A 144,179-nucleotide genomic window follows, 5' to 3' on the forward strand; every position below is an offset into this window, starting at 1 on the left:
TTTTCTTGGAGTGGACCTAACCCCTTTTGCACAGCACAAACTCTTCTGAAGAGCTCATTTGTGTATTGTTTTCTTTTTCAAAACCTTTAGATTTTTAGTCGCTCTGTTTTTCCAGTTTTGGACGCGGACCGCGCGTGCACTCGTTAAGGGTATCAAAAACACCGATTTTTTTTAAAGGGTAGTTTTGAAAGACTGGTCAATGGTCAATCGCAGGGTCAAACGTATTTAGGGTGTGTTTTTTTTTTCAAAAGCTTTTTTTTTTAAAGACTATATAGCCAAACGTGCATGTTTATATACAGTGCGTCCCAAAAAAAACTATACACTTTTGAAGTGGCTGCCAAATAAAAAATAAAGCACTTTGGGGGAAATAACTTATAGATATGGAAAGCCAATAAAGTCAACTTTCAAGTGACACCAAAAAGTTGGAAAACTATTCATGCTTGAGCGAGCACTGCCCACTGAAACAAAGGGTATGAAAATTAGGGTGGGCCGGAATTAGCCTTCCAATTTCTTTCAGGTTTTTTGTTTGGTACTTGCAAAGTTGAGGGTTATTTGGTGAATTAAAGATCAAAATGATCAGTTTGTTGTTTGTGAAAATTTAATGCGTTATTAAATTGATTTTATTACATTGAAATTTAATGCATGAGTGATCGTGAATTGCAATTTTTAGTGCAGCATTTTGTCTTTATCATGTGGATCTCAACAATGTGTTTATGAAAGTCAGGAGAAGAGGGGGTAATATGACTTAAGTAGGTGAAGTACGTTGATGGGATAAAGGTCAACAGAACATTTAGCAACCCCTCCCTCCATCTCACCCCCCCCCCCCCCCCGCTTCTCTCCTCCTCAGACACTAATATAAGCTCGGCTAGGCTGGGCAGGAATTAGCCTTACGGTTTTTTTGAGTGGTTAGTCCGCTTTGGAACTTGCTAAGCTAAATTAATGAGTGAGATAAGTTTTGGTTTCTTAGGCAAATTTCATGAGTTACTACATTGAAATTTAATGCATGAGTGAACAGGACTTGAAATTTTAGTGTAGCATATTCATCTTGTGGACCTCAGAAGTGTGTTCGTGAGAGTCAGAGTAATATGATGGTACCTGTTACAAGCAAGAGGGCGAGATATGCTAGGACTTGGTTAAAAGGGCATTCCTCTTCTTTTTGTCCTTTTACAAATTAAAAATCATATGTACCCTCCCTTCTCCACCCCCATTTCCCAGCCCCCCTCTCTGTCTCACTTCCTGGATTGTAGCCTATTCAAAACTTAGCTGCCAAGTGACCGGTGGCTGATGATCACTTTTTTATTGAATTATTACCAAGAAATGTAATGATTATGATGATTAATGAAATAATTTATTGAAAAAAAAAACTGAACGTTTGATCACATTGCACATTGAATGAGTTGATTTACTGATAAATTGTTGATGAAATGATTGATAGGAAAAAGTTGATGCCCCAATTCAGAATTAATCATTAAATCAACATTCCGCTCTGGACTTCACGCGTACATGACAATAGCCATCAGTCTCTCAACAGGAGGGGAGGGCGAGGAAAGAGGGAGGGGGGCGGGGGCTGAATGTTCTGTTGACCCTTATTCCATCAACCTACTTCTCCCACTTAGGTCCTATCTCACCCCCTATTCTCCCGACTCCCATGAACACATTGCTGAGATCCACATGATAAAGTTGAAATGCTGCCCAAAAAGTGTAATTTGTGTTCACTCATGCATTAAAGTTCAATTTAATAATTTATAAAATTTGCATAAGCAACCAAAACTTGTCACGGTTGATCATTAATTTATCACAACGCCCTTAACTTTGCAAGTTCGAAAGGATTTGCCTCTTTAAAACTGACATAAATTGGAAGGCTAATTCCAGCCCACCCTAATTTTCATACCCTTTGTTTCAGTGGGCAGTGCTCGCTCAAGCATGAACAGTTTTCCAACTTTTTGGTGTCATTTGAAAGTTGATTTTATTGGCTTTCCATATATGTAAGTTATTTCCCCCAAAATGCTATATTTTTTATTTGGCAGCCATTTCAAAAGTGTATAGTTTTTTGGGGACGCACTGTATAGGGCATGTTTTTTCTCAAGCTTTTTCCCCGGGGCTTTTGAGTCCCTCCTCATTTCTGAAAAGTGTTCAGGTTCTTCTTCCCGATTGACCTGGAAAGCGGGGGTGCTGGGGGTGCTGAAGCACCCCCAGAAATTATCCTGGGGGTGCTGGGAGTATTATTTTCCATAGGCAGCACCCCCACGAAATCGGGTTCCCCCTGTATTTTTAAAAATATGTTATAATGTACATAATTATCACATCCGACAGTCGCAAATCATTTACATAGTCTTTCACATATTCCAATAACATCCCTCCTATAACGCGACTCAATCAAGCTCCAGCGGGGCGCGAGCACTCCGATACAGACGTGGTCGCGCGCAATACGTGATAACCACATAGGATAACCATACACACTCTTCGATAGCAGGGAGGGACATGGGGGTGGTTGGACTTGAAACTTCCAGGTTTTATGTCGAATCAAGCGAGCGCGCGCCCGACCGCCCGTGTATTGTATACAAAAATTACAAGTCACACAATATAAATCAAATTTCAGTCTTTTTCGCCCTGCCCCATGGCCCTGGGAAGCGGGGGTGCTGGGGGTGAAGCACCCTCAAAATTTGGGGGTGCTGCGTGTGTTATTTTCCATAGGCAGCGCACCTCCTGGAAATCTAGTGGTACCTGTAGGTATGATAAATGACAGAAATGTTATGAAAATGAACGACGTTTTGTAAACCCCCCCCCCCCCACTTCAGAATTTTCCGACACATTACTTGAAATAGTGTTTAAATTCACCCTCTTTCAGATCGGAATATCAAATAATTTCTGCTCGCGCTTCGCGCTCTTGATTTTTATAATAAAAAAGTGTATTTAGAATGCCCAGATACTAGGTCTAACTCTAAACACGTGCAGGCATGTTTATTCAGATACGCAGCTTGATGGGGGGGGGGGGGTACTTCGGGCTGAAAATATTAATATCAAATACATTTTATCAAAAATAAATAAATTTTATCAAAATCTGATAACGATTAGTTAAATTATTTAATTCTAAAGTTTAGCAATATTTTATGAAAATGGTTATATGCATGTCGTCATGAATATTTAATAGGTGGGCTGATGCTGTGACATTCCCACTATACTGTTTCTTGTGGAATCAAAATTGTTTCATTTTTTTCATACCAGAGTGAATAATATGTCTCCCTTATAATGAAATAAGTTGCAGCAAAGAATATCTAATGGACTAAATCAGTTGTCAATTCAACTGTTTTGGTTCTTGAAAGGAAAATATTGAATAAACCTAATTTTATATAATAAAATACAAAAGAACAAGTGGGGATATGACATAACCAGTTTGCTCAATGAATATTGATTAACATGCCTAAAACTGTTTCACTGGAATAATGCTAATCTTTAAAATACAATATAGCTCTGATTTTGATCAAATCTTTATTCTTATGTTCGTCTGAGTTTTCTTTATCTGTTCAAACCATTTTACATTCAGTGTGGAGTTTCAGATCAGAATATCAAAAAATTTCTGCTCGCGCTTCGCGCTCACATTATTAATTTAAGAATATATCCAATTACCCATCATTTTCTTGATTTACAAAACATGAATAGAATGTCCCGTTTTCTGGTCTGAAATCTCAATTTTGTTTCCGCTCGCGCTTTGCGCTCGCATCAATTGTATAGTTATATACCTATCCTGTTCATGATTAGAAAAGTGCATTAGATGTCTCGTTTTTAGGTTTGAAATCTCATTTTTATTTCCGCTCGCGCTTCGCGCTCGCATCAATTGTATAGTTTTATACCTATCCTCATTATGATTAGAAAAGTGCTTCGAATCTCTCGTTTTTTGGTCTGAAATCTCAATTTTGTTTCCGCTCGCGCTTCGCGCTCGCATCAATTGTATGGTTATATACCTATCCTGTTCATATTTACAAAACGTACTTAGAATGTCCAGTATTTAGGTCGGAATGTCAAATTTTTAAGCTCGCGCTTCGCGATCGCATTATTTGATTGTTGATATATGTATCGTCTTCATGGGTAACTGTAAAACAGTCCTTATAACACGTCCCTTTCGATCAGGCCAGAGCGTTTATAAAACATATCTGATCGCGCTCACAATTATTATTTGTTACATACGCATCTTGGACCACAAACATTGCTCAAAATGTTCAATTTTCAGGACAAAATACATGAAATTTCCACAAAAAATAGCTCGCGCTTCACGCTCAAATTATCAAATTATATATTTATGTTCTTTTATAAGAAGAAAGCTAAGAAGTGACTGTCATATAATAATGTGGGCCATCCTGGGAAAATGGGTATTATAGGTGAAATTTTGGATTTTGTTTTTTTTATGTTTTCTGGTACCTGGACACATGTACAATGTGTATACAAAATATTAGAGTCTAATTCATATTTAAATTAGAGATATGGCCAATTGAATCAGGGGTACCCCCCCCCCCCCCGCCTGGCTGTATGGGTCGTCTTGGTAGTCGGGCTTATTATTCATCTTTCCATGATAGGGAAATGTTGGTTCTTTTGGAACGCCCAACATATACCTGGCATAGGCGAGGTAATCTATTGTAGTGCAGACATAATTTCATATTTACACAGCTAGGCGAATACAATAAAACAAATTATTCTACATATTCAACCACACCCACACTAGAACCCACACCCACATTACATGCACAAAAACCCTTATGGAGACTATTTATCATACTATAGTTCGTCATAGCGCGAGGTTTTAACATGGGAGGAGATTCCCAGATCCAATGACCAGGGGCAGATGGGGTTGGATTATTCATCTGATTTTGTTGTTGGGGGCAGCTTATCATTCTTTTTTTTTTGGGGGGTGCCCACCCCCACAGGCGCCGCAGAACATTTTTTGAAAATGGGAGGGGCTGTCCATGCAAAAAAAATCACAATCAAATGGTAATTTTTTACATGTTTATACATGCATTCTGGAGGGAAAAAGTGGGGCCAAAGCCCCTGCCCACCTCCATCCTAGATTTGTTCCTGCCCATAACCCCCCCCCCCCCCAAAAAAAAAAGACACCACCTTGCTGTGTGTCCATACTTCACTTTCTCGCAAAGTAAAATCTAAAAAAAATCATGCTTAAGCTTTGGAAAATAAACACAAACAAAATTCAATTTTGCAAAAACAAGTTTTTTTCGGTGGCAATAAACAATAGTGAAAAGCTGATGCGAGCTACATTTCATAAAGATTTAATATGACAGCAACTCTTGATGAAATATCATCTTTCATTGAACGAGCGAATCAGGAAGCAGAAGTTTCACTGTTTTCATGGTAGTTTTCATTCGAGCAAGGGATCAATCATATCAACATTTCATGAAATGGGCCATATTTGGTTTCTTTTTAGGGATGGGGGAGTCATGAAAATATATTTCACAAATTGCTGCCAAATTATCTGGATCACTGAAGGATTTTTTTTTGTCACTTCGTTTGAAAATAAGAATAAAACTGTGCATAAAAACTTGGCTCCACATATTAAAACGACAGGTATTATAACAACAAATAATCACAAATACATAATCTTCTTTTCTCCGCTACACTCTGTACACGTGTGTAATGATATGCGTTGTAAACATAAAAAATAATATCAGAGTTTAATTATTGATATGGAAGAGACTACATACATTTACTCTCTTCTATGCAGCAGTATTAGCAAAACTCAGGAATGTGCATCGCTCTCCACTGTCCAAATTTGCACAAAAAATGATATAAATCACGATAATCTCTCCTTAGTGTGTGTCTTTAACATTATCACAAACTTCTTAATACAGCAGCAAACTTACCACATTTCAATTTTCTACAATGACATCCTTCTAATGGGTCAGCAAACGTTACAAATTAAGTTGAAGTTTTTTTTATCGAAAAACTTCATAGAGTTTGTTCATTCAAAGTAAAACACGTATTCATTGTTCAATTTCCTCTCCTACCGGGGAGGCCGAGGTGCCTTGTCTTCATCTAAGATATTTCCATATATCATATTCCCTCTATTTGGAAAATCCAGTTGATAGCTTATCTGGGAGTATCTGAGAGAGTATGTCAGCAGGGTTCACCAAAGGGAATAATTTTCTTCCTCTGCATTGTTTGCTTTGTTCCGATGACTCGAATCTGCATGTTTGATGAATACATATATAAAAACAATCACATTACACTCTCATTTCTTCATGATCCATGGACATTTATCCACAACATGATATTTAACATACATTAACTTTTCACTCTTGGACTTTGTGTAAATGTTACTTGTATTTCTAATAAAGGTGGAAGTACTCCCTGATGTCATATTTTTCTACCAAAAATAACAAGATTAAACTATTGTTGGGTAAAAAAAATCCCTCCAAAATTCATGAGATGTTCATATTTAAATGTTTAATTTTGATATATCACTTGCAAAAAGCTTTCTCTGCATGAGCCTTTATCCAAATTTCTATATTTTTTCCATTTTTTATGGTTTTTATCATTTTATATTTTTTATATTTTCCATAATTCTAGATTTCATGTACTAATAGTGGTAAAATTAATTTCAAAACAATACCTTATAAAACGGCAATTAACCAAATTCGTTGAGAAATCGGTTACAACTGAATGATAAAGTCAAAACTGGCACACTATTTCCATATAGAATATAGATAAAGCATGGAAAGCTACCTGGAGCTGTGGTAATGGTGAATCCCATATCAGAGTCTTAAAGTACTTCTTGAAGGGCTGCTGTCAGCTGTATGTTGGTTCTTAGATGTCTTGTCCTCACTGCACTAATACAGTTGCTCTGTAGATCCTGTGCCTTTAACATGTTTAACACAACGAAAGAAAACAAGGCCAATTAGTTAACACATTTTCAGAGTTAAAGTTTATTTAAAAAAAAAAAAAATACTTAAGAAGAAAAAACTTTAAAAAACCAATTAAAACTATAGTAATTTTTTTTCTTCAAAAATATGTCTTTTCATTTTTTTTTAATATTGAATGATTTTGCGTAGAAAGTTGGAGAACCTCATGTTATGTAGCTCGACCAGATTGTAGAAAAAATAAGAAATACCCCACCCCCCACCCGCCCCCCAAAAAATATATTATTTTTTAATAAATTTCTTATAAATTGTGACAATCTGTTTTCTAGTTATAATTTTGATATCATTTGCACAGCTTTGGTGAACCTCATACCAAATGGACCCCACCCCCTCCGATTTAAAAGGGTACTCCGAGCTGAAAATAATTTCATCAAATGTAAGCAAATGCTGCAAATTTCATCAAAAACTAGATCTAAAAGGGTTTTTCATGCATTATAAAAACAGTTATATGCACGTCTTAATAAATATTCGTTAGATGGGCTGATGATGTCACATCCCCACTTTAACTTTTCTTATATCAAAACATGAAATCATACTTATTTTATTTGGTCATACGTGTGTGAATTATATGTAACCTTTTTGCATTAATTAATATCTAGTCTTGGAGGGGGGGGGGATAGAACAAACATAATTTCATGTAACAAGGTGAGACATCTTTGCATCAGTTTGTCAAGTAAATTCATCAAAACATGCATAGAATAATCGATATCTTTAAATTATCATAGCTCTTTTACTCCTTGTCCAATTTTGATTTGTTTTTATATTCATTTTTTACAAACTTGTTGCATGTGATAGATTATCTTAAATGGTTACAAGTATGTAACGAAGGCCTATCTAAGTAGGTGCAGATCTAGATCTAGTTGATAGCCTAGGCAGACATAAGTCAGATCTTAAAAAGGCCGTCAAAGTCCCGGACAAATACCGCGAATCGCTGCAGCAGTCTCATGTAATTTGACGTTTAAAGTCGTTCCTAAAAAAGCTCTCTCTCGATCGATCCACATAAACACGCAACACAAAATTCACATTCACGTGTTTAGTTGCCATATTCCTCGCATCGCAATTATCAATGAATTTAACAAAACAACTCAATCTGCAACATAATTTAACGTACCTTCATGGATTTCAGCCAAGGGAATTAAATCCGATCAACATATATCCGAACCCGCCACCAAATATATCGAGCCGATATCCACAGTTCTGAAAAATAAAAATGCGCCTGACATTTTTTTTTAATTTACCGCGGGTTGTTTGTTTTGTTTTTCCTCGCAACGCGCGCCAGACAAAAGTTTGATGACACGCGTATTTAAATGACGTCCTAGCGCATTTATTGTCTCTCACCAATAGTCTGGTTTTCGCGCGACGCCACACATATATGTATATTTATACAAGCGCGGATCCATGGGGGGGGGCCCGAGGGGGCCTTGGCTCCCCCCTTCGGCAAAAAAAAAGAGAGGGAAAGAAAGAAAGAGAAAAAGAGGGGAAGAGGGGAAAGAAAAGAAGAAAAAGAAGAAAGGAAGAGGGGGAAGAAGGAAAGAAAAAAGAGAGAGGAAAAGGGGGGAAGAAAAGAGGAAAGGAGAGAGGGAGAGGGGGAAAGGAAAAGGAGAAAAAAGAGAAAGGAAGAAAGAGGAAAGAAGAGAAGAGAGAGAAAGGGGAAAAGAAGAGGGGAAAAGAGAGAAGAAGAAGGGGAAGGAAGAAGAGGAGAAAAAAGAGAGAGGAAAGGGGGAAAGAAAAGAAGAAAAAGGGAAGAGGGGGAAGGAGGGGAAGGAAAAGGGGGAAGGAAGGGAAGGAAAAGGGGAAAGAAAGAGAAGGAAAAAGAGAGGGAAAGGAAAAGGAGAAAAAAGGAGAGAGAGGGGAAGGGGGGAAAGGAAAAGAAGAAAAAGAGAGAGAGGAAAAAGAGGAAGGAAAAGGAGAAAAAAGAGGAAGAGAAGAAAAGGGAGGGGGAGGGAGAGGGGGAAGAAAAAAGAGGAAGAGGGGAAAAGAAAAGGAGAAAAGGGAGAGAGAGGAAGAGGGAGGAAAGAAGAGTAAAAAAAAGTGAGGGGAAAGAAAAGAAGAAAAGGGGAAAGGAAAAGAAGAAAAGGGAGGGGGAGAGGGGGGAGAAAAAAGAGAAAGAGGGGAAAGAAAAGGAGAGAGAGGAAGAGGGAGGAAAGAAGAGAAAAAAAGAGAGGAGAAAGAAAAGAAGAGGGGAAAGAAAAGAAGAAAAAAAGGAGAAGAAGAGGGGAAAGAAAGAGAAAAAAGAGGAAGAGGGGGAAGGAAGAGAAGAAAAGGGAGGGGGGAGAAAAAAGAAGAAGAGGGGTAAAAGAGAGAGGAAGAGGGAAGAAAGAAGAGAAGAAAAAAGAGAGAGAAAGGGGGAAAGAAAAGAAGAAAAGGGGAGAGGAAGAAGGGGAAGGACGAGAAGAAAAAAAAGAGGAAGAGGAAAGAAAATGATGTTCGAACCAAAAGTGTGCCGAAATGATGTTCGAATGTATGTCAAAATGATATTCGAACTGGGGGCCGAATTGATGTTCGAACGGGGGGGGGGGGGCGAATTGATGTTCGACGTAGGGGCACCAAATTGATGTTCGAAATAGGGGGCGCCAAATTGATGTTGGAACTAGGGGGTGCCAAATTGATACTCGAGCTAGGGGGGGCCGAAATGATATTCGAACTAGGGGCGCCAAATTGATGTTGGACCTACATGTAGGGGCGCCGAATTGATATTCATCTAGGAGGGCGCCAAAATGATGTTCGAAGGGATGTTAAAATGATGTTCGAACTGAGGGCGCCAAATTGATACTCGAACTAGGGGGGGGGGGGGGCGAATCGATGTTCGAGCTAGGGGGCGCCAAACTGATACTCAAACTAGGGGGGCGCCGAATTGATGTTCGAACTAGGGGGGCGCCAAATTGATACTCGAGCTAGGGGGGGGGGGGCGAAATGATATTCGAACTAGGGAAGCCAAATTGAGTTCGAAGGGATGCCAAAATGATGATCGAACTGGGGGTCGAATTGATGTTCGAACGGGGGGGGGGGGAGGGGCGAATTGATGATCGACCTACATGTAGGGGCTCCGAACTGATACTCGAACTAGGGGGGGGGCGCCGAATTGATGTTCGAACTAGGGGCACCACATTGATGTTTGAACTAGGGGGCGCTGAATTGATATTCAAACTAGGGGCGCCAATTTGATGTTCCAACTGGGGGCGCCAAATTGATGTTCGACCTAGGGAGGCCAAATAGATGTTCGACGTAGGGGGGGGGGTTGCGCCGAATTGATGTTCGACGTAGGGGCGCAAAATTTATGTTCGACATCGGGGGGCGCGCCGATTGAATGTTCGAACTAGGGGCGCCAAATTGATGTTCGAACTAGGGGGCGCCAAATTGATACTCGAACTAGGGGGGCTCAGAATTGATGTTGGCACTAGGGGGCCCCAAATTGATACTCGAACTATGGGGCGTCAAATTGATGTTGGACCTACAGGTAGGGGCGCCGAATTGATATTCATCTAGGAGGGCGCCAAAATGATGTTCGAAGGGGGGAAAGGAAAAGAAGAAAAAGAGAGAGAGGAAAAAGAGGAAGGAAAAGGAGAAAAAAGAGGAAGAGAAGAAAGGGGAGGGGGAGGGAGAGGGGGAAGAAAAAAGAGGAAGAGGGGAAAAGAAAAGGAGAAAAGGGAGAGAGAGGAAGAGGGAGGAAAGAAGAGTAAAAAAAGAGAGGGGAAAGAAAAGAAGAAAAGGGGAAAGGAAAAGAAGAAAAGGGAGGGGGAGAGGGGGAAGAAAAAAGAGAAAGAGGGGAAAGAAAAGGAAAGAGAGGAAGAGGGAGGAAAGAAGAGAAAAAAAGAGAGGAGGAAGAAAAGAAGAGGGGAAAGAAAAGAAGAAAAAAAGGAGAAGAAGAGGGGAAAGAAAGAGAAAAAAGAGGAAGAGGGGGAAGGAAGAGAAGAAAAGGGAGGGGGGAGAAAAAAGAGGAAGAGGGGTAAAAGAGAGAGGAAGAGGGAAAAAAGAAGAGAAGAAAAAAGAGAGAGAAAGGGGGAAAGAAAAGAAGAAAAGGGGAGAGGAAGAAGAGGAAGGACGAGAAGAAAAAAAGAGGAAGAGGAAAGAAAATGATGTTCGAACCAAAAGTGTGCCGAAATGATGTTCGAATGTATGTCAAAATGATATTCGAACTGGGGGCCGAATTGATGTTCGAACGGGGGGGGGGGGGGCGAATTGATGTTCGACGTAGGGGCACCAAATTGATGTTCGAACTAGGGGGCGCCAAATTGATGTTGGAACTAGGGGGTGCCAAATTGATACTCGAGCTAGGGGGGGGCCGAAATGATATTCGAACTAGGGGCGCCAAATTGATGTTGGACCTACATGTAGGGGCGCCGAATTGATATTCATCTAGGAGGGGGCCAAAATGATGTTCGAAGGGATGTTAAAATGATGTTCGAACTGGGGGCACCAAATTGATACTCGTACTAGGGGGGGGGGGGCGAATCGACGTTCGAGCTAGGGGGCGCCAAACTGATACTCAAACTAGGGGGGCGCCGAATTGATGTTCGAACTAGGGGGGCGCCAAATTGATACTCGAACTAGGGGGGCTCAGAATTGATGTTGGAACTATAGGGGGCCCCAAATTGATACTTGAACTATGGGGCGCCAAATTGATGTTGGACCTACATGTAGGGGCGCCGAATTGATATTCATCTAAGAGGGCGCCAAAATGATGTTCGAAGGGGGGAAAGGAAAAGAAGAAAAAGAGAGAGAGGACAAAGAGGAAGGAAAAGGAGAAAAAAGAGGAAGAGATGAAAAGGGAGGGGGAGGGAGAGGGGGAAGAAAAAAGAGGAAGAGGGGAAAAGAAAAGGAGAAAAGGGAGAGAGAGGAAGAGGGAGGAAAGAAGAGTAAAAAAAAAGAGAGGGGAAAGAAAAGAAGAAAAGGGGAAAGGAAAAGAAGAAAAGGGAGGGGGAGAGGGGGAAGAAAAAAGAGAAAGAGGGGAAAGAAAAGGAAAGAGAGGAAGAGGGAGGAAAGAAGAGAAAAAAAGAGAGGAGAAAGAAAAGAAGAGGGGAAAGAAAAGAAGAAAAAAAGGAAAAGAAGAGGGGAAAGAAAGAGAAAAAAGAGGAAGAGGGGGAAGGAAGAGAAGAAAAGGGAGGGGGGAGAAAAAAAAGGAAGAGGGGTAAAAGAGAGAGGAAGAGGGAAAAAAGAAGAGAAGAAAAAAGAGAGAGAAAGGGGGAAAGAAAAGAAGAAAAGGGGAGAGGAAGAAGGGGAAGGACGAGAAGAAAAAAAGAGGAAGAGGAAAGAAAATGATGTTCGAACCAAAAGTGTGCCGAAATGATGTTCGAATGTATGTCAAAATGATATTCGAACTGGGGGCCGAATTGATGTTCGAACGGGGGGGGGGGCGAATTGATGTTCGACGTAGGGGCACCAAATTGATGTTCGAACTAGGGGGCGCCAAATTGATGTTGGAACTAGGGGGTGCCAAATTGATACTCGAGCTAGGGGGGGGGCCGAAATGATATTCGAACTAGGGGCGCCAAATTGATGTTGGACCTACATGTAGGGGCGCCGAATTGATATTCATCTAGGAGGGGGCCAAAATGATGTTCGAAGGGATGTTAAAATGATGTTCGAACTGGGGGCACCAAATTGATACTCGTACTGGGGGGGGGGGGCGAATCGATGTTCGAGCTAGGGGGCGCCAAACTGATACTCAAACTAGGGGGGCGCCGAATTGATGTTCGAACTAGGGGGGCGCCAAATTGATACTCGAACTAGGGGGGCTCAGAATTGATGTTGGAACTATAGGGGGCCCCAAATTGATACTTGAACTATGGGGCGCCAAATTGATGTTGGACCTACATGTAGGGGCGCCGAATTGATATTCATCTAAGAGGGCGCCAAAATGATGTTCGAAGGGGGGGAAGGAAAAGAAGAAAAAGAGAGAGAGGAAAAAGAGGAAGGAAAAGGAGAAAAAAGAGGAAGAGATGAAAAGGGAGGGGGAGGGAGAGGGGGAAGAAAAAAGAGGAAGAGGGGAAAAGAAAAGGAGAAAAGGGAGAGAGAGGAAGAGGGAGGAAAGAAGAGTAAAAAAAAAAGAGAGGGGAAAGAAAAGAAGAAAAGGGGAAAGGAAAAGAAGAAAAGGGAGGGGGAGAGGGGGAAGAAAAAAGAGAAAGAGGGGAAAGAAAAGGAAAGAGAGGAAAAGGGAGGAAAGAAGAGAAAAAAAGAGAGGAGAAAGAAAAGAAGAGGGGAAAGAAAAGAAGAAAAAAAGGAAAAGAAGAGGGGAAAGAAAGAGAAAAAAGAGGAAGAGGGGGAAGGAAGAGAAGAAAAGGGAGGGGGGAGAAAAAAAGGAAGAGGGGTAAAAGAGAGAGGAAGAGGGAAGAAAGAAGAGAAGAAAAAAGAGAGAGAAAGGGGGAAAGAAAAGAAGAAAAGGGGAGAGGAAGAAGGGGAAGGACGAGAAGAAAAAAGAGGAAGAGGAAAGAAAATGATGTTCGAACCAAAAGTGTGCCGAAATGATGTTCGAATGTATGTCAAAATGATATTCGAACTGGGGGCCGAATTGATGTTCGAACGGGGGGGGGGGGGGGGCGAATTGATGTTCGACGTAGGGGCACCAAATTGATGTTCGAACTAGGGGGCGCCAAATTGATGTTGGAACTAGGGGGTGCCAAATTGATACTCGAGCTAGGGGGGGGGGGGGCCGAAATGATATTCGAACTAGGGGCGCCAAATTGATGTTGGACCTACATGTAGGGACGCCGAATTGATATTCATCTAGGAGGGCGCCAAAAGGATGTTCGAAGGGATGTTAAAATGATGTTCGAACTGGGGGCGCCAAATTGATACTCGAACTAGGGGGGGGGGGGCGAATCGATGTTCGAGCTAGGGGGCGCCAAACTGATACTCAAACTAGGGGGGCGCCGAATTGATGTTCGAACTAGGGGGCGCCAAATTGATACTCGAGCTAGGGGGGGGGGCGAAATGATATTCGAACTAGGGAAGCCAAATTGAGTTCGAAGAGATGCCAAAATGATGATCGAACTGGGGGTCGAATTGATGTTCGAACGGGGGGGGGGGGGAGGGGCGAATTGATGATCGACCTACATGTAGGGGCGCCGAACTGATACTCGAACTAGGGGGGGGGGCGCCGAATTGATGTTCGAACTAGGGGCACCACATTGATGTTTGAACTAGGGGGCGCTGAATTGATATTCAAACTAGGGGCGCCAATTTGATGTTCCAACTGGGGGCGCCAAATTGATGTTCGACCTAGGAAGGCCAAATAGATGTTCGACGTAGGGGGGGGGGGGTTGCGCCGAATTGATGTTCGACGTAGGGGCGCAAAATTTATGTTCGACATCGGGGGGCGCGCCGATTGAATGTTCGAACTAGGGGCGCCAAATTGATGTTCGAACTAGGGGGCGCCAAATTGATACTCGAACTAGGGGGGGCTCAGAATTGATGTTGGAACTATAGGGGGCCCCAAATTGATACTCGAACTATGGGGCGCCAAATTGATGTTGGACCTACATGTAGGGGCGCCGAATTGATATTCATCTAGGAGGGCGCCAAAATGATGTTCGAAGGGGGGAAAGGAAAAGAAGAAAAAGAGAGAGAGGAAAAAGAGGAAGGAAAAGGAGAAAAAAGAGGAAGAGAAGAAAAGGGAGGGGGAGGGAGAGGGGGAAGAAAAAAGAGGAAGAGGGGAAAAGAAAAGGAGAAAAGGGAGAGAGAGGAAGAGGGAGGAAAGAAGAGTAAAAAAAGAGAGGGGAAAGAAAAGAAGAAAAGGGGAAAGGAAAAGAAGAAAAGGGAGGGGTAGAGGGGGAAGAAAAAAGAGAAAGAGGGGAAAGAAAAGGAGAGAGAGGAAGAGGGAGGAAAGAAGAGAAAAAAAGAGAGGAGAAAGAAAAGAAGAGGGGAAAGAAAAGAAGAAAAAAAGGAGAAGAAGAGGGGAAAGAAAGAGAAAAAAGAGGAAGAGGGGGAAGGAAGAGAAGAAAAGGGAGGGGGGAGAAAAAAGAGGAAGAGGGGTAAAAGAGAGAGGAAGAGGGAAGAAAGAAGAGAAGAAAAAAGAGAGAGAAAGGGGGAAAGAAAAGAAGAAAAGGGGAGAGGAAGAAGGGGAAGGACGAGAAGAAAAAAAGAGGAAGAGGAAAGAAAATGATGTTCGAACCAAAAGTGTGCCGAAATGATGTTCGAATGTATGTCAAAATGATATTCGAACTGGGGGCCGAATTGATGTTCGAACGGGGGGGGGGGGCGAATTGATGTTCGACGTAGGGGCACCAAATTGATGTTCGAACTAGGGGGCGCCAAATTGATGTTGGAACTAGGGGGTGCCAAATTGATACTCGAGCTTGGGGGGGGGGGCCGAAATGATATTCGAACTAGGGGCGCCAAATTGATGTTGGACCTACATGTAGGGGCGCCGAATTGATATTCATCTAGGAGGGGGCCAAAATGATGTTCGAAGGGATGTTAAAATGATGTTCGAACTGGGGGCGCCAAATTGATACTCGAACTAGGGGGGGGGGGCGAATCGATGTTCGAGCTAGGGGGCGCCAAACTGATACTCAAACTAGGGGGCGCCGAATTGATGTTCGAACTAGGGGGGCGCCAAATTGATACTCGAACTAGGGGGGCTCAGAATTGATGTTGGAACTATAGGGGGCCCCAAATTGATACTCGAACTATGGGGCGCCAAATTGATGTTGGACCTACATGTAGGGGCGCCGAATTGATATTCATCTAGGAGGGCGCCAAAATGATGTTCGAAGGGGGGAAAGGAAAAGAGTAAAAAAAGAGAGGGGAAAGAAAAGAAGAAAAGGGGAAAGGAAAAGAAGAAAAGGGAGGGGGAGAGGGGGAAGAAAAAAGAGAAAGAGGGGAAAGAAAAGGAGAGAGAGGAAGAGGGAGGAAAGAAGAGAAAAAAAGAGAGGAGAAAGAAAAGAAGAGGGGAAAGAAAAGAAGAAAAAAAGGAGAAGAAGAGGGGAAAGAAAGAGAAAAAAGAGGAAGAGGGGGAAGGAAGAGAAGAAAAGGGAGGGGGAGAAAAAAGAGGAAGAGGGGTAAAAGAGAGAGGAAGAGGGAAGAAAGAAGAGAAGAAAAAAGAGAGAGAAAGGGGGAAAGAAAAGAAGAAAAGGGGAGAGGAAGAAGGGGAAGGACGAGAAGAAAAAAAGAGGAAGAGGAAAGAAAATGATGTTCGAACCAAAAGTGTGCCGAAATGATGTTCGAATGTATGTCAAAATGATATTCGAACTGGGGGCCGAATTGATGTTCGAACGGGGGGGGGGGGGGGGGGCGAATTGATGTTCGACGTAGGGGCACCAAATTGATGTTCGAACTAGGGGGCGCCAAATTGATGTTGGAACTAGGGGGTGCCAAATTGATACTCGAGCTAGGGGGGGGGGGCGAAATGATATTCGAACTAGGGGCGCCAAATTGATGTTGGACCTACATGTAGGGGCGCCGAATTGATATTCATCTAGGAGGGCGCCAAAATGATGTTCGAAGGGATGTTAAAATGATGTTCGAACTGGGGGCGCCAAATTGATACTCGAACTAGGGGGGGGGGGCGAATCGATGTTCGAGCTAGGGGGCGCCAAACTGATACTCAAACTAGGGGGGCGCCGAATTGATGTTCGAACTAGGGGGGCGCCAAATTGATACTCGAGCTAGGGGGGGGGCGAAATGATATTCGAACTAGGGAAGCCAAATTGAGTTCGAAGGGATGCCAAAATGATGATCGAACTGGGGGTCGAATTGATGTTCGAACGGGGGGGGGGGGGGGAGGGGCGAATTGATGATCGACCTACATGTAGGGGCTCCGAACTGATACTCGAACTAGGGGGGGGGGCGCCGAATTGATGTTCGAACTAGGGGCACCACATTGATGTTTGAACTAGGGGGCGCTGAATTGATATTCAAACTAGGGGCGCAAATTTGATGTTCCAACTGGGGGCGCCAAATTGATGTTCGACCTAGGGAGGCCAAATAGATGTTCGACGTAGGGGGGGGGGTTGCGCCGAATTGATGTTCGACGTAGGGGCGCAAAATTTTTGTTCGACATCGGGGGGCGCGCCGATTGAAAGTTCGAACTAGGGGCGCCAAATTGATGTTCGAACTAGGGGGCGCCAAATTGATACTCGAAACTGATACTCAAACTAGGACGGCGTCGAATTGATGTTCGAACTAGGGAAGCCAAATTGATACTCGAGCTAGGGGGGGGGGGCGAAATGATATACGAACTAGGGAAGCCAAATTGAGTTCGAAGGGATGCCAAAATGATGATCGAACTGGGGGTCGAATTGGTGTTCGAACGGGGGGGGGGGAGGGGCGAATTGATGATCGACCTACATGTAGGGGCGCCAAACTGATACTCGAACTAGGGGGGGGGGGCGCCGAATTGATGTTCGAACTAGGGGCACCACATTGATGTTTGAACTAGGGGGCGCTGAATTGATATTCAAACTAGGGGCGCCAATTTGATGTTCCAACTGGGGGCGCCAAATTGATGTTCGACCTAGGGAGGCCAAATAGATGTTCGACGTAGGGGGGGGGGGTTGCGCCGAATTGATGTTCGACGTAGGGGCGCAAAATTTATGTTCGACATCGGGGGGCGCGCCGATTGAATGTTCGAACTAGGGGCGCCAAATTGATGTTCGAACTAGGGGGCGCCAAATTGATACTTGAACTAGGGGGGCTCAGAATTGATGTTGGAACTAGGGGGCCCCAAATTGATACTCGAACTATGGGGCGCCAAATTGATGTTGGACCTACATGTAGGGGCGCCGAATTGATATTCATCTAGGAGGGCGCCAAAATGATGTTCGAAGGGATGTTAAATTGATACTCGAACTAGGGGGGGGGGGCGAATCGATGTTCGAGCTAGGGGGCGCCAAACTGATACTCAAACTAGGGGGGCGCCGAATTGATGTTCGAACTAGGGAAGCCAAATTGAGTTCGAAGGGATGCCAAAATGATGATCGAACTGGGGGTCGAATTGATGTTCGAACGGGGGGGGGGGGGGGGGCGAATTGATGATCGACCTACATGTAGGGGCGCCGAACTGATACTCGAACTAGGGGGGGCGCCAAATTGATGTTCGAACTAGGGGCACCACATTGATGTTTGAACTAGGGGGCGCTGAATTGATATTCGAACTAGGGGCGCCAATTTGATGTTCCAACTGGGGGCGCCAAATTGATGTTCGACCTAGGGAGGCCAAATAGATGTTCGACGTAGGGGGGGGGGGTTGCGCCGAATTGATGTTCGTCGTAGGGGCGCAAAATTTATGTTCGACATCGGGGGGCGCCGATTGAATGTTCGAACTAGGGGCGCCAAATTGATGTTCGAACTAGGGGGCGCCAAATTGCTATTCGAACTTGGGGCGCCAAATTCATGTTCAACCGAGGGCGCCAAATTGACCTTGTGAACCGCTCCCTTCGGGAGCTTACGTATACGTAAGATCGTATCTCTGTTTTCATGTTCGACCGGGGGCGCAACATTGCTCGTATTGCCTGTTTAGAAGGAAATTTATTTCCTGCCCAAAAAGGTTAAATTAATGCGCCTGATTTAATATATCCCGTTTTTACGATAATAGACAAAAATCAATGTGCTCGAGTTTGAAGTTTGGCGAGATAGGTATCCTGTTCAGGGTCAGAAAAGGGGTTAATATCAAATTCAGCTGGCGCTACGCGCTCGTTATATTTGATAAGTGAGGTGTGTATCCTCTCCATCGATCACACGTACATAAGTCCTTAAAATGTTGTTTTTCAAGTCAATATACATAGGCCGATCCAGGGGGCAAAGTTTTGCCCCCCCCCCCCATGGTGGCGCAAAAAAAAAGGAAAGAAAAAGAAAAAAGACGAAGAGAAAAAGGAAAAACTTTTAGAATAGGAATTATACCTTAAAAGAGTCCTTCTTAAGTCAGTATATATAAAAAATTGAGCTCGCGCTTCGCGCTCGCATCACTGTTTAGTTATATACGCGTCCCGACCTCACATTTTTTTTTATGCGAACGAGAAGCACAAGCTGAAAGTTTTCAGCTAGCGCTTCGCGCTCGCATTAATTTCTTAAAAGACAAGTCCACCCCCAAAAAATGTTGATTTGAATAAATAGAGAAAATCAAACAAGCATTATGCTGAAAATTTCATCAAAATCGGATGCAAATAAGAAAATTTTATTATGACATTTTAAAATTTTGCTTATTTTTCACAAAACAGTGATATGCACAACTCAGTGACATGCAAATGAGACAGTCGATGATGTCCCTCACTCACTAATTCCTTTGTTTTTTATTGTTAGAATTATACAATATTTCATTTTTACAGATTTTACAATATGGACCAACTTGATTGAACCATTTAGTATTAAGCAATGCTAATTGCTTATGTTCAGGGAGGAATTAATCGTTGTTTCACACGACAACGGAGAAAAATGGAATATTTCATATTTCATATACTAAAATACAAAAAGTAGTGAGTGAGTGATGTCATTAGTCTCCTCATTTGCATACCGACAAGGATGTGAATATAACTGGTTTGTGAAATTAAGCGAAACTTTAAAATGTTGTAGGCCTAACTATTATCTTTGTGTATTTCATATAAGATTCTCAAAATATTCCGTTTCAGGTGTCTCGATTGTCAAAAATGAAGGCCTATGAGCTAGCGCTGTGCGCTTGCATTTTGATTGGTGAGTTCTGTATACTTTTACAGTGCAGAGGCGTCGACCCTAGGGGGTAGGGGGCGATCGCCCCACCAATGAAAATATGGGGGGGGGGCAAACATCGTTTTGCCCCCCCCCCCCAATAAGTCCGCATGTGCAAAAATAAAATAAGATTGTAATGTTACACAGAAATCAGCAAGCGAGATTGAGATACACAACTCGTTCTTTATTTAAAATCGCGTGCTAAAAATGTCCGCTTTTCCAATCGGAATGTAAAAATTTTCAGCTCGCGCTTCGCGCTCGCATGATTTCTTGAGCAAAAACTCATACTGTTTATGATTAAATAGGTGAATAGAATGTCCCGTTTTCAATTCTAAACCTCAAAAGAACTCCCGCTTCGATTTGCAATAATCTTTTGTTGGATATATATCTTGTTCTTTTATTAAAAACGTCCATTAATTAAACTGTAATTTTTTAAAGATCGAAATATCAACATTTTCAGCTCGCGCTTCGCGCTCACATCTATTGTTCTTTTAGATACCTGTCTTAATCATTGGTACCATAAATGCTTAAAATATCAAGCTTTCAGGTCAGAATATAAAGAAATTTAAGCTCGCTCTCAGCACTCGCATTATCTGTGTAGTGATTTGATTCATGATTTTGCCCCCCCAATCTGAAAATGGATCGAAGCCCCTGATACAGTGGCGTAACTACGGGGGGCATGGGGGGCACGTGCCCCCCCCCCAAAAAAAAACACAAAAAAAAAAAAAAACGGGGAAAAGGAGAAAAAGAGGGAGAAAGGAAGAGAAACGTAATGGGGAAAGAAGAAATTATTGTTTATTATAATGTTATATTACATCATAATAATGTTACATAAGAAGCATTTTTTTTTCATGACTTTATGAAACAGTTTGCTCAGGGCCTATGTCTTCATTGTTCCTGGTGCTCGCATAGACTGTTTAATAACGAGATGTATAATCCTGTTGTACTAAAACCTCCCGTTTTCAAATCAATATACACCAAATACATTTCCTCGCAATTCGAGTTATTATTGTTTTATGTAGTGACATTTGCTTCTTTTTCATGACTACTTAAAGTGATTGCCCAATTTTAAGGTCTTAATATAAAACATTTCCTGTCCGTGCTAACGTTCGCATTAGTTGATTGGTGAGATGTCTGCTCTTTATGAATTCCTAAAATCAGTCCTTAAAATGTCAATTTTTCTGATCTGAATATCAAAAAATTTTAGGTCGCGCTTCGCGCTCGCATCATTTGGTTAGTGAAATACGTAAGGACTTAGTGAATTCCTACAAACAAGCCTTAGAATGCCCCTCTTAATTCAGGTCTGAATTTCATAAATTTTCAGCTCGCGCTTCGCGCTCGATCGCAGTATTTGATTAGTGAGATGCGTATGATAATCATGATTACAATGACTACAAAAAGTGTTTCATATGTTTAGATGTCATTCTAACAAAATCAGCAAAGGATGGCACTATCATTAGATGACTATGCTGAGATATTTATACTCTTAATGGATACCTAAAATATAGTCCTTAAAATGTCCCTGTTTGGGGTCAATATATACAAAAATTTCAGCTCGCGCTCGCATTGTTTGTTTAGCGAGACAGGTACGTATCACGATTACAAAAAATTTACTTATAATGTCCCTTTTAGGTCTGAATATCAAAAATTTTCAGCTCGCGCTTCGCGCTCGCATTATTTAATCAGTGAGATACTTATTCGTTTAATGGCATTGCATGTCCTTAAAATTTCTCTATAGGTCAGTATACCTGGCAATTGAGCGCGCTCCCTAAGTGACACCAAATTTGTGGTGGTGCCCCCCCCCCCATGCCGTGACCCACGGTACGCCACTGTACCTATATATTCTATAACAAACTACTTGAATTCCCCCCATTTAAAAATTTCGGATCGCGATTTGCGCTCGCATTATTTGCTATAAATGTATCAAGCCATGAATCCTGTTCATGATTACAAAAAATATAAAATATCCAGTTTTTCAGGCCTCATGCACTGTCAACAAATTTCACGCACTCATTATGCTTATTAGATTAATAAATATGAAATAAGATTTTTTATGAATTCATAACTAAATTGTCCCTTTTTCAGAAAAAAATATCGACAAGTTTTAGGAAGAGGAATAGAAGATAGGCATCATTTTTATATAATGACAAAATGTCCTTAGGCCTAAAATGTCTCGATCCTAATTTAAAATGATAATAAAATATCAGCTCGCGCTTCGCGCTCGCATAATTTATTAAGTGCTTTCCACATCCACTTCACAATTCCCCTATATACACAGTGCTTTAAATATTGCTTAAATTGACCCATTTCATATCGGAATTTCAAATATTATTTCCAGCTCGCGATCCGCGCTCGCATTATTGATTTTCATGATGAAAAATGAAATGTATTCAGAATGCCCAGATTCTGTCTAACTCTAAAACACGTGCACGCATGTTTATTGAGATACGCATCTTGATCTTATTAAAAACGTGCTAAAATTATCCAGTTTCAAATCAGAATATCAAAAATTTTCTGCTCGCGCTTTGCGCTCGCTTTATTAATGTAGGAAGATACCAAAAACTACCCATCATTATTCATGAGTGACAAAACATAAATCGAGTGTCCCGTTGGGGGTTTGAAATCTAATTTTTTAGGTTGGAATATCAAAATGTTCAGCTCGCGCTTCGCGCTCGCATTATTTAATCGTTGAAATATGTATCGTCTTAATGGCTAACTGCAAAACTTCCTTAACAGGTCCCTTTTCGACCAGGCCAGAACGCACAATAAAAATTTCTGCTCGCGCTTCGCGCTCGTAGTAATTATCTAGTTACATACGCATCTTGTTCTGGTTCACAAACATTGCCCAGAATGTTCAATTTTCAGGTCAAAATACATGAAATTTAATTATTTTTTATCTCGCATAGGGCTTATGAGATTATTGAACATTAATGTTGTTTATAAAGTAAAGCTAGGAAATGACTGTAAGGACAAGGGCGTTTCCCCCCCCCCCCAAAAAAAAAAAAAATCACGACCAAGAAAAAAAAGAGATAAAAGGAAAGGGATTATGGTGAAATATAACATTATTTTCCAAATATTATGTCAACTATATCGCGCTTCGCGTTATCATTATTTATTTAGGCCTTGTGAGATACCTCAATGTGTTTTTAAGAATAAAATTTCGGAATTTCTTTAACTTCTACCCCCCCCCCATTTTATTCATTTTTTTATCTTGGTGCCTTCTACAAAAGTTCAACAAGCTCCCCTCCCCCCCCCCCCCCCGTGCAACCCTGCTGAATAAATCACAGCTTCGCCACTGATGAGGAGATTGAGTCGATTGCTTCGAGGTTACATTATTCCCAAGAGGTTATCATTGATTTTATTGAAGGCTATTCTAAACAACTAGTAAAGAAACTACAGCTCCCGTTCACACAATATTCTAGTAGGGCCTACTCTGGTGAGAAGTTAAACCAAATTGAGACCCCCCAAAATCGCTCGCGCTTCGCGCTCCCATTGATATTACATTATATATTCATGGATTTTTTTTTCAAGAACACATTAAAAAAGTGGTCTTTAATTGCCTTTTTTTAAAATGTCATTATGTAATAAGATCATTAAAAATACATTTAAGGCATTTAAGTTAGCCTGGCCAGGAGGGAGGGGGCGCCATTTTTCGAAAGTACACATGGGCGCCAAAAATCAGGTCAAATTTGGGCCCCCCTCCCCACGAAATCTTTGATCCGCGCCTGTATTTATATATATATATATATGTGTGTGTGTGTGTGTGTGTGTGTGTGTGTGTGTGTGTGTGTGTGTGTGTGTGAGGGTGTGTGTAATTATGGAAAACTCAATTGTGTCTGTCCCCCCCTCACCTTTGAGGAGAGATTTCGGCACCCCCACTGAAAAAATTGTTCCCATGTCCCTGGTTTAGGGGTCATATTCTGGCGACAATATGTTTAGTGGCCAAAATGTGTAAATGAAGCCCACGAAAAACTCGTGGGTTTAGGGAGTTATTTAGGAAAAACTCGTGTTTAGGGGGTTATTTTGCACACAGAGAAAAACTCGTTTAGGGGGGGGGGGGGTTGGAAATAGTTTGGCCACGCGTGTGTACAGCAATACATTTGACTGCATGCCCCCCAGTACATCATGATGCATGGGGGGGGGGGGCAGTCAATTTAGTTATCCATTAATAATTGAGAGCTGCCAATTGCTATGTTCTCTGAATAATGCACGGTTCATCCATGGAAGTAAAAAAAAGTTATGAGATAGGCCTACCCCTCAAAAAACGAACAGAAATCAGTTTTTATTTGCCGATCGACAGGGATGGATGAATATCTCCCCCGGCTCCCCTCTAAAAAAATAAAGAGTGAATGGCGATCGAATGCTGGATTCGCCCCTGTCCCAGCTCCTGGAATTGTATCCTGGCGTACAGTTAGGGCTTGGTCCTTGAACCCCCTAAATTTTCATGACCAAGAAAAAAAAAGTAGAAAAAAGAAAGAAAATGCTCGAAAGTGAAAAGGGGTAAAAAATAGCGCATATAGCCTATGTGATGTTATTTTCTGATCAATATTTCATAATTTATCACAAAATGATAAAAAGCTAACAATTTTTGCTTGCCCACTAAGCTCGCTTGCAGCTTGTCAGTGATAGATATGTAGGAAATAATTTGGTCACGCATGTACACTGGCGTAAATCCGTGTTGATGGGTGGGGGGGATGACTGAAATATTTTGGCATTTTTTTGCAATCATGTTTTTAGATATGCAAGGAATTGTCATTGATATGTCCACAGTGGCGTACCGTGGGTCGCGGCATTGGGGGGGGGGGGGGCACCAGCAAAATTTTTGAATGACTGAGTGAGTGACCTAATAGAGACATTTTAAGGACAATGTCATTAAACGGCTATGTATCTCACTCATCAAATAATGCGAGCGCGAAGCGCGAGCTGAAATTTTTTTATATTCACACCTAAAAAGGGACATTATAATCAAATTTGTGTAATCATGATAGGTACCTGTCTCGCTTAACAATGCGAGCGCAAAGCGCGAGCTGAAAACTTAGATAATTCAGACCTGAAGTGGGGCATTCTAAGTTTTCTTTGTAGGAATTAACCAGGACCATACGTATTTCATTAACCAAATGATGCGAGCGCGAAGCGCGAGCTGACATTTTTGATATTCAGATCAGAAGAAGGGACATTTTAAGGACTGATTTTAGGAATTCATGAAGAGCAGACATATCTCACCAATCCATGAAAAATGCAAACGTAATCACGGACAGGAAATGTTTCAAGCAATCACTTTTGAGTCATGAAAAAAAAGCATATGTCACTACATAAAACAATGATAACTCAAGTGCTAGGAAATATATTTGGTTTATATTGACTTGAAAACGGGATGTTTTGGTACAACAGGTTTATATATCTCGTTAAACACACAATGCGAGCACCAGGAACAATTGAGACGTAGGCCCTGGGCAAATTATGTTTCATAAAGTTATGATAAAAATGTTTCTTATGTAATGTAACTTAACATAATTATAATATAATATAACATTATAATGAATAATATGTTCTTCTTTCCCACTACGTTTCTCTTCCTTTCTCCCTCTTTTCTCCTTTTCCCCCTTTCCCCGTTTTTTTTTTTGGTCAGCCGATGGGGGGGATGTGCCCCCCATGTCCCCCGTAGTTACGCCACTGTATGTCCATATGGCAAATACCCCTCCAATATTATTATCTTTTTTACCCCATGATGGTTTAATGGTTTATTAGAGATTACATTAAAAAAATTTTGACATTCCATCTTAATCCCTTCCCAAAGACCCCAACATTGATGAATTGGAAGTATTTCGTTTGGAAATGGTGAACTGGCTCTTTATTTGCATTTTATGATTCAATAATATTGTTTTATTTGTTAAGCGGTATTTTTTGAAGAATTTTCACCAATAAAACAATTATCTCTTGTGCTTTTTTTTTCATTTCTTTCGTAAAAAGTGGGGGGGGGGGATGTTTGTACAGGCTATCCCCCCCTCCTCGAAAAGTGGGGGGGATATATCCCCCCATCCCCCCCCCCCCCGGGATTTACGCCAGTGACAGCAATACATTTGACTGGGCATGACGAGATGATTATATATGAACATCTGGGCGGGAAAGCTTCCATGCACCCATCCAAACTTTTCTCCAATCGAGATTTAGACGAGCTTACACCCGGCCGGTATACCCAAATATACCTATCGCACCCGAGCGCTCGGTGAGGAAAGGAAATCCCATAGAGTTAAATACGTACCGTATCGGTACGTGTACCTACGTAGATCGATGGGCGCGATCGATATGGGGGGTCGGGTGTCCGGACATTTTGTATTTTTGTTATGTTATATCGAGGTTTTTTACCTGACTGCTAAGAAAGCACGAATGCCTGTGAGCAAGCAACCAGGGGACCGACAGCTTAAGGTCCTCTCCGAGGGACCTGGTAATGAGGATAAATGCCTTACCAAACCGGGCACTAGCGCACCACTTGGGAATCGAACCCAGGTCACCGGAATCCGAAACCCCCGCTCTACCGACTGAGCTATCGCGCCTCCACAAATTGAAGCCTTCTTTTTTGTCTTTGGATTACAAAATATGAATTCAATACTTGTAATCATCTTCTATTTTGTTCTTTATAATATTTCCTAACATTTTTGTACAAAAAATTTATGAAACTTCGCTTGTAAATTTTTCCAAATGACTTTCTAAAATTGATCGTCCGGACCGGTCCGGACACACAACCTGTCCGGACACATAACAACTGGGTATACGTACCGGTATAACTCTAGTCTACAAATGTAGACCCACATCTGCAGTGTGGTGTACCTCAGCTGATTCAACGAGTCTGCATAGCAGACTAGGTCTACTGAGGCTGAAATGGCTCGCTTCGCTCGCCCTTTCAGGCTGGTTTGCTGGTTCGCAAACGTTAACCAGCTGCAGATCCCACTTCACGAGCCATTCAGAGTCTGCATAGCAGACTAGTACCGGTAAAAAAAAAAACAGCAGCAGTTGATCAACAAGGGCAGGCCAAGCCAAACTGCACTGGTAAAGAAATCTCTCTTGATTTGTGTCAGTCTAACTCAGGCCAAATGTTTTTATTATTATTATTTTTTTACTTATGTTATGATATTCTCCGAAATTTGTATTATGGGAATAGCCAATACTCGGGGCAATATGCTACCGTATACTGTCTACCGGTATAACGTATGGAGAGAAGTCGGCCGATGTCGATGAGTAGCGAGGACCTTGCATGGCCGGCGCGGCGGGGATTGCTAGATCTAAAATGCCTTGGCTGACACAGTCAGTGTCATGCATGTGCATGAGTGTGAGGCTTTTTAATATTGGCTCCGGGTATATTGGTTATTGCCTATTCATTGCCTATTTTGGTATTATACCCAGTTGTTGTGTGTCCGGACAGGTTGTGTGTCCGGACGATCAATTTTAGATTTTTTAGAAAGTCATTTGGAAAAATTTACAAGGAAAGTTAACTTTTAGGCCTATATCTGTTTATCAATTTTTAGTACAAAATGTCAGGAAATATTTTTTTATAGAGAACAAAATAGAAGATGATTACAACTATTGATTTCGTATTTGTAGTGTAATCCAATGACAAAAAAGAAGGCTTCAAAAATATAAAGTGTCCGGACACCCGATCCCCCATCCTACTATTTGGCACTTAATTATGGGATTGGCCAGGAGGGCCTTTCTGTATACTATTACCTCACATTACGTGTGAGTGGTCTGTATGGTGTGATGGTTTGTAATTGTATTGTGGTAGAAATTAGCCTAGAAATAGATCTGGGCCTGGGTGGTATTCTGAAAATTGTCTTAACTTTTCTTGTATTTTTTCTTGTAAGTCAGCAAGATAACAGCTCGCTAAAATTCTCTTAAATTGGTATTCTGAAAATTGTCTTATCTCTGTAAAAAAGTGTAAGGACGTCCCCTATTTTATCTCTGACATGCCCAATATTTCATCATCAACCAATCATTAAGCTTGTAATATATGCTCGGGTCAACCAATGGAAGCGTCTCTTCTGAAAAATAATGAAGCGCATTGTTTATATGAGGCGTAATTTTCTTGCGCCCCCGACGCTTATGCTTGTGCGCTTCTGTGCTAAAAATACACGTGGCTCTTCTCAAAGACATATTTTCTCTAAAAAGATTCATCTTCTCGACCACCAATTTTTAATTGCTGAAAAGTCTACCAATCCGTCGTTACAATGATTTTGGAATGTCTCCTTTTGTAAAACATGATGTTCTTGCGGGATGCAACAAGAAATAATTATTGCAGACGGACAAATATCGCATGCAACAATAAGTTACACTATATTATATAGCCCCCTACCTCTTGTAAATTTTCTTGTATTTTGCAAGGAAGTTAACAGAACGCAAATATAATTTTCAGAATACCTTTTATCTCGATATGTCATCTTGGGCAAAGGGATATCTATGCGCCGTTTTTAACTTTACGCATAATTGTAGCTCTGACATACGGGCTCAGCGAAAGTTACAAGAAAAGATACAAGAATTTTGGAATACGGATTTTATTGTAACTAAAGATACAAGAATATTTCTCTTAAGACAATTTTCAGAATACAGCCCCTGGTCTTCTAGACTAGATCTAGCTAGCCAGCTGGGCTCCTGGCTATTCTAGGCCTAAGTTCTAACCCAGGCCAGGCCATGCCAGGGAGCTCTGGCCCAGGGCTGTATCGTATTCTGAAAATCGTGTTAGCTTTCGTGTTAAATATTGTGTCATCTCTCTGATTGAACACACCCCTAACATACCCCCAAATCGGTATTCTGAAAACGATGTTTAATCTGCGTGTTATCTCATTTCTTGTTATCTTCACTTTCAGCTCCTCCCACTCTGCATAGATTTAATCCAATCAAAAGCGTTGAATTTTCAGGGGAAAAAAATATAAATTAGTGCGCGCACGATGATGTGACACAAAGCCTGCATTGTGACATCATTTTGTGAGCGCTCATAGCTAAATAAAAGCTAGTAAGTAGAGCTAGATGTGGGGAGGGGTGATTGTGGCAAATAAGAATGGATTATTTCAGACAGCATGGCCATGGGTCAGAAATTATAATAGAAGACAGATGCCTCGATCGATTGTGGAGGGTGCAGGGGGCGATCAACCCATGAAAATATGATTATGGGGGCAACATATCTATTTGCTCCCAAATAATTTTGAAACTTGAAATTGTTATGCAATGCAAAAATTTAAAAAGCATGAAAAGCATTTAAAAAATTATAAAACCTGAAATATCAAACACACTAAAATTCTTTAGTATTATCTAGTGTGCAGAACCATATCAGCAAAAAAAAAAAGAAATATTTTGTTCACATTTACCCCCCCTCCCAAGCATACGATTGACGTCCCTGATGGGGAGGGGGGTAGATTAAGGAAAACCTATTGTATAACCATAAAAGAGTAAAACAATTTGAGAACATTATCGAAAAGTTCCCCAATCTCATGTTCATAATGTAACAGTACATTTTGCTGGGTTTATTTATTTAATCTGTACTCTCTTACACTTGGCTTTCCATACTTTATTGTTTACATTCAACTTGTTTATTTCCATTCCAACTCATCTCATCCTTCTTTCCATCCTCACAATCCAAATACATTGTCATGATCTCATCTTTCATTCCATCTCCACAATACATCTCACATAGCAACACAGGTTCATTGCATTTCATTCTTTCATTCATTTTCCCCTCAGTCATGCTTCCTGGTTTTCCTTTAGCTTTCCACTCCACATGGTCTTATTGTTTAATTCTCATTAGGATTCAGTTTAACTCATGACCTCCCTTCTCTATTCTCTGATTGGTCCTTAGTTTTAAATAGGGTTAGTTCATTTTATAGTTCATACCATTTTCCTTGTATTTGATTGGTTGATTTAACTATGATTATCCAATGTGGGTACATTGGCAGAACTTCCCAGAAGATTAGATTGAAAAGTAAAGTCAGTGCTGATCTGGACTTCATCCTGTTAAGTTCTAATTCTGTGTTCACCCTATCTTCAGTTTAATTAAAGTAAGGAGAGCTTTGGAGATTGAATTTACAGGAGAGCATAGGAGACTGAAATGCAAGAGTTTATGATTTTGGAGTGTACAAACGGTCATGTTACAATAACAATTCCATTCTTATTGACATGCTGTTTGTGCTTTTTAGACGTGTTTAATTATCTTTTGTACTGTTTACGATCGCAAAAGGTAGCAAAATAAACAATTCATGAGCACAAATAATAATGATTTTTAAATAATCCAAATTAAAGATGCATTTGAAGGGTATTTTCACAGGAATTAAGTTCCAAAATAATTGTTTAATCATTGACATTAGAGAGAAAGGTAGAAGGAAAAGGGAAAAAATGAAAGAAAATTACAGGAGGTTCTCCCAGATGATAGCTAGGCCTATAATTATGTCGGTACTGATATTGACGTTTGCGTCTGCTATAAGAAGTGCAACCATCTTCGTCCCCAACTTAACCTCTCCTTATCAGTGTGAAATGTTTGTATTATCTTTGAACCAAATTTTTGCTAACACCATTTTTAGAATACCAAATTTTGTGTTATCTTCCTCCCTAACACTACGTATGGGGGTTGCGCACTGCGTATTTCATGACTGCACGGTGTTACCACTTGACCCACATGTTTTTCATGCTAACACGATTCTTACCTCGATTATACAGCGCGTCCCCCCAAAAATGTCCCCTTGATACTAGGCTGAATTACTTCCAAAATTGAAAATTATTCTCAATTAAATGTGTGGATATAGGAAGCTCTCCTCATGTTCTAACTTCTGTAAAAAATTCTTTGGTCTCGCTTCAGTGGTTTTGAATACACAGTCATTGTATAACTGGTGCTTTTCAGCCCATTCCAAGTTTGCATGCATGCAGCACTGCTGTACATGTTCTGCACTTTCGAGCATATCAACTCCCACTGATCATTCTGACCAGGGAAATCTCCATTTAACCAGGCTCATCAAATCACAACATCGAGCATGTTCAGAAGGGCAACAACAGTGTTTGACAGTTAATTTCATGTTTGATAATGAGAGATGCACAATGAGGGAGAAAACAGGTCATGTCTGTTTCATGCTTATTGCTAGAGTCAAAGAATATTGCATTCCTGCTTTCATTACTTTTTTTGTTTACTTAAAGGACAAGTCCACCCCAACATAAGGTTGATTTGAATAAAAGAGAAAAATCCAACAAGCATAACACTGAAAATTTCATCAAAATCGGGTGTAAAATAAGAAAGTTATGACATTCTAAAGTTTCGCTTAATTTCACAAAACAGTTATATGCACATCCTGGCTGGTATGCAAATGGGGAGATTATAACGTCATCCACTCACTAGTTCTTTTGTATTTTGTTACATGAAATATGAAATATTCTCATTTTCTCCTTATTGTCAAGTGATACAACGATTAATTCCTTCCTGAACACGTGGAATTAGCATTGTTTAATACTATATGGTTCAGTCAAGTTGGTCCTTATTTTCAAATCTATAAAAATGAAATATTGTATGATTCAAACAATAAAAAACAAAAAGAAATAGTGAGTGATGGACATCATCGACTGACTCACCTAGTTGTGCATATCACTGTTTTGTGAAAAATAAGCGTAACTTTTAAATGTCATAACTTTTTTATTTTACATCCGATTTTGATGAAATTTTCAGCATTATGCTTGTTTGATTTTTCTCTATATATTCAAATCAACATTTTTTGGGGGTGGACTTGACCTTTAATAAGCTACTGAGGTCAAGTTAATTGAATGTAACCATTTAATAATTTTTTTTCTACTGGTAAAGTTCCCTTTCACAAAGTGTAACTTGTGGATTCCCCTTCATTGTTCAGCTTATTTTACTCATCGATCATTCACAATTTCTTTCAAGTTGGTGCACTGATTCCACTTAATCATCAAACAAACTTCATTTTTGTCTCACCTGCATAGCAGAGTAAGACTATAGGAGCCGCTTTTCCGACGGCGGCGGTGGCGGCGTCAACACCAAATCTTAACTGAAGGTTAAGTTTTTGAAATGATAGCATAACTTAGAAAGTATATGAACCTAGTTCATGAAACTTGGCCATAAGGTTAATCAAGTATTACTGAACATCCTGCCTGGGTTTCAGGTCACATGACCAAGGTCAAAGGTCATTTAGCATCAATGACCTTAGAACATGTTGGGGGAATCAACATCAAAATCTTAACCTAAGGTTAAGTTTTCGAAATGTCATCATAAATTAGAAAACATATGGACCTAGTTCATGAAAGGTTGATCAAGTATTACCATACTGAACATTGAACAATGAACTTTGCCACGTTGGGGGTATTTGTTGAATTACCATCAGAACTTTGAAAGTTTATTGGTCTAGTTCATAAAACTTGGACATAAGAGTAATCAAGTATCACTGAACATCCTGTGCGAATTTCAGATCACATGACCAAGGTCAAAGGTCAATGAACTTTGGCCATGTTGGGGGTATTTTTTTAATAACCATCATAACTCTGAAAGTGTATGGATCTAGTTCATAAAACTTTGACATAACAGGGCGCGACAAAACCGCTTGCCCGGGGCAAGTGAAAATGACGTGCGGGCAAGCATTTCTCAAAGTCAATTGCCCGATCGGGCAAGTGGTTGTTTTGAAAATGAAAACGATATTACAGTAAATTTTGATAATTTTTCGATAAATTGCAATCATCGGCCAATTATCTCTCATACAAAATGTCATACCAGTAAAAAAAACAGTGGAAACATGTCAAATCAGCGCCAATTTACCGACAATTTATCGCCAACGGTACGGTTCGATGGGAGCTGCCATCTTACTTTCTAAACCATACTATGCGCATGCGCTACTAATCGACGAAGGAGCTAGCTGGGGAAACCCCTCTCTCGCCCTCTAGCTTAGCGCATGCTCTAATACATCGGTGCTACAGTACATATACGTACGTACACGAGGGATCGCGAGCCAGCCGACTCTCGAGTTAGATCGCGCTGAATGCATGCAAGCTTCGGACTGACTCGGCCGGGACTTGGCTTCAACTTCAATAATAATAATAATAATTAACATTTATATAGCGCTTAATACAACAGTTTCTAAGCGCATTGGAAAGAGAGAAAAAAAAAAGAAGTAACAAAATACAGTGAGCCGACTCTCGAGTTAGATCGCGCTGAATGCATGCAAGCTTCGGACTGACTCGGCCGGGACTTGGCTTCAACTTCAATAATAATAATAATAATTAACATTTATATAGCACTTAATACAACAGTTTCTAAGCGCATTGGAAAGAGAGAAAAAAAAAGAAGTAACAAAATACAGTGAGAGAGAACAGGATATGGAATTAAGAGGACTGCTTAATGAGGTAAGATTTGAGGAGTGTTTTGAAAGATTCGACAGTGGATGCATTACGGATGGAGATGGGGAGATTGTTCCAGAGTTTAGGGGCAAGAGCAGAAAAGGCACGATCACCGTAACGGGTAAAAGTGCGGGGTCCTAGAGAAAGTCGAAGGTGAGCAGTAGAAGAAGATCGGAGACGTTGAGCTGCAGAGGATGAGGGACAAAGAGAGATAAGATTTTGAAGGTAGGATGGGGCGAGACCATGGATGATTTTATAGACAAGGAGAAGGAGCTTGAAAATAATTCTATTTTGAATCTGAATAATAACTCCAAGGTCCTCACAGTATCTGAACCACTGATATTTCCAGCGAGAAAATCTAAACAAGGTAATTGACCTGAGCTCCTAAACCTAGAGAAAATATGCAGCATCTCAGTTTTTAGTTCTTCAAACTTCAAACCAAATAAACAATGAGTCGTCAGACTAAAATAGGCGACTTTCTTCGTCGCGATCGGCGACCAGAACAACTTGAACAAGAAAAAGAAATGCCGAGGCCAGCGCCAGTAAATCAAGTTCAACCAGGACAGAAAAGAATAATTAAGAGCAAAATAATTTTTGAAAAAAAATCAGGCAAGCAGTTTTTTCTATCGGCCAAGCAAATTTTTTTATCACTTGCCCAACAGGGCAAGTGATGAAATTTTTTTTGTAGAGGCCTGCATAAGAGTAATCAAGTATCACTATCTCATGTGAGTTTCAGGTCACATGACCAAAGTCAAAGGTCATTTAAGGTCATTGAACTTTGGCTATTTTGGAGGTAATTATTAGATTGCTGTCACAACTTTCAAAGTTTATAGATATAGTTTATAAAATGTGGATATAGGGGTAATCAGGTATCACTGACAATTTTCTCTTAGGTCGCATGATCAAGGTCAAATGTCATTTACTGTCAATAAACGTAGTATATTGTATCATTATAAAAAAGGAGTTTTTTGTGAATAATTATTTTATAGCAGTTTTCAAAGTCAGCACTGCTGACATTGAATCCCGTGATGCAGGTGATATTCATGATGACGTGCATATGACTGTTAAAAAAAATATTGCTTAATTTTAAAATTCAATAATTTTGCTATTTGTTATCAGATTTTGATGAAATTTTCAGCATTTTGCTCTATGAATTTTACTTTGTTTATTTATAAATGTTTTCAGCCTGGAGTACCCCTTTAAGATGGCGGATGCCAAATCATTTTGTCACAGCATTTTGATGAAGTAAGCGCTCTAGTGTCAATATACATCTCTATGAGTACTTCAGGTATGCACACACATTAGAGAAAGTATGGAGCCTTGTGCATGCTTGACCTTATGTCCTTTTGGGATACTTTTTTTCCTCAAGAGGGTGTTGTAGCTCTATCTACCTGTTGATATCAATGGTCGGAGGTGTCAGATATTTACTTAGGTTAGGTTGTTGTCCCTGATCTTGGCAAAGAGGGCTTCGTGAAACGTTAAAGGACAAGTACATGTAGCTCTGGCTGCTGGCCTGTAGACAAGCTACCTGTTTGATAAGTTTAATACACTTCTGAGGATAAAGTGCACATTTTAGTTCTTTGATTTGTTTAACAGGTTAAAAACCTTATCAAATGCCTTTTCTGTTAATTTTAAACCAATGCACAAGTAATATGCTTGGAGAAAAGTCCTTTCCATTACCGTGAACATGATGGGTATATGTATTACCTAAACAATATTGATGCGAGCGAAAAGAGCGAACATGATGGCTATCTCCGATTTGGTCAAGATTCAAGAAATGAGACTTATGACGGTGTACTGTAATATTGAGCAATGGGCGTCAGGTGTAGGCACTTGACAAATGAAGGAACTTTCTTAGATTTCATACGTGGAGAAATCATTAATGAAGATGATCCATGTAAACGGATGGTCCTCATTTTCCAACTGGAACCTCTTCTGTTAATACAATGTGTGCTACACTAACAAATTTTACCTAGCCAGCCCATAGCAATATCAAATGAATGAAAAGTCCACATTTGAATTGCTAGGATTTGAAAATCATACATTACGAGAAATAAAAACAATAATCATACATGGGCCTACAGATCTATATTATATACTCACAGATAATAGTGTAGAAATTTGTCTTTCTTTGTGATGGATATAATGCAAAAAAGCCAAATGAACTCCCTGCCCCAATACCACCACAGTTTCAAAATCTGGTCACAGTTTTTAATACAAGGATGTGGGAAATCATGGCTACCATTTTGACAAGGTTCACCAGATAGATTTATTTTTATCCCCATTGCCTGACGATAAAGCAAAAAAAAAAGCTGAAAAAAATAAATTATATACATGTACCCTGTATTCACAATTTATCTTAAGTCATTCAATGTAAGTGCTTTTGTGTCCTTATCAGACTCTATACATGAAATTAAGGCTACTGCTTGTGGCATGGGGTCTTGGTGTTTTGGCGTGTCTTACCTGTAATCCAAGCTATTGAAAGTTACAGATTGATGCAGAGGTTCAAGCCGTGGATGGTGACGTTAAATGTCGGTCCCAGAGGTATCTGATTGATACACATCTGTTAAAAGTCAAGCACACACACACACAGGGATTGGGGAATAGTTTAGTTCTAGACTCCATTTACTGATAGCCTACCGTATACGCCAAGCGAGATGACCGCGCAATCTTAAGAATTTGTACAATCACGCAGACACACATTCACTTTGCTTGGGGAACTGTCGGTGAATACCGTGAATAATTTAGTAATCAAGAGTCTAGAACTAGATTATTAGGAGAAGGGATCGCAGCTTGTAACAACCGCATACATTCGTAATAACGAACCTTCGGAATAACGACACAAATGTTCGGATTAACGAACCCTTTTACGTTTTTGGATTAACGAACATCGAGGTATAGGCAATTTACGTGTTTCGGAATTACGAACCGTCGGAATAAAGAACCTTCGGAATTACGAACCTTCGGGATTACGAAGTGTAACCGTAACAACTATGACATAATGTAAGCAAATGAATTGGACAAAATCTGAGAGTTGATCTTATTTTTTTTTAATATCGTCGACGTATCACCTATCAAATTTAGTAAGAGCTAATTTGTGATAGGTAGGTGGCATTGCAAATACGTTCTGCTTGAGAGGAAACAGAGAATGTAGATTTTCTCTAAAATACAATTACACATTTGAAAGTTGTGATTCGAGTGGTTTGACCCTGGGCTACCTAGGCTCTAGATGTAAACCCAACAAGCTCACAAGTACAGGTATCGCTTTTTTTCACAAAAAAAATACACAAGATTGACGGTATCTATTTATGGTATTTCATGTTGATCTCCATGTTAAACCTACAAAAGCATGAATAGGGATATTGATCTACTTGAATAAAATATTCAATACTAAAACTAAGATCTATGTTAATATGTTTATGACCTGTTTAATCTATTCTAGATTTTGATCAAGATGGATATGATGGGGAAGGCTATGTTTTCTCACCATGTTGGGAAACTTAAAGAAGACCTTGGTTTAAAAGAAGATGAGGAGAAGACAAGTAATCATGATCCTCAGAAAGAAGCAGAAGAAGAAGAACAGTTAGCAGAGCAAAGGTGAGTGGTCATTCCTCATTTACATGATTGTATACAGAATAATGGTTTACTCATTAAGTTAAACACATAATTCAGTATAATGTCATAATTCATTCTCACCATCTTACATATGAACACATTTAGGGATGATTCCAATTTTTTCCTTTTATATAGCTGCTGCCTAAAGTTTATTTGAACAAAAAGAAAATGGTCCTCTGAATACCAAATATGAAATGTTTCTAATGATATTCACTGTGCAAATACGGTCGCTTTCAATCTTTTTAGAAAAAGTTTGGAATTGATATCACAAGACGTAAGGAGAAGCTGCTTGTCTGTGGCATCAAAAAATCAAAATTTTGAAAATTCGTATCTATTATTTGATGGATTTTCATCAAACCTTTAAAACTATGTTATGGTCTAATTTTTGTCTCGCCCACCAGAGGTGAAGGCGAGACTTCGGGATCCAAATGTCGTCCGTCATCTGTCGTACGTCCGTCCGTACGTATGTTATGCTGCAGTCGGAGGTCACATGGTAAGGTCAGAGGTCATTTTCAGGTCAACGTTAAAGTTTACATGCAAGACTCTCTTATGACACCTAACTCCACAACCGTAAGTCACTTTTCAACCAAACTTGGATGGTAGATGGACTTGGGGGACCTGCATGTTATGCTGCAGTCGGAGGTCACATGGTAAGGTCAAAGGTCATTTTCAGGTCAACGTTAAAGTTTACATGCAAGACTCTCTTATGACACCTAACTCCGCAACCGTGTGTATCTTTTCAATTAAACTTGGATGGTAGATGGACTTGGAGGACCTGCATGTTATGCTGCAGTTGGAGGTTACATGGTAAGGTCAAAGGTCATTTTCAGGTCAACGTTAAAGTTTACATGCAAGACTCTCTTATGACACCTAACTCCGCAACCGTAAGTCACTTTTCAACCAAACTTGGATGGTAGATGGACTTGGGGGACCTGCATGTTATGCTGCAGTCGGAGGTCACATGGTAAGGTCAAAGGTCATTTTCAGGTCAACGTTAAAGTCTACATGCAAGACTCTCGTATGACACCTAACTTCGCAAACGTAAGTCACTTTTCAACCAAACTTGGATGGTAGATCAACTTGGGGACCTGCATGTTATGCTGCAGTCGGAGGTCACATTGTAAGGTCAAAGGTCATTTTCAGGTCAATGTTAAAGTTTACATGCAAGACTCTTATGACACCTAACTCCGCAACCGCAAGTCACTTTTCACCAAAACTTGGATTGTCGATGTAGTTGTGAGACCTGCATGTCATGCTGCAGTCGGAGGTCACATGATAAGATCAAAGGCCATTTTCAGGTCAAGGATAAAATTTCCATGCTAGACTCTCTTATGACACATAACTCTGCAACTGTAAATCACTTTTCAACCAAACTTGGATGGTAGATGTACTTAGGGGACCTGCATGCTATTGTGTTGGGAGGTCACATGGTATGGCCAAAGTTCATTTTGAGGTCAACATTAAAGTTTACGTGCAAGACTCTTATGACAAGTGTTATTCCATCCCAGTCATTCCACAATGAAGTTTGCGTGCCCTCACAAACCACAATATTTCCGGTTATTTTCATACTGTAAGTGGGCGAGACACAAAATCGCTTTTGCCTTGTTCTGCTTTTTAAACTGCTTGATCATTAGTGTGAACTTTTCCTTTAAGTTTGTCATGAGTGGAATAAAGAAAAATTGAAAAGAACCGTTCAAACATTTATAGATTCCCATTGGTAATCCCTACACTACATATATTTGTGATGTCCATTGAAATGTCTGAAATGTTCATCCTTTGGGGATCAGAAGAAGAAATTTACAGATTTTCTCTTTGGTAACGGTGCGTAACGCTAGGCATGATTTTGCTACTGTGTTCCTTGCATTCAAATGTATGTATACAATCTTCATTTTCATAATACGTGTACTTTTACTCTTTACTCATTGCTTTTCACTAGACAACGTCGAAAGGAGGCACAGACCAAAAAGCAGGCAGAGAGGGCAGCAAACCGTAACAAAATCAGAGAAAAATATGGACTTAAGCAGAACAAACATGACCAGCAATTAGTAACCCAACATGGAAAACCCTCGGGAGACTCAGAAACATCTAGAGACAATTCTTCTTTGACAAGGAGGACATCATCACAGGATAAGAAAGATGACAAGTGTGCTATCATGTGATCAAACTCATATAAATCAGGTGATCACCTTGTCAGGATTTTGCATTGAATGAATATTGCAGCTTGATTGAACCCAAGGTTATGTACCCTTTTCTGTATACTTTTCTAGAAATGAGAATGGAGCCTCATTATTTGTTGCATCGGGCTGCCTATCATGAGAGAGATATGATAACCTACCATGTATGCCTCAGTAATGAATCTTTCTTCAAGTTTGTTTAATGTCTTATGATTGTACTCAAAATTGAAATCAAGATTTGGTGCTTGGAATCTCACTGTCCAAGTTGGCGAGTCTTGTTCACAATTCACAATACATCAAAAGTATTTCAGTGAGTACAGGTAATTCTTCCAAATGTTTCTTGTGTACACTCTATATTCTTGTGCATGTGGCATACTATGAAATCTTATGAAGATTAAACTGAACTAAAAAGGAAAAATTCCAAGAAATATCAGTTGGAGTTTTATGCAATGTTTAGAACTACTGGTACCATATTTGAAGTTAAGAAATATTGCTATTCTTTAGTTTAAAAAAAAAAAAAATTCTACAACATTGTGGAGAACTGAAATGGGCAACATATAATTTTAGTGCTGTTATCGATAACCTCTTTTTCGCTAATCTTGTCGATAAGCGCATGTTTTTTTGCCACTTATTGATATCGATAACCTTTCTCACGTTGTCGATAAAACCTGCTATTATGTAGGGACATGACAGTGATTTTCCAAGATTGCAGAAAACAGATGAAATTCATGGAAACGTCCTTTAAAAAGTGGTTTTCAAACGGAAAATCACAGCAAAAATATTTTTCCCTCAAAATGCACAGAACAGCCACAGAAATTACTCCAAATTCTCAACAAAATACAAATACTAGTACTTACTAGCCACAAAACAGGATCTTACTTCGCTATAATCATGACAATCCAAACATAATGACTGAAGTCAAGTAAGCTCAATTTTAGTGACCAAAAACAAGTACCCAAGGCAGCACACAGCCGTGTGTTGCTGCCCTCTATGTTCAAAGATGTGCAGCACGATATCAAATTGGCGGATAGGCAAAAGTCGTTGACTGCTCAGAACGATGTCCCAAAAGCCCCAAAATTATCGGGATAAAACTTCATTCAACCCTAAAATAATGCTAATAACGTGAAAGGTGAGGATGTATTTATGCTTAATATGTTTGATAAAAGATGTTATCATAATGTAATTGTTTACATCCGAGGAACACAGATTTTAAAGCGTCTTAGCACACTGGCAGATACAAATTTTGACCAATGTGAGTATATTGTGACATTGGTAATCAATGCATAAAAAGTGTGTATTGATTACTGATGTTCTTTTGTCAATATCAAGATATTTTTAGCAATATATCGACAGAGAATTTTCGTACTGATAACAGCACTATATGATATGGAACCTGTCCTAGACCTGTACACTTTATATTTTACTACAGGATTTATAGAAAATGTATATACTCATCTTTGTTATTTTTTTCATTTCTGGTTTTGCCAAAACTTTTCTTGGCATGTTCTTTGTTTTTATTTAATTGCTAGTAATTCTTTAGGTTTATTAGCCACAAGTAGTCTTCAAGTTTATCCATACGATATGTCATGATTTTAAGGGAGATGGTATAGGACTTCTCCCACAGACTGAGTTTAAAGTGTCTATCAAGTACAGTCTCTGAATTATTCTTAATATGCCTTCAGATTGCAGTCTTTCACAAATCACCAACTGAAAATATGTTGTGGTGTTCTATATAACTCTGTATGCCTTTCCAGGAGTGCCTTTTTTATTGACAATGAACTGTACATAGATATAGAAAAAGCAGTATAATAGTAAATGAACATTTGATTTGGTTCAAGATAGTCTTCCTTCACTTTCACAATTATTGCATTATGTTTGAACATTTTAAAAGATATTAACATTATATGTTTCCCTATGAGTAAATTGATCCATACTTCAGCTTGCAGCTCACATCATAGCACCAGTATTTTTATTCATTATATTAGTTGTGAAGATCATCATTGTTGTCCAAACTTTAATGAGATCTTTTGTGCCATTCAAACCTAATAGTACGTCTATATGTTATGAACATCTCGGGAACCTGATTGTTATGCAGACTTTTATTCAGCAAAGAATACTTTGTATTTGAATTGAGACCAAAATTTTATATATTGAGCAATTTGTAGCATCAAATTTGAACAGCAGAAAGTTCTATGCACAGTGTGTTCATTACATGGATATCTCTATATGCATCCAAAATCAATCATTATGATATACTGTAACTGCATGTTTGGTAAAGGTTTTTTGGCCCTTGCTCATCCCATGAAGGTCAAGGTCACGATAGTATTAATGTTGTATACTGATTCTCAATAGCTGTGAAGTGATGCAACATATGTACAGAAAAAAGTGTTGTATGCACCCCTCCCTATATTGAAATTGATAGTATTATTATTATTATTTAATTATTATTATCATCATTAACATTTTATTTGGCAGAATATCAAACAAGTCAAATACATTGATAAAAAATAATCGTTACAATAACACAATAATGATACAGTAACACAAAAATAATTAAACACTGGATTCACTTGGATGAGCTGCCAGGCATTGGGCAAAGTTAACCAAAAACTATAGTCCACGGACCACCCTAACCCATACCCCATCCAGGTGAATCCACTGTAGTATTTTCATGTGAAATAAACATAGCAGAAATTTGTATTCGAATTTACATTTATGAAAACAAAATGCTAAATTACTAAGAAGCAAAACATAAAATCATGCAAACAAATATCAATTAATACACTGCATTACAAGGTGATAAATAGGATTAAAAGTATATACTGACCAATTATCTAAATTAATTTTGGTTGGCATTGTCTCGTGATTCGGTATGAGATTGTATAATTGTATAATTTATTCAATTTTATTAATTATATTGCACTGAATGTAACATGTTGAATACAACCCCCTGAGATTTAAACTGCAATGAATGAAAATGCTATTGGAATACTGACAAATTAACATTTTGAAATATTGAAACACCATTGGATATAAATAATGGCCAGTAGTCGATAATAAGGATAAATAGAAACAATTAAATACATAAGAATAAAAAAGAGATAATTCTAAAAAAAAAAAAAAATATGGTGTCATATCGAATTTGGACACATAATCAGAATCAACAAGATAGGAATTTATACCCCCATCACACTTATTCGGAATCAGCAGGAATTGAGCAGAACCAGCCGGAATGAAGAACTTTCAAAATTTGTGCCACATTCGGGAGGGAATTTGACATTTTCACTACTTTTGCAAAAATGTCGTTCAAATACTTAGAACGTCCTTTGATCCCGCCTCGAATGATTATTGCACATTCCGGGTGTATTGACTGTCGAATGCAGCTCGAATACAGTCGGAACACAGGAAGAATATTAAGAATGCTGTTAGAATGCAGCCAGAATATTTAGAATGCAGTCAGAGAGCAGTCAGAATGCACTTCGAATGTCTTTCGATATTTCTCCACTTCGAAAGTTTTGAACATGAGCAAAACATTCGGGCCGGTCACAAGAATGGACCCGAATGTCTGGAATGCACTCAGAATTTTTAGAATGCGCTTCGAATATCCAGGAATGTACCAAGAATTTTCATTCCGACGGCATTCCGGCTCATTCCGCCTCTAGTGTGACAGGGGTTTTAGGTGATTGCACCATGTTGAAATAGATACAGTTAGGATAGAGTTCCCCGGGTCAGAAGGTAAAGAGTTCCAGAGTCTGGGGAAATGGGGAAATTGGGATAAAATGCAAACCATCTTTGCGTGCAAGGAGATGCTTGAACCTTGGGTCATCCAAATGGCTTGTGTTCACCACTATAAGAGTGTACACAACAGGGCACTGGATATGTTTAAACAGACACTTTGCAATAAAAACCAGGGTCAAGTAAGTTCTTCTTAACTTGAGAGATTTCCAATTCAATCTTTGAAGTTGCGGCAAGTAGGGCATTTGTCCTCGTCGTTGCTTCAAAGCAAGGCATGTTGCACAATGTTGGATAGACTCAAGTCTGTTGATAGAGCCTAAGTTGTGAGGTGTCCAAACAGGAAGGCCATTATTAAGAATTGGTAGGACCAAAGTCTTGTATAAGGTGAACACGGCCCACGAAGATAGTCCCGAGGCCACGCTAGTTATTAGACCTAGTAACCGATTCGCTCTAGAGATCATATACGTAACATGACTGTCCCAGGTCAAGCGATTGTTCATGAAGGTCAAGGTCACGATAGTATCAATGTTGTATGCTGATTGTACAACTAGTATGTTCACCTAAAATGCATGTATACTGCAGATCCAATTCTGACAGGTTTTGTTGAAAAAGCTATATGGAGGTATTCCGTTCCCAAACCCCATTATATTAGCCACTCTTACATCTTTTATTTGTGAATTATCATCCATAATTGTAAATTAATTATACTATCCTGGAATTTGTGAAGGCACTGAAGAGACTGAAAAATCACTTAAAACTTTTAATGATTCTGGAAAAGACAAAAACGTTCAGTAAGTCTAATTTTGTCACTAAGGACTGTACAGTATCTGTTTTATTCTAGTGCTATGTGACTGTACATCATATATGTGTACCATGGCCTACATGAACACTCAAATTATTTTGGAAACCAGAAAAGTATTCATAATGAATCTCATCTGTGAAATCATTTTATTCATTGACAAATCTGCACTCATCCAATCAGTTGCAATGATGTCAGTGGCTTACAATTTCATGAAACACTCCCAGGATCAGATATTTCAGTCATATCAGGAAAGAGTCAATTGTAGTTCATGCTATAGTAAAATAAATCATATGAACAGGGTATGTTGATTATTTTTTAATTTATCGTTTCACAATCTTCCACTCATAAATATATGTATGCTTTTAATTGGTAGAAACAATACATTTAAAAAATCTGGCCAATTCCCTGACTGTGATCTATCAAGGAGATTCCTCTTTTCTATGGGAATCTTATGCATGCAAAGAGATAAGAGCTATTGAAATATGATGAGAAGAGGAACAGACAAAGAATGGAAATATTTGTTTAATAACAGCAATGTATATATTAAATATATGCATGAAACATAAGTGTTACAATTAGCATATTTTGTGCTTTCAATGTCATTTTCATTTTATGTATTTGCATTACTTTCCATATTAGAATGATATCTTAGCTACATGTACATGGGTTAGTGACTAGTTTCAGTTTCTATTAGTTTGTTTATTTCATCATTTACTTTGTTTCCTATTGGTTCTGGGGAGCCTAGCGATCATATTGATTGTGTTGACAAGAAATAACAACCCTTTGTCTGAGGACTTGATTTGCAAACATTATTTTGAAATGTGGCTTGAAACAATGGTTAATGCAGATTTCATGCATTATTGAATTCAAAGATAAATGCCAGTTGTAACGATATCAAAATGAGTTTGTACAGAATCCAATAAAATGACCACCCAAGTGTCTGTATGTATGAAATAAAAAAATATGTGCCAAAGGAATCTGAAAGAAATTGTGTAATTGCTTAGAAATAAGCGTGACATTTCACCAAAATATTGGGTATTTTTCCAAGCAAAAATACTCTGTCCCACATGTTCTGATCTCTGTCAAGTACTGTATATTGAGTAAAGATATGATAGGAAATAAAATTTGTATATCTTGTTCAACTTGTAAGTAAATGTGTATGTTTCTTATATTGTATTATATGTACTGACCAGATTTTTAATCAGGGAAATCCTGTTTCCTATACCTGTGGGTTTTGAATTGCAAGCTATTCATAGGATATGGTGAAATGCCTACCATCAGAAAAAAAAATGTTAATGCACATATGTACAGGTTAAAGTCTTGCATGTGCTTACATGGAGATAATTAATCAAGTTCTTGGGCCTGTTTAGACTTTTATTTATAGCAACATGTTTATGCAACAGGCCCTTAAACTGCGATTTTGCTTTAAATGTATTCAATGTCATGCTACAATGGAGAATCCACCTTTACATGCAATATTTTGTACTTGGCCGCCAGACCCCAAATAGCTGAAAAACAAGATTTCATGCAGTATTTAACATTCCAATACAAGTGGTGTTTCCAGCAAAGATTCATAAATGTTCAAAAGTTATTACTTTTAATTATTAAAATCAATTATTTCATGCTGGTTATGATAGAAATAGTGTTCCCAACAAATTTTAGTTTAAAACAGTTACAATCAAAAAGCCCCCCCCCCAAAAAAAAAAAAAAACACCAGGTAAAATTCCTCACCTATTTACTATTGAATTCATCTGATCAGAATCTAACAAAGGGTGTGGAATGAAATTTAATGTTTTTATTTAATAGTAAACTTAATATATATTAGTAATTTTTTTACTCTACCATTGATAAACAATCTTGAATGCAAATGGGCCAAACATCTTGTCGAGCATGAAGTTAGATAAATGTTAATATAAATCTGGATGCAAACAGCATCAGCTATGCATAGATGTACCAGCAATAAACATATATTTTGGTATGGTTTGGTGATTCGAGGTCTGCAACCTCACTTTTTGTACAGTATGTTGTACATTATGACAATTTATTTGTTTTTTTTTTCTCAATTTCTGTCATATGCATGGAGCAAAAATGGCAGTAATGTGTATGATTTAACTCACAAGATTATCCTGGTTGGTTCCTAGAAAATTATTTTAAAAACGTACAAAGAGATTTTAGGGTCATGTTTTAAGCGAATATTAATGGTCTGTCAAAATGTCCACAAATACATCATCATTTTAGAATGTATGAAAATTGATTGAAATGAAGTTCAGAGTATGTGAACTATTTTCTTCACTATTCATGATCTCACCTAGTGCCCATTGTAGAAAGAATTGCATTTGAAATGCAACTCCAAAAAAAAATCAAGCATGCTTTTTTTTAACTGCTTGAAATTCAAATTGTGCTTTTTTTTTTAAGGTGTGATTGATTGCATCCCTTTCTGAAATGGGCCCCTGGTGTAGATAATTGGATGTTTTTCACCATGTAGAATAGTGAATGCAAATAGCAAAAGTTGTGTTAGTGTTGTGGCCAATTATATCCTTTATTAAAATGAATCAAACTTTTGACAGTCCCTTGGTTTTCAGAGGTTTAATGTATGAAACATATAAACATTATGTAGATTATATTATCATATAATGGAGAGATTTGGTAGGTTTATGATTTGTTAGATATTCTCTCCTTGTCATTGGGCAATTTGTACTAAGTAATGGAATTTCATTACCTGTTGATATACTACCAGTTTGTACATACCGTACTGGTTCGTGTACAAATTTCCTTTGGCCAAGGTGTGCACAAGTCAATAAATGCATTACTTGCGTTGCATATAATTTGATTTGCTTTTATGATGCGACTATAACTGTGCTTTATGAATATGATGGATGCTCCAACTATTAACAAATTTGATGAGCTCCTGCGAGCAATTAACCATCTTAAATGACACAGTATATTCCTTATTGCTATCAAATACATGTACATGTTATACCATGAAGTAAATTTATAAATATAGATTTTCTCTTGTGAATTACATAGATCTAAGTACCAAGCTACTCTAAGGCCTGTATGCCTTATGATCCACTTGAGAGATTCTAAGTCTAATAATAGTATGGTATACAATAATGCACTAGATACATGTTATCTTATAAATTTCATGTATGATATTGACCACAAAGCACAGATTTTAGCTATTTAATGGTAACTGCATTTAGAAATGAAATGATTTGTCAGTTCTTAGCTTTGGATAATAGCCTATTTGGTGAATTGGTTTATTAAAGAAACCTGCCCTATTCACACCATAAAACAGACTTTATATTACAGAGAGCAGTTTAAATATATATGTGAAGTGGGTGTTAGCAGTGTGAACTTGGGTTGACGTGGCATATTAATGTGATTAATTCACGATTAATTAATTTACGATGCAATGTTGACCATTGTTTTCTGGAGAAGTGCCTTGATGAAACAAGTCTTACCATTTTCTTGATTTTGTACAAAATTGCTTTGAATTTATTATGAAATGAAATATATATTACTCTTTTAAGAATATGTTACATAAATTGGTGTATTATTTTCTTTCGAGTAAGATCAATTCTTCTCTACCCCATCTGTTTGTGTGACTTTATTAGGTGATACACCATCAGCGTATCACCTCTTGTGATTGTCAGAATCTTTATTTATTTATAATTCTTTATTCTTCTTTCTTTCTTCATGATTTTGTTCGCCCACTTTCGTTACGTTTTCATCATTCAATTAACATGAAAATTTCCATGATCAATGACATGAGAAGAATCGATGTCAAGTTTTTCGTGATAATCAGTAATGCATGACGTCACGTAGGCGCCATTTTGTTTTTTTTCACCTTGAGTCATGTAATTGACCATATCTTCCTTACTAAACGTCATTTTCAAATTTCCTTTGGTAGGCATTAACTTCTGGTTAATATCTAGACTACATTTCAGACAATTTTGAGCATTTTGAAAATTTCCGTGCGTGCGCTTCTGCGCGCGTACGGAACGCAGAAACCTTGTTTTTCTTACATTTTTGGAATCCTGATACTTTTCTTAACAAGTTGCAAAAGTTTGCAACTTAAAGTGACTTTCCATTATGTCACAGGCGCGCATCAAAGTGTAAAAATCCGCGCGCGCGTCTATGGCGAATAACACACAAAATCATGCCTATCTTAAATCCGCCATATAGCTCCTCAGAACGCCTGGATACCCCCAAATTTTATTACATATTCTGAAAGCCTACGAGTTGTAGATATGAATTCATGCATCATTTGGGCTGATCGGACATCATATCATCTTCTAATAAAAAAAAACACATTTTTGAATTTAGACGACACAAATTTCAAATTCATTTGCGGTTATCTCGCTTATTGTTGGTCGATTCTCTCCCAAATTTTGATATGTTATAGCTTAGTCAATTCTCTTACGAAATACCCCAGTAAGATTTTCTTTTAGAGGACGTCTTCATGGTCAAATTTTCGGTTAAAGGCCAAGTGTCAAAATTTTCACTATTTGCGTGTTGAGTCTATGGAAGATGAACTTTTTTCAAAACATGAATCTACATGACAATGTTCTTTGAGCTGTATCTCGGTAATCCTTGCTCTTAATTTTTCCAAATTTGAATATGTTGTAGCTGAGACTATGCACTTTTGGAAGTGTGGTCTCTATTTTTTCATTAGATGTCGGGATTGTGCCAAAATTTTCAATTGAAAGTCAGCATTGTGAATGAACCATGACAGATTTTGAGCTTTACGTGTTAAGTCTATGGGGATATTTTGTAGTATAGTGCCAACCTTGAGGCCCCGGGTTCGATTCCCGGTGGTGGGGGTCCAAAAAAAAATTTGGGGGGGGGCTTAATTTTTTTCTTTCGTTTTTTTCAATTGGCTAATATTTAATGTATATTTTAGTTTAAAATATCGTGAATTGGTCGTTATTTCATTGAGTCTCTTAAAAATTATGTTTATTATTATCTTGAAAAATCAACTAATAATTCACAGAAAATACAAACCATCCCCAATCAAATTCAAAGTTGACGTGTGGCATTCAAAGGACAAACTCTTCCTTCTGTAGTAGTCTCATCTCCAGACTTGACGTGGCTAATGAATTAAAGTACTATACTAAGGCCATCTTGGGTATTTAACTGATGGTCAAATTTCAGATCTCTCTTTGTTTTGTGTCTTAGAAACCATATGTCCAAATGAGCCAAAAATTTGCACGGATATAGAACATAACCAGACAATCATATCTCATAATTTCATCAAGTTCATATAAGGCCTTCTTGGGTATGGAAATGAGTATCAAAATTCAAATACTAGTATCGCATTGTTTTCTAGCTCACAAATCGTTAGTCTGCGTCTGGCGCTGATGGCGTATCACCTAACTTGTTTCAGTGACAAGTTCAGTTCTATTCTATACCTGTATCTGTATCTCCTACTGATTTCAGCTTTCCAGAACTAATTCCTCTTACCAATCTCTCCAAATTGGCTATCGTGCCAGAATTCACAAAGGTGGTTATTAAAACCATTGGTTGAACGCATGGTTTATGCAGATTTCCTGAATAAATTATGTTTATTTACTGCGTATATGCATTACGCGATTCAATAAAGCAACAGTGCTGACTTTGAAAACAGCTATTGAATATTTATTCACAAAAGAAAACACTTATATGATAATAAAATACTATGTCCATTGACCCAACATGACCTTTGACCATATCATGTGACCCAAGATGTCGGCAAAAAATACTTGATAACCCTTACATGTATGTCGTTTCATAATAGGTCCATGGTTACATGAACTACAAGTGTAGATCCATAAACTTTCCAAGTTATGATGCCAACTCAACAAATACCCCCAATACGGCCAAAGTTCATTTACCTTACATGACCTTTGATCTTGGTCATGTGACCTGAAATGCACACAGGATATATTCAGGGATACATGGTTACTCTTATGTCCAAGTTTCATGAACTAGATCCATAAAATTTCAAAGTTATGACAATTCCACAAATGCCCCCAACATGATCAGAGTTCATTGACTCTAAGTTACCTTTGACCTTGGTCATGTGACTTGAAACTAAGGCAGGATCGTCAGTGATACACTACTACCATTATGTCTAAGTTTCATGAACTCGGTCCATATGCTTTTAAGTTATGACAACATTTAAAAAACTTAACCTTGGTTACGATTTTGATATTGATTCTCCCAACATGGTCTAAGTTCATTGACCCTAAATGACATTCAACCTTGGTCATGTGACCTGAAACTTGGGCAGGATGTTCAGTAATACTTGATTACCCTTATGTCCAAGTATCATGAACTAGGTCCATATGCTTTCTAAGTTATGATGACATTTAAAAAACTTAACCTTGGTTAATTAAGATTCCAATGTTTAAGACGCCACCGTCGCCATCGGAATAGCGGCGCCTATACTATAGTCTCGCTCTGCTATGCTGATGTTCGCCTTTGTCACAGTGCGCCAAATTGACGCCTGTTCATTTCACTCATGAGTCTACTGTTCTGATATGAGTTCACTCTTCAAACCGTGGACTCCAATAAAATAGCGGCATTGGACATTTTTAAATATAAGTGGTAAATAAGCATAATTTATACAAGAAATCTGCATAAACCATGGGTTCAACCAATGGTTTTAAAAACCATCTTTGTGAATTTGGGCCATAGTGTTCATAAAGCATGTTTGATGCCACCTATTCCCCCCCCCCCCCCCCCCATTTTGGCAATCACAAATACTAACATATTCTGTGTCAACACAAGAGTGATATCTATGATTTTACTTTTCCATTGGTTTTTATTAAATTTTCTTGCGTTGTCCATACAAATTACTCTTAAGAAAGAGGAAAAAAAATGCTTTCCATAAGCCATTTGAGAAACAAAATATTAAATCTAAACGGAATAGCATGTTTATAACAACATAACAACACTTGCTGTCAATTGAGTACTGAAGTGTGATGTCATCAACAATTTTTTAATATTTTTTTAAAACCATTTTTGATACCATATTTTGGTTGAGCATGATGAAATACCTCCACAACCCACATTTGGTGGGAATTGGTCGCCCCAAGATATGACCTCATGAATTCATAATTCGCTCCACTGAAATCAACGTATTGGCCTGGTTCTACATGTACTGAACCAGACCAATACATTGCGTAATGGGGGTCTGTATTCATGAGACCATATGTTGAACCGATTCCCACCATGTTTGGGGTGTTTATCATGCCCCGCAGAGATATGGTGTAAAAAGTGCAGAAATTTAAACAAAAATGGAACATCACTTCTGTACTCTATTGACAGGAAGTGTTGTGATAAACATGCAATTAATTTAGATTTCTGTACTCAAGTCGGCAGGTCCTCAAAAAGTAGCTTCTTTTATCCAAGTGATATTAATGACTAGAGGGTTTTTGCATTGTTAATGAAATTTATGCGGACAGAAACACCTCTTTTCACTTGGTAATTGCTGCTCTAAATATTGACCAAATTTTGTAATATAGGTGAAACTTTTTGATCTACAACATGATACAAAATAATTATTTTCATGCAACATGTTTTTATGCTTAATTTCTGTTTGAGCCCAAATGATGATAAAGCTGAAAATCTAAGCTTTAACATGATATACGTTTTATAAGAATAGGTATTTTGAATGGGTAAGCAGCCAGCTTTTCATAGGCCAAGTACATTCAGCAGCTTAAAAACAAGAATACTGCGCTCTGATTGGTCATAGAGGCCACACACCCATGCAAATTCCAATGTTTTCACACGTACACTGGGCCTCTGCAAGGTCACACTCACCCATGTGGTAATCCCTTCAAATTACAATATCTACAACACATCTGCATCTGGCTTTGCGTGAGAAATATTATCATCTGTACAGAGAGTTTTAGCGATGCATTAAAATGGTGTATTTCGGTCTGCATCAATTGCCTGTGCAGTATCAGAGCGTATCCCTAAAAAGGGCCAAAATCTGAAGAATATCCCATAGGCTCCTGTACAAAATTTGCTTTTGAATATAAAAGCATATTCAACAGTATAGTGCGCATGAGCTAATGCGTGAAATATACAACGTACAACAATGAAATCAATGCGATGCGCAGCATAAGAAAACAACACTCAATCACGTCATGGACTGCATGCAAATCGCATGTCAATGACCAAATTTGATCTTATGAAGTAATGATGCCATTATGTGATAAGTAAATTGTTCAGTCCAATTTTTCCCTCTTTTTGATTGCTAAAGGTGGGATAGATGATAATAATTATATTGGATGGCTTTATTTCATGGAATTTAGGGCCAATATTCCACTCATCTACAATTCGTGGAATATTTACCCAAACTCTTGGAATATTTCTGGTATTCCATTCTGAGCCATCCAATATAATATAAATATTTTGCAGGAACCAACCAGCTTCTTTCATAAAGAATTTGCTATTATGTAAACTCTGTACCATTTTCTACAGAAATCTTGGTTTTGATTGTCTGCTGAACCCTGTTACCATAATGTAAGTCATTATGAAACAGATCTTTGTTTGTCACTCAATATTTGCTCCCATGATGATAGTTCATGCTCTAATATATCTCTGAAAACAGGGGCTCAGGAATAGTGATTTAAAAAAAATCTAAATCAGAATACAAGGATAAGGATCAAATGGATTGTTGAGGAATATAACTTAGCTTAATGTCAGCTTTCCATGAGAGCAGTTGTCACTGGTTATCACAGTGAATGTTTGTGTGAAAAACAATTATTGACACTCGAACTGATTGTTGTTGGCAATACATACTACAATGCCAGCGGCGTAACAGGGGTCGGCGGCCAGGGGGGGCAAGAGCCAAAAATTTCCCGGTCATATCATGGTATGAACAGGCGTAATGGTGTAATGAGGCGACGATTTTGAGAGGGCCAGACATTGTGTATCAGGCAAAATTTATCTTTTAAAAAAGATGCGAGCGAGCGAAGCGAGCGAGCAAAATTTTTGACATTTTTAATACAAAAATCCAATTTTGTGATAGATTTTGACATGATATCCAGAGAATAATATATTTCACTCTTCTCTCTTTCCATTCCTTTATAGTGGTCTGTATGCCACTCTGAACACGATTCTTTGCAGCAGTAGCGTAAAGAGTAAAAAAAAACGAGAGGCGCAGTATGGCGCAAGTGCGAAAAAGCTGCTTGATATAAGTCCAGAACGAGTGAAGCGAGCGAGAATGAAAATCACATTTTCAGGAGAATTTAACTTTGAGATATTTTTTGACATTGTATTCAGTAAATAAAATCATATCCTACACTTTTCCTTTGCTTTCTTTTCTCCTTTTTTTCTTGGTTGTAGAACTTTTGGGGACCATGGCCCAACCCTTCCATAATCATATACGGCAGTGCTTTGCGGTTGGGGTCCGTCTGGAGCCCCCGGAACTTCGTGATATCAAAGCCATTTAAACCTCGCAGATTGCCGCTATTTTTAATCAAATCGCGGGTATATACAGAATACAGCTTTTACACAACACATTTATTTAATCCAGTTGATATTTTGAGGGGGCAAAACATAGCAATGTGGGAAAGTTTGTAAAAAGTCGCCAGCGAGCAAAGCGAGCTGACAAAAAATGCCTATTGAAATTAAATTTTAATTATGTGATAGATATCCATTATTTTCAGCAAATAACACATTTCATTGTTTCCATTCATTTTATTATACGTTGTCTCCAATAATTTCTTTTATTTCCTCTTGGGTGTGAAACGAAGACCCTCCGCCTGTCCGCCTGTTCATTTTCCCGCTTTCCTTCCTTTTCCATTAAAAATATATTTTCTTCGTTTTCTTTTCCCTTTCCTTTTCCCCTTTCCCTTTATTTCTCCCTCCCTTTTCTATTTTCCCGTTTTTTTTAATTTTCCCGGTGAAATCCGCCATGGGGGGCAACTTGCCCCCCCGCCTGTTACGCCACTGTACAATGCTAGTATACAAAATGATAAAGAAGAGCAAAGCTGTGATTTTTAATCTATTTATTGTTTTCTCATGAGTCACTATCCATGGGAGAACATTAAACCACATACATGTAATTACAAAAATATTGATCTTTTCAGTTTATGATATAGTACTAGTTACATTATGTGAATCACTAAAAACTGTGCCCATTGCACTTAGTAACCACCTTAATTTGTTGTTTGCAGGCATAGTCAAATACATAACTCCACTTCTGACCAATCAGAATACTTGATTATTTGACATTCTAACAGAGGGGTTTATATTAGCTACATAATGCATCATATTAAAAGAGATTCAACCAATTTATAGTTTTTCTTTGATAAGATGCTACTTTCTTCAATATGTGATAATTTCTTGAATTACCCGTGAGACTAGTGCCTTCTATTGTATGAATGCATCTTTACTCTGGTGCAGGCATGCATTAGTTGTGCACATTACTCCATAGGCCATACCTCCACTATTCAATCTACAGCACCAGTATAGAGAAGAATCCAGACAAACAATGGGACAGTCCTTGTTCAAGTTATTAGCGCGTTTTCGCCCAGCGTCGTACGACGCTATCTACGACGTAGAACGATCTCTTGGTTCGTGCGTCCGTCGCGCTCAACTCTCGCTTGTAAGCAGTTTCGCAAATCGCTGAACGCGGCCGGATCGACCGGCTGGCATGGCTGGCATGTAATGTTGACACGCCAACATATGCATTGTATATGTTCCTACTATGTGCACACAACTGGCAGTGCCATGTGTCTTGCAGTCGCGTCGTCGACCGAGCCATGCAACGGCTTTTCAATCATATTTCAATAATCATACTCGTTTAAACTTTTACTGTAACATTTTGAAATTGTACTTAGCTTGATTTTAGTATAATTGAAATGGTACTCACCGAAAAACTCGCATTCGAGTCCATGTTTTGAAGCTTTCAGCTATCAGTGTAGTCAGAGTAGAGTACAACATGTGCATGCACGCGATGGGCGAATGTGTTTACATCGATCGGCTCAGCTTGCTCGCTCTACAAGCGATCTGATTGGCTGTTGACGGCTGTTGACAAATCCTACGTTCTAATGCGGACGCCCGCTAATTTGCGGAAGAACCGTCCGTGATTTGAGCTCAAGAACGCTCGGGCCTCTGTTTCCATGGAAGTTGGCGATTTTTGCACACGACCCTTACGTTCTACGTCGTACGACGCTGGGCGAAAACGCGCTATTATTCACAGTGGGAGAGATGGTGCTTTGGATCAGCTAGAGTGACAATGACTACTTTACATATTATTAATGTTGGATATTTCAAACAGGAAAATTTGTTCACAATGACTAAAGAAAGAAACCTACAAAAAACAAGTCTTGTACACGAGTCTCATACTTGTGAATGTGTGATCTGTGTGCACATTCTAATGCGAGAAGCTGCGCACAGAAACGATCTGTACTGGCTGCTCAGAATTGTTGTTACCGCTAACAGAGCACCAACAGTTGGCCAAGACACATCTTTCGGATAGAGATGTCAAATGTTGATCCAAGATGTAAATAAAGTGTTGTGACATTTAGGCATCGCTGCAGCATTTCTGGTTGTAACTGGGCCTCCAGGGCTTCTGTTTATAGCGAAAACAATGTTTCTGTGTGGCTGTACAGACAGTTGGTGTAGACTGTGATAGTTGATAAGTGAAATTTAAATTAGTTTACTTACAAGTCAGCGGAGTACATGGAATTCATGGAATTTAGACAATATGAGACCACTTAATATAACATAACTTAATATAAGTTTTATGCCAATCATCCAATAGCAACCACTTGTCATAATCTGAAAATGTAAAATAATTTGCTGTTCCAGTCAAACCAACCTCAATAACAAACAATATTAATAATGAAGTACACCCCAAAACCTACATCTAATACTGACATATCTAATAGAAACAGCATTTATTATGTGCCATCTATCTAGTAGACTATTCGGAGGCGCATGTTTTCATATTGAATGCAATTGAAATCTATTAGGTCAGTAGTATCTTGGATTGATCCATACTTCCCTCTCTAATAACTCTTTGATAGATGCATGATTGATTATTGAATTCTGACAGAAAAAATTTCAAGTAAAAAAAAAAGGGCAAGTACATTTTCAGATACCTGTTATTTTAACCGGAAATCATGAAATGAATGTATGTCATTCTGTACAAAGTTTCACTTAAAAAAAGAAGTCTTCACTAAAACCCTACATGTATATCAAAGGCTAGAATAATTTCATGAACAACTCCCAATAGGACCTCATGCACAAAGGTAGTTTTGAATCCATGGCCTGAAATCGTTTATGCAGATTTCATGCATTACTCATGCTTAATTTGAGTAAGAATCAAATGCATGTACGCTTTTGTCAAAGAGCGATAAATTCACGCTTATTAGTGATATAGTTACAGCATTAATGAGCCCACTGTTTAAGTAAATTACTACACATTAACAGTGGACTCACTGATTTCAATCATTGAGCCCATGCTTGAATTAACATAAGCAGTGCACAACTAATGTAACTGCAATATCTGTCATCTTGCCTTTTTAGGATATTGAGCCTGGCTAACACCACACCTTTGCCTTTTTAGCTGCATACGGCTGTGTAAAGCAGCAATACACAGCTCAATGCAGCATACTATGCAACAAAATGTTTGGCTGCAATCAAACTATTGTGTGTGAGCTCATATAGGGTTGCACATAGTAAAGTAAGGTGAAGTAAGTTGAGCAGGCAAGCTGTGTTTGCCTGCCTAAGCTGCTCACCCTTGCTCCCATTTGCTTGTTGCCACTTGCCCTTGCTTGTATGGATTTTGTTGTAGATTTGGGGATGTTATAAAAAAAAAGATTTCAAGCTACCGAGCTACAATGCAAAACCTTTGCATTAGTCTGCATATTGACCTCAAATTACCTTGTTTCATTGAGTTGTGTTGCCTTTGGCTGCAAATATTGTCTGCAATTGTGCAATATGCAGCTCAAAATGCAAAGGTGTGAGCCATGCTTTAATGCTGGATGTTAACTAATGAGCTGCACTCTACATATTTGATGCCAGTCCAGAGACAGGTGCACTAATCTTGACTAAACCTTGAATCTGCTTGAATTTAGGATGATCTTTATCTCCTAGTAACTGGAAGAGAATCGATTCACTTGTTGTGATGATGGCTCCAAACTGACGTAATCTCTGTGAAAGGGAATACAATGATAAATCAAAATAAATCGAGTTCGTGCAAAATCTACCACAATGTGATGAAGATGAAAATGCCTATATTTTATCTACAGCCATTTCTAAGCATACAGATGGTCTGTTTAGCTCTGTCGAATTCAAAAAAATATATTTTAAACAAGGCATAAGTCATTTTGTGTCTCGCCCACTTATGAAAACCCCCAGAAATATCGTGATTTGGGAGGGCACGCAACAGAATTGTATTGAAACTTCATTGTGAAATGACTGGGATGGAATAACACTTGTCATAAGAGTCTTGCATGTAAAATTTAATGTTGACCTCAAAATGGACTTTGACCATATCATGAGACCTCCCAACACAATAACATGCAGGTCCCTTAGAAGTACATCTAACATCTAAGTTTGGTTGAAAAGTGATTTACGGTTGCAGAGTGATGTGTCATAAGAGTCTTGCACGAAAACTTTAACGTTGACCTGAAAATGACCTATCACCTTACCATGTGACCTGCGACTGCAGCATAACATGCAGGTCTCCTAACCACATCAACAATCCAAGTTTGGGTGAAAAGTGACTTGCAGTTGCGGAGTTAGGTGTCATAAAAGAGTCTTGCATGTAAACTTTAACGTTGACCTGAAAATGACCTTTGACCTTACCATGTGACCTCTGACTGCAGCATAACATGCAGGTCCCCTAAGTACATCTACCATCCAAGTTTGGTTGAAAAGTGACTTACGGTTGCAGAGTTATGTGTCATAAGGTTTGTGATGGACGGACGGACAATATTTGGATCCCTAAGTCTCGCCTTAACCTCTGGTGGGCGAGACAAAAATGAAATGCAGCGAAAAGGTGATGTCTTCATTAAAAAAAATATTCCAATATTGGCAGTTGATTTTCAAACCTAAATCTAAATATCTATCTGTGTTTGTTTCCTCATTCATTGAGAATACGGTACAGGTACATGTAGACCTAAATTCAAACACAAATACACACACCGGGGTCCATTTACAATTATGTTATTGAAGAAATGTTCATTTACTATTACTTTTGAATTACAATACTTTTTTTATATATAAGTCATGAGTGAAATTAATTTCTATTTTGTGCAGCACCACTATCCATTTCAACATAATTCTAAGTTGCAGAGAAACTGAAAAGACAAAGGTATTTAGACAGCATTAACCCTATATAGCCCAGGCTATTTTGAAAGTGCATATCCTGGGGGGCAAAAACACCCCCCCCCCCAGATCTCGCCCGTTGATCGCACGATCGTGACGAAAGTTGGCCATGCACGTCACCCGTGACGTAATCTCCAAAATTCAATTGCCAATAGTACCAGAATTATTCAAATTTATTTTTAATTAATTACTTATTGCTACTTAATGCATAAAATCATAATTTAGCTGTAAATCTTTAAATATAGCCGAAAACTGCTAGATTTTGTTCTGGACACTCTTCTTTGGATTATTATCAAATGTATATAAAAAATTATTTTTTTCTTCTAAAAAATGTATTTATTGTTATTTAAGTTTCTTATTTCTTTTTTCGATGAAAATTGTCGGCAACACTATTTCAGTCATAAATAATATGAAATCTATTGCTTTTTATCAGTAAAAAGTAAAATAATGACACATTTATGAAGTTTGGCTACACACAAAATTTGCATTTGATTTATAAATGAAATCACGTTTTTGAGGAATTTAGGTCTAACAAGCACTTATGAAATGTTACATAACTTCAGAACCGCGCACCACTGTGTCGCGAATTTGGTTTTAAAAGTTTCATGAAACTTGGAGGAAAATAGTCATGAAACGTTGAGGTACATTATTTTTGTGTTACAGATTTATCGTGGAAAATTTCTGGGTGGGGCTGTTTTTGCCCATCCCCCCAATTTATAAAAGGACTGACCTCATAGGCAAATTGTCTGTCCATCAAACTCCTTGATGAGACTGCATCAGCAACCACATGAACATCATACCCTCTGGCTAAGAGATCTAAAGCTGTCTGCTGAATACACACATGGGCCTGTGCAACAAATCAAATTTGTTTAGTTACAATGATTTCTTTCTATGCAACAACATGCTACTGTATCACTACAGTGCATTTCTATAAAAAAAAGTATCCAAAGTTCAAAGGTCAGCCATATCAAGAATACATGATTTATTCTTATAACTTTTAATCTACATAATTGAGTAACTCATCAACTTTAATTTTACACCTTGCTTGCATCACAGTTGTCACTGGTCATATATAGTTATGATCCTTTGAAGGATCATACCAGACAAGGGTCCCTCACCGTACACACCAATTGAAGATCTCTTCATCAGTTTACGAGGAGTGAATAAACCACTGAAAGAATTTATCACCAACAAAGCCAGTGGTCCAGATGATATACCTGCTAGAATGTTAAGAGACTATGCAGATGAGATTAGCCCAGTCCTTACTCATCTCTTCCAACAATCCTATGATGAGGGAATTCTTCCAAGTGATTGGCTAAGAGCTCAAGTGGCCAGCATCTACAAGTCTGGCGACAAGAGTAACCCAGCCAATTATAGACCGGTGTCACTCACATGCATCTGCTGCAAGATCCTAGAGCACATTGTATTGAGCCACATGTCAAAATACTTGGAAAAGAATAGCATCATAAACCCAAACCAACATGGATTTAGGAAGGGACTGTCATGTAAAACACAACTTGTTGAGGCCATCAATGACTGGGCATACAACATCGACCAGCAATGTCAGACAGACGCCTTCTTTCTCGACTTTAGTAAGGCCTTCGATAAGGTATCACACAGGAAGCTGCTCTACAAATTGGAGTATTATGGCATTACTGGTCAAATGCATGGATGGATCAAAGCTTTTTCTATCAGGCAGATCTCAGTCAGTTCATGTTGATGGAACATCCTCACCACGAGCCAGTGTTCTCTCAGGCGTGCCGCAAGGCTCAGTACTCGGGCCTGTGTTATTCCTGTTGTACATCAATGACATCTGTGAATGCATCTCATCACCAATCAGACTTTTTGCTGATGACTGTGTGCTGTATCGCAAGGTTGAGACAAGAGCTGACCATGCAATTCTCCAGCGAGATCTTTCAACATTATCGGATTGGGCAAAACTGTGGGATATGTCCTTCAATGTCAAGAAGTGTGCCCACATGTGTATCTCATTGAAACGACAACCCTTGGCTTGCAACTTTACCATCAGTGACCAACCTATTCCAACGGCAACCTCCTGTAAATACCTTGGTGTGACCATCACAGACAACCTGAGTTGGAACTCCCATGCACAGAAGATATCCTCCAAAGCTGCTCGTACTCTTGGAATCATACGTCGAGCATTGGGTAAATGTGACCTGAAAGTGAGAGACATTGCGTACAAGCAACTTGTCAGACCTCAACTTGAGTATGCTTCATGTGCATGGAATCCCCACATACAGAAAGATGTAAACATTATTGAGAATATTCAGCGTCAGGGTGCTAGGTTTGTCCTTCACGACTATAGCAGAGAATCCAGTGTAACATCGATGTTGTCAACTCTTCACTGGGATACTCTCCAACACAGACGCCTTCTTAGCCAATGTGAGATGTTCTACAAAATTCATCACAATCTTGTTTACATCAACATGCCACATCAGATTAAATTAAGCGGCAGTTCTCATCCACAACGTTCACAACACACTGGACATCAGCTCAAGTACACACAACCTTTTTGTAGAGTGAACTGCTACATGTACAGTATGTTCCCAAGAACCATCCGTATTTGGAATACTCTCCCAAACGCTGCTGTAACTTCGACCTCTATAGCTGGCTTCCGGGGAGCAACATTGCCTATCATTCAGCAAATGTTGCCTCCCCCTCCCCTTAGGATGCTGTAAGAGGGACACACACGCACCACCCGCACACTGCACCTAGCACACTGTATATAGTGCACCAAGAATACCACCACAGGATCACCACATCACCTGAAGCACTGGCAGCACCTGACACAGCACAACCCTCTCCAGGACAGCGTGTACGCTTTTTGGGAGAGTACTTATTCAAGGTTCAAGGTACAAAACCTACTTTTTCCAAGTTTTGGGGTTTAATGCACGTGCACAAAACCAACTATGTTGTAAGGTTTTGGTTTCATCAGAGTTTTCTCTTCAAATTTTAGTGAAATTCAATCCCCTGGCCCTGTGTTAACTTTTTGTGAGTGACTGGCATTTACATATATCTGCCTAGCTTCAATCTCTGTTGAACACATTCATCCTTACCATTTGCACCAACAACTTCAACGTTTTCACAGTACCTCCCCTGTCGATGCTGCAAGTCTGCATTGCTCTTCTAACCACTGCGGGATTGTGACGAAGAACATATATCTCATGCCCAAAATGTGCTCAACCAAAATTCCAACTAGACACCACTTATGTGACATTTACTCGCAAAAAAAAGATAGAAGGGATAAAATTTCATTAAAATTTGAAGGGGGAAAACTGATGAAACCGAAACCTTTAAAGGGATGGTCCAGGCTGAAAGTATGTATAGCTTAATAAATAGAGTAGAATTCACTGACCAAAATGCAGAAAATTTCATCAAAATCGGATAACAAATAAAAAAGTTTTCGAATTTTAAAGTTTAGCAATATTTTGTGAAAACAGTCGTCATGAATATTCATTAGGTGGGCTGATGATGTCACATCTCCACTTGTTCTTTTGTATTTTATTATATGAAATTAAGTTTATTCAAATTTTTTCCTCCAAGAACTAGAAAAATTGGATTGACAACTGATTTAGTGCATTAGATATTTATTGCTGCAACTTATTTCATTATAAGGGAGACATATTATTCACACAAGTATGAAATAATGAAAAAATTATCATTTTATGTAATAACATAAGAAGACGGAAAGTGGAGATGTGACATCATCAGCCCACCTAATGAATATTCATGACAACTGTTTTCACAAAATATTGCTAAATTTTAATCTTTAATAACTTTATTATTTGTTATCCCATTTTGATGAAATTTTCGGCATTTTGCTCAGTGAATTCTACTCTATGTATTAAGATATAAATATTTTCAGCCCGGACCATCCCTTTAACAAAGTGGGTTTCATGCATGTACATTAAAATACCAAACCTTGGAAAAAGTAGGTTTTGTACTCTCTGGCTTCAAAGGACACTAACTCTGTGACCTATGACATTTGTGATGCAAGAAAGGTGTCAAATTAAATATGACAAGTTACTCAGTTATGCAGAGTAGAAATCACAAGGATAAATCATGTATTCTTGATAAAGCTGACCTTTGAACTTTGGTTACCATTGTTTAGGAACACCCTGTACACTAACTTCCTAAAATTCCTTTCTAATTTTCTTTCTGGGGAAAAGGAAAAGTTAAGCATAATTAAACAATCTGACAATATTCATTTGGCCTTCATTTATCTTATCCGCCGTATTAACCGTCACATTTCCAGTCCAATTTACCTCTACATATAAATAATGATTCTAGATTATCACTTATGATGATCAATAATCTAGAATCATTCACAACCGCAAAAGAAAGAGATCCTCTCCAATCGAACCCTCTGCCTTAAAAAATGTATTAATATGGCGCCCCACTACATTATTGGCATATTAAGACATTACACTATTGCAGATGGGTATATTAGTTAACCTAATACTCTATATAGAGCTCACTAATTTGCCAATCTCACAAGTGTAGTAGCCATTGATTTTTTTTCAGCTGATTATCTGTTAAAATATTCAAATTTTAGATATCTAGCACTTCCCTTGGAAATTGTCTATTTGTTTAAAAAAGGGCCATTTGAGCACTGAATTTACAAACAAATCTAACAAAAATACCTGCTTAGATATCAGTAAGCAACAGACAGAACTGTATCCTGAAATTTTTCAGCCCATTTCATGTTTTGGAAGAACATGCAGATATTTCATTTTGATCAGGTATCCGATAAAAATGTTAAATCGTAAATGGTAACCTGTAAAACACATTTTCATATCATAACCTTTACAAGCAGTTCTAATAATCTCATGAATTGTGAGAGATGCAGTAAGGGGATTTACCAAAGCTTAAGTCAGGCTTTAAAGAGGTACTCAACTGAATAGTCATGGGAAAAAGCAGGCAGAGAGATAGGCAATTTAGTTGTTCAATCTGCCTATTTTTCTATACTAGGATAATATATTCCGAGTGCCACAATTTATTGCTTTATGTTTCAAATTTTAAGTAATGAGAAATCAACCAAATAACTAACTACATGGAAAGCAATTACATGGTGCTACCAGACAGAATCTGAAAGGTGATGAGCATTTCTGGCCAACCAGAAGATAACAGGATAATTCACTTTGAAACATATTGGATTAGCTATCATAAGACCTGTAGTGTAGGAGTATTTATTGACTACAACAACAATAAACTGATGATTCAAATTTTCTTTAAACTGTTCAAACTTTAATCACATTACTGTTAGTCCAAAATTGTAATATGCAAGTATATAAACCTTAAATTGCAAATTCCATTCAGTACAATTTTTCCAATGATTTGTTGCTTGATGTCCCGTCTAATGTTACTGAAAATTCACACATGACGTGAAATACTTTTAAATGACTCTCACCTCAATTCCCAGAAGAATGATAGATTTCAAATTGGTTAGACTATTAAGATGTGCTTCAACTTCAGGAATGACCATGGAAAATTTTGTTTTTGGGTATACACCAAGAGCTCGACTAATATCCAAATCTTCTACAGTGTGTCCAAGTCCCTTAGGGTACTATGAAGAGAGGGAGAAAAAAAATCAATTCCATATTAACAAAATATTCATTTCAAAATAGTTTTGCCTTTGTACTACCTTAATACCCCATGTCATAAACTAGTACATAGTTTAACTTTGAATGGACAATTGATTTTGAAATTGATTAGCATAACCGACCCTTATATGATGGGTTCTGAAGACAGGGCTTGTAACATGAAGATGTATACAAAAAAAAATGCTTGCATTTGCTTGTAAGGTACCTTGTCAAAAGTCTGCCATTTTGCTATTTCCGGTACTCCCCATTGTTTTGTCTATAATAAAGAATTGGTAATGAAAAGCCGATTCCTGTGCAAAAGACGGGGCTCTGACTTTTGAGAGGTGTATAAACTTTTCATAGTTACATTCAGTTTGTTTTTATAATTGATTGTATCTTTTATGTTACAAGTGTGACATATATCTCTTACCTGCTCTGTTACAATGACTGGTATATCTAAGATGTAGGCTCCTTCAATCTATAAAGAAGACAAAAAATACATGGTTACATTTTGTCTTTGTCCGAAATTCTGAAATCTTAATGATGCAAGAATGACAAACCGGCTATTTGGGGCATCAAAATATTCTTACTAACAATCCAGGTAAGAAATACTATATGTATGGGTGACAAGGGTATTACAAGTTGGACAAACTGTCATGTTCATGGTTAACACATTGAATAAAAAAATGCAATGTTTGCATATGGGCAAGTCCAAAAATTCATGTGTGTTACGTATGGGACATTTCAGAGGATTTAATGACCTGAAAAATAGTGTTAAATGACTTTGATTAGATTGAATACCCTTGTAGTATTTTCCAAATTCCATTCTTCTTCATTTCTTAACTTTGCCTTCTACTACTCATCATCTTCGAGAGGACATTACCCTTGGATACCAGTTACTTCCACTCCTTAGCAATAAACATGCCAACAAGTGGTCAATAATGACTCACACAGCACACTCACCTGTGACTCACTATAAATTCCCCAAATTGGTACCTCTCTCCCCCCTCTCTCTTTGTTTACATCCTCATCACATTTGGGATAAAAAGTACTACTTTTTATTCTGGCACACTTCTCAAAGTTTTCTAGTAAACACGTGTTTTGAGAATGTCATCAACTTTATACTTTTGAGAATCCCTCTATCATTTCACTTGGAGCAAACTTCATACATTGTATCTTCCACCTCATCTCATATTCAAGTTTTCGTACTACCGTTTTTCTCCATTATTTCACCAAGAGAAAAATCCACAATATTGCTTGTCCTAGCCAAGTTAGTTTTGTGATAATCAGTCAGTCCGCAAGCCCTGAAAAAGTAGCTTCTTTTATCCAAGTGATATTCATGACAAGAGGGTTTTTGCATAGTTAATGAGCTTGGTGCGAACCAAAACACCTCTTTGTATTCGGCCATTGCTGCTCTAAATATTGACAAAATTTCATGTTTTTGGTATCTGTGTAAAGAAGAAGAATCATTCTTTTAGGTCATGTGCTTGGATTTTTAAAAGAATGTTGAAATATAGAAAAAACTTTTGATCTAAAACATGAAACAAAATATTTTTTTTCATGCAACATAAGTTGTTGTTTTCACACTTAATTTCTGTTTGGGCACAAATAATTTTTAAATCATGATAAAGCTGAAGATCTAAGCTTTAATATGATATAATTTTTATAAGAAGATGTATTTTAGATGGGTCAGCAGCCAGCTTTTCATAGGCCAAGTACATTTTGCAGCTCAAAAACAAGAATACTGCGCTCTGATTGGTCATAGAGCCACACACCCACGCAAATTCCAATGTTCCCCACACTGGGCCTCTGCAAGGTCACACTCACCATGTGGTAATCTCTTCAAATTACTCGCGCCTGTTTGTTTTGAAAACAGTATTCAGCCAATCAGAACTCTGGATTTTATGTTACTCAGAAATTTCAGAAATCTCGTCTTGCATCTTGATGGAAATAACTGGCTGCTGACCCATCTAAAAGATGCCACATGTCAAGAGTGACATTTTAAGAAAGTATATAGTTTGAGCTTTCTGATGATATAAATAATGTTGGTGCCTAAAACACAAAATGTTGCACAATTTGCAAGTGAAAACAGAGGAAGAAAATTCTGTTTGATGCATCTTTTCAGGTAAAAAATTCACTTATTTATCAAAATATTTCATTCAAAAGAAATGATCAATATAAAAGGGTAACATTTACTCTTGCCCATGGTACAAAAATAATCAATATTACTCAAGGAGAAAGTGGTTAAATTCTTTGAGAAAGAAAGTCTCACAATTCACGAGATTTTGCAGGGACATGAATTCAGCCACGAGAGGACTTGGATAAATCTTGCTCATTTGCTCATTAACACAGGGGCTTGCGGACTGACTGTAATATCTGTGTGATTTTGTGTATATTGTGTCAAATATTGGGATCGTGCAATTATTTGAACATTTTGAATATATCGGAGGATTGCTACTCGGATTCTTCTTCATGCCTAAAGTCATTAAGTGGTGCTTGGATATTGTCATTTCATCATATAACCAACACCCTCTTCACCCTCATGATGGTAGATATCTCGAAGAATTATCATGCAAAATATGGTGACAAATGACCTTGACTTTTAAGACAGAAAAGATGTGCCATTACGTATGGGACGCAGAAAAGAAGACAATTTTTTTAAACATTTTTTTTTCAAGTTGAGAACTCTCTGAAAGTATTTCATCTGACAACTTATCTCAGGTAAGTTTCATGTCATAAGCCAAAACCCTCTAATAACAGACTCTAATTAAACAAATTAATGACATGTTACGTATGGGACATGGGACATTTTGTCCCCATAGAGAACTTACACAATTTTCCCCATAATTTTAAAACTTATAATAATTAAAATATTGAAATAACAAGAGTTTTTTTATTTTAAAATGTTCTATTGAGACATATGTGATATGACTGAAAAGAAAATTAGCCAATTCAACAATTTTTTCCTTGTTATTCATGGTTTCATGAATTTATTATGTATTTCTATTGTTTTTAATTTTTTTCATATCTTCCATTTTTCCATTTATTTTGCTTCATTTGTTTTCATCAATCAGTTTTTTTAATAACAAATCAGTCTTTAGAAACAAAAAAAGGTAAATAAATCACTTTTTAGAGCACTCTTGAAATTTGTCTTTCTCCATTCACTTTGTACACAAACCTCTCCATTGACATTGTGTGTAAAAGTCCCATATGTAACATTAAAAAAAAATTAACTTTTAATTAAAAGGTAAACAATATTTTTGAAACTTTTTGTGGTATAACATTTTCATACTCAATAAATTAGAATCCCCCAGAGATACAAATATTGCATTCTGAGAAATAACCAAAAAAAAACCATCCTCAAAATTTTACGTATGGGACATTCCATCCTTGAACAAGACCTACTTAGCATATTTAATTAGATGACACCACTTTTTCCCCCAAAAAGTAACAAGATGTTAGGGGGTCCATGTCACACCTATGACTAGATCTAAAGCTCACAAGCTTTGTTTTGACTTTATATGACTTATAATTGTCCCATATGTAACGTCCATTTTACCAATTATGCAAATTAGGTGCCCCAAATTAGCATAAATTAGCATATTATCAAATTTTTCTTAATGGAATGTTAAAATTCCAAATTTTGGCTTTCTCATGGTACCCCACCAAAGATAACTTCTTAAAATAAAGATGAAATTTTGTCTTCCCGTTCTAGGGCACTCACACACATACGAGGTTAGTATGCTATAGACTCTATGCTATATGTTCTTAGGGTGACCTTTTCTTGGACTTGCCCATATTCTGATCTAAAAAATGCTTTGCCTTTATTTAAGGTCACTACTTCAGACAAAAGATGCATCATACACACTTATAATCATGAAGACTAGGGCATTGAATTGAGAGTGGAAATGTGAACAATTCATTTCAGAAGTTGCAGATGTTGATAATAATGGATACCCAGAACATCAATCACATAGATATAATCTTACGTATACGTAAGCTCCCGAAAGCTAGAGAGGAAACTCTTTTCAGGCGTTTTTGATTTTCCATAGGTTTTGTACATAACAAACATGGCTGCCATTTGGCCAATTTGAAGGTTGATTTTGTAAGGTCAAAGTTTAATTCATAAGTAATGACGTCAAAATATGCATAATGCACTTGTATGATTGGATAAAAGGCTAATGTTTTATTCATGTCCTCATGCATTAAACATTTGTTTCCGTCCCACAATTCCCTACGATATCTGTGCGAAGTGTCGTTCTTTTTTACTCTGCAAAATTCAACTTTTTGAAATACAATAGCCAGACTAATTATCTCTTTATAAAATTAGTGCCCGGAATCATGATTTCTGATTGAAATTCAGTTGAGCAGAAAATCTTTGAGGGAACATCTACATCAAAGTAATGACATTCCATACAAATAAAAGTAATTTAAGTTCAATTTCATGCTTTGATCTCAGTTGCAATTGTAACATGTTTGCTGGGGTTCAGCGTCACAGTCAGGGCCTTATGTGTAATTTACTACGTAAACCACAATTTCCATATTTCCAAGTCTGTTTCCTGATCCCAAATAAATTTGAGATCTGACTGACATATTTTCTCAGAAAATAATAATTTTTTTGTAAAACTAAGTTGGTTAATTGGAATGCTTCATGTCCGTCCTTATTAAATCTGTATTTTAGTTCCATTGTCAAATATCAGTGGTAGATGTGGACTTGTTTAGTAACGGCAAAGCTGCATCAAATCTAAGCCAAATAATTAATATAGTCAGAGCGGGATACAGCCATTGATACCGCCGGTGCCAGCCGGCTGCGAAATTGCCGATGTAGGCTAGGTCATTAGGTGTTGGGAATTAGTGTCAAACAAGCTTGAGTTGAGGTTTAAAGTTGGGCCTGGGCCTTCTGATTTTGGACATAGCTATTTCATCTTTACATGAATCAATACAATTCTCTGCATTTAAAAAGAAATTAAATTAAATCTAAATAAACTAAATCTATGCGGAATGATATCGGTAGATTTTGCCATGGTAATGGAATGATTTAAGACAGATTTTAACGTTAGTCTTTTTTTACTAAAAGTAAGGCCCTAGGATAGGTCTAACTTAGATCTGGATTTTTAACAAGTGAAAAGCCTCTGGCAGTCTCGCCTGCATTACGCAATTCGATATAGTAGCAGTGCTGACTTTGAAAACAGATATTGAATAATTATTCACAAAAGAAAACACTCATACAATGATAATAAAATACTATGTCCATTGACCCAACACGACCTTTGACCAACACGGCCAAAGTTCATTGACCTTAAATGACCTTTGATCTTGGTCATGTGACCTGAAACATGCACAGGATATTCAGGGATACATGGTTACTCTTATATCCTAGTTTCATGCACTAGATCCATAAATTTTCAAAGTTATGATGACAATTCCACAAATACCCCCAAAATGATCAAAGTTTGTTAACCCTAAGTGACCTTTGACCTTGGTCATGTGACCTGAAACTCGGGCAGGATGTTAAGTGATACACTATTACCCTTATGTCTAAGTTTCACAAACTAGGTCAATATACTTTCCAAGTTATGACAATTCCACAAATACCCCCAAAATGGTCAAAGATCGTTGACCCTAAATGACCTTTGCAAGGCTCCACATTAACTTTTTTTGGTGGTGGCCCGTTTGGGCCACCAAAACCTTCAAATAATTTTTTTTGGTGGCCCAATATTAAAGTTTGGTGGCCTGAAAATATAAAGAAAAACATTAATTAAAAATGAATAAAACAAACTTTTGAAATATTAATTCTGCAGCCACTACCACTAAGTTACTTTCACTTTGTACATCTTGTATGTAAATCTTGTTTGCTGTTATTTTACTTTGCTAATTGATTTGTGGTAATATATAAATTGTTCTATCATTGTAAATATGAAATGATTGAAAGAGAATAAAAGAATTGTATTGTTCCCAGGTTGTGTGGACTTTTTTAAAATCTCTGTATAGACACACACTCATAATGGTAAAGTAAATAAATAGTGCATAGCAAACTCAGATAGATGTACAAAACAATGATTTTTCCTTTCTTCCTTTTTGAATCCTAAAACCTTTGCACGCTGAATAAATTTTGGGGGATAATAATGACAACTGTTTCCATGTTATTTTCTTTAATTCAAGATATCCATATTGCAACATTGATACTTATTATTATTATATAGATGTTATCCAAGAACTATTGCCTTTTATTAGGTTATCTAATTTGAAGGTAGGGGAAAAAACTAATTATTACAATTGTTGAATTCAATTGTACGAATGTGCAAAATTGCAACATCAGCGCGCAAAGGGTTATGCAGGCCCCAAATCCAGTTTATTTTCTCTTTTCCAGCATATTATAGCAGGAGAAAATCACAGAAAAATATGCTGCAAAATTAGAACAATGCATAAAAGGGGGAAACAAACAAAAATAATTTTTAGAATAGTACCGTATGGGCACTACTATTCAACCCGGCATAATTCAAAGATTTGGACAAATTCCCCCAAATATTTAGAAATAGGGAATTTATCTTAATTTCATACCTTTGTTATTTCCAGTGTAATCTGTTGTCAATATTTTCTTTATCAATCTATCGACTGTATGCGCGGAGGATCGAATTATGCGGCGATGACCTTTTGCACTGAAATGCACTAGTATTCAACCTAGTGATGATAGATGGCTAATTTCAAAATGGTTTAGATTGCTAAATTAGATCTAGATTTATGTAAGTCTCTGGCTTTGATTAATTCCCTGTTTGGTCTCATCTCAATTGGTCTAGTCCATAGTCGGATGGGACAAGGGCAGATTGAAAGACAGGGCCATCTTTCATCGCTAGGTTGAATACTAGTGCCGACGGATTGAACACTAGTGCCAAAAACCATCGCCGTATAATTCGATCGCCCGCGCACAGTCGACGGGTTGAAGAAAAAAATATCGGAAAAAGAATAACCAGCATTTGCTCTTGGAAATAAGACCGGTCTGAAATTAAGGTAAATTCTTTATTGCTACATATTTGAGGAAACTCTCCAAACGGGTTGAATACTAGTGCCCTTACGGTATATTAAAAAAAGAAAACAAAAATAATGAAATAAATTTGTGAAATCAAACAAAAGAAAGAAAGAAAAAACAAAGAACAGGAAAAAAAAAGGAAAGAAAAAATTTAGAGAAAAAAAAGAAAATGAAAGAAAAATTAATAAAACAAAATTAATAAAAAATGGGGAAAATTATTATTTTTCAGTAGAAACATATTCTTTAATCAGGCATATTCAATGGGAAGGGGTATAAATGGTTTAACCACTATAAAACAAGGCAAACGCCAAGCGTTGTCTCGCCTGCATGTTGCAGTCATGAAATGACTGCATGTCAAAACTATAGGTCATGTCATTAGTGGAATAAACAGATAAGGTCATGCCATTAGAGGAACAAACAGATACAAAAAGCATCCGAACATACAGTACCAGTCAGATATCTTTAATACCTGTTTCTAAGCAATAGAAATTTATTGTGTGTACAACACAGCACAGTGCCAGCCATGGAAAGTTCATTGACCTTTGACCTAAATCAAATTCAACTCACATTCGAACTTGACCTGCACCTTCAAGAGAAGGACCTCTTGTATGAATTTGGCAATCCTACCTCGAAGATATAAAAAGTTAGTATGTGCACAACACAGCACAGTGCCAGTCATGGAAAGTTCATTGACCTTTGACCTTAATCAAATTCAACTCACATTCGAACTTGACCTGCACCTTCAAGAGATGGACCTCTGTTATGAATTTGGCGATCTCACCTCAAAGCTATAGAAATTTATTGGGTGTACAACACAGCACAGTGCCAGTCATGGAAAGTTCATTGACCTTTGACCTTATTCAAATTCGACTCATATTCGAACTTGACCTGTGCCTTCAGGAGATGGACCTCTGGTTTGAATTTGGTGATCCCACCTCAAAGCTATAGTCTTATTATGTGTACAACATAGCACAGTGCCAGTCATGGAAAGTTCATTGACCTTTGACCTTATTCAAATTCGACTCATATTCGAACTTGACCTGTGCCTTCAGGAGATGGACCTCTGGTATGAATTTGGTGATCCCACCTCGAAGCTATAGAAAGTTATTGGGTGTACAACACAATTGTGCCAGTCATGGAAAGTTCATTGACCTTTGACCTTATTCAAATTTGACTCATATTCGAACTTGACCTGTGCCTTCAGGAGATGGACCTCTGGTATGAATTTGGTGATCCCACCTCGAAGCTATAGAAATTTATTGGGTGTATGTACAACACAATTGTTGACGACGACGCCGCCGACACCGACGCCGGAAATAGTGATACATGTACCTATGTCTCGCTCCGCTACGCAGGCGAGACAACAACAAAAAATGAAAGAAAAAAATAATAAGAAAACGGCAAAAGTTATATCTGGAAAAAACAGTGTGAGAAAATATTTGCCAAAATGCTAGAAAAATTCACATTTCATATCAATGAAATGCCTTCCAAAAGTGTTAACTTCCCAAAGAGTGGTTTAAGAAGTCATTTATAAACAAGAAAGAAACCAAGTATCAACATACATACAAATGCACACGTGGGACTGTGATGTACTCACCTATGTGTTTTATGTGTATTAATGTATTTGGAAATCGGTCTTTTTGAGTCAAAAGAGAGGTCATAATTCCTCTTTTTAATGCTTGCAAATAATCAGGTTACACCAGATTTTAGTAATATGGACTGTAGAAGGGCATTTCATTGGTGTAAAATGCAACTTTAACGTAGATTTTCAAAGTTCTGTGGAAGATTTCTTAGCAGCAACATTTTGTATCGCAGCTCCCTGAGCCTGAATAGTCTGCTAGCGCACAGCTAGCTGCAGTGGTTTCATGCATGCAAAGCTAACGCCAGACGGCCGGCTGGATATTCTCCACTGCTTTGTCATGTTCCTTTCCTCCATGACTATGCAATCTTTGAGTGTGTGTATTTGTGTGTAGATTAACAAAAAGGGCGCATGACGAATTGGCTTGCAATTTGAACTGTAGAATGTTGATAAATGCATGCAAAATCGGGAGAAAAATTGCGCTACTTTGAAAATTATTGGTTGCCCGATTCGGGCCACCAAAACTTAACATTTTTTCAATAATGGTTGCCCGAGGTGAATTTCTGGTGGCCCCGGGCCACCGCTAATGTCGAGCTTTGCCTTTGACCTTGATCATGTGACCTGAAACTTGCACAGGATGTTCAGAGATACTTAATTGCTCTCATGTTTAAGTTTCATGAACTAGATCTATAAATTTCCAAAGTTATGATGACAATTCCACAAATACCCCCAAAATGGTCAAAGTTTGTTGACCCTAAGGGACCTTTGACATTGGTCATGTGACCTGAAACTCGGGCAGGATATTCAGGGATACATGGTTACTCTTATGTCCTAGTTTTATGAACTAGATCCATAAATTTTCAAAGTTATGACAATTCCACAAATACCCCCAAAATGTCAAAGTGACCTTTGACCTTGGTCATGTGACCTGAAACTGGGGCAGGATGTTAAGTGATACACTATTACCCATATGTCTAAGTTTCATGAACTAGGTCCATATACTTAATAAGTTATGACAATTCCACAAATACCCCCAAAATGGTCAGTTTGTTAACCCTAAGTGACCTTTGACCTTAGTCACGTGACCTGAAACTCGGGCAGGATGTTAAGTGATACACTATTACCCTTATGTCTAAGTTTCATGAACTAGGTCTATATACTTTCGAAGTTATGACAACATTTCAAAAACTTAACCTTGGTTAAGATTTCGATATTGATTCCCCCATCATGGTCTTAGTTCATTGACCCTAAATGACCTTAGTCATGTGACCTGAAACTCAGGCAGGATGTTCAGTAATACTTGATTACCCTTTTGTCCAAGTTTCATAAACAAGGTCCATATACTTTCTAAGTTATGATGATATTTCAAAAAACTTAACCTTGGTTAAGATTTCAATGTTGATGACGCCGCCATCGTAGTAGAGCGAGCATGCAGAGCAGATCAGAGCAGAGCCTGCATAGCAGAGCGAGACTATAGGCGCCGTTTTTCCGACGGCGCACAGTGGGCCAGAATGGGTTGAAAGTGCGCCAAAATTATATTCCGAGTTATATTTTTACTTTAACATGTTGATTAAGGGTAATTTTTGGCGTAGAATCGATTTAACATAATTTAAAGCCGATGTGACGTCACCTTGATACCAAATTTTGATTGGCTACTTAAAACCTATCTGTGAAAAGACAAATTACGCTAAACAATGTGTAGTATAAACTTTGGTTTATGTGCTACTTTCAGATTGACCAGAGTGAATGTTGGTTTATGCTTCTCACATGCCTAAAATGTGTGTCTGAGATGCCGAAAAATAGTTTTGGCTCAATCCCACTATATCGGCTCAATTTCGGTAAAACCCTGTCGCCTCACTTCAGACCGATGATCATAAATTAATAAATATCCAGATGTCATAGATTCATCTTATTTTCATAGCTGATATCCATATAAGTCATTTGTGATATAAAGTTGATCGCATAGGTCATGATTTTTTTTTACTGGTGGTATTTAAAAAGGTCGGTTGGCTTAAAATCGCCTGTCGCCAGATTTATATTCCATCTTTATAGAGACTTGCTTGATCTAAACTTTTCTCTTAAAGTTAAAGATTCAAGTTTAAAATGATGATAAATATACGATGAAATAAACAAACAAAAAAATCTTGAAGAGATAATTTACTTCACTGAGATTTTTTCAAATCAGCGCTGGTCGCCAAATACCATGTAATTTACGTTACCTTCATAGTTTTAGATGGGACGGAAAGCATATATCATGAAATGCGGCAAAATTGGCACAGATCAGTTCCACTCCAGTACTATTTTTTACTCCCGCAAATCATTTTTCTCATCAATATATTTTTTGTCTAATTTTAACAATCTAACAAGCTGGATATATCTGGCGTTTTTAACGTTTGAAACATACGTTACCAATGTTTCGTGCCTTAACGGAATGATGTGTAGTAATGATCAGTTTTGTTAAGATAGTCTTCAAATACATTGCAACTTGAGAGGAAAAGGCGAAAAAATATATCCTCCAGATTTTCAGGATTCAATATCGAAGCTTGATGTGAAATTTACGTTACGTAACTTACGTGACGGTCCTTTTGTATTTGCCTCATTATCTCTTTCATATCGGTCTTACCTGAACATATTAGTCTCGAAAAACCAAAAACCACGCCAGCTACGTCAAATACTCCCTAGCAACCGCATTTTCTAAGATAAAATGGTGTCAAGCATGTGCATCATCTAAAGACAACTGATCGTTGATCATTGGTAAGTTATAATCTTTCTCTTTTTTTAGCTAATATTGTTACTTTAACATCAGTTTTATCCTCAATTACTATCTTAAGAATGTCTATTTGAACATGGTGAATGTATTTTGTCCATTTCAAGCGGAATTTAAGTAAATTATGACATAAATCTAAGTGATGCAAAATGTAACGTACGTTTCACATTGGCGACCTGCAAGCATTTTGGATATTACTTTTATATGTCACACTAATAGGTCGATACATCAGAAACACTTTGTATTTTGCATAATGAACAACCGGATGGATAATTTGTGCAGTGCTTATCATGTATAACCTAATTATCTGTGAAATTCATTTTATGATTATACGGTAATCATGAGTTAACTCATTGCTGTTTTTCGAAGTAACGTAAGTTTCATTTCTTTTCATATGAATCAATCATCACATGTGATGTTGTTATAAGAATGAAAAATGCGACAAAACAATGCTATTGTGATAGATATAAGCCTAAAGCATAGTGATGAATCTGTTAAAGGTCATACGGGGGAAGTAATTATACTAGTTTAGATTCCACATGTACCCAAATCATTGGTAACGTAAGTTACAAAATCTGATTTAATTGTTAATTCCGTATATTCCTCAAAGGAATCTCCGTCATTGATATAAATTTGATATACACGATATACTTACCAGGAATATTTGTCTTCCCCTTGTAGATAATTTTCTGAGCGAAAGACATGGCAAAAACGAGAGCTGAAATACAAGCTGCCTATCGGGAGAGAAAACGCAAGATAATTGGAGAAAGGGCATATCTTGAACATGAAAGGAGAAGAGTAAAAAAGTATTACATCCCAGTTGAGAAATTGACAAAGACACAACTCAAGGAACGAAGACAGACAGTGAACAAAAGAGTGAAAAAACACAGAAAACGTGTCGCTGAAGTATTGTCTAAAATCAGGAAAGACTCGGACAATCGAAATGCCGTAGATGTTGCTGACAATGCTGATGGTAACAGGAGTGCATTGGATGAAAGTGCCGACTCTGCTCTTTCCGACGTATCTTTTGACAGGCCAACGACACGTTCAAGTGCATCACTAGTAGTAAAATTGCCCTTTGCCTTAAGAAAATCTAGACGCAAGAGAAGAAGCAAGTGCTTAGACAAAGCTCATAAGCGAATAGAAAGTTTGACTCACCAGTTGAAAGCAGCGACAAAAACTAACAAGAGAGTTCAGAAGAGGTATGAAAGGTTATTGAAAAGGCAGACAGATTCTCATCTTACGACAAGCACGCCGGCAAACACACCTAAATCGAAGATGAAATCGATGTTGAAGAGATGTGGTCTCCCTGAGAAGAGATGCTCAAAGGAAATCAAGAAACATCTGTTGTTTTCTAATGCAATCTTGGTTGAAATCCAAACTGCTTCACGCAAAAGGAAAACGAAAGATTACCGGAGAATGTTGCACAACGTTGTTGCGGGATCTAGAGTCATGAAGAAGTACAGGCTGTTGTCATTCTTCCAAAAGTCAAGTGGACTGGGTCGACGAAACCTGACGAACGCTGGGAAATCGGTTTGGTCAGGAGTGAAAACAAAGCCGATATGGACGAGTCTCCATGAGGAAATCAAAGCATTCTTTGAAAGGGATGATGTGTCCCGGGTGATGCCCGGTAAGAAGGACGCTTGTAAAGGTAAAGACGGAATCAAGTTACAGAAGAGATATCTTTGTGACTATGTCGGGAACCTGCATGCAAAGTACATCTCAGAAAACGCGGAGAAGCGGAATGTCTCTCGGTCAGCATTTCACCGAGTGCGTAAGAACCTGTGTTCTCATATCAAACTCGTCCAATTTGCATCCCGCAATTCATGTTTGTGCAAAAGACATCAGAATGTGGCGTTACAGCTGAAGGCTTTGAAAGCACTAAACTGCGTCAACACTACCAACCCTGACCAGTTCATCAGAGACAATGACGATTCCGCTGTAGATGCAGCCCTCAACAGTCTGCAGGCTGACGTCAACGTAGATTTTGAGCAATGGAAGAGAAGTCCAGATGATGAGGGAAGAATTAAAACAAGACTGGTCAGAGTGTCTGCCACAAAAGAGGATCTTCTTACCCAATTTCCAAAGGAAATTCAAGAGCTGCGTTCACATGTTCGCCGTGTTCACAATCAATACGAAGCAATGACAAAGTGTAAGGAAAATCTAGCTGCTGATCACTGTATTGTACACATGGACTTTTCTGAAAACTACGTTTGTGCTGCCGAAGAAGAAGTGCAAAGTGCATATTGGTCACAAGAGTCCGTGACCATTCATCCAATCGTTGTATATTACCGTGATGTCGATGGCAATCTGGTCCATAGATCTCTGGTTGCCATTTCTGACGAGAGAGCACACAATACTTCGACAATCCTAGCAATAATAACAAAGGTTATTCCACAGTTGCGAGAGATGGTACCAACACTGTCGAAAGTGTTCTACTGGACGGACAGTCCTTCCTCCCAGTACAGGAACAAAACTATGTTCGCTGTTGTAGGTGAGCACAGAGCTTTGTATGGAATAGACGCTCAGTGGGATTATTTCGAAGCGGGCCATGGGAAAGGAGCCTGCGACGGCATCGGCGGAACTGTCAAAAGACTCGCCGATGAAGCCGTGAAGCGACGGGCTGCTGTGATCATGAACGCCCATGATTTCTTTGCTTGGGCTTCCCAAGAGCGTCATGATAACCCCAGCAATTACAAGATCACATACTTCTTCATAACCAAGAAGGACTGTTCGGATTGTGCTGAGATCATAGCCCAAAAGTGGTCTTGTCTTAAGAGTGTAAAGGGCACGATGGACATTCATTCTGTCATCGGAATGGGATCTGAAGACTTGCATGTACTTCTGAGGAATACTTCGTGCTTCTGTGAGAAGTGTGTGGTGAAGGATGGTGAATACGATGTAAATCTCATGTGCAGCGGATGGAGACGTGAGCACCTTTCCCGACGCGGTGCTAGAAGTTCTGAATGTGAAAGAGCACCTACCACGAGCAAACGCAAAGTGAAGCCAGTTCAAATACAATTCGACACTGATGACTGGGTGGCAGCTATGTATGCTGAAAAGTGGTACATCGGCAAGGTCCTTCAAACCGACAAAAATGATGTACACATTGATTTCATGAAAAGCAGCGAGAAATTCCCTGACCTGTTTAAGTGGCCTTCGGTATCAGACAAGATATGGGTATCCAGAGACAAAATGCTCTGCCATATTACACCTCTGAAGCGCTCGACGTCATCTAAACGCCTGTTTGAACTATCAGATGGAGACAGGCGATCGATTGAGAAAGAAAAAGACCTGTACATGTCTCGTCTTAAGTAGAATCAGTGAAGAAAACTGCCAAACGAACAAGTTGCAACAGCTTTGGGTTTTGTGTGTTTGTTTTTCTATACATTGTGTGCGGGTTTTTGACATGTTATACTTGAGTGTTGCCAAATGACATTGTTATACAAATAAATCTCAGTAATGATGCATGATGTTATATTCCCACTCTATCAACTCAATATACGGTTATGAAATATGAATTGATACAAGAATTTAAAATTCGTTTTATGTGTCTTCTCACCGCATAACCCATTACATAAATGCCAAATTTTTGTAAAATAAGATCTTTCATTCATTTGAAATTGACCCTTTCATTGGAGTCCTGCAGGTTATGTGAACAATTATTGTTGTTCTAAGAGAACATCTTGTTTTGCCATATCTTTACAGTTCGTTATGTTATGTGTACTGGTAACACATTGCATTTGTATTATATCATGAAGGTTGTGTTATCATCTTAATCCTATTCAGTTAAATGTGAAACATACGTTACTAGCTACGATGTCTTCAATATGTATTTGTTGCTTCTTAGTTAATAAAGAACGTAAACTTGTGTGATATTACAAATACGTGAGTATATGTATGGATCATAGTATATGCCTTCTAAACATGAAATTCTGACTAGTTGAGATTTTAGCTTCAGAAAGCTGTTCGTTTTTTTTGTAACATGAATGATTTTATGCTCTCAAAACTAAATGTCGAGGGTTTAAAAGGTTGTGTTTGAATCCGGGTAAAGTATTAAGTCTGTTGTTATTGAAAATTCATTGTATAGTGAATAAAGTATCGTGTGTTTTGTTCCGGAATTTGTTTTGCCATCCCTTTGGAATTGGAAACATACGTTACTTGAATTTGAAACTTACGTTACCGTTATTCTACAACGGTTTTTCATGTTCTATTACTTGTTTGCATTGTCAGCCTTACATTTCCAAGGTGCTTACAAGCATCGAGGTAGATTGTCAGCCTTTTAATTAGCACATCGTTTCTGTGCAGAGTTTTATTAAAAACAATCAAGTGTATCATCCTTTACAGAAACGGTTCGTTCATTTCGCCAAAGGCAATTATGTCCTGTATTTTAACAGTTTCAAGGATTGTCCAAGTTTTAATGAGATGTACGAAAAACATTATTCGCACTTTTATTAACAATGTACAATTAATAGACCAAAAATTAAAGGTTGAATTGTAGCAACTGTTTTTGTAACCAAGTTCTTAGTAACGTAAGTTACACTTTTAAATTTAGGATACTCTATTCAAACCTCTGTACTGACATTAATTGTTATAGATAAATGACCCGACTTAAGGAATATCTTTGGAAAGTTGTTCACTTTGTTTTGACATTAAAATAAACATCCTTTACAGAACTTCATTTTTCATTTTTTTCTTCTTTCCATTTGCGCCTATGTAGTGGGATTGAGCCTTTTATGGCATCAAAATAATCATTAATTAGATTTATAAAAAAAACCTTTAAAATCTGAAAAATATTAACCGTGCTTTATCAAGCTGTGTTGACTTGTGTAAAACGCAGAGTATATAACACCACGAATGTATTACTATGAGGAGGGTTTTTGGCTGAAATTATTCTACAAGTAAGTTTTATCTCTGGAATAGTTGTGGGTATAGCCCTTATTTGCGTTAGCAACCTTTATTTTGTTTACATTATGCCCGGAATTCATGTCATTTTCATGGAATGGGAGGGGATTCGTCCTCGCTGTGCAAAAGCGAACGGCAATGTACACCCATACGGTGCGCTACGACGACTGCGCGGTATAAAAATGACAGTTTTTTAACAGGTTTTTGGGGTGTTGTGTCAAGTAAAATCGGCTCTAACATGAAAACGGGCAGCTAAATTTGGTATCGATTTAAAGCTTAGACATCGGGAAAAATTATGCTTATAGAATTTAGACGGAAATCTAAACGTTTCTAATGTAAATGCGAAAAACATGGATTTTCAGCCTATTTCGAGGAATAATTATCCTATAAACCTCCTGAAAGGTGTCTTTTATCTACTTTGAACCCTTTTACACGAAAAAAGAATATATCAGGATTATGTGGGAGCCATTTCAGATCCCTACATGAAAAGCCTCCTGTGAAATGGCCTGTTTTTCAACTAGGTTGTCATATACGCGACATTTCGCAAAATGTCACATTTTACGATTTGAGTTAGGAAATTAACAACCTTTATGCAAATTCCGGAATGAAATATTTTGCTGAAGTATTGTTCAAAGTGTTGTCTTTCAGTTGGGCATGACAAAAATTAAAAATCTGAAATTGCCCAAAATGACTTTTGGCGCACTTTTGTTTCGCCCCGGCCCACTGTGCGGCGGCGAGACAAAAATGAATTTCTAGATCCGTCTGGTTTGACTTTTTTTCTACAAAGAATTAAGTTAAAGGTCAAGTCCACCCCAGAAAATAGTTTATTTGAATAAATAGAGAAAAATCAAACAAGAATAACGCTGAAAACTTCATCAAAATCGGATGTAAAATAAGAAAGTTATGACATTTTAAAGTTTCACTTATTTTTCAGAAAACAGTTATATGCACAATTCAGTGATATGCAAATGAGAGAGCCGATGATGTCACTCACTCACTATTTCTTTTGTTTTTTATTGTTTGAATTATAAAATATTTCAATTTTTACGAATTTGACAAATAGGACCCTCTTCTTTGAACCACAAAATGTTAAAATAATGGAATCTCACATGTTCAGGGAGAAATGATTTTTTTTTTCACATGGCAATGAGGAGAAAATTAAAATATTTCATATTTCACATAATAAAATACAAAAGAAAATGTTGAATGAGTGATGTCATCAGTCCCCTCATTTGCATACTGACCAGGATGTGCATATAACTGTTTTGTGAAATTAAGCAAAACTTTAAAATGCCATTACTTTCTTATTTTAGATCGGATTTTGATGAAATTTTCAGCGTTATGCTTGTCTGATTTTTCTCTTTCTATTCAAAGCAGCTTTTTGTTGGGGTGGACTTGTCCTTTAACTTTATTCTAGTCCCTGCCTGGACCGTTGGACTAAAATTATAATTAGCCTTACATAACGGAGTTAAATGATTCTTATTTTGGGGGGCCAACATATCTTTGTCAGGTTTCAAACTGCTCAATTATTGTATACCATGAGTGTGCAATTTTTATGGGAAGGGTTGAGAAAATTTATAGTGCCCCATTTTGAATTTCATAAGTATAAGATATATTAGAGGGGCTAATCTAATTGATTTATCTTTATTGTCCTCCTCACTTTACCTTATTTATGGTGAAAGGCAAAAGGTCATTTAAACTTGCGAGCAAGCTAACCTTTTTTTTTTATCAAAATCAAACTTAGACTTAGAGATTAACATGTTTATAGACGAGTGCAAAAATTAAATAATTGTCTCGCACTGATGAATGAGCGAGAGCCAAATTATCACACAAATAATAATTATCCTACATCTGTCAAAGCTGGCTTGGTGTATACAGTGCGTATCAAAAAAAAGTTTACACTTAGAAAAAATCATGTAAAATTATACATTTATAATATCCTGAAGATTTTTCCACATTTTAACATTGGTACAGATCCATTTAAGCAAATGACGTCGTAGCTGTCGAAAAATATTTCCGCTTGAGTGAGCACCACTTACTTTTGAAAAGTTAATGAAAAATGATTTGCGCAGAACTTTGAAATAGTTATGCAAATAAAAGTAGACCATAATCATGAAGAACAAGTTGAATTTAGCTAGTAAAATTGGTTTGAAGATATCTTTTACCTTTTTAACTTGTTTCCTTGCCCAAAACACTTCGAAGAGTCCATTGCGCCCCACCCCACTCCCCCACACACAGAGGCCATCGTGACGATATTTGCTTTACACTGAGCTGTGATTTACATGAAATGGCTTAGGCTTGATTTTCATTTTGTTAATCATTGTCAAGCTTGGAAAAAGTGTGGAGAAACAAGTATTAAATGAAAAATAAAAATGTAAACCCACTTTAAATGATAAAAACTTAGTGAAAAAATGCTGGAGATGTCTGATATACATTACGTCAAACCCCCGTTTGGAGAAAGACCGCAGTTCAGATTGCAAACTGCGGTTCTATACCCCATTTTGCGTTTGTAAATCCCAAAATCATTTCCAAGCCCAGGGGGCCGTTTCATAAAGCTGCTCGTAAGTTAAGAGCGACTTTAAGAACGACTGGTATCCTTTCTCGCGCGCTAGATCTTCGCCAATGGTGTGTCCCATTTACCGCAAGACAGGATCACCAGTCGCTCTTTATTTACGAACAGCTTTATGAAACACCCGCCTGATCAATCCCGCTAGGCCAGGTAATCCCCGCTGTCTCAATTTTACCTCCACAGGCCAGATTATGAGCGTTGAGCCAAGGACGAAATGATAAACAACAGCTGTGCTATTACGTAAGACTTCTCTGCCTGTAGTAGGACCTTCGGAATGAAATTATTGTATTCGATATTTAATCACGTTTTCAAATGCATATTGTATTCAGAAATCCAATGTTAGTCCATTTTCAAGTTCGAACGAAGAAAATCGACCTCGAAATAAGGAAAGTAAGTGAATTAAAATGACGGCATGCTTTGCTCGGGCTGTTGTGTTATCTTCGGACCGAGGTCAAGAAACAGGTGTTTTGATACTTAAATTGCTTGCTTGGGGCAGTTATGGTTTGTCGTACTTGGAGAAGAGAATTGATTGAGGGAAACTGGGGTATAGTGTTTTCAAATGAAAGGTTTTCGTCATGTAAACTTTTGTTTAGATTTAGTTATGTCCTCAGATCCAGCTGGCACAAAAGGGTAAAGGTTGTGCTTACTAAGTGTTGAAATTTCAATTTGGGTGGCAAAATTGTTACAAAATGCTTGAATGTATCCATTTATTACAATTGACAAAAAGTGCGATGGGAAATGTATGAGAAATGTTTCGCAGGGTAAATTTGATTTCGCCCTTTCCCCTTGACACAGCGTGAAAAGGAGCATTTCTGCGCAAACAGATTTCTGCGAGCTTTACAAAAATGGATAGTGCTCACTCAAGTGTAACATTCTGTCAAAACTTTTACTTTCATTGGATAGATGAGACCCAAACCCAAGATTATATGTGAAAAAATTACCCACATGTTGTATATTTTTTAATTCCCAGGGCTTTTTCAAAGTGTAAACTTTTTTTTGATACGCACTGTATATTGAAGATTGACAAAAGACCTCGCTAATTGCTATAGTAGGCCAGAATGCCACATATGCTTGAACCATTTACTGACTCTTTTTGACAATGAAGATGGTCAATGGAAACAGAGCCAGGTATGCCTATTTTGTCAGTGTAACATGATACAGAGAGAAGGAAGTTTTCGGTCAAGACCAGGTTTTTTCCTAGTTGGAAATATTCATCGGCTTAGGATATGACTAGCTGGAAATTTTGAAAATATTGTTTTAAAAGAGGAATTTTGTTCATCACCTCTAAAATTCTAAACTGTAAATTATTGTATTTTTAATTGCAGATCCAATGGGATCAAGTTCTTAGCAGTCCCAGCCCAGTCAGAAGTAAAAAGTCAACTACCATTTGCACATCACCAAGAGTTACAATCTGATGAGGAACAGGATATCTGAACTGAAAACTTGCAAGGTATGCTTGTTTTCATAAAAAAGGCCCCCTATTTCTTTTCCTTTTTTTTTTTTTGGGGGGGGGGGGCTATAGCAACTTTTCTGAATCATGTTATTTCATATAGTAAAGCTCCATTGTGAGTTAATATTTAATTGGATTCAGATTCACCAGTATTTCCATTCTCATCAATGCATTCTTATTGTCCATGTCTCTTATCTATATTAGTCATACATAAAATCACTTTAAAACTCAGTTACTCTGTAGACAGGAATAAAGAAGGACAAAATATTAAGAGTAATCTTATGATATATATTTGAATGAGTTTGCACACTTAATCAAAAAATTTCTCTGAATAATGATCTATAAATAGTGATCTACGTTTCTTATATGGCCGTATAGATTACTACATGTGAATTACCCAATTAATATTGCATGGAAGAGTAGGGCCTAATACAAAGTTTAAAACTTCTTAATAAACTGGACTAGATGAGTAAGAATAATTTATATCAGTTCTCAGCTCATTTTGTTTTTTTCTCTTTTTGTTTACCAAGCAGGTATATTGAATGTTGCTTGAACTACACATTTTTAGAAAATAAAAAATAACATTGGAGTATAAATATTTAGGTCCATAGGTTTCATAGATTAAAATATTTTCCCAAAGGGCACACCTACCCAACCTTTATTAATGTTCTAATCATCTAAATGAAGTACCCAGTACTTAAAGTAATGAAAGAATGTTTAAATATTAGTAGTTTGAAAAGGATAGGTTGTATTCTGGTAATATAATCAATTCAGAATGGGTCTTTACTAAGGTCTGGGCTATGTAACATACATGCCTACAGACATTTAAGACAATAAGAAATAATGGATTTTCATCGAAAAATGTGCATACTAAAATAAAAGGTGGCAGAACAAAGGATTAAGAAATCACTTACTCCTGGACCCCATTTCATTAAGACTAACTACTACTCTAACTTTGCCATTCTGGTAATTACCATGGGAACATTAGAGCAACAGATCAACATGATAATGAAGAATACTTCTATAAGACTGGAATATGATGGTGCTACTGATTGATTGATTGATTTTGTTTGTCAGGTATCTATACATGTAGGTATAATACTAGTACAACAGGTAAGAGTATACATGAAGTATCAAAATACCATGCATGCATGGTAACTTGCAAGATAGCCCATAAAAGCTATTGCAACATGGCATACTGTGACATTTTAAGATCGTGCGCAGCCAAATTAAATATTCTTCCTAAAGAGATAAATGAATTTGATTTAAGAGTGGGATAGAAATAAAAATGATATGAGAATAATTGTTTGCTCACATGATGGTGGGCAGGTACAGATAGCCTTGATGAGAGCGAATTCATGCGGGGAGAGGGGGAAGGGGGGTACTGGGCTGTCTTTTGCTCCCATCCCAAACTCAGAAATCTTTTTTCTTTTTTAATCTTCAGAAGATTTGCACCAGATTGTTCATTTCAATTTCAAAGTAAAGACAAAATGGCCTTCTGATTGCTTTGCTCTCTTGCTCAGATTTCTCTGATCATTTTAGGTATTTACCCCCCCCAAAAAAAAAAAAAAAAAACACAACAAACATATAAATAATTATGGCTACCGGTATTCATGATGTGTAATGAAAATAGGACTATTCATCGGGATCTGATGCAAATGCGAATCGATCTCAATGTATAGTCCTACTCCTACTCATGAATATTCATGAATTGAGCTGCAATTTTCGCACTTGCGCAGTTCGCGTTTGTGATGTTTTGGAATCGGCAGTGAATTAATACGTGTGAGGAAAATGTTACTGGCTCTAAATCACCAATTTGAGACTGATAGATATGAGGCGCCGAATGTACCAATATTATATAGAACAATTATTTGTTATGTAATCATTATTTATTAAATAATAACTATTATTTATATATAATTTACATTTTATTTGTAAATAACTACTATTATATAAAATATCATTTCTAATTATTTATATATAATTCCAAGTAATACTTCATTATTTGTAAATAATAATAGTTCGACAATTCCATTATTTATAAATAATGATTATTTGTTTTTCATTATTTATAAATGATTATTTGTTTTTCATTATTTATAAATAATGATTATTTGTTTTTCATTATTTACAAATAATGATTATTTGTTTTTCATTATTTATAAATAATGATTATTTGTTTTTCACTATTTATAAATAATGATTATTTGTTTTTCATTATTTACAAATAATGATTATTTGTTTTTCATTATTTATAAATAATGATTATTTGTTTTTCATTATTTATAAATAATGATTATTTGTTTTTCATTATTTATAAATAATGATTATTTGTTTTTCATTATTTATAAATAATGATTATTTGTTTTTGTATTATTTATAAATAATGACACTACATACTTCGTTATTTATAAATAATGACACTACATTATTTATAAATAATTGCAATTCGTTTTTCCGTTATTTATAAATAAGTTTTCTATTATTTATAAATAATAATTATTTATTATCAATGCCAGTGCACATTTCTTTATTTATAAATAATTTGTTGAGTTTTCCATTATTTATAAATAATGATTATTTGTTAAATAATGAAAAGTCTACTTCATTATTTATAAATAATTTTTTCGAGTGCACCATTATTCTCATTATTTATAAATAATCATTATTTATATACAAATAACCATTATTTATTAAATAATGCCATTATTTATTAAATAATGGAAAACTCGCTATAACATGCAAATGTGGGACCGCCCATGATATGAATATTCATGATGCGATTTCCTTTTTCGTGATTTTTCTTCAAACTTTTTTGTCCATTTCCTCTTCATAAAGACATTTCTTGAAGCAATTTTCTAGGGATATGGTCTGATTGTAATATTCTTCATTTTCTATATAACTTCGTCTTCGTAGAAATATCAAAAAGTGTAATTTTATACGATTTTTCCTACAGTTCACAATCCCCATAGGCGTGCGTGTATCGTAGGGACAACCGGTGAATCGACGGAGTGCTCTTCATCGAAATACTACGTTGGTTGGTCCCCGGAAGTGGCGGGCGGAATTTAGCCCGAATCCTTGATGGAAGTCGATCAAGTGCATATGAGCTGAGAGAGTGAAATATCAGTGTACTTGTACAGGCCCTTCTACTTTTTATAAATATTTCTTGTTGCTTTTTTTGTTAAGTTAATTTTTCCTGGTGTAGAGATAAGTTTCAGTTCTAATAATGCACTTCAAATACATTTTGGAGTGTCTGTTTGAGGCGTTTGGGGCGATTTCACCCTGGCCCCAAAATGCTCGCAACGACAATACGGGGGCATGATGACCCCTAAATTTTTAAAAACTTATTTTTCTATTGAAAATTATCACAAAATTCACCAAAAGTGTGCACGAAAGCCTTCGTATTTCACTTTTAAAACTCCAAAAAGTGCCCAAATGACAAGCTTGGTCGCTTCGCTGTGTCGCTTTCAACTTGAGAACGTTTACGCGTCTGCTTCCCCCCCCCCCCCCCCCTCCGAAAGAAATTCTGTATACGGCCATGCTCTAAAGAGCCTGGCACATTGATTTATGTATACTTTCATGTTCATTTTTTTTATCTCATTATCAACATGGCCTTACGCAGAATTTTTTCCAGGGGGGCCGGGGCCGGAGCACGACGCGCGTAAACTTTCTCAAAAAAATCTTGAAAGCGAGACAGCCACGGGACCAAGCCCAAATGACAAGCTTGGTCGCTTCGCTGTGTCGCTTTCAACTTGAGAAAGTTTACGCGTCTGCTTCCCCCCCCCCCCCTCCTCCGAAAGAAATTCTGTATACGGCCATGCTCTAAAGAGCCTGGCACATTGATTTATGTATACTTCATTTTCATTATTTTTATCTCATTATCATCATGGCCTTACGCAGAATTTTTTCCGGGGGGGGGGGGGTGGGGGGAGCACGACGCGTGTAAACTTTCTCATAAAAATCTTGAAAAAGCGAAGCGACCAAGCTTATCATTTGAGCTTGGTCGCGTCGCTGTCTCTTTCAAGATTTTTTTGAGAAACTTTACGCGCGTCCTAGCTGCTCCCCCCCCCCCCCCCCCCCCCCGGTAAAAATTCTGTGTAAGGCCATGATGATAATGTGATAAAAATAATGAAAATGAAAAGTACATATAAATCAATGTGCCATATGCTCTTTTGAGCATGGCCGTTCACAGAATTTCTTTCGGGGGGTGGGGGCAGACGCGCGTAAACGTTCTCAAGTTGAAAGCGAGACAGCGAAGTGACCAAGCTTGTCATTTGGGCTTGGTCCCGTGGCTGTCTCGCTTTCAAGATTTTTTTGAGAAAGTTTACGCGCGTCGTGCTCCGGCCCCGGCCCCCCTGGAAAAAATTCTGCGTAAGGCCATGTTGATAATGAGATTTAAAAAATGAACATGAAAGTATACATAAATCAATGTGCCAGGCTCTTTAGAGCATGGCCGTATACAGAATTTCTTTCGGAGGAGGGGGGGGGGGGGAAGCAGATGCGTAAACGTTCTCAAGTTGAAAGCGACACAGCGAAGCGACCAAGCTTGTCATTTGGGCACTTTTTGGAGTTTTAAAAGTGAAATACGAAGGCTTTCGTGCACACTTTTGGTGAATTTTGTGATAATTTTCAATAGAAAAATAAGTTTTTAAAAATTTAGGGGTCATCATGCCCCTGTATTGTCGTTGCGAGCATTTTGGGGCCAGGGTGAAATCGCCCCAAACGCCTCAAACAGACACTCCAAAATGTATTTGAAGTGCATTATTAGAACTGAAACTTATCTCTACACCAGGAAAAATTAACTTAACAAAAAAAGCAACAAGAAATATTTATAAAAAGTAGAAGGGCCTGTACAAGTACACTGATATTTCACTCTCTCAGCTCATATGCACTTGATCGACTTCCATCGAGGATTCGGGCTAAATTCCGCCCGCCACTTCCGGGGATCAACCAACGTAGTATTTCGATGAAGAGCACTCCGTCGATTCACCGGTTGTCCCTACGATACACGCGCGCCTATGGGGATTGTGAACTGTAGGAAAAATCGTATAAAATTACACTTTTTGATATTTCTACGAAGACGAAGTTATATAGAAAATGAAAAATATTACAATCAGACCATATCCCTAGAAAATTGCTTCAAGAAATGTCATTATGAAGAGGAAATGGACAAAAATTTGTGAAGAAAAATCACGAAAAAGGAAATCGCATCATGAATATTCATATCATGGGCGGTCCCACATTTGCATGTTATAGCGAGTTTTCCATTATTCAATAAATAATGGCATTTTTTAATAAATAATGGCATTATTTAATAAATAATGGCATTATTTAATAAATAATGGTTATTTGTATATAAATAATGATTATTTGTATATAATGGCAAACTGTAAAAATTGTTTATAAATAATGATTATTTACAAATAATGGGATATTGAAACTAAATTATTATTTATAAATAATGAAGTAGATATTTCATTATTTAACAAATAATCTTTATTTATAAATAATGGAAAACTCGAACATTAAATAATGATTATTTATAAATAATGAGAATAATGGTGCACTCGAAAAAATTATTTATAAATAATGAAGTAGACGTTTTCATTATTTAACAAACAATCATTATTTATAAATAATGGAAAACTCAACAAATTATTTATAAATAAAGAAATGTGCACGGGCATTGATAATAAATAATTATTATTTATAAATAATAGAAAACTTATTTATAAATAATGGAAAAACGAATTGCAATTATTTATAAATAATGAAGTATGTAGTGTCATTATTTATAAATAACGAAGTATGTAGTGTCATTATTTATAAATAATATAAAAACAAATAATCATTATTTATAAATAATGAAAAACAAATAATCATTATTTATAAATAATGAAAAACAAATAATCATTATTTATAAATAATGAAAAACAAATAATCATTATTTATAAATAATGAAAAACAAATAATCATTATTTATAAATAATGAAAAACAAATAATCATTATTTATAAATAATGAAAAACAAATAATCATTATTTGTAAATAATGAAAAACAAATAATCATTATTTATAAATAATGAAAAACAAATAATCATTATTTATAAATAATGAAAAACAAATAATCATTATTTATAAATGATGGAATGTCGAACTATTATTATTTACAAATAATGAAGTATTACTTGAAATTATATATAAATAATTAGAAATGATATTTTATATAATAGTAGTTATTTACAAATAAAATGTAAATTATATATAAATAATAGTTATTATTTAATAAATAATGATTATATAACAAATAATTGTTCTATATAATATTGGTACATTCGGCGCCTCATAGATAGAAGCATGGAAAAGAAGTGAAACATTGTGTAAAGTAAGAATATTAGTTTTAAAGGGATGGTCCAGGCTGGAAATATTTATATCTCAATAAATAGAGTAAAATTCACAGAGCAAAATGCTGAAAATTTGATCAAAATCGGATAACAAAGTTATTCAATTTTAAAGATTTGCAGTATTCCAGTGAAACAGTTCTAGGCATGTCTTTATGAATATTCATTAGGTGGGCTGATGATGTCATATCCCCACTTGTTATTTTGTATTTTATTATATGGAAATAGGTTTATTCAACATTTTATCTACCAAGACCTGAAACAATTGGATTGATAACTGATTAAGTGCATTAGTTATTTATTGCCTCAACTTTTCATCATAATGGAGACACATCATTTACACATGTATGAAAAAATGAAACACTTAAGATCTCATATAATTAACTTAAGAAAAAGGAAAGTGGAGATGTGACATCATCAGCCAACCTAATGAACATTTATGATGATGTGCATATAACTGTTTCCACAAAATATTGATAACCTTTAAAGGACAAGTCCACCCCAATAAAAAGTTGATTTGAATAAAAAGAGAAAAATCCAACAAGCATAACACTGAAAATTTCATCAAAATCGGATGTAAAATAAGGAAGTTATGACATTTTAAAGTTTTGCTGAATTTCACAAAACAGTTATATGCACATCCTGGCTGGTATGCAAATTAGGAGACTATGACGTCATCCACTCACTATTTCTTTTGTATTTCATTATGTCAAATATGAAATATTCTAATTTTCTCCTCGTTGTCAAGTGATACAACGATTAATTCCTCCTTAAACATGTGGCATTAGCATTGTTTAATACTATATGGTTCAGTCAAGTTGGTCCTTATTGTCAAATCTAAAAAAAATGAAATATTGTATAATTCAAACAATAAAAAACAAAAGAAATAGTGAGTGATGGACATCATCGACTGACTCACCTAGTTGTGCATATCACTGTTTTGTGAAAAATAAGCGAAACTTTAAAATGTCATAACTTTCTTATTTTACATCCGATTTTGATGAAATTTTCAGCACTATGCTAGTTTGATTTTTCTATATTTATTCAAGTCAGCATTTTCCTGGGGTGGACTTGACCTTTAAATTGAATAACTTTGTTATTTGTTATCCGATTTTGATGAAATTAAGCCTGAGTCGAATCAATTTTATAATCGGTGTTCGATCGATGTCATCGAGCGCCGGTGCAGATTTTGCAAAATCGGTGCATCGAAAAATAAAAAAATATGTCGGCCGGCCGATTCGTTTGGTTCACACAATCAATCATCAAAATAAACAGAAATGTCCAACTTGACTACTAGTACTACATGTACTTACTTGATTTGTATTCCCCCCAAAATGAAATTGATTGTGTAATTATGATGCCTATTCACCATTAATTTGAAAAAAAAAAAATATGTCGGCCGGCCGATTCGTTTGGTTCACACAATCAATCATCAAAATAAACAGAAATGTCCAACTTGACTACTAGTACTACATCTACTTACTTGATTTGTATTCCCCCCTAAATGAAACCGATTGTGTAATTATGATGCCTTTTCACCATTAATTTGAAGTTTATTTCGATCATAGTTCGAGTCTTACTCGTCTGCTCGTGCCGAGATAATTTATGCACGATGAATTCATGAATGGAAATCATCGATCGTGCAGCGCGTGCGCTGTACTGTGCTTTAATCAAAACAGAAAATGGCCGGAAAATTGACGCAATCAACGTAAAATAAACCTTGCTATCATGAACAATATTTATATCATGACCATAGAACATTATTTAATCGTAATATTTGACAATAACTTGCATATGATAATCATTAATATGAATTTAGAGCTTGATGTTTCAATTTTCAATGACGGACATCACATGACGATCGACTTGAGCGAGTGCACTTGTCTAAAAAAAAAAATTATCACGTCAGGATTGATTCTCGAACATTGTCAACATGCAGAAACTTTTTCAAGATCATAATATCTCCATATAATAACATTTTACATGACAAAACAGAGTAAATTGCGTGATATTTTTTTCCATCAATTTGAAGCTAATTTGTGCCCAACTTCGGGCTCTGATTTTCATGAATGGAAAATATGTCCTATGTCAACGAACGCGCATGCGCATTGTGCTTCTTTTTCTCGGAGCTAGCTAGCTCCGGAGACGTCCAGGCCAGAGATGGAATAAAAATAAAAAATAATGCCAGTATAATGCTATAAATACTTCCATATGAACATGACATGCTTTGCTGACATTGTCAATATCTTTAATATGGCCATAAAATCTTATTAAATCGTAATTATTTAACATCCAATAATAATTTATATGAATTTAGTGCTCGATCCGAGACATATTTATTTCGATCGCATGCTCTTGTCTAGTGTCTAAAATTTAAAAAATATGGATTATCATATCAGGATTAATTCTCGAACATCGTCATTACTCATATTCCACAATCTTTCCTCACAATCGTTATATCAGCATTGAATACCAATTCAAATGACCATCCAGAGAAAATTACGTATTTATTCCCGTCAATTTGGAGCTCATTTTGGATCTAACTACACAATCTCAGGCAAGTTTAATACAGTGCTCCTGCTGGTTGCACTTTTTTGCTGGCGCTGGCCGGGGCTGCGGGCGGGGCTGGTGTGTGCGAGTCTGGACCGCGAATGCTAGTTGACCGAAAATCGTTTGGACCGACTCTGCGTGATTCATGTCTGATATTGTTTCATTTTAAACTTATATATTGTCATCTTCAAATATCATTGTTGATGATATTTTGGAAAGAATTCTGCATTGGTCTCCGGCTTTTTTGTGTTTTGTGATCATGGAAAATACAAACGAACTTTGCTCTATCATCTGCTTGTGCAACGCTCACCAAGCCAGCGCATACCGTCAGTGCATGCAATGCGTGCATAGCGCATCGACGCGACGGCCGGAGCAAAAAAAATATTGACTCGATTTTCCCCGCCGCACCTTCAAAATTCGATTCATCGATGTTCGATCGAATTAAAGCTGTCGAACACCGGTTTTCAAAATAATCGATATGACTCAGGCTTAGATGAAATATTCAGAATTTTGCTCTGTGAATTTTATTCTATTTATTTAGATATAAATATTTTCAGCCCGGACCATCTCTTTGTTTTTAAAGATTGTGATGTTGCATGAATTTTATATTTCCCCCCATGAAATCCCACCTTTGTCAGATCGGAGTATCAGAGTGAATTTTGGACCTTGAGGTTCGGGTAGGTGTAGCGGTAGTGAAGTGGAGCCTACACGAACATCACTTGAGGTACCAGGGAAATGGCTAGCAAATAAATAATTGTATTAATTGATACATGTAATATCGCGACAAATATTAAAAAAAAAAAGGTTAAGAACAGATGACAAACTGAATACCTGGGGGATGAATGACATAATCTACCTTATTATTTATCAAAAACGCAGCTCTATGAATTCATTTCATATTCAATCACATCGCGCATTATGCTAATTAGTGACAATATACTTATTTGCATATTTTTACGCAGTGCACGCAGGCCAATTATGACCACGCCCAGTAGAGGCGCACGCCCAATATGGGAGACTCTCTCCAATATGAGAGATTATCTCTAATATCAGAGACTTTTGTAAAGAATTTGGGTATCCAATTTCAGAGACAGTCTCTAGTTTGGGAGACCAATTTTCTTTGTTTACATTTGCTTCAAAACTCAAAAAGATTACCTTGGCGGCAAATAAAAATGTGATAAGCAGATTCCTCATGAAAAATTACCCCTTTTCACCGTCTACTTTAAAAATTCACTGTCTACTTTTGTTTTGATAAGGATTTTTGTTGTCATCCATACATGAAACAAATGGGCTTCTGACCTCAGTAAGACACAATTTTGGGTGCAAAAAATTACACTTTTGTTGATGTTGTTTCTTTTGTTTTGCAATGCAAGTCTCTAATATGGGAGATTATCTCTCATATTGGAGAGAGTCTCCCATATTGGCCGTGCGCCTCTAGGCTCTACTGACACCTCGGTTTCGCTGGTGACATGACGGTGTGCCATGAAGTTGCGGTGTCCATAGGCTTGTACGCGAAAAATGGGAGCAGTGTGCACTTTTGACCTTCCAAAATTTCCCCATGTGTCTGACCAGATGCATGCAGAAGCGGAGTTTCATCCCCCTGTATAGATTTTACGACTACTGGTACGCCCTCGGCCCGGGTATTAAACAGTAACAGTAACAATTATTTGTACTGGCTAGTACTGCACTGCAGGGCTAGCCAGGAGGCTTCTTGAGAATAAAAATCATTTACTAAAGTATGCTTACTCTCAATGAAGCCAGGGATTCCTTCCTATTCATATGCGTGTACCGCCAAAAAACCTGAAACTTTCGCCCCCGAGATTTCTACTTTCCTTCTAAAACATCTAGCCATAAATCATGTACATGAGATAAAACTTCATTTCCGACATTTCTACGCTCTCGGTTTTATTTTTAAACAAGAATTCATAAAAAAATGAGAAAAATATTGTGAAAAGACGGAAGAGACTTGCCCGATGTTTACGCCGCCATCTTGTTTCCTATTGACTATTGTACTTCCCCAACGTTACAGACGTGTGCGTCGCATAACTTTGGGGAAGTACAATAAGAAACAAGATGGCGGCGTAAACATCGGGCAAGTCTCTTCCGTCTTTTCACAATATTTTTCTCATTTTTTTATGAATTCGATGGCCCTAGATTTTGGAACTCCCTCGACAATAACATAAAAAACAGCCCTTCTATACATTCTTTTAAAAGAAAACTGAAAAACTTGTTACTTAAATCCTACCGAGGTCTTCATTACTGATTCCTGCTCGTTATCTTCTCCTCTCAGACTTCAAGTTATTTTTGTTAGTCTTTATCATTTTTTTTATCCTCTCTTTTCGGTCGCAATTCGTCCTGATTCTTTTTATGTTTATTTCTCCTTTTGTCGTCCTGTTTTTTTTTTCGTTTTATTTTATTCTTTTTTCGTTTTGTCTTGTTCTGTGGGTTATCCTGTTCTTTTTAATCTATTCAGTAAATCTCCGTAGGCAAATAGCAACCATTGCATCTCTCTCTCTCTCTCCTCTTTTCTCTTCCTTGATGGGGGTTCACATTTATACAAGCTATGCTTTTGAGTGAATCTCCCATTTCCACAGATACCTTTCTTCTATCTAAACTACATACCATAATTTTGTCTACCATAATTTTGTCTACAATAATGTTTTGTATTATCTTTATATGTTAATTATCATTAATGTTTTGTATCGTAAATATTTGTTATAATGTATGAAAAATGATTTGTATCAATATTTATGTCATTTCTGAAAATCTGAATATAAAGAAATATCAGCTCGCGCTTGCCTTATCTGTTTTATGAGATACGCCTCTTTATCCTCCTCATGAGTCACTAACAATCTGGAACAGGTACTCTTTTCCTGTTTTTAGGTCAGTATATTGCAAATTTTAGCTTCTGCCTTCTGCTCGCAGTAATTGTTTACTTAGATACGAATATACAAAAATTACTATGAGAGCTAAAATTATCGTTCAGGTGTGAATGCATACAATATTAAAAAAAATTGATCTTGCCCTCGCATTATTTATTTAAGCGGCCGATCGAGGAAAACGTAAGGAAAATTCCCCCCCCCCCCCCCCCCCCCCCGGATTGGGGAAAGCTGGATCAGCCCCGGGAGGTAACGGAACTGATCATGAACTACAAAGGGTTCACTCTTTTTTTTTTAATTCGGAACCCCCTCATATAGAAAATCATGGCTTCGGCCCTGATATGCACGAACACACAACACCTATATATAAGCATCCCTGACGCAACATACACACACATGGGCCTACTGTTCGGTGGATACGAACTTAAATGCATTCCATTTTTAAATTTCACATGGAATATGATAAAAAAGAACATTAAATGTTAAGCTGTTATCATTTTGATTGTCATTAACATTGTCAACACTAGGCGTAACGATCAATGAAATTTCATTAACATTTATATTCTTTATTACCATTTTTATTTTGATCATCGTTTGGATTATGATTATTAGCATTACTTTTATTTCTATTACCAGCAGAAGCTGTTATTAAAAATGACATCCCCTCCAATACAAATCCTATTATCTGGAGGTTACTCGCACGCAACCAACAAACTTAATCCCCTGCATCCTTAAACCATTTGCTTAGGCAGCGATTGCTCAGATAAAATCGAAATTAAGTCTATGCTTGATACGGGCGCCTATTCTTAATGCAATACATGCTTTGGCCACAACACACACAATGTATCATCGATCGTTATTACTATTATTGCATAATATCGTGTTATCTTGTAATGACAACACCGTTTTTGTTACCAAAATGAATTAATTACATGTTCGGAAATACGAACCTTATTTAATTTTCGGATTAACGAACCTTATTTTGTTTTACGGACTAACGAACCTTCGGAATTACGAACCTCATTTCGTTTTCGGATTGACGAACCTCATTTCGTTTTCGGACTGATGAACCTTCGGAATTATGAACCTTATTTCGTTTTCGGACGAACGAACCTTCGGAATTACGAACCTTATTTCGTTTTCGGATTAACGAACCTTCGGAATTACGAACCTTCGGAATTACGAACCTTTGGAATAACCGAACCTTCGTAATAACGAAGCGTCGGAATTACGGTTGTATGCGGCAGTGAACAAGTGGGCCAGCCCCACTCACACGCAGGGGCGTCGATCCATTTTTCAGATTGGGGGGGGGCAAAATCATGAATCAACTTTTCAAAGGCACTCGATCGGTGAATTATCGGATGGTCTAATACCACATGGTCTATTATCAGTTCGTCTAACTTCACATAGTCTAAACTCATTTCGTCTACAACCAGTTCGTCTAATATCCAATTCGTCTAATTCCCACTTGGTCTAATATCCAATTCGTCTAATTTCCATTTGGGCTAATTTCCACTTGGTCTAATATCCAATTCGTCTAATTCCCACTTGGTCTAATATCCAATTGGTCTAATGAACAGTTGGGCTAAAATCATTTAGTCTAATTTTCAGTTGGTCTAACACCACTTGGTCTAATTTCCACTTTGGCTAATTTCCATTTGGTCTAATTATCACTTTGTCTAATTGCCACATGGTCTAATGACCGTTTGGTCTAATTTCCACTTGGTCTAATTTCCATTTAGTCTAATTTCCACTTGGTCTAATATCCAATTGGTCTAATGACCACTTGGTCTAATAGCCAAATGGTGTAATGACCAATTGGTCTAATGACCAGTTGGGCTAATCGTCACTTGGTCTAATTTCCATTTGGTCTAATTCACACTTGGTCAAATGTCCATTTATTCTAATATAGCATCATTATTATTCATTTTATCTAGAATTAGCAAATATGGTACGTAATGGATAAATACCATGCATCAGTTAATACATATCGCCAGGATCCGGAGGGGTAGAGCTGGTGGGCGCAAAACCTCACCGTGAAGGACTATCGATGACAAGATAGTCGCTCATCAAATTAATTATTCTAATAAAATAATTATCATAATTAGGCCTGTATATCGATTATAAGATGATGATACAAATTATATCATACTCATAATCATTACATCACCGCATGCACATTTACAGAACAATAATTTGGGGACCTTGTAGCTTATAATGGTCGAATGGCGGGGTTTCATCAGAATTAAATTATTATGAAGAAAGGAACAAAAATATAATGTAATTGATTGTGTGGATAAGTATCTGGTAAACATGTTTATGCCTCTTTTAAATCATTGTTATGCACCATTACGGACGATACTTGAACTTGATGGCCTATAGTTATGCAGTTTGGGGGATTCCAAAACTTACAAAGCCATTAGATCATGCAATTTTGTTATGAATATTTGTTTAGTTATTTCAATAGTAAGTTTGGAGGCAAATAACAGACCAGTTAGATATAGTTTGATAACACTATACAGGTCTGCGACAACATCACTGCGACCATCTTGGTAGCAGCCACATCATTCTGACGTGTAATAACATAGTATACATGTAGTCTACGCTTGCAGACCTTTATCAGTTATCACCACAGTAGTCATTCATCTTATATATCTTCTCATTCTGTTTTTGTTCTACTTCTTCGCCTCTTCCTTAAAATGGATTGGCAAGGTTCCCACCCCATCAGGGAAATCGAGGAAATCAGGGATTTTTAAAAACATTTTTCCAGTCAGGGATTGCCTCAAATCCGTGGAAAATGCCTCAAATGAGGGCAAAATCAGGGCAAAATCAGGGAATTTTGATCGGCCCAAAAGTCGAAAGCATGATAGTCAGTGAGACTCTGTTATATTTTGTTGTATATTAAAACAACATTCATTGAATGACATGTTATGGTGTTTTTTTTAATGTAGCCTCTTCTACTACAATACAAGTATAGGCCTACTGGTACATTAATTATACATGCATAACTAAAATAATAATAATACATGTAATTCACTGCAACAACTTAGAAACCATGAGAAACTGGGAATGGGTTTTAATAATTATCAAGGAATTTTTAAACTTCATCAGAGATATCAGGGATTTTTGTTTTCTTGAAAAGTTGGGAACCATGATTGGGTTAAGCCAGCGTTAACTATCTACAGTAGATCGTAAACATAGAGGTGAATAAATAAACATATTTTTCACCTCTATATTAGCATTATTTTACAGAAAAATAGCAAATTTGTTGTTTTCACCCAAACCTTAAAAAATCCCCTGAAACAGACAAAAAAATCCCCAAAGTTTATTTAATCCCCAAATAATTTTTTTCGTCCCCACAGGCTTTCGAAAATCCCCATATTTTCAAAATTCAGTTGGGGACGAAATATACGTCACTCTAACTGCACTCCAATATCGAGGGGCGCGCGTGTGAAGATTCGAAGCCGGCGCGCGGAAAGTAACTTTAAAAATTTCACCAGAAAATTGAAAAGAAGTCACCATGCAGACTTTACAAATTAGACCAAATGGCATGTAGACGAAATGAATGTTAGACTATCTGGAAATTAGACCAAGTGGAAATTAGCCGAAGTGGAAATTAGACCAAGTGGAAATTAGCCGAAATGGAAATTAGACCAACTGCACATTAGACCAACTGCACATTAGACCAAATGAATAATAGACCAAGTGAGGATTAGACCAACTGGTATTAGACCAACTAGTATTAGACCAACCGACTATTAGACGAACTGGTATTAGACCAAATGCAATTAGACCAAGTGACAATAAAATACATTAGACGAAATGGCAATTAGACCAAATGAAAATTAGACCAAGTGACGATTAGCCCAACTGGGCATTAGACCAAGTGGCTATTAGACCAAGTGGTCATTAGACCAATTGGCTTTTAGACCAAGTGGCCATTAGACCAAGTGGATATTAGACCAAGTGGTCATTAGACCAATTGGCTATTAGACCAAGTGGTCATTAGACCAAAAGAGAATTGGACTAAGTGGGTTTAGCCCGAATGTTGTTAGCCCATCTGATGATTAGACCAAGTGATAATAGACCATCCGTCAGTAAACCACTCGATCACACAAAACAAACTCACACACACATATGCCTATAATATATATATGACTCATGAGATAGAGACACATATTTCACCAACAAATTAATGCGAGCGCGAAGCGCGAGCTGAAATTTCTTTATATTCTGACCTGAAAGCTTGACATTCTAACTCTAAGCATTTTTGGTACTAATGATTAAGATGGGTATCTAAAAAACAATAGATGCGAGCGCAAAGCGCGAGCTGAAAATTTTGATATTTCGATCTGGAAAATTGAGTTTAATGGACGTTTTTAATAAAGAACAAGATATATATCCAACAAAAGATTATTGCAAATCGAAGTGGGAGTTCTTTTGAGGTCTAGAACTGAAAAAGGGACATTCTATTCACCTATTTAATCATGAAAAGTATGGGTTTTGCTACAGAAATGATGCGAGCGCAAAGCGCGAGCTAAATTTTTTTTATATTCCAATCTGAAAATCGGACATTTTGACTCGCGCGTGCTGGGATCTCACTTCAGGGGAGTGTTTCATCAACATTTTCATCCGACAAGTTGTCAGATCTGACATCTTTCTCTGATGTTGATTGGCTGAGAGGTACTGTTACTATGGTAACTGTCGGATAAAATGGGACTTGTCGGATAAAACGTCCGACAAGTCCTTTCATGAAACGCTCCCCTGGTGTCCACAACACACGACTTCTATAGCTTGATTTTTCTGTGCGCGGTGGCAAGTAATGAACCCTTGGGTGGGCCAGCCCAGGGTTTAAATTACAAAGCAGAATGCTTTGTTTAAGGACGTTCCACAGTTAAAGTGTAATCCATGTCATTTTCACCAAACTTTGCACATAGATACTTTAGAACCTTAATATTCGAAATATGCAAAAATTAACATAGGTCCATGTGCTTGATTTTTTGCTATAGAGCTTCAAAGTTCACCCAAATTGACGTTCTTAAAAATTGCGCATTCAAAAGAATTTGGCATTTTTAGACCACCCAAGATTACTACAATGAGTTTAAACCTCTATTACTCAGTCAAAATACATGAAAAAGTCATCAAATTTCGCAAGAGAGTTAATAATTGTATCGTTAGAATGGAGAATCTATTTATAGTGCTATTTGTTTGCAATTTTAAGTTTAACAGCACTGCCATTTCTTAAAAATTGCATAAAAGATAACAAAATCCCAATCTAAAAAATGTGAAATTTCAGTTACAAACTACAAACGTACAATAAATGCTGCACTTTATTCAAAATCCATGTCATTTTCACCAAAATTTGCAGAGTTGTAGAAGAAGGTATACCTAAGCGGTACAAACATTAAAAAATAGGGGTTCATGTGCTTGTTTTTAAACTATCAGCATTTTTATTAGAGCAAATGTGCTTTTTAAAACACCAAAAATGCGCCGAATGCTTTGTATCTATGTGAAGAAAAAATCAAAACCACTCTACCATTTATTCAAACTCGGGGTAATATTCGTGATTCTTGGCAGCACTGCAGAGTAAAGTATTTTGAAATTGTAGAGAATGTTTTTTTGAATGGTCCATGGAATAATTCCACTTTATAGCTTCATGAAATAACACATCGGATCTGCAGTTAAAGTGCAGAAGATGAGAAAAATCAGCTCATACCCGCAGCTAATTAATCACCTGTTCATCCATTGTGACGTCAGCGCGCAGAGTGTAAACTATGCGCAGATCATAATGCGCACAAACATAACTGTGGAACGTCCTTAATATCAGTTATTAGTAGGGTGTCTGAAGCCACACTGAAAAGTGTCAGCATAAAACAGGCTGATTTAGGGGAAAATATGGCACATTTTTGGGGGGAAGTTCAGGCTACTAGAAAAATGTGATCTGAATTGATTATTAACTTGTGTTTGGCATGTATGGAAAGAAAAAATTCAGGGGCTTCTTTTGACAGGAAGGACAAGTTTATATGATCATTTTAAATAAGGATTTAGAGATAAATTGCAAACCCTTATTTTTGTGTGTGTTGAGATTGCCATTTCTCCATGCGTTTTCTATGGGAAAATGAAATTTCTGTTTTGCACAATTTTTTTCACTTTGTCGCAATTTTTCATTGTGATCTGGTTTCTAAATCTTTATAAAAATCATACCATTAGATAGAGCATAAAAAATCCTATTGGACTCTTCATGGACAAGTTTTTGGCATTAATAATAAATTCATAATTAACAGCTCTCGGAAGCTAAAAATTTGGATTTGTGTGTGTCCATTTCTGAACTACACAGTCTATGGCAGAGAAATGCTGAAAATTGACCCAATTTCATTCTCCTTTTTTGCAGCCAATAATTTGATTTTTTTCAAAAATTTTACATTTCTGTCAGTCTGAAGGTCATTTCTCTTCAAATTCACAAAGAAAATGTGATATTTTCTTGAAATAAGAAAAATAATTTTTTTCTCCAGACACCCTATTAAAGGGGAAGTTCACCCTGAAAAAAACTTTGTTGTAAAAATAGCAGAAAAAATAGTAAAAAATATTGGTGAAGGTTTGAGGAAAATCCGTTAAAGAATAAGAAAGTTATTAGAGTTCAAAGTTTTGGATTTGTGACGTCATAAACGAGCAGCTGCCCCATGTGTTATGTAATATAAAATGCATGAATTTCAAATTTTATATGGTTCCTGATGACTTAATTTTGATTTCTATTCATGATCGGGTGTGAAATGATTTGTCTATTGTTATACAAAAGATACAGTAAAAACCATTTCCAATTTTCTGAGAAAATGACATTTCATTGATTTTTTACCATTCGCTATGTATGAATGCTGCTCGCATATGACGTCACAAATCAAATAATTGGAATTCTAATAACTTTTTCATTATTTGATGAATTTTTCTCAAACCTTCGGCAATATTTTTTATTATTTTTTCTGCTATTTTTACAATAAACTTTTTGTCAGGGTGAACTTCCCCTTTAAGTAATATTAGGACTCTAGAGTCTAGTCTAGGAGTAGGACAATGAAAATCATAAAAAACAACATAGTCTGATAGTGCAGCAAAAATCCAACGTTCAGTCAGAGACCGAAGCTTTTTGCTAAAAACTAAAAGACCCTTTCCTGGTCTTGCATTGCAATTTGCATTGGAGTAAGTACGGAACTACGCGCGCTGGCGCTGGCGGCGGGATCGGGTAAATTCCCTACCCTGGCAACAGGCCCAGGGCTGCAAGTGCTCGGCTCACGCCAGTCCCGTATGCTGGAATTTACGTTTGGAATCTCTAACGTTAGTATGACTTACGAGTCGTTTAGCCACGAATGCTATATCATCAAAGTATTTAATGGCTGGTTTGAATTTCTCTTGCATGTCACAGACGAAAAGGGCTGATGTTTCTGGCGATATATTACCAAATGAAGCTTTTGAAGCCATGATTTCCAACTGTATTGGCTGGGCCGTCACGTATGTTCATCAAAGGCCTTTGCACAGTTTCAACGTTGGTGTCGTGATACTTTTCAATAAAGAAAATATGTGTCGTACCATGACAACATGTATTGTTGCTGGAATTTCCAGGGATTTAAAGTGGATATGGTGTGATCAAACTATGAAAATTTATAATCCATTATATCAATGGTCATATCATGACTTTAGTTAAGAATATCGTGCGCAAATAAAGGCAGATCAGCATAATTTCATATCATTGTCTAATACGTAATAGATCGAGTGTGGGAGACGGGGGTAAAAAATTTCAAAATTTTATTATCTTTATTGTACTAAGTTCTCAATTTTTTTAATACTTTCTTTCTATAGTATGTTATTTTGTTGTTATTTTATTGTATATTTGTGTTGAGTTTGACAACTCTCCAGTTTTTTTTAATGTGTAAGCTAAATAAATAATCAGTGGATCTTGGGGCTATATTGCAATTGAAATCACGCACGTCAAGTGGCGTAATTCATCTGATCGGGGGGGGGGGGGGGTGTGAGAGCAATAATTATGTTGAGTTTTAAAAAAATGGCCCCCCCCCAGAGCTGTTAGTAGACGGGGATATACAAAACGTGTGTGAAGGGATGGGGGTCAAAGCAATATATTGAGCTGAATATTCAACAATAATATTCAAGGGTAACTCACCCCCCCCCCTTCAAGAGCTATCAGTAGACAGGGGCGGATCCAGCCTTTGCCAATATGGGGGGGGGGGAGCCAAATTTTTTTAGCCACATTTTCCCGATCGGCCACACGAAGTTGATTTTTGTTTGTATCTTTGAAGGGGTAGTCTTTTATTATAATAGTCTAAGCTTTATTCTTATAAATCAACATAAATATATAATAATCTCATAAGTCTTATTTGATTAGTGCGAGTGCAAAGTATTTTGTCCTAAAATCTAAATATTCTGGGCAATGTTTGTGATCCTAAGACAGATGTGTATCCACCGCAACTACATAATAATTACTGCGAGCGCGAAGCGGGAACAGAAAATTTTAATATATGTTTTGATCTGAAAAAAAAACAGCTGCTTGCAGTTAGCCATGAAGACCTTAAATTTTTCAACAATCAAATAATGCGAGCGAAAAGCGTGGGCTGAAAATTTTGACATTTCTAGACGAAGTATGGAAATTCTAAGCACTTTTTGTAATCGTGATAATAATAAGTAAATGACTAAACAATTGATGCGAGCGCGAAGCGCGTGCGGAAAAAAATCGAGATTTACACCCAAAAATGGGACACTCTGATCATTTTGTGTAAATCATGAAAATGATCATTGGAAATCTTATAATGCGAGCACAAAGCGCGAGCAGAAAATGTTTGATATTTGGATGATTAAATAGTGAACAAGCTGCGTATCTGAATAAACATGCGCGACCTAGAATCTGGGCATTCTAAATACCTTTTACATCATGAAAATCAATAAAGCGAGCGCAAAAAGCTCGAGCTTAAAGTATTTGATATTCCAATCTGAAAAAGGGACAATTTAATCTCTGTATTTCAAGCACTTTGTAGGAAAATTGTGAGGTGGATTTGGATCACAGTTTTAAAAAAGCCGATATGTTTCAATATTATTCCTTTAAGTTTTGACCTAGGACCGGGACATCCTAAGAACATTATGTCATCAAATGAAAATGATGACTGTCTTCCTATTTCTCTTCCTAAGCATGAAATAGAACTTGTCGATATTCCATTCTGAAAACAAGGACATAGTGATTACTAGATTAATATCTCATTTTATTAGTCTAATAAGCCTAATGAGAGCGCGAAATCTGTTAATATTATGGCTTGAAAAATGGACATTTAAAGTACTTTTGTAATTATGATGCACGATTTAATATATTTTCAACAATCAATGCGAGCACAAATCGTAAGCCGAATTTTTTATAATCTGTCATGAAATGGGGATTTTAAGTAGTTTGTTATAAAATCAATATTGAGATATACATAACTCACCCGGTGTATTGGAAAAGAGAGGGAAAGGAGCACCCCCTTCTCCCGATCCGCTTGAGACAACATTATACCTTCAACTTTCTTCTTCGTTCTCTTTTTTTATATATTTCTTGTACATACCATCTCAAGATCTTATTTATTTTTAATAGTAATTCATATTCATATTTATAGTGTAAACAGATTTTACCTTTTATAATTACAATTCTATACGTGTTGAGGACCCCACTGAAAATAAGCTTTCGAACTATCCTGTTAAAGATTACTGACTTTTATTTTAATTTAATTTAATTTCATTTATTTATCCATTTATTCATTTATTCTTACTCATTATTATTTTTGGGGAGGTGTCCTTTCACACCCATAATCATCAGACAATAATCGTTCCGAATCCTCCTTCATTTAGGTTATGTAAATGAAATACTAAAATATTAAATTAAGAGGAAAGGAATTAAGACAAAGTAATTTTACAGCTACAACTATGATTCATTTGCGAAAAAGAGTATTTCTTTTTTATTTTAAGACCGCTCGGGGGACATTCATAATGTAGTTTTTAGTCAAAAAATAAATTGTGTCAGGAACTCGTTGGCTGCAGTAAATAAATATTGTTTTTAAAAATGGATAACCATGAGAAACAAAATAATCATATCCATCTTTAGTCGAAGTGCCAGGAATGAGCTCTTTGGCAAGGGGTGTCTGGAAAACGAAGACCGCGAAGACCGAAGACCGGGGACTCATATCACACTCGTGTGAAAGCGTTTGTAGTTCACGCCCGAAGTGTGTACAAAGCAGTGCAAAGTGTGTACAAAACACGTGCGCGGGTTAGAATGGACTTTGGACCTTGCCCCGACACATGTTCTCCCATTGACAATGCACGGGTCCCCGGTCTTCGATCTTCGTTTTCCAAACCCGTTGTTGGGTGTCTGGAAAACGAAGACCGAAGACCGGGGATCGCATTCGTTTAGCTAAGATACCACTTATAAATGTCATTATGAAGGCCTCTATTATTCAGCTCAAATTCAAGAATATTCTGATCTAGAATACATTAATGTCATTAATTGGCTGATAATGAAGTCATGTTAATTGCTTGTGTCAATAATTAGTATAGTTAGACCAGTTGAAGCGGGATAGGTCTCCCAGTTTACACCACTATTCCACTGAGACAAGTAACAAACTCCAGTAATCAATCAGACCAGTTTCAAATTTCCAGTTAAAGGTTAACTCTAGACCAGTAATTTCAGACCAGTTTAATTCTTAACTGGTCCAGTAAAGTGAACTCGACCAGTTAGACCAGTATGCCGTTTTTCCATTTTCCAGAATTACATTCTGTAAACTGGTTTTTCCTTCTTAATTGGCTGACATTAATTTGCAATTTTACTATACCATTGACATAACGCATGTCCCCGGTCTTCGGTCTTCGTTTTCCAAACCTGTTGTTGGGTGTCTGGAAAACGAAGACAGAAGACCGGGGATCGCGTCAATTCGTCTAGCTAAGATAGGCCGATAATATTCAGCACCAGTTTAAGAATATTCTGATCTTGGATACGTCATCAGCTATGATTGGCTGCGGACAAGTTATGGTTAGTGTGAATATCGTTATCAGCTAGGGCATGATTAATAAGGATAGATAACAATTATAACGTACATATTTCACCCACGGAATTCAGCCATTGCAATTCTGAAAACTGTCATAAAACTGAAAATTTGCATAATACACCCCATACTGCGCAATCACGTACAAGCAGACTCAACTCAACTGGCGTTTGCAACTATTTTACTACCATTGACATTACGCATGTCCCCGGTCTTCGGTCTTCGTTTTCCAAACCTGTTGTTGGGTGTCTGGAAAACGAAGACAGAAGACCGGGGATTGCGTATTCGTCTAGCTAAGATAGCTAATATTCAGCACCAGTTCAAGAATATACTGATCTTGGATACGTCATCAGCTATGATTGGCTGCGGATAAGTTATGGTTATTTGTGTGAATTTCGTTATCAGCTAGGGCATGATATTAAGGATAACGTTCATATATCACCCATGGAATTCAGCCATTGCAATTCTGAAAACTGTCATAAAACTGAAAACTTGCATACAATACACCTCATACTGCGCAATCACGTACAAGCAGACTCCACTCAACTGGCGTTTGCAATATTTTACTACCATTGACATTACGCATGTCCCCGGTCTTCGTTTTCCAAACCTGTTGTTGGGTGTCTGGAAAACGAAGACAGAAGACCGGGGATTGCGTATTCGTCTAGCTAAGATAGGCCTATAATATTCAGCTCCAGTTTAAGAATATTCTGATCTTGGATACGTCATCAGCTATGATTGGCTGCGGACAATTTATGGTTATTTGTGTGAATATCGTTATCAGCTAGGGCATGATTAATAAGGATAGATAACAATTATAACGTACATATTTCACCCACGGAATTCAGCCATTGCAATTCTGAAAACTGTCATGAAACTGAAAACTTGCATACAATACACCCCATACTGCGCAATCACGTACAAGCAGACTCAACTCAACTGGCGTTTGCAACTATTTTACTACCATTGACATTACGCATGTCCCCGGTCTTCGGTCTTCGTTTTCCAAACCTGTTGTTGGGTGTCTGGAAAACGAAGACAGAAGACCGGGGATTGCGTATTCGTCTAGCTAAGATAGCTAATATTCAGCACCAGTTCAAGAATATTCTGATCTTGGATACGTCATCAGCTATGATTGGCTGCCGAAAAGTTATGGTTATTTGTGTGAATTTCGTTCACATCCAAGATGACGAGATACGATATCTCGCCAAGTCGACTTATAAAAGGTCATATAATTATGTCGACATGGCATAATTAAGTTTCTCGCCAAGTCGATGGCAATTAAAACATGTAAAAGGGATGGTCCTGGCTGAAAATATTTATATCTTAATACATAGAGTAGAATTCACTGAGCAATGTGCCGAAAATTTCATCAATCGGATAACAAGTAAACAGTTATTGAAGTTTAAAGTTTAGCAATATATTGTTAAAACAGTCGTCGTGAATATTCATTAGGTGAGCTGATGATGTCACATCTCCACTCTCCGTTTCCCTATGTTATTATATATAATCATAATTTTTACATTATTTCATATTTGTGCTAATAATATGTCTCCCTTATAATGAAATAAGTTGCAGCAATAAATATTTAATGCACTAAATCAGTTGCCAATCCAATTTTTCTACTTTTTTGTTCTTGGATGAAAACATTTGAATAAACCTAATTTCATATAATAAAATACAAAAGAACAAGTGGAGATGTGACATCATCAGCCGACCTAATGAATATTCATGACAACTGCATTCACAAAATATTGCTAAATTTTAAAATTCAATAACTTTGTTATCCGATTTTGATGAAATTTTCGGTATTTTGCTCAGTGAATTTTACTCTATTCATTAAGCTATACATGCTTTCAGCCCGGACCATCCCTTTAAAGGCTCCGTATAAAATAAACCTAATTGTAATAGAAAGCAATGTCATCGACCTAAGACAGGTGGCAAGCGTGCCTTTGTAGAATGCTGTTGCCGGTATGCGATGTTTTCTATACGGTCGGCGCACATGAAACACAAGTGCGTCGCTTGTATACTACTTTGCGGTTAAACCCGAGACGTTCCCACGCGTACATTTCGAGAGCAACAATTCAGTACGCGTTTGGAAGAAAATTACCCTGTTTACACGTGCATCGGCTTTTGGTTCAGAACCAAAAGCCGATGCAGAATTGGCTTTTGGTCTATCTTGCACCGCAGAATCGGCTTACCCTCTTTGGGAATCGACGGGCGGACGACATTTGGATCTCTTAGTCTCGCCTTCACCTCTTGCGGGCGAGACAAACAATGAGAAAGAGAAGGAAGAAAGGAGAAAGGAAAAGGGCCAATAATTGGAATGATCAAACAAATCTAATCGGGGACATCCCGATAGACCGCGGGTCCGATAGACCGCGGGTCCGTTAGACCGCGGGTCCGATAGACCGCGGGTCCGATAGACCGCGGGTCCGATAGACCGCGGGTCCGATAGACCGCGGGTCCGGTGTGTGTAAAATTATGATCAGATATATCAAATGTCATCGAGAGGTCCAAAGGTCAAATGATACGAGGCCATGGGGTTCTAACAGGTTCGGATCCATGGGGGCCGAGGGGGAACTACCTCACCCCCCCCCCCCAGCTCATAAAAGAGGGGGAAGAGGGGAAAAGGGAGAGAATAGAAAAGAGAGTAAGAAGGAGAAAGGAAAAGAAGAAAAAAAGAGAAGAAAAGGGGGAAAGGAAAGACAAAGAAAAAAGGGAGAGGAAAAGGGGAAAGAAGAGGAAAAAAAGAGGAGGGAAAAGGAAGAGAAGAAAAGAAAGGAGAAAGGAAAAGGAGGAAAAAGAAGGGAAAAAAGGAAGGAAGAGAAGAATATTCAAATAGAGAGGAATATGGGAAGAAAGATAAGAAAAAAGAGAGAGAGAGAGAGGAAGAGGGGAAAAGAAGAGAAGAAAGAGAGAGAGGGAGGAAGGGGAGGGAGAGAAGAAAAAAAGACTAAAAGAGAAAAAAGGGGGAAAAGGAAATAAAAAGAAAAAGGGCGAAGTAAAGGGGGAAAGAGAAAAAAGTGGAAGAGGGAAAAGAAAGAAAAGAAAAGAGTAAGGAAAAGGGGGAAAAGAAGAAGAAAAAGAGGAAGGAAGAGAATAATATTTAAAGAGAGAGGAAGATGGGAAGAAAGATAAGAAAAGAGAGAGAGAGAGAGGAAAAGAGAAGAAGAAAAAAAGAGAGAGTAAGGGGGGAAGAAAGGAGAAAAGAGAAAGGAAAAGGGGAAAAGAAAAGACAGAAAAAGAGAAGAAAAGGAGGAAAGAAAAGATGGGGAAAAGAGAAGAAAAGGGGAAAAGACGAGGGGGAAAGAAAGAGAGAAAGAAAGAGAAAGGAAGGAAGGGGAATGAGGATAAGAGAAAGAAAAAAGAAAGAAAAGGAGATGGGAAACGGAAGAGGGAGATGTTGACCTGGACGTCAATTTGATGGCGCCAAAATGACGTTCGAACTATGGGGCGCCGAATTGATGTTCGATCTAGCGGGGCACCAAATTGATGTTCGAACTAGGGGAGCGCTAATTTGAATTTTGACCATAATGCGACAAATACATGTTTCAGAGAGGGGGAGGGAGGGCAAAGTTATATTTTACATGGGGGCGCCAAGTTTATGTTCAACCGAGGGTGCCATATTGACCTTGAACTTAGAGGGCTTCATGCAAATTCATTTTCGACCGGGGGCGCAACATTGCTCGTATTGCCTGTATATAGTAAAATATATGTCCTGCCCCAAAAACTTAAATTAATGCGGCTGAATTGAAATATCCCGTTTTTACGATAACAAAAAAAAAACAATGTTTTCGAGTTTTAAGTCTGTTTAGCGAGATAGATACCCTGTTCATGGTCACAAAAAAAGGTTATTATCAAATTCAGCTCGCGCTAGGCGCTCGCAATATTTGATTAATGAGGTATGCATCCTCTGCTTCAATCCCACATGTAAGTGTTACTGTTTTTCAAGTCAACATACATAGGCCGATCCAGGGGGCAAAGATTTTGCCCCCCCCCCCCCCATGGTGGCGCAAAAAAAGGGGTAAGAAACAGAAAAAGGACAAACAATTAGAATAGGAATTATACCTTAGTCCTTCTTAAGTCAGTATATAAAAAATTGAGCTCGCGCTTCGCGCTGGCATCAATAAATTGTTTAGTTATATACGCATCCCGACCTTACAGTTTTTTATGCGAACGAGAAGCACAAGCTGAAAATATTTGATATTCTAACCTGACAACTGAAAATGAATTTTTCATTTCATCATTATAAAAGTTTTCAGCTAGCGCTTCGCGGTCGCATTAATTTCTTAATAGATATGCATCGTGTTCATCATAACAACTACTAACATAGGCAGATCGAGACGGCCCGAGGGCAACCTCCCCCCTATTGACAGAGCAAATAAATTGTGAAAAACGGGGAAAGAAAAAAAAGGGGGAAAGAAAGAAGAAAAAGAAGACGAAACATAAAAGGAGGAAGACGAGCGAATAAAATAAGGTCAGGAGAAGACTTGGAAAACAATTTATAAAAATATTTAAAGTCACTATATTAAAGTTTCGCTCGCGCATCGCGCTCGCATTGCCTGTTCGATGAAAATACATATCTTGCTCAATAGGTTGATATGTAGTTTAAAATATCAAGTTTTGATATCAATATACAAAACATAATTCAGCTCGGACATCGATCTTTAATTATTTTGTTTTATTTACGAATTTATGTTTTTAAGTGCTCTGGAAAATGTCCGTTTTATGGTTTGAATAAAAATTTGCAACATTTTGTGCGCTCGCACTATTTGCCAAGTAGGCCTACCTATTGTCTTTTTATATTTCATATAAGATTCTCTAAATATACCTTTTCAGGTGTCTCGATTGTAAAAAAATAATAATAAAGGCCTATGAGCTAGCGCTGTGCGCTTGTATTTTGATTGGTGAGTTATGTTTACCTATTTATTAATTCTATAACAAACTACTTAAATCCCCCAATTAAAAAAATCCGGATCGCAATTTGCGCTCGCATTATTTGCTAAAAATGTATCAACCAATGAATCCTATTCATGATTACAAAAATACTTAAAATATCCAGTTTTCAGGCCTCATGCACTGTCAGCAAATTTCACACACTCATTAGGCTTAGCAGATTAATAAATATGAAATAAAATTGGTATGAATTCATAATAACTGATTTGTCCCTTTTTCAGAAATAAATATCAACAAGTTTTAGGAAAAGAAATAGAAGATAGTTCTCATTCTTATATGATGACAAAATGTCCTTAGGCCTAAAATGTCTCGATCCTAGGTCAAATAAATAATAAAATATCAGCTCGCGCTTCGCGCTCGCATTATTTGTATAGTGTTATCAAATTTCCCTATATACACAGTGCTGTAAACAGTGCTTAAATTGACCCTTTTCATATCGGAATTTCAAATATTATTTTCAGCTCGGGCTCTGCACTCGCATTATTGATTTTTATGATAAAAAAATGAAATGTATTCAGCCTGATTGCTAGGATTATGTCTAACTCTAAAACACGCGCACGCATGTTTTTGAGATACAAAGCTTGATCTTATTCAAAACGTGCTAAAATTATCCAGTTTCGAATCAGAATATCAAAAATTTTCTGCTCGCGCTTTGCGCTCGCATTATTATTGTAGGAAGATACCAAAAATTACCCATCCTTTTTCATGATTGACAAACATGAATCGAATGTCCCATTGGGGGATTTGAAATTTCATCTTTTTAGGTTGGAATATCAAAAATGTTCAGCTCGCTCTTCGCGCTCGCATTATTTAATCGTTGAAATATGTATCGTCTTAATGGCTAACTGCAAAACATCCTTAACAGGTCCCTTTTCGACCAGGCCAGAATGAATATTTAACATTTCTGCTCGCGCTTCGCGCTCGTGGTAATTATCTAGTTACATACACGTCCTGTTCAGGTTCACAAACATTGCCCAAAATGTTCAATTTTCAGGACAAAACTACATGAAATTTCATTTTTAGATTAGATAGGGCTTAAGAGATTATTACACATTTATGTTGCTTATAAAGTAAAGCTAGGAAATGACTGTTAGGGCATGGCCGTTTTGCCCCCCCCCCCCTCACAAAAAAAAAAAAAAAAAAAAAAAAGAGAATCAAGACTAAGAAAAAATAGAGAGAAAGGGAAAGGGATTAGGATGAAATATAATATTATTTTCCAAATATTATGTCAAAATCTATCACAACCTTGTATTTTTGTAATAAAAATGTTAGCATATTTTGCTTGCTCGCTTCGCTCACTGGCAACTTCTTATTAATTTTATGCGATACACCATATCGAGCCCCCTCGAAATTGTTGGCTCATTACGGCACTGGGACAACCCCTTCAAAGAAACAAATAAAAAATAAACTTTGAGCGGCCGATCGGGGAAAATATGGGTGAAAAAATGGCCCCTCACCCTTTTGGCGGAAGCTGGGTCCGCCCCTGACTTAGGCTTTCAGGATATAATACATGAAAAATCTATAACAGATCGCGCTTCGCGTTCTTATTATTTATTTAGGCCTTGTGAGATACCTCGATTTGTTTTTAAGAATGAAATCTCAGATTTTCTTTGACGTCTACCCCCCCCCCCCCCATTTCATTTATTTTTTTTAACTTGGTGCCCTCGCCACCCCCCCCCCCTGTGCACCCATGCTGAATAAATACGCCACTGATGAGGAGAATTAGTCGATTGCGTCGAGATTGCATTATTCACAAGAGGTTATCATTAATATTATTGAAGGTTATTCTAACACAACAGTACAGAAACTACAGCTCCCATTCACACAATATTATAGTAGGGCCTACTCTGGTTAGAAGTTAAACCAAATTGAACCCCCCCCCAAAAAAAAAAAAATAATAAATAACAAAAAAAATAAAAAAAATCGCTCGTGCTTCGCGCTCCCATTGATATTACATTATATATTCATGGATTTTTTTGCAAGAACACATGAAAAAGTGGTCTTTGGTGTTTTTTTTAAATGTGATTATAAGATAATTCAAAATCCATTTTAGGCACTTAAGTTACCCTGGCCGGGAGGGAGTGGGCGCCATTTTTCGAAAAGTACACATATGGGCGCCAAAAATCAGGTCAAATTTGCCCCACCCCCCTCCCTCCCCACGAAATCCTGGAATCACCGCCTGACAACTACTACAAGGAAAATATTATCCCCATATTTTTACCGCCGGGGACTAATACCCCCCCCCCCCCCGGAAATTTACCCTCCAGACAATTACCCCGGATAATTACCCCTAGTACGGAGCCTTGAAAATGCCATCAACGTGACGACATGGCATGGTACTTTATCTTGCCATGTCTTAATTAAACATTGGCGGCAGAAGGCAAATCAATCTAGGGGGTCCACCTGAAATTTTGGGATGGACACAGGTAAAAAATTTGACAAGCAAATCAACCAAAATTTATAGGAAGGACCATCAAAATTTTTTGACAAGAAAAAAAGGTTATCAACCCAAATTAGGGGGGACAAAAAGATTTTAGGGGAGGGGTCCACCTAAATTTAGGGGGGGGGGAACGTAGAAAAAAAGGTTCTCAACTAAAAATCTAGGGGGGACCGTACCCCACCTCAAATTTTTTGGGGAAAGGTCCCCCCCCCCCCGCTTCCGCCGCCTAAGTAATTAATACGCTTATTATTTCGACATAGCGATATATTCTATCTTGTCAAGTCGATATGTCCACATGGCGAGATATGAAGTGTACAAGTCCCGGCGAGAATCCCGATATATCGCTATGTTGACATGTAACATATTTAAGTCGACTGACTTGGCAGGATAACGTATCGCGCCATGCGGACATAATAAGCTTATTTAGTCGACATGGCAAGATAAAGTATCTCGCCATGTCGTCAAGTCGATGGCATTTTAGAGGCTCCGTATGGCGTCTAGAGGGTAAATTTCCGGGGGGGGGGGGTAACAGTCCCTGACGATAAAAATATGGGGATAATATTTTCCTTGATGTACATGTCAGGGGGCGATTGTCCTTTGGGTCATCGTTATAGAACCCCATGGACTCGTATCATTGGCCTTTTGACCTCTTGATGGCATTGGGTCTCACTATATCCTGATCATAATTTTACACACACCGCGGACTATCGGACCCGCGGTCTATCGGACCCGCGGTCTATCGGACCCGCGGACTATCGGACCCGCGGTCTATCGGACCCGCGGTCTATCGGACCCGCGGTCTATCGGACCCGCGGACTATCGGACCCGCGGTCTATCGGACCCGCGGTCTATCGGGCTGTAACCATCTAATCATCCTGAAATAGGGCCTACTAATAAACAAGTGAGAAAGGGGTTAGAAATAAAGAGATGGCAAAGTGGAACGGAAATTTTAGGCGGGAAAGGGAAGGAAGAGAGGCCAAAATAAACGGGATGCGAAAATGCTAACATGAAATCGGAATAGAAAACAGAAAAAACAAGAGGGGGAAAGAAAGAAATTAAGAACACAACAGCTAGTGGCGTAGCTACGGGGGGGGGGGGGGCTGGGAGCCCCCCCCCCCTGAGATTTGGTGTGCCCCCATCAGGTGCCCCGCCTGGAAAAAAAATTGGTAGAGCAAAAAAAAAAGGGAGAAAGAAGAAAAGAAAAAGAAGAAGAAAGACAGAAGAAAAAAGAAGAGGAAAATAAGAGGAGGGAGACGAATGAATGAAATAATGTGAGGGGAAGACTTGCCAAAAAAGAAACAATTCTTTCATGTTACTATAAAAAATCTTTGCTTGCGCTTCGCGCCAGAATTGACTGTTCAATGAGATTCATATCTTGCTCAATAGGCTGATATGGAGCAAGTTTTGAAGTCATTATACAAAACATAATTAGCTCGGACATCGAGCTTTCAATATTTTTTTCATTTACAAATTTAAGTGCTCTGTAAAATGTCCGTTTTATTGTCTACATATCACCATTTTTTTTAAAGCTCACGCTGCGTGGTCACATTGTTTGATTTGCCAAGTTCCTATTGTCTACATGTATTCCATAATGTTCCATTAAAGAAATATATTCAGAATGCCCAGATTCTAGGTCTAAATCTAAAACATGCGCGATAGCATGCATGTTCTTTATTTAAAATCTACTTGAATTATCCAGTTTCACATCAGAATATAAATAATTGTCTGCTCGCGCTTTACGATAGCATAATTAATGATACCCAATTAACTATATCCTATTTATGATTTACAAAATATGAATAGTGTCCCGCTTTTAGGTCTAAAATCTCAATTTTTTTCCTCTCGCGCTTCGCGCTCGCATCCATTGTTTCGTTACATACCTATCCCATTTATTGATACAAAAAGTGCTTAGAATTACCATTCTTTTAGGTCGGAATGTCAAAAAAATTGCATTATTGAAATATATACCTATATAAGTGCACTTAACAGGTCCCTTTTCGATAATGCTAGAACAGTTAATAAAAATTTCTGCTCGCGCTTGGCGTTCGCAGTAACCATCTAGTTACATACGAATCTTGATCGGGATCACACATAACATTGCCCAGAATATTACATGAAAGTAACAAATAAAAAAAATCGCTCGCGCTTCGCGCTCGCACTTTTTATAATGCTTATGAGATTATTTCATGTTTATGCTGTTTTATAAGAATATAACGAAGAAGTGACTGATCGGGAAAAATATAAGTGAAGATAATTTCGGGCCCTTGTGACAAGTACACACCGGATAAAAATGGTGCCCCCCTGACTCAAAGCAAGGACCCCCAGGGGTGCCCCCCAGGAAAAAAATCCTAGCTACGCCACTGGAACACAACCGGGATACCGAGGTTGAAAATAAAGAACGGTAAGAAAGACTCGGCTGGTGTGTGGGTATGACGTGTATATAATAGCCTATTTTGATTTCACGTACGCAACTAGCCGCAATCATAAGGGGACACAAATTAGTGAACTTCAAGATATCGCCCAACCACTGCCGATGTTCCTATCCAGGGGACAGACCGCTCTTCACACCATGATATGCAGCGGCGTAACAGGGGTCGGTGGCCAGGGGCGGGCAAGAGCCAAATATTTCCTGGTCACATTATATGGTATAAACAGGCGTAATGAGCCGACACTATTTTGAGAAGGCCAGATATTGTGCATCGGACAGAATTTATCTTTTAAAAAATGCGAGCGAGCAAAAATTTTGACCTTTTTAATACAAAAATCCAATTTTGTGATAGATTTTGACATGATGTCCAGAGAATGATATTTCACTCTTCTCTCTTTGGATTCCTTTTTTGTCGTCTGTATATACGCGCACTGTGAACAGGATTCTTTGCGGCTGTAACGTGAAGAGTAAAAAAAAAAAAAAAAAAAAAAAAAACAGGGGTGGAGTATACCACATGTGCTAAAGAAAGCTGTTTTATATAAGTCCCGAGCAAAGCGAGCGAGAAAAAAAATCACCTTTTCATGAGAATCTAACTTTGAGCTATTTTTTGACATTATATTCAGTAAATAAAATCATATCCTACACTTTTCCTCTGCTTTTTTTGTGTTTTTGTTTGTACAACTTTTTGGGCCCATGGCCCAACACTTCCATACGCAGTGACGTGCGGTTGGGGTCCGGGGCGGAGCCCCCTGAAAACTTCTTGATATAAAAGCCATTTAAACCTCGCAGATTGCCGCTATTTTAATCAAATCGCATTCTACATAGACTATAGCTTTTACACAACACATTTATTCAACCCAGTTGCGTAATGAACCAAATATTTATAGGGCAAAGCATACCAACGTGGGAAAAAAATTGTAAAAAGTCGCTAGCGTGCAAAGCGAGCTGGAAAAAAATTGCCTATTGAAATTAAATTCTAATTATGTGATATATTTTCCATTATATTCAGCAAATAACACATTTCATTGTCCATTCATTTCATTATACTTTGTCTCCTATAATTTCTTTTTTTCCCTCTTGGGTGTGGAACACCCCCCCCCCCCCGCCTGTATGCCATTGATTGAACATTGTTGAACGGGGGTAGGTATATAGCCATTTGAAGGTTATAAATGCTGAAGAGCCCATACTGCGTGGGGTCTGGGACAAAGGCCCGGTAGCTTATTTGCATAAAATCTAGCAAGCTTATAACACAATGTTGTATGCAGACCATCTTTCTTCCCGCTCTTTTCAATCATCGGCAGCCCGGTCGTGTTATTATTTTTTTCTTGTCCCTTTTTCCCTTGTATTTTTTTCCAATTTAGCTTTTGATTAATTACGTTCTACCTTCGTTTCCCGCTCTTCATACCATTTTGTTATCTTTTAAATTATTTCCCACCGTGCTATTGCATTACATAGGCCTATTTCGGAATGATGTGTTCTTTCTCAAATGTTCTTCTTTCGTATATTTTCCCGCTTTCCTTTCTTTTCCATTCCAAAAAAAGTTTTTTTCTTCGTTTTCTTTTTAATTTTCCCTTTCCTTTTCCTCCTTTCCTTTTCCCATTTCCTTCCCCATTTCCCTTTCTTTCTTTCTCCCTCCCTTTTATCTTTTTCCCGTTTTTCTTAATTACGCCACTGATGATAATGACCGGGAATTTTCTGGCTCTCGTCCCCCCCCCCTCCCCTGGCCACCGAACGCTGCTACGCCCCTGATTCTATGTAAGCATCTATTAATTGCATGCATTTTTTCAGTTTGAAAATTTGTTTTCTTTAAAAACGATATGACAATTTCATGGAATATTTTATCCACGTATATCGGTTGTTTTAATGTCTGTTTATCAGCCAGCATGAAGAAAACGAAGTACAATTGCACGGAAACGTGTCCATAGCACGCTATATGTGGAAATAAGCTTGACGAATGAAATCCCCGGTCTTCTGTCTTCGTTTTCCAGACACCCAACAACAGGTTTGGAAAACGAAGACCGAAGACCGGGGACATGCGTAATGTCAATGGTAGTAAAATAGTTGCAAACGCCAGTTGAGTGGAGTCTGCTTGTACGTGATTGCGCAGTATGAGGTGTATTGTATGCAAGTTTTCAGTTTTATGACAGTTTTCAGAATTGCAATGGCTGAATTCCGTGGGTGAAATATGTACGTTATCCTTAATATCATGCCCTAGCTGATAACGATATTCACACAAATAACCATAACTTATCCGCAGCCAATCATAGCTGATGACGTATCCAAGATCAGAATATTCTTGAACTGGTGCTGAATATTATAGGCCTATCTTAGCTAGACGAATACGCAATCCCCGGTCTTCTGTCTTCGTTTTCCAGACACCCAACAACAGGTTTGGAAAACGAAGACCGAAGACCGGGGACATGCGTAATGTCAATGGTAGTAAAATAGTTGCAAACGCCAGTTGAGTTGAGTCTGCTTGTACGCGTGATTGCGCAGTATGGGGTGTATTATGCAAATTTTCAGTTTTATGACAGTTTTCAGAATTGCAATGGCTGAATTCCGTGGGTGAAATATGTACGTTATAATTGTTATCTATCCTTATTAATCATGCCCTAGCTGATAACGATATTCACACAAATAACCATAAATTGTCCGCAGCCAATCATAGCTGATGACGTATCCAAGATCAGAATATTCTTAAACTGGAGCTGAATATTATAGGCCTATCTTAGCTAGACGAATACGCAATCCCCGGTCTTCTGTCTTCGTTTTCCAGACACCCAACAACAGGTTTGGAAAACGAAGACCGAAGACCGGGGACATGCGTAATGTCAATGGTAGTAAAATAGTTGCAAACGCCAGTTGAGTGGAGTCTGCTTGTACGTGATTGCGCAGTATGAGGTGTATTGTATGCAAGTTTTCAGTTTTATGACAGTTTTCAGAATTGCAATGGCTGAATTCCATGGGTGAAATATGAACGTTATCCTTAATTAATATCATGCCCTAGCTGATAACGAAATTCACACAAATAACCATAACTTATCCGCAGCCAATCATAGCAGCTGATGACGTATCCAAGATCAGAATATTCTTGAACTGGTGCTGAATATTAGCTATCTTAGCTAGACGAATACGCAATCCCCGGTCTTCTGTCTTCGTTTTCCAGACACCCAACAACAGGTTTGGAAAACGAAGACCGAAGACCGGGGACATGCGTAATGCCAATGGTAGTAAAATAGTTGCAAACGCCAGTTGAGTTGAGTCTGCTTGTACGTGATTGCGCAGTATGGGGTGTATTATGCAAATTTTCAGTTTTATGACAGTTTTCAGAATTGCAATGGCTGAATTCCGTGGGTGAAATATGTACGTTATAATTGTTATCTATCCTTATTAATCATGCCCTAGCTGATAACGATATTCACACAAATAACCATAAATTGTCCGCAGCCAATCATAGCTGATGACGTATCCAAGATCAGAATATTCTTAAACTGGAGCTGAATATTATAGGCCTATCTTAGCTAGACGAATACGCAATCCCCGGTCTTCTGTCTTCGTTTTCCAGACACCCAACAACAGGTTTGGAAAACGAAGACCGAAGACCGGGGACATGCGTAATGTCAATGGTAGTAAAATAGTTGCAAACGTCAGTTGAGTGGAGTCTGCTTGTACGTGATTGCGCAGTATGAGGTGTATTGTATGCAAGTTTTCAGTTTTATGACAGTTTTCAGAATTGCAATGGCTGAATTCCGTGGGTGAAATATGAACGTTATCCTTAATATCATGCCCTAGCTGATAACGAAATTTACACAAATAACCATAACTTATCCGCAGCCAATCATAGCTGATGACGTATCCAAGATCAGAATATTCTTGAACTGGTGCTGAATATTAGCTATCTTAGCTAGACGAATACGCAATCCCCGGTCTTCTGTCTTCGTTTTCCAGACACCCAACAACAGGTTTGGAAAACGAAGACCGAAGACCGGGGACATGCGTAATGTCAATGGTAGTAAAATAGTTGCAAACGCCAGTTGAGTTGAGTCTGCTTGTACGTGATTGCGCAGTATGGGGTGTATTATGCAAATTTTCAGTTTTATGACAGTTTTCAGAATTGCAATGGCTGAATTCCGTGGGTGAAATATGTACGTTATAATTGTTATCTATCCTTATTAATCATGCCCTAGCTGATAACGATATTCACACAAATAACCATAAATTGTCCGCAGCCAATCATAGCTGATGACGTATCCAAGATCAGAATATTCTTAAACTGGAGCTGAATATTATAGGCCTATCTTAGCTAGACGAATACGCAATCCCCGGTCTTCTGTCTTCGTTTTCCAGACACCCAACAACAGGTTTGGAAAACGAAGACCGAAGACCGGGGACATGCGTAATGTCAATGGTAGTAAAATAGTTGCAAACGCCAGTTGAGTGGAGTCTGCTTGTACGTGATTGCGCAGTATGAGGTGTATTGTATGCAAGTTTTCAGTTTTATGACAGTTTTCAGAATTGCAATGGCTGAATTCCATGGGTGAAATATGAACGTTATCCTTAATATCATGCCCTAGCTGATAACGAAATTCACACAAATAACCATAACTTATCCGCAGCCAATCATAGCTGATGACGTATCCAAGATCAGAATATTCTTGAACTGGTGCTGAATATTAGCTATCTTAGCTAGACGAATACGCAATCCCCGGTCTTCTGTCTTCGTTTTCCAGACACCCAACAACAGGTTTGGAAAACGAAGACCGAAGACCGGGGACATGCGTAATGTCAATGGTAGTAAAATAGTTGCAAACGCCAGTTGAGTTGAGTCTGCTTGTACGTGATTGCGCAGTATGGGGTGTATTATGCAAATTTTCAGTTTTATGACAGTTTTCAGAATTGCAATGGCTGAATTCCGTGGGTGAAATATGAACGTTATCCTTAATATCATGCCCTAGCTGATAACGAAATTTACACAAATAACCATAACTTATCCGCAGCCAATCATAGCTGATGACGTATCCAAGATCAGAATATTCTTAAACTGGAGCTGAATATTATAGGCCTATCTTAGCTAGACGAATACGCAATCCCCGGTCTTCTGTCTTCGTTTTCCAGACACCCAACAACAGGTTTGGAAAACGAAGACCGAAGACCGGGGACATGCGTAATGTCAATGGTAGTAAAATAGTTGCAAACGCCAGTTCAGTGGAGTCTGCTTGTACGTGATTGCGCAGTATGAGGTGTATTGTATGCAAGTTTTCAGTTTTATGACAGTTTTCAGAATTGCAATGGCTGAATTCCGTGGGTGAAATATGAACGTTATCCTTAATATCATGCCCTAGCTGATAACGAAATTTACACAAATAACCATAACTTATCCGCAGCCAATCATAGCTGATGACGTATCCAAGATCAGAATATTCTTGAACTGGTGCTGAATATTAGCTATCTTAGCTAGACGAATACGCAATCCCCGGTCTTCTGTCTTCGTTTTCCAGACACCCAACAACAGGTTTGGAAAACGAAGACCGAAGACCGGGGACATGCGTAATGTCAATGGTAGTAAAATAGTTGCAAACGCCAGTTGAGTTGAGTCTGCTTGTACGTGATTGCGCAGTATGGGGTGTATTATGCAAATTTTCAGTTTTATGACAGTTTTCAGAATTGCAATGGCTGAATTCCGTGGGTGAAATATGTACGTTATAATTGTTATCTATCCTTATTAATCATGCCCTAGCTGATAACGATATTCACACAAATAACCATAAATTGTCCGCAGCCAATCATAGCTGATGACGTATCCAAGATCAGAATATTCTTAAACTGGAGCTGAATATTATAGGCCTATCTTAGCTAGACGAATACGCAATCCCCGGTCTTCTGTCTTCGTTTTCCAGACACCCAACAACAGGTTTGGAAAACGAAGACCGAAGACCGGGGACATGCGTAATGTCAATGGTAGTAAAATAGTTGCAAACGCCAGTTGAGTGGAGTCTGCTTGTACGTGATTGCGCAGTATGAGGTGTATTGTATGCAAGTTTTCAGTTTTATGACAGTTTTCAGAATTGCAATGGCTGAATTCCATGGGTGAAATATGAACGTTATCCTTAATATCATGCCCTAGCTGATAACGAAATTCACACAAATAACCATAACTTATCCGCAGCCAATCATAGCTGATGACGTATCCAAGATCAGAATATTCTTGAACTGGTGCTGAATATTAGCTATCTTAGCTAGACGAATACGCAATCCCCGGTCTTCTGTCTTCGTTTTCCAGACACCCAACAACAGGTTTGGAAAACGAAGACCGAAGACCGGGGACATGCGTAATGTCAATGGTAGTAAAATAGTTGCAAACGCCAGTTGAGTTGAGTCTGCTTGTACGTGATTGCGCAGTATGGGGTGTATTATGCAAATTTTCAGTTTTATGACAGTTTTCAGAATTGCAATGGCTGAATTCCGTGGGTGAAATATGTACGTTATAATTGTTATCTATCTAATCATGCCCTAGCTGATAACGATATTCACACAAATAACCATAAATTGTCCGCAGCCAATCATAGCTGATGACGTATCCAAGATCAGAATATTCTTGAACTGGTGCTGAATATTAGCTATCTTAGCTAGACGAATACGCAATCCCCGGTCTTCTGTCTTCGTTTTCCAGACACCCAACAACAGGTTTGGAAAACGAAGACCGAAGACCGGGGACATGCGTAATGTCAATGGTAGTAAAATAGTTGCAAACGCCAGTTGAGTTGAGTCTGCTTGTACGTGATTGCGCAGTATGGGGTGTATTATGCAAATTTTCAGTTTTATGACAGTTTTCAGAATTGCAATGGCTGAATTCCGTGGGTGAAATATGTACGTTATAATTGTTATCTATCCTTATTAATCATGCCCTAGCTGATAACGATATTCACACAAATAACCATAAATTGTCCGCAGCCAATCATAGCTGATGACGTATCCAAGATCAGAATATTCTTAAACTGGAGCTGAATATTATAGGCCTATCTTAGCTAGACGAATACGCAATCCCCGGTCTTCTGTCTTCGTTTTCCAGACACCCAACAACAGGTTTGGAAAACGAAGACCGAAGACCGGGGACATGCGTAATGTCAATGGTAGTAAAATAGTTGCAAACGCCAGTTGAGTGGAGTCTGCTTGTACGTGATTGCGCAGTATGAGGTGTATTGTATGCAAGTTTTCAGTTTTATGACAGTTTTCAGAATTGCAATGGCTGAATTCCATGGGTGAAATATGAACGTTATCCTTAATATCATGCCCTAGCTGATAACGAAATTCACACAAATAACCATAACTTATCCGCAGCCAATCATAGCTGATGACGTATCCAAGATCAGAATATTCTTGAACTGGTGCTGAATATTAGCTATCTTAGCTAGACGAATACGCAATCCCCGGTCTTCTGTCTTCGTTTTCCAGACACCCAACAACAGGTTTGGAAAACGAAGACCGAAGACCGGGGACATGCGTAATGTCAATGGTAGTAAAATAGTTGCAAACGCCAGTTGAGTTGAGTCTGCTTGTACGTGATTGCGCAGTATGGGGTGTATTATGCAAATTTTCAGTTTTATGACAGTTTTCAGAATTGCAATGGCTGAATTCCGTGGGTGAAATATGTACGTTATAATTGTTATCTATCTAATCATGCCCTAGCTGATAACGATATTCACACAAATAACCATAAATTGTCCGCAGCCAATCATAGCTGATGACGTATCCAAGATCAGAATATTCTTAAACTGGAGCTGAATATTATAGGCCTATCTTAGCTAGACGAATACGCAATCCCCGGTCTTCTGTCTTCGTTTTCCAGACACCCAACAACAGGTTTGGAAAACGAAGACCGAAGACCGGGGACATGCGTAATGTCAATGGTAGTAAAATAGTTGCAAACGCCAGTTCAGTGGAGTCTGCTTGTACGTGATTGCGCAGTATGAGGTGTATTGTATGCAAGTTTTCAGTTTTATGACAGTTTTCAGAATTGCAATGGCTGAATTCCGTGGGTGAAATATGAACGTTATCCTTAATATCATGCCCTAGCTGATAACGATATTCACACAAATAACCATAACTTGTCCGCAGCCAATCATAGCTGATGACGTATCCAAGATCAAAATATTCTTAAACTGGTGCTGAATATTATCGGCCTATCTTAGCTAGACGAATTGACGCGATCCCCGGTCTTCTGTCTTCGTTTTCCAGACACCCAACAACAGGTTTGGAAAACGAAGACCGAAGACCGGGGACATGCGTTATGTCAATGGTATAGTAAAATTGCAAATTAATGTCAGCCAATTAAGAAGGAAAAACCAGTTCACAGAATGTAATTCTGGAAAATGGAAAAACGGCATACTGGTCTAACTGGTCGAGTTCACTTTACTGGACCAGTTAAGAATTAAACTAGTCTGAAATTACTGGTCTAGAGTTAACCTTTAACTGGAAATTTGAAACTGGTCTGATTGATTACTGGAGTTTGTTACTTGTCTCAGTGGAATAGTGGTGTAAACTGGGAGACCTATCCCGCTTCAACTGGTCTAACTATACTAATTATTGACACAAGCAATTAACATGACTTCATTATCAGCCAATTAATGACATTAATGTATTCTAGATCAGAATATTCTTGAATTTGAGCTGAATAATAGAGGCCTTCATAATGACATTTATAAGTGGTATCTTAGCTAAACGAATGCGATCCCCGGTCTTCGGTCTTCGTTTTCCAGACACCCAACAACGGGTTTGGAAAACGAAGATCGAAGACCGGGGACCCGTGCATTATCAATGGGAGAACATGTGTCGGGGCAAGGTCCAAAGTCCATTCTAACCCGCGCACGTGTTTTGTACACACTTTGCACTGCTTTGTACACACTTCGGGCGTAAACTACAAACGCTTTCACACGAGTGTGATATGAGTCCCCGGTCTTCGGTCTTCGTTTTCCAGACACCCCTTTGGCAAGCTCTTTGGTGTAAAAACCACTTGCGAACCAATTCTGCACATTGAAAAATAAACGCTGACTAAGCAAAAGAAAATTATAAACTGATTGATTGAAATTGCCGTTGCATACGATGACATATTCAAATAAAATTGGAATCATGCAGTATTTTGTTTGTTATACACAAAGAAAACTGATTTTTGTATCCAATATGATTCTATAACATATATTTACATCAGGACAATTTATATAATATAGACACACATAATAGAAATTGTAATAGATATATGCGCTATGCTAAACAGTCAATGTGAGTATATGCAATCTTGACCTAAATTTGCCTTTTGGTAATTCAGGAAAGAAATAATAATTCTAGAAAATGAAATCATTTATGTGTTAGGTATATTCCGAACATTTTCCAAAATCGTTAAACCATTAATTTCACAGATTAAGTGTCAAAATTAAGTATTAAAGTGCGAAGTGGTCATTACAAGGGGAAAAGGTACGTGGAAAATACCACCTTACACCAGTATGGGACTAGATATCCGTCCCCGCAGACACGGCGATCAGCCCGTGTGCGCACGCTAAAATTTGTCATTCTGCGGCTCGCGTGCTAGGAATGAACTTGATTTTTCTCTCAATTACGAAACTCATCGTGGAAAAGGTTATCCAACATGCAATGATATACTCGTAAAATTTGTCGTCATGTTTCATTTACACACAGATAATAGAATATAACCCTTCTTTTGGAGAACTATTAGTAAGTTGTTCGAATCTAACGATTTTCTTTTAAAAATATAACAACAATTTACCTGATTTCAAATGCCTGCCATTTCTTAAAAAAAACTAGAATCAATAAGCCACCACCGTTATCAGTTGTGAAAAATTCTAGGAAACGTACTAAGATGCTTTTGCAAATAATTAAAATTTAAGGGGATATGAAAATAAGGATTTTGCAATGCTATATCAAATTTCTGTTATATTTTCATCAATTTTGGGATTGCATCGAAATGACTGATAATTCAAAGTCTTACCCACACTTGCTTGTAAATTCGGTATATGTTGGTACACTGATAGTCAATGTAAATGATAAACATTCATAGCCTCTCTAAAATTCAACAAATCCATTGTTTTTAGAATTTTAATGTCGCAGACATTTTGGAGAGTGAGCAAAGTGATGCTAACAAACGTCGCTAACAATATTGCTAGGCGAAAAGGCCTTTCAATGGCGCGCTCCACTGAGTTGAGGCCGTGAACATACGTGCCGTACGTACGCGCTTACAAGTTACAGTTAAGGGCAGCCAAAAGGACCAAAATTAACAATCTCAAAAATAAAGAAACTCTCAGAAATTACTAGTATCTAAGAAATACATGCAGTCTTTCAGAAATAAATGCAGTCTCTCTGACTCTCTCAGAAAGAAATTATTTTTGATAACATATATTTCTGCAAAAGCATGCGAATCTGTGATTATGTTTTTTCCAAGAATTGTTTTAATTCCGCGTAAACTTATGATTCTTATATTTCTGTGGTTGCTTTTATTTCTGTAGTTATCTTTATTTCTAGAGTTTTCTCATTTTTTGAAATTGTTTTATTTGAGAGGTTATCTATTTCTGAATGACGACATTCATTTGTAAAATATGCGCTATTTCAATTACGATGTTTTTATTTCAGAATGAGTATTTCTAAAATCTTTTATCTATGATTGACAACATTTATTTCTGAGTTGTCTTATTTCTCAATTATATCAATTTCTGGTCGCAGTAAATACATTTAATTCTGACTTCATCCAGAGTAATGTATTCATTTCTGAATGTTATATTTCTGAGATACTACTTTTATTTCTGAGGAGGTTAATTTATTTCTGAAAGACTACATGCATTTCTGAGATACTACAAGTATTTCTCTTTTTTTCTGAGTTTCTTTTTTTTGAGATTGTTAATTTTGGCCCTTTAGGCTGCCCATAATATGGTACCGGTATTGATCATGAAAGTCTAACAAAGTTAGTCTCCTTTGCTAAAAAAATCACTGTCGACTCGAGATCGACTCGACTGGGCATTTAACCTTCAAATCAATTAGCCTACAAGATTTTCATCAAATTTCATACTCAATCACGATCGTCAGGGAGGAATTACCTCGAGCGAAGTTCGCGCAGGCTGCGAATATTTTTTCCGTACATGGAAACGCTATGGTACATGAATTATTCATAAGTTGAGCTAAAAAACTGAAGTGCGCAGGCGCATGGACTTCGCCGATAGTTCTATAGCTTCATCAATTTGTACATGAACGAATGGACGAGCACACTCTTGTACATAGTCTAGTTCGGAGTACAGGTTCTCGGTTTTGCGCGCACACTCGGCTGGGCGTACGCACGGAATAGAACGTATTATATCGTGGTGCAAATAGATTCGTTTAAAATCGCCTAGAACTAGACTATCTTGTACATAAATGAATGGTCTCAGCTTTCTGAAGTTTCGATTTCTCTCTTCCCCTCTCTCTTGCAATCTCTCTCCCTTCCTGATCTCTCTTAGCACACTCTTTCTGCTTTATGAATCATGAATGAATTGACTCGCATAATGTTCGCGCACCCCCCCCCCATCTAAATCTCTGTTCCTTACTGAACATGTCAGCCAAGTTCCCCCTCTCTCTCTCTCCCCTCTCTCCATTGATTAGGCCTATAACTTTTAGAAATGCATTGATGCCTATACCTTTGGAAATAAAAAAATAATGTTGAATTTAAATGTTAATCAGGATTCATGAAGACTTGAAATCGCAAGAGCTTCAAGCTAGTAATTGAGTGATTTATGATTTAGTTATACGTTCCCCCAACCCCACGTCACATTTCAATGTCGAATATTCCTTGCAGACACATATAAATCATTGTGTGTGTGTGTGTGGGGGGGGTGACCGAGGTCACTTAATAGTTATTTTTTTACAAAATCATAGTATACTTTATAACGAGTACATTAAGGGAATGATTGTCCGAATGGTGCTGTATACAGAAATATGTCTACACTCTAAAAATAGTTGGGCAAAAATTTCCATCTTTTAACCAACCCTGGGCAGCATACTGTCTACACAACTATTGGTTAAAATCTGTCCAAATTGGGTAATAAATTTGTTCAGTTGGATATAACAATTGCCCAGAATATATATTTTTTATTACCCAACACAGTGGACAGTATGTTGCCCAACATTTTAAGTGTGTATGGTGAGAGAGGAATAAGACAAAACATGAGCTAGACAGGAGAGACAAAATTGCTAGGGCGTTAACTCAGATCACAACCTATCAGTTAACGAAACTTGATAATCTGTCTTATTTCGTCTATGCCTGTAGAAATTATGTAATTTGTTGGACCAAAACAAGAATAAAAAACAATCAGAATTCATTCATTTATTTTTTGTTCTTTTAAATATCTTTATACAGGATAACAAGCTCAAAATGACTGTTTTTCAGCATGGTCCTGTTAACATGAAATAACAATATATACATAATAAATTATTGCAAAACCATCCAATACACAAATTAAATGCTTAAGATATTGTATACAAAAATTTCAGAGCTCTCCAATATATAATGCGAGTGCAAAGCGCTAGCTTAAAAAAAACATCCTGATGTGATAACTTGACGTTATTTAAGCACTTTCTTGTAAAATGATGAACAGGATGGGTATCTCACTAATTATTGAATGCGAGCGCGTAGCTGAAAAAGTTTTACATTCAGCAATTTATTTTAATATTATGAACATGCATGCAGGTGAGGATGCGTATATTTTGCTTAAACAAATAATGAAAACTCGAATCTCTAGAAGAATTTGTGCAAATCGACTCGAAAACTGGATTTTAAAGTCCCATGCTATCCTATTGAGCGCATTTATTCATCTCAATCGACAGCCACTGCGAGCAAAAAGCGCGACGAAATCTTGAATTTACATAATGACCTGAAAGTTTTTTTGGGAGCTAATTACAGTGGCATGATGCCAAAATTTCAATATTTGAAGGGTAAAAAATGTTGCTTTGGAGCACTTTATAGCTTGAGTAGGATGTTTATGATAGCATTCACTTCATTTCTTTCTTCAGTTTTCAAAATTTTATGGGGGAGTGGCAATGATCTTGACTGGGGGGGGGGGGGTGGGCATTTGCCCCCCCCCCCCCTGGTGCCGCCACTGATTGTTGTTCTACTAATAAAGTGGTTGGTTATATCCAAGAGCTATACCAACATCACCCGGCAAAGTTTAACAACAGGGACAGATATAGCCTGCCCTTTCTAAAGGATATACACCTAGTAAGCCTACTTTAAAGAACTTAAACAAAATTAACTTTAAAACACCCCCCCAAAAAAATCATATCGGCTTTACCGTGGGTCTATTATGATGGACCTTTTTTATGTTACGCAATGTATATAATGTCCAATATATTTTTAATCATAAAAAGTCGCAAGTTCATTATAATTTTGGGGGTAACTATTCAGAAAACCTTTAATTCCTCACTCGGTCTTTGACAAAAAGTAACTTTACACTTTTCATCATTTTTGATATCGATATGGTCAGATGATGATTGCAAGCCTTGCCATTTTTTAAGTATTATTATATCTTCATGAATTTTATCTGGCAAATAGCTCTGAAATTTTTGTATGCAATATCTGAAGCATTCAATTTGTGTAATGGATGGTTTTGCAATAATTTATACACATTATGTATATATTGTTATTTCATGTTAACAGGACCATGCTGAAAAAAGTCATTTTGAGCTTGTTATCCTGTCATTAAAGATATTAAAAAAAAAAAAAAATGAATAAACTCTGATTGCTTTTTATTCTTATTTTGGTCCAACAAATTAGATAATTTCTACAGGCATAGACGAAATAAGACAGATTATCAAGTTTCATTAACTGATAGGTTCTGAGTTAACGCCCTAGCAATTTTGTCTCTCCTGTCTAGCTCATGTTTTGTCTTATTCCTCTCTCACCATACACACTTAAAATGTTGGGCAGCATATACTGTCCACTGTGTTGGGTAATGAAAAATATATATTCTGGGCAATTATTATATCCAACTGAACAAAGTTATTACCCAATTTGGACAGATTTTAACCAATAGTTGTGTGGACAGTATGTTGCCCAGGTTTGGTTAAAAGATGGAAATTTTTGCCCAAATATTTTTAGAGTGTAGACATATTTCTGTATACAGCACCATTTGGACAATCACTCCCTTAATGTACTCGTTATAAAGTATACTATGATTTTGTAAAAAAAATAACTATTAAGTGACCTCTGTCAACCCCCCCCCCCCCCACACACACACACAATGATTTATATGTGTCTGCAAGGAATATTCGACATTGAAATGTGACGTGGGGGTGGGGAAAAGTATAACTAAATCATAAATCACTCAATTACTAGCTTGAAGCTCTTGCGATTTCAAGTCGGCTTCATGAATCCTGATCAACATTTAAATGTAACATTATTTTTTTATTTCCAAAGGTATAGGCATCGATGCATTTCTAAAAGTTATAGGCCTAATCAATCAGATGGAGAGAGGGGAGAGAGAGAGAGGGAGAACTTGGCTGACATGTTCAGTAAGGAACAGTGATGTAGATGGGGGGGTATGAGAACATTATGCGAGTCAATTCATTCATGATTCACAAAGCAGAGAGAGTGTGCTAAGAGAGAGAGATTGCAAGAGAGAGGGCAACCGCGTAGCCAGGATTTCATTTTGGAGGGGGCGGTAATCGCACGAGAAGCGTGCCAACACTTACAGAGCGCGCGAAGCGCGCTCCCTAGCAGTCAGACTCAAAGACCTTATCAGACTGCAGGTCCCAAGAAAGTGGCTTCTTTCATCCAAGTGATATTCATGACTTGAGATGTTTTGCATATTTAATGAGCTTGATGCGGACCAAAACACCTCTTTTCATTCGGTCATTGCTGCTCTAATTATGCATCGAATTTCATGAATTTGGTACCATTGTAAAGAAGAAGAATCATTCTTTCAGGTCATGTGTTTGGATTTATTCAAAGATTTTGTAATAAAGGTTAAAATTTTGATCTAAAATATGCTACAAAATAAATATTTTCACCTGACAAAAGCTGCTATTTTCACACTTTATTTTTGTTTGAGCCCAAATGATTTTTATATCATGATAAAGCTGAATATGTATGCTTTGAAATGATATAGGTTTCAAAATAAGAATTGGTTTAATCGGGTCAAGATCACACTTTTCATTTGCCAAGTACATAAAGCAGCTTGAAAACAAGTATACTGCACTCTGATTGGTCAAAAAGACCACACAATGGCAAATTACAACGGTTCCAGTGCTTGGGTTCGTGGGAAGGTCACACTTCCCATGTGGTTATCTCCTCAAATACCCCGCGCCTGTTGTTCTGTGAACCTTATTCAGCCAATCAGAACTCTGGATTTCATGCAAGTACAAAATTTCAGAAATCTCGTCTTGTACCTTGGTGGGAAAAGTGTGATCTTGACCCGATTAAAGGTGCCGCATATCAAGAGTGGCATTGTGAGAAAGTACAGTTCAGCTTTATGGTGATATAGATATCATTGAGGCTCAAAATAAAAAGTTTTGCACAATTTGCAAAAGAAAACAGAGGAAGAAAATTAAGTTTTGAGGCACAATTTCAGGCCAGAAATTTACTTATTTAACAAAATATTGTATACAAAATAAATGACCAATATGAAAGAGTAACTTTTACTCTATCTGATGGTGCAATAATATTTCATTTAACTTGAGGTTAAAACAGGTAAATTCTTAGAGAAAGAAAATCTCACGAATCACGAGATTTTGCAAGGAGGAGGATTCAGCCACGAGATGATTTGGATGAATATGGCCTTTTTGCTCATTAGCATAGGGACCTGCGGTCTGACTGCTAGGGGGTGTGTGCAGGGAGGGGGATTTTCCCCCTCCCGCGCGAAGCGCGAAGCTTTTGGTGTTTCATAAATAAAAAGGAACCGTCTCTCTTGTCTCTAGTACCTATATCAGCTCAAATTCAGTTGACAATATTGTGATTTTGAACCTTTTTTTCATGAACCTTGTTTTCAAAAGTGATTGTGAGCGAACGCATAAAAAAGGAATACAATGGAGGAAATTAAAATAATGATAACCCCGCGCGAAGCGCGGGAGCTAAAGCGTTTTTTCAATTTTTTCTGCCATGAAAAGGCTCCCGATAAAAGGGTATTCTCAAAGATATATTGAAAAATTCCCTTGGAAAGATCAGATTTGATTACAAACAATTTAGCGACAGTGCATAACTCGCAAAACAGAGGAGAAGAAGTGTATATGCCGGGAGGATGATATTCCTCCCCGCGCAGGGCTCTGGAGTTTCAAAGGGCGGACGTTTCATCAAATGCAGATATCTCTAATACCCCATCGGGTCTAATTCAATTGATTTTCTAAGATTATTGAACTTCATTACAAGGAAAATAGTGCGCAAAAAGTTGAAACTTCTGTGATTCATTGAAATATATAAAAAAGGATGCCTAATTTCTGACTTATCCTGAGGTGATTCATTTTTAATTATAAAGAACCCTAAGTGTCATTCAAAATTTCAAACTGAGTGCGCAAAACAGGACAGGAGATGAATGTGCAAGGAAATGACATAAAGTTTAATAGAATTTGATAATGAATATTGTAATTTTTATCTAATACTACACGAATTTTATACCTTCCTCTTTTTAAATTAGGAACATGTTTGCCCCAAAATTATGGTTGTTCATATAGTAATGAGCTGAAAAGCAGGAGAAGTTGACTTTATGGAGGTTACGGCAGAAATTGATATAAAGATTTTACCCGCCCAGGGCGACCCGTCCAGAAGTTGCGCAATCAATTAAAAAAAAAGATAACTTCATATACTTCGGCCTAACCTTACTCTAATTCCATGCCCTAATGTATACATTCGAACTTTAACTGGCAAGAAACACATATAGCTGAGGTGAAAAAACAGGGTTAGAGAAAGGGTGGGGGAAACAGTGGAGAACTTCAATATTATAATTCAACCGCGCGCAGCGCAGAAGCAAAATTCATATATAAATTTAGAGCAAGAGTGAAGGAGTTTCTCTTTTGAGAAAAAAAATAAAAAATAAAAAGAAAAAAAACCAGAAAGCTACCTTTCTTCCCTTTCCTCCCTTCCCTTTTCCTTTTCTCCTCTCTTTTTCCCCCTTTTTTTTTTTCTTTTTGGGGACGTTTTTTTTTTGGGGGGGCAACCGCCCCCACCGCCCCCCCTGGCTACGCGCCTGAGAGAGGGGAAGAGAGAAATCGAAACTTCAGAAGTGGGGAGATTGGGATGGAGACCATTCATTTATGTACAAGAGTGTGCTCGTCCATTCGTTCATGTACAAATTGATGAAGCTATAGAACTATCGGCGAAGTCCACGCGCCTGCGCACTTCAGTTTTTTAGCTCAACTTATGAATAATTCATGTACCATAGCGTTTCCATGTACTTCACTAGTCTGCAGGCACAGACCCTGATTGGAACTTTGATCAATAAGTGTGCCTCCACGCAAAGACTAGCACATACAAAACGAGCGAGAGAGCCTTCAGTACACAAGGCATGAGTAGGCTGCACATTCAGACCCTTAACTCGAGTGAAGGGTTTGCCCAGCAGGCCAGCAGACTAAAAGTTAGTATACTTCACTACCGCTACCGTATACGGTACTGACTGTAAAGGCTCGTTTACACCGCATCCGGCACGGCAATCCGGCACGGCAAAAAAAAATCGATCACCACTAAATCCTATGAAACTGTTTCCACTTCAACGGTGCCGTGCCGTGTTGTAACTTAATTAAGCCCCAGTCACATATAGACACGGATCCTCACGGATCAACACGGCAATGCCGGCATGATCCGGGGAGGTCCGGGATAGCTTTGCCCCGGATGACTCTAAACACGGCATCAACACGGCAGCTTCACACGGATCTACACGGACCATGCCGGCAGAGCACGTCGTCAACACGGACCGACACGTCAGCAACACGGACCTACACGTCAGCTACACGGACCAACACGTCAGCAACACGGACCAACACGTCAGCAACACGGACCATCACGTCAGCTACACGGACCAACACGTCAGCAACACGGACCAACACGTCAGCTACAAGGACCAACACGGACCAACGCGTCAGCAACACGGACCATCACGTCAGCTACACGGACCAACACGTCAGCTACACGGACCAACACGTCAGCTCAAGGACAAACACGGCAGCTATATTGACCAGCACGGCAAATGAAAATCTGTTCATAATAATGAGCTGATATTTATTTATCTAATTTTTTATTTATTTATTTATCTATTTATTTATTTTTTTCTCATCCTTGTCGCAACATTATATTATGTTGTTTTTTTAAAATATATCAAAACTCAAAACTTCCGTAACCAGTAAAAACGCTGTTTTTTTATACAACACAGTTTACTGTTTTAAAAGTAGTTGTTAAGTACTTTAAATCTTGAACGACAAATTTAATTTCGATTTGATTTGATATCACTTTATTGAAATCACAATAAAGGAAAGAAATTTACAAAGTCAATAGAAAACATAATAAAAATTAAGATAGGCCCAGGTCATGACGCATAACTGTCGATGCAGGGCAGTAGTATAACACTTAATGTACAATTTCGATGTAACAGGTACATTACATAAATTATATACATATAACATATTTTTAAAAAATGAAATGTGAAATAATAATAACAGACAAAGTTGGGGTAAATATTAGAAAAAAAAGAGAGAAAAAAAATATTCATACATGCACTAAGTTTACAAATATTAGGTTGGGGCCAATATCCAAAGCGTAAGAAAATATCCTGAATCATTTAATCATCCATTTAATCATAAATAAATTGAGCATGTTTGTGTCAACTGTTTAACAACTACTGAAGTTCATAAAGTAAATAGCGTTGTAAATATTTGATGGGAAAAAAGAACACGGACTGCCAAGGATACTCCAGGCAGCCACACGGACTTACACGGCAGCTACACGGACCTACACGGCAGCCACACGGACCTACACGGCAGCTACACGGACCATCCCGGATGGCTTTGCCAACCCGGCAGTCCACGGATGACGCCGGATGTTTTTGACAGTCAAAAACTGCCGTGTTGGCCTCCCGGACGTTCAAGGACCAACACGGACCACCCCGGACCTCCAAGGATGCCCAAGGCGCCAACACGGATCTCTCCCCGGACCACCCCGGATCAGATCCGGGATGGTCCGGGGTGGTCCGGGGTCTATATGTGACTGGGGCTTTAAGCCCCAGTCACATATAGATCCCGGACCACCCCGGACCATCCCGGATCTGATCCGGGGTGGTCCGGGGAGAGATCCGTGTTGGCGCCTTGGGCATCCTTGGAGGTCCGGGGTGGTCCGTGTTGGTCCTTGAACGTCCGGGAGGCCAACACGGCAGTTTTTGACTGTCAAAAACATCCGGCGTCATCCGTGGACTGCCGGGTTGGCAAAGCCATCCGGGATGGTCCGTGTAGGTCCGTGTGGCTGCCGTGTAGGTCCGTGTAGCTGCCGTGTAGGTCCGTGTGGCTGACTGGAGTATCCTTGGCAGTCCGTGTTCTTTTTTCCCATCAAATCTTTACAACGCTATTTACTTTTCAGGAGTTGTTAAACAGTTGACACAAACTTGCTTAATTTATTTATGATTAAATGGATGATTTAACGATTCAGGATATTTTCTTACGCTTTGGAGATTGGCCCCAACCTAATATTTGTAAACTTAGTGCATGTATCAATAATTTTTTTTTTTTTTTTAATATTTACCCCAACTTTGTCTGTTATTACTATTTCACATTTCATTTTCTTAAAATAAATGTTATGTACCTGTTACATCAAAATTGTACATTAAGTTTTATACCACTGCCCTGCATCGACAGTTATGCGTCATGACCTTGGCCTATCTTAATTTTTATTATGTTTTCTATTGACTTTGTAAATTTCTTTCCTTTACTGCGATTTCAATAAAGTGATATCAAATCAAATCGAAATTAAATTTGTCGTTCAATATTTAAAGTACTTAACTACTGTTAAAACAGTAAACTGCGTTGTATAAAAAACAGCGTTTTTACTGGTTAAGGAAGTTTTAAGTTTTGATATCTTAAAAAAAAAAAAATAATATAATGTTGCGACAAGGATGAGAAAAAATAAATAAATATCAGCTCATTATTATGAGCAGATTTTCATTTGCCGTGCTGGTCAATATAGCTGCCGTGTTGGTCCTTGAGCTGACGTGTTGGTCCGTGTAGCTGACGTGTTGGTCCGTGTTGGTGACGTGTAGGTCCGTGTTGCTGACGTGTTGGTCCGTGTTGGTCCTTGTAGCTGACGGGTTGGTCCGTGTTGCTGACGTGTTGATCCGTGTAGCTGACGTGTTGGTCCGTGTTGCTGACGTGTAGGTCCGTGTTGCTGACGTGTAGGTCCGTGTTGACGACGTGTTCTGCCGGCATGGTCCGTGTAGATCCGTGTGAAGATGCCGTGTAGATGCCGTGTTTACAGTCATCAACGTTTAATCCGGGGCAAAACGATCCCGGACCTCCCCGGATCATGCCGGCGTTGCCGTGTTGATCCGTGAGGATCCGTGTCTATATGTGACTGGGGCTTTAGGCCGGTGGCCGTGGATCCTGGAGCCGGAGCGTAGACGTAGTGAAGTGGCCCGGAGTGAAGCGGAGTGGAGATGGAGCCCGCACGAACTTCGCTCGAGGTAGGGAGGGATAAAAAAAGCAGAAATCATCAAGAAAATATCGATGCAAAATTTGTTAAAGTAAGTCAAGATCGAATTCATATTATTACGGTACCGGTAGGTTGTTTACGCCTTATTTTATTAATATTTACGGCTCCGCTCTAACTGTAACTTAACGCAGGGAGCTCCCGCCCGCTTCGCGGGCGGGAGTTCCCTGGGGCTGGGCCTGGGCCCGGGTTAAAGTGATCATTTCACTTTGTTCTGATTTAAAAAATTCTCCTTTTGGTTCCTGAAAATGGGCTAAACATTAGGCTTATAGTGTAAAAATACCATCCCAAAAGTTTCAAAGTATTATATTTACAGGATCAATTTTAAAACCTTGGAGATGTAAACCAAAGTTTGAAATAATTGGGAGTTGCTCAGTTGGTTTCAATGACTATGTGTACCGTATACAGGGAATCTGGGAACCTTATTTTTTTTTTTCTCTTATGATTTCTTTCAATTTATTTTTTTGGTTTTGTTTTCTTTATTTTCACTTGTTCGTTTGCTCTTTCTTTCATTCTTTTTATTTTTGCTTTACGACACTAAATGTGTGCCTTATTTAGACCTACTTCTTTCTTTATTTATTCTATTTCATATTTTTCGCTCATTCTTATTTCGTTCGTTCTTTATTTTCTCTTTCTTCGATTAATTCTAAAAAATATTTTTCTTTATTCTTTCCATTAATCTTTCTTCGTTTTCTTTTTTTTCATTCATTCTTCATTTTTCCTGCCTTTTTATTTTCCCTTTCTTTCTTTTTCTTTCTTTCTTTCTTTGAATTTACCTTTCTTTTTATCCTTCTTTAGTTTTTAATTTTCCTTTCATCTTTTATCTTCTCTCTTATCTCTTTCTTTCTTTCTCCCTCTCTCTTTCTTTATTTCTTTGTTTCATTTTCCTTTTTTCTCTCTTCCTTCACTTTTTACATTTTTTTATTCCTTCATTTTCTCTTTTTATTTTTTACTTTCTTTCATTCGTTTTTTCTAACTTTTTTGTGGTTCGTTATTCCTTCATTTTATCCTTTTTAATCTTTTTATTTTGTCCTTTTTCGTTTTTTTTCTTTACTTTCTTTATTTTGTGCACGTGACTCGAAATAATAATCAGTCATTGCGTATAAAATGCCTATTTCGCGCAATGCGCCAGAAACAGTGTACGCGCAGCGCCCATGATATTCTCTTGACATAAGGAACGCTTCTATTGGTTAACTCTTTAAGAGCCATTGGCAGCTATAATTGCCCATAGCCCTCTAGTGCCATTGGCAGCTATACTATAGTTGCCCAAGTAACTTTTTTTGTTTAACCAATTTTACAGCCAGAAAATCAACACCATATTCTGTGTTTTGTATGTTGTTATATTGGCAAATAATTCACAATTGATTTTGTCATATAAAAAATAGTGGTTTACATATACATTTTTTGAGTAAAATGGCATTTTTGCATCATTATTTTGAAGAGTTGATTTCGGATATTGCCGCGATCTGAATCAAGATTTCCCCTATAGACACGTGTGATATAAAGGTTGTGTGTAGCAATACACATACTTCTATGGGCAGAGCAAAGGCGAGTGTGCGAAGGCATTCAGCTCGGAATTGACCAATGACAGAGCGGTACGATGTCTCTCACCCAACGCTACTCGCCCATTCGCTATTGTTTTATGAATATTCATGAGCTATCGATCGGGTCTTTTGCAGTGTGTGTGTGTGTGTATTTGAGTTTTGTCAGACGTGGATCAATCAGATATGATTATTTACGTCTGGGACCGACCTTTAACGTCACCATCCGAAAGACGTGACCGGGGCTCGAACCTCGAACCTCTGCATCAATTTGTAACTTCCCCACATAGCTTGGATTACAGGCGCACGCCACAACGCCCAGTATGGTAGTATTCTTGTGTCAAGGCTTTTTTTTCTGCCTGCAAATGTGCACGGTTTGGGGGAGATTTTTCGGGGGAGGGGGGGGGGCGGGGGGAAAGGTCTTATACTTTGTTTTTTAGCATTCTTACAAAATTGTTCTCGTTATAAATATATGAGTAAAGAAGGCTGTCATTTCCAACTCTCGTCGCACTGCAATCATCACACTCATTATTTATTTATTCATTTATTATTGTTATTATTATTATCATTATTAGTATTACTATTATCGTAATCATTAGTATCATTATTGTTATTGTTATTATTATTATCATTATTATCATTATTCTTCTCCTATACCTTCTTATTATTAATGTTATTGCCATCAGAATCATCATCATCATCATTATGATTATTATTCAAAAATAATTGTTGTAATCATATCAATTGCATTCCTTCTGCAGCCAAACTCTCTCTTCATAAACTTGAGATCAGGTAAATAACGGTTCATATTCGTTTGTGTTTTTATAGCCCAAACCATTATAAAAATAGAATGATTGACATTGTTATGCTTATCAATATCATATTCAAACTTCTCACAAAAATGTGAATCGTTCAATATTCTCCTCGAATAAAATAGGAAGCAAAAAATAAATAAATGTGATAATTAAAACGGCAGATAATACCACTTTATTCGTCCCAAGTTTTTTTTTTCAAGGTGGATGTTTTTCCTTTGCTAAATCAAACCATTGGTCAGATAAAAAGTAAACGGAGTATATACAGTGATATTAGATGTTTTGAGGAAAAGAAAGAAAGGGATACATTAACAAAACCGATCAGACCAACCTGTTAGTTGCTGCATCATTGACGTCACTATCAAGGGGATTTTAAAACGACTTCAGAGAGTAGAAATGAAAATGATAACGACGATAACGGGTTAAATATTACATTTCTTTATACCACGCATATTATTTTACATTATGTTATCTGAACAAATTATTTTTTTACCACGGATAGTGCCACAAGCTGGGGAGGCCCTGGGCGGATGCAGGATTTTTCTGTTTGGGGGGCAAATGCCAAATTGTTTTCTCTTTACCTGGGTCACCCATAAAAAAGCAAAATGTAAAAAGAATAAATGCCGGAACCTTTGAAAGTATTCAAAAGTCAAATCAAAAGACGCGCGTGAGCCCCGATTTCTAAGAACATCCTGTGCTAAATTACTCTCCTAGATAATAGGTCAGGAGGGAGCGCGGATTAGAGATTCCTCATGAAAGAGAGTCTGGGCATCTATTTTTCATGACTTGGTGGCATGTACAAAAGAATGTAGTTGTGTAGAATGTTACCAGGTGGCTACTTTGGTCAGACCAGTAATACAGAACAAATAGGCCTATTTTCTTTTTGAAAATTTTGATTTATTTTTTGTTTGTAACTGATCTGCATTTCCTCTTCTCAGATTCACGAAAAATAAACATTTTTTTTCTTACTTCTGTGCAGTTTGCCAAGAACGCCCATATTATTTTGTGGAATTTTATACCCCAAACTTGTATTGAATCTGTCCGACCCCTCTTTATCTATATTTCAATATATCATCTTTAGTTCTTTTATATTTTGTCTCCTGACTGGCAATAACTTTGTTTGTTACACTACGAATAAAAAAGATTACAGAGTCTTATTTTAAAGACTACACGAATGAAAGGGTACGGTTGGCCGCACTTTGAAGACACATGGCTCTAATATATTATTGTGTGTGTTCGCGTGGGGGATCGCAGCTGTGCTGTGATTGGTCAATTGATCGACGACAATGCCCTTTTTTGGAACAGGTCGATTTCAATTGCGTGTGTATATATATACACTCGTACTTCAGAGGAAATAACTTGAATAGCAAAATAGTATTTCATTCAAAAGAGCATTAATTTTCGTTATTTTTGTTTGTTCAATTTCATCAATAGATACGTCATTTGAAAGGGTAAACATTGAACTTTCATTTTATCTTCTTAATTTCTTGGTATCTCTACAATTCCTCAGGTTATTTACTCTTTGAAATGTTCATGATATCATAATTTTCTAGGTTTTACTTATTGAAAAAAAACGATGTAAAATATTACATCTTTTCTCCATTTTTCCAAATGCGAATATGAAAGATAATAACACGACCATAAAGCCCATGAACCATGCATCATTTCATGTGTAAAAGGTTTTATTATACAATGTACGGGTAAAGAATTATGACCGCTTTAAAATCAGTCACTGCTCACGTTTTGGTCAATTTAGGATTCCCTCGAATATCCCTGGCAGTAGAGGGGTATTGGGCCTGGCAGAGTAAGATTTAAACTGCCAATATAAAGCGCATTTTGATTGGTAATATCTTAAAAATGGGCGTTTTGAAGATAAGAAAGAGGCAGTCCTTACAGAGATAAGAACGCGTTAAGAAGATTTTCAGAATACCGATTTGCAATGATTTTAGCGTCTTTTTATCTCATTGAGATAAGATAAAAGATAAGAACAAACATAAGAATGTTTTCAGAATACCACCCCTGGGGCCCGTTTCTCAACACCGTCATAAGTCTAACTTCTTGACTAAATCGAAGATAGTGAGCTACTTGTCCGCTAACCGTTTCACGAAGCCCTCTTTGCCAAGATCGGGGACAACAACCTGACCAAATATTTATGACACCTCCGAACCTGTCATAACTTCTTAATGACGTAGTGGCATCACGTGGGTAGACTATGACATGCAAAATTGCCTCGAAATTTGAAAATTGTAATCTTACGTAATCATTCATAGAAGTTGAAATTACATTGCCAAACAGGTGATAGGTCATTTAATAATAATTGTAATGCACAGAAACTAAGCTTGTAACCGGTTTTGCAATCGGCAACCGATTCCATTCGATTTCACCACAATCGGCAATCACTTGCCGATCTTCGATCATGCCCAACAAAGAAAAAAATTGAATGTTAAAAATAGAATTATTGAAAATTTGCGGAGCCGCGGAGCTCAGTTGCATTTTGCCGCTACGCCTCGCCAGCTGCTGTCTGTGCGTACGTATGCCGCGCTAGCGGCACTAGCACCACCGTGATGACCGGTAGTATAGCAAAGACACTACAGCTAAACAAGGGTACATAGCGACGTTCGCGCGCTCAAAGCAGACATAAGCCACGGATGAATAAAATAATGGCGGCACGTGACTTGGTACAAATAATCAACCAAGGAGCTGAAGCTCTTTGATCGAACAGATCTAGTCTAATCTCCTTGATCCTTTACACCAAAATATATTCCTCCCGGCCAGCTCATGCAGCTAAGGTCAAATGACCGGTGTTAGACTAGTGAGCGACATTGAAAATATGTACATGAAAACCGAAGGTAGCTAGCTCGATCGCGATCATTTCACATTTTCCCCCTGGCCTTTCACTCCTTTTGATATACCGTATGCATCGGTACGGTGGGGGAGGGGGGGTAAACTTGTGAAGCTTTGCCGAGTGTGATAATGTGATTATCTTTTTATGTTTATATTTTTTGTGTCTTTTTATTATGAATTCCTCATACTATTTTGATTTACATGAAATAAAAAAATCATGTTTTAATGTTAGTGTTACATGTTATGGTCAATAAAAGTGTGGCAACTTTTTGGTCTTAAATAAGATACAGTTTGTAGAAAAGTCACTGTAAGTCCATGATCGTCATTTTAAGTCCATGATCAACCCAAGTTGTATTAAAACAGAATACATGCAGACTTTAGTCATCTCAAGTAAATTTTCAGATTTAAAAAGGATTTGCTTGTAAAAGAGCACTCCGGGCTGAAAATAATTATTTTAAAATAAATAGACTAAAGTTCACCGAGCAGAACGCTGAAAATCTCATTAGAATCTGATCACAAATAACAAAACGACGTCACAAAGGAATGTGCTATATGGACTCATCTAGGCTAAACATTTTTTTTTTCACCTATGCCTAAGAAATATTTTATAAAATGTGATAATCATGAGTGGATAAAAGTAAATTCGTTGATGTACCAACAAAAAAGTTTTTATAGCAATCCTTCTTTGAAATTGATATCATTGCTTCATTCTGTAATACATCCATTTATTCTTAAGCAGCCTTCTGCTATTTTTCTTTCCTTCTTGTCATTATCATTATCATCTCTAGTGAGTGATTGATTTGTAAGTTAAATGGCGAACATGGCGAAAGAGGGGGAAAGCAAAAGAAAGAGAGAAGAGGCCGCGGGGGGGGGGGGGGGGGGTACGTTGAGAAAAAGAGTGTGAACAAGGAAAAAATGGTGGGGTGGGTGACATGAAGAATGAGTGGATATGAACGGAAGAGCGAAACTTAACAGTGAAGGTATGGTATCTTAAGTTATATGTAAGCTTTTAATGAAATCGTTATTAATAAATATATCTATAAGTTAATAAGTTAGAACGGTGGATTTAAAAAAAAAAGAGTGCATGTACCTAAAAACATTTACTCCACGCAAATAAAATCTATTTTAATTTTCCATTGAAAAGCAAAGTAGAGCGAGCAGTGCGGTGACTATTATCGCAGTTATCTTTTTAATTTACATCACAGACATGACAGAGTTTTGGTACAAGTAGTTTGAGAGAACATCTGATTCCGGCAATTATACTCGCTAGCTGATCTGCTTATTTCCTCCGCTCAGCTTCCCTCGTCCAACTCTGCAAGTCTTCACTCTTCCCTTTTTGTATGTAAACAATTGCCCCTTGCCACTGTGCCACGTGTTTTTCGCACGTGACATGACTCGAAGATTTATGATAATGCTGGCCGGTCGACCTCCAAACAGCCAAATAAAAGGGTGACACTCGCGTGGTGTTTGAAATTATCTCAGACTGCGGTTAGATAATTTTGGTAATCATGCCCAAGAGAGTGGTGATATGAGAACTTTATCTTAAGTGGATTAAGATAAGAACTGTAACAACCAAAAACAAACACATTGTTTCGTTTCGCTTTCACTTGATTGACATGATTCCTTTCATTCGCCAGCTATACTGTAGTTTTCTCCCCTTTCAGGCATATGACCTCTTAGCATAATTTCGAAAGGTAGGTACGAACCTGTTTCGTATGGTGGGGTGGGGGGGGGGGGGAGGGGGGGTTACCACTCAAAATCTGACAGATTTTCATTAATTTTACAGATCCACGGCCAGAATAAATTAACTGAAAATAAAAACATCCTCTAAAAATACTAAAATACATATTCATCGGAAAATAAATACTAAAACAGACTATTCTTTCGATAAAAACTAATATAATGATATGAAATGAATAGTTTGCAATAAATTTGCGGCCGTTCCATGAGGAATTGCCTTAGGTATCTGGAGACAATATTTTTTTATTTAGGTGGTTCACTCTTAATTACATGAATTATCGAAATTCATAGCGGCTTGCTGTATTGATTTATGATCAAAA

General features: G+C 37.7%; 3 protein-coding genes across 4 annotated transcripts; 2 read left to right on the forward strand and 1 right to left on the reverse strand.

Moving 5' to 3' along the window:
- Positions 1-26,428: 26,428 nt before the first annotated feature.
- On the forward strand, positions 26,429-41,831 carry LOC129256779 (complexin-4-like). Its single transcript, XM_064097632.1, has 3 exons — positions 26,429-26,609; positions 36,376-36,530; positions 38,485-41,831. The coding sequence occupies exons 2-3, from the start codon at positions 36,388-36,390 to the stop codon at positions 38,705-38,707; spliced, it is 366 nt and encodes a 121-aa protein (XP_063953702.1). The 5' UTR covers positions 26,429-26,609; positions 36,376-36,387; the 3' UTR covers positions 38,708-41,831.
- Positions 41,832-53,251: 11,420 nt separating this feature from the next.
- On the reverse strand, positions 53,252-102,863 carry LOC129255388 (isochorismatase domain-containing protein 1-like). Of its 2 annotated transcripts, XR_010293156.1 has the most exons (6): positions 102,670-102,863; positions 63,633-63,680; positions 63,031-63,186; positions 58,330-58,446; positions 55,205-56,420; positions 53,252-53,782 (listed from the first exon to the last, which is right to left on the reverse strand). XR_010293156.1 is itself a non-coding variant. In XM_064097631.1 (5 exons), the coding sequence occupies exons 1-5, from the start codon at positions 102,796-102,798 to the stop codon at positions 56,274-56,276; spliced, it is 597 nt and encodes a 198-aa protein (XP_063953701.1). In that variant the 5' UTR covers positions 102,799-102,861; the 3' UTR covers positions 53,252-56,273. The 2 variants fall into 2 exon arrangements, 1 of the variants encoding a protein (XP_063953701.1); XM_064097631.1 differs by having other exon boundaries at positions 53,252-56,420; positions 102,670-102,861.
- LOC135153666 (uncharacterized) lies at positions 73,621-82,528 on the forward strand. Its single transcript, XM_064097630.1, has one exon. It carries the CDS (start codon positions 75,278-75,280, stop codon positions 77,891-77,893), a length of 2,616 nt encoding a protein of 871 aa, XP_063953700.1. The 5' UTR covers positions 73,621-75,277; the 3' UTR covers positions 77,894-82,528.
- Positions 102,864-144,179: the final 41,316 nt, after the last annotated feature.

This window comes from Lytechinus pictus, chromosome 3 (assembly GCF_037042905.1).
Source record: "Lytechinus pictus isolate F3 Inbred chromosome 3, Lp3.0, whole genome shotgun sequence".
NCBI lineage: Eukaryota > Metazoa > Echinodermata > Echinoidea > Temnopleuroida > Toxopneustidae > Lytechinus > Lytechinus pictus.

What these genes read in the sequence shown, in the direction of transcription:
- LOC129255388 (XM_064097631.1), bottom strand. Translation starts at nt 102,798, where the DNA reads ATGGCTTCAAAAGCTTCATTTGGTAATATATCGCCAGAAACATCAGCC. An exon ending in CATTCGTGGCTAAACGACTC is followed by an intron (nt 63,681 to 102,669) that starts GTAAGTCATACT and finishes TCTTCTTTATAG; the next exon opens with ATTGAAGGAGCCTACATCTT. An exon ending in TCATTCTTCTGGGAATTGAG is followed by an intron (nt 58,447 to 63,030) that starts GTGAGAGTCATT and finishes TTTGTTGCACAG; the next exon opens with GCCCATGTGTGTATTCAGCA.
- LOC135153666 (XM_064097630.1), top strand. Translation starts at nt 75,278, where the DNA reads ATGGCAAAAACGAGAGCTGAAATACAAGCTGCCTATCGGGAGAGAAAA.
- LOC129256779 (XM_064097632.1), top strand. Translation starts at nt 36,388, where the DNA reads ATGGATATGATGGGGAAGGCTATGTTTTCTCACCATGTTGGGAAACTT. An exon ending in GAACAGTTAGCAGAGCAAAG is followed by an intron (nt 36,531 to 38,484) that starts GTGAGTGGTCAT and finishes GCTTTTCACTAG; the next exon opens with ACAACGTCGAAAGGAGGCAC.